The sequence below is a fragment of the Medicago truncatula genome, chromosome 2 (assembly GCF_003473485.1).
Source record: "Medicago truncatula cultivar Jemalong A17 chromosome 2, MtrunA17r5.0-ANR, whole genome shotgun sequence".
Lineage (NCBI taxonomy): Eukaryota > Viridiplantae > Streptophyta > Magnoliopsida > Fabales > Fabaceae > Medicago > Medicago truncatula.
Genome location: NC_053043.1, coordinates 42,298,169 through 42,414,862, shown reverse-complemented (window position 1 = coordinate 42,414,862; position 116,694 = coordinate 42,298,169). Strand labels below are relative to the sequence as shown.

The 116,694-nt window shown below is 32.7% G+C and overlaps 13 protein-coding genes, 1 long non-coding RNA gene and 1 pseudogene across 19 annotated transcripts; 4 read left to right on the top strand and 11 right to left on the bottom strand.

Moving 5' to 3' along the window:
• Positions 1-4,268: 4,268 nt before the first annotated feature.
• LOC11412223 (ABSCISIC ACID-INSENSITIVE 5-like protein 1) lies at positions 4,269-6,585 on the bottom strand. Its single transcript, XM_003596763.4, has 4 exons — positions 5,173-6,585; positions 4,730-4,801; positions 4,601-4,630; positions 4,269-4,515 (listed from the first exon to the last, which is right to left on the bottom strand). Exons 1-4 carry the CDS (start codon positions 5,863-5,865, stop codon positions 4,444-4,446), a joined length of 867 nt encoding a protein of 288 aa, XP_003596811.1. The 5' UTR covers positions 5,866-6,585; the 3' UTR covers positions 4,269-4,443.
• Positions 6,586-14,340: 7,755 nt separating this feature from the next.
• LOC11415782 (uncharacterized) lies at positions 14,341-19,127 on the bottom strand. Its single transcript, XM_024776139.2, has 5 exons — positions 18,882-19,127; positions 18,580-18,710; positions 16,512-16,607; positions 14,985-15,747; positions 14,341-14,894 (listed from the first exon to the last, which is right to left on the bottom strand). The coding sequence occupies exons 4-5, from the start codon at positions 15,730-15,732 to the stop codon at positions 14,425-14,427; spliced, it is 1,218 nt and encodes a 405-aa protein (XP_024631907.2). The 5' UTR covers positions 15,733-15,747; positions 16,512-16,607; positions 18,580-18,710; positions 18,882-19,127; the 3' UTR covers positions 14,341-14,424.
• On the bottom strand, positions 16,944-17,857 carry LOC120575780 (L10-interacting MYB domain-containing protein). Its single transcript, XM_039831114.1, has 3 exons — positions 17,825-17,857; positions 17,634-17,777; positions 16,944-17,549 (listed from the first exon to the last, which is right to left on the bottom strand). The coding sequence occupies exons 1-3, from the start codon at positions 17,855-17,857 to the stop codon at positions 16,944-16,946; spliced, it is 783 nt and encodes a 260-aa protein (XP_039687048.1).
• A 437-nt stretch (positions 19,128-19,564) lies between the features above and the next one.
• LOC11417040 (ABSCISIC ACID-INSENSITIVE 5-like protein 1) lies at positions 19,565-22,377 on the bottom strand. The gene is made up of 5 exons (XM_003596759.2): positions 22,218-22,377; positions 20,550-21,352; positions 20,041-20,112; positions 19,917-19,946; positions 19,565-19,796 (listed from the first exon to the last, which is right to left on the bottom strand). The coding sequence occupies exons 2-5, from the start codon at positions 21,333-21,335 to the stop codon at positions 19,710-19,712; spliced, it is 975 nt and encodes a 324-aa protein (XP_003596807.1). The 5' UTR covers positions 21,336-21,352; positions 22,218-22,377; the 3' UTR covers positions 19,565-19,709.
• A 3,610-nt stretch (positions 22,378-25,987) lies between these two features.
• LOC11412412 (uncharacterized) lies at positions 25,988-28,425 on the bottom strand. The gene is made up of 4 exons (XM_003596756.3): positions 27,789-28,425; positions 27,490-27,696; positions 27,183-27,377; positions 25,988-26,468 (listed from the first exon to the last, which is right to left on the bottom strand). The coding sequence occupies exons 1-4, from the start codon at positions 27,873-27,875 to the stop codon at positions 26,328-26,330; spliced, it is 630 nt and encodes a 209-aa protein (XP_003596804.1). The 5' UTR covers positions 27,876-28,425; the 3' UTR covers positions 25,988-26,327.
• A 241-nt stretch (positions 28,426-28,666) lies between these two features.
• On the bottom strand, positions 28,667-31,286 carry LOC11408128 (uncharacterized). Its single transcript, XM_003596755.4, has 5 exons — positions 30,909-31,286; positions 30,614-30,805; positions 29,987-30,198; positions 29,336-29,597; positions 28,667-29,136 (listed from the first exon to the last, which is right to left on the bottom strand). Exons 1-5 carry the CDS (start codon positions 30,990-30,992, stop codon positions 28,777-28,779), a joined length of 1,110 nt encoding a protein of 369 aa, XP_003596803.1. The 5' UTR covers positions 30,993-31,286; the 3' UTR covers positions 28,667-28,776.
• A 1,080-nt stretch (positions 31,287-32,366) lies between these two features.
• LOC11413714 (uncharacterized) lies at positions 32,367-35,390 on the bottom strand. 2 transcript variants are annotated; one of them, XM_003596754.4, is made up of 5 exons: positions 35,139-35,386; positions 34,249-34,502; positions 33,771-33,982; positions 33,053-33,314; positions 32,367-32,923 (listed from the first exon to the last, which is right to left on the bottom strand). In XM_003596754.4, exons 2-5 carry the CDS (start codon positions 34,498-34,500, stop codon positions 32,633-32,635), a joined length of 1,017 nt encoding a protein of 338 aa, XP_003596802.1. In that variant the 5' UTR covers positions 34,501-34,502; positions 35,139-35,386; the 3' UTR covers positions 32,367-32,632. The 2 variants fall into 2 exon arrangements, with proteins under 2 accessions (XP_003596802.1, XP_024633159.1); XM_024777391.2 differs by having other exon boundaries at positions 32,633-32,923; positions 34,249-34,521; positions 35,139-35,390.
• A 966-nt stretch (positions 35,391-36,356) lies between these two features.
• Positions 36,357-37,861, bottom strand: LOC25487542 (cyanidin 3-O-galactoside 2''-O-xylosyltransferase FGGT1-like; annotated as a pseudogene).
• A 9,255-nt stretch (positions 37,862-47,116) lies between these two features.
• Positions 47,117-49,294, top strand: LOC11407610 (CEN-like protein 2). Its single transcript, XM_003596752.3, has 4 exons — positions 47,117-47,402; positions 47,539-47,600; positions 48,703-48,743; positions 48,855-49,294. Exons 1-4 carry the CDS (start codon positions 47,205-47,207, stop codon positions 49,073-49,075), a joined length of 522 nt encoding a protein of 173 aa, XP_003596800.1. The 5' UTR covers positions 47,117-47,204; the 3' UTR covers positions 49,076-49,294.
• Positions 49,295-63,306: 14,012 nt separating this feature from the next.
• Positions 63,307-67,347, top strand: LOC112419056 (zinc finger protein WIP3). Its single transcript, XM_024775856.2, has 2 exons — positions 63,307-63,893; positions 66,100-67,347. Exons 1-2 carry the CDS (start codon positions 63,408-63,410, stop codon positions 66,541-66,543), a joined length of 930 nt encoding a protein of 309 aa, XP_024631624.1. The 5' UTR covers positions 63,307-63,407; the 3' UTR covers positions 66,544-67,347.
• An 8,663-nt stretch (positions 67,348-76,010) lies between these two features.
• Positions 76,011-79,568, bottom strand: LOC11416759 (uncharacterized). 4 transcript variants are annotated; one of them, XR_003009563.2, is made up of 5 exons: positions 79,354-79,568; positions 77,968-78,050; positions 77,342-77,380; positions 76,465-77,030; positions 76,011-76,365 (listed from the first exon to the last, which is right to left on the bottom strand). It is a non-coding gene; the product is annotated as an uncharacterized lncRNA (long non-coding RNA). The 4 variants fall into 4 exon arrangements; XR_003009564.2 differs by having other exon boundaries at positions 78,002-78,050; positions 79,354-79,567; XR_003009562.2 differs by lacking the exon at positions 77,342-77,380 and having other exon boundaries at positions 79,354-79,566.
• Positions 79,569-80,818: 1,250 nt separating this feature from the next.
• LOC11415781 (zinc finger A20 and AN1 domain-containing stress-associated protein 3) lies at positions 80,819-81,707 on the bottom strand. The gene is made up of 2 exons (XM_024776341.2): positions 81,551-81,707; positions 80,819-81,463 (listed from the first exon to the last, which is right to left on the bottom strand). Exons 1-2 carry the CDS (start codon positions 81,551-81,553, stop codon positions 81,002-81,004), a joined length of 465 nt encoding a protein of 154 aa, XP_024632109.1. The 5' UTR covers positions 81,554-81,707; the 3' UTR covers positions 80,819-81,001.
• Positions 81,708-89,057: 7,350 nt separating this feature from the next.
• LOC11412911 (protein SUPPRESSOR OF K(+) TRANSPORT GROWTH DEFECT 1) lies at positions 89,058-94,685 on the top strand. Its single transcript, XM_003596740.4, has 8 exons — positions 89,058-89,746; positions 90,887-90,992; positions 91,707-91,905; positions 93,488-93,556; positions 93,637-93,711; positions 93,820-93,918; positions 94,005-94,160; positions 94,307-94,685. The coding sequence occupies exons 1-8, from the start codon at positions 89,260-89,262 to the stop codon at positions 94,430-94,432; spliced, it is 1,317 nt and encodes a 438-aa protein (XP_003596788.1). The 5' UTR covers positions 89,058-89,259; the 3' UTR covers positions 94,433-94,685.
• Positions 94,686-95,142: 457 nt separating this feature from the next.
• Positions 95,143-98,624, bottom strand: LOC11412411 (pentatricopeptide repeat-containing protein At2g27610). The gene has a single exon (XM_003596739.4). It carries the CDS (start codon positions 98,453-98,455, stop codon positions 95,852-95,854), a length of 2,604 nt encoding a protein of 867 aa, XP_003596787.1. The 5' UTR covers positions 98,456-98,624; the 3' UTR covers positions 95,143-95,851.
• A 1,441-nt stretch (positions 98,625-100,065) lies between these two features.
• LOC11408126 (protein HIRA) lies at positions 100,066-106,452 on the top strand. 2 transcript variants are annotated; one of them, XM_003596738.4, is made up of 10 exons: positions 100,066-100,400; positions 101,209-101,484; positions 101,707-101,958; positions 102,226-102,623; positions 102,742-103,750; positions 104,160-104,370; positions 104,539-104,779; positions 105,288-105,410; positions 105,740-105,857; positions 105,994-106,452. In XM_003596738.4, the coding sequence occupies exons 1-10, from the start codon at positions 100,293-100,295 to the stop codon at positions 106,234-106,236; spliced, it is 2,979 nt and encodes a 992-aa protein (XP_003596786.1). In that variant the 5' UTR covers positions 100,066-100,292; the 3' UTR covers positions 106,237-106,452. The 2 variants fall into 2 exon arrangements, with proteins under 2 accessions (XP_003596786.1, XP_024632384.1); XM_024776616.2 differs by lacking the exon at positions 100,066-100,400 and having other exon boundaries at positions 101,356-101,484; positions 101,704-101,958.
• Positions 106,453-116,694: the final 10,242 nt, after the last annotated feature.

Below are 116,694 nucleotides of genomic sequence, written 5' to 3'. Positions count from 1 at the left end.
TCTCCAAATCCTCTGCTCCAATATATGTCTTTTCTCTCTAAAATCGTGAACCCTTACTTTGAAAATGGACTTTTCTATTTATAAGCCTGTCAAAATCGGCCACTGAGCCCAAAATTCGGTGGCCGAATGCATTAAAACGTGTGCCAAGTCTGGCACAATCGGTGGCCGATTTTGCATCTTCGGGGGCCGATTTTTGTCGAATCAAAAGGGAGAAAATCAGCAGCAAATTCGGTGGCCGGTTTGTAAAATGTGTGGCCGAATTCTGACTTCTTCAAACTTCAATTTCTTGTTCTTTTGTAGCTTGCAGCTCCATGAATCACAATGAATATCCTTAAAATTACATGAAAAATGTCTAATAAACTAGTAATGACAGAGTGTCATCAAGTCACTATGCCGATACATGGGGGATTACACCTCAATTTCTCTATTATATTACCTATTATGGATTGAGAGTAGAGATATTTTAGGAAATGAATGTGTGTACTTTTCCAAACATGGGAGTAAAATCTTTAAGCTCCCGACATATTCTCTCAAAGACAAATATTATCAAATTCTGAAGGTTTCAACGAATGCAAAGAAGATGACTTGCATCTATCGCGAATCAACGGACGAAAAGGGTGGCCTAACTCAGGTAACCTTAGCCAATTTTTTGTTATGTTGAACTGATGTTTATTGGAAAAGGCCATGCAAGAGAAAATGCTCTTTGAGAAGGATAAATTGAACGAGAGGGGCCTCGAGATTTTTTTGAATTTATTATATGTGGGATCCTACGACCCCCATGTGCTTCCTTCTAAGAGGGGAAAAATAGCTTCGACTCCTCACCTGATTGAGTTAAAGTATTATTTGAACAAGTGTTATGTCGAGAATGAGATGTGTTAGTTTAGTGAGTCTTTGAGAACCATTTATTAAAAGTTTAAGCTATCATGAATTGTTTTTAGTATTTTTTATTTTTTCTTTTCCTTTTTTCAGGTGGCATGAAGAGTTTTCTGTGGTTGAAGGCCAACAACAGGGTTCCTCTACATATGGTGATGAGTATGGAAAAGCTAATCCTTACCTCATGCTTTGGTTCTGAAACATTTCCTAGCCTCCAAGGTTCCTAAAGAGGGCCTGATGTTGTTTCGGTAATTCTGCTTTCAAGAAATATGCGGTATCATATTCTTCTGTTGGTCAGAGTTCTAGGTCTGGTCCAGACGGAGTCCTCCAAAAAGTGTTTTCTATCGATCCGCCTTCCTTTGAGGAAATGAGGGTTGTTGTTTCTCCTCCTGAGTGACATTACTTCTCTACAATAGTCACATCAAAAAAGAAAGGCATCCTTGCTGAAGAGTTCCCTTCCTTTATGAAGGTTGTTGCCTTACTTTGTGCTTCGCTCCACATTGAAGTATCTTCAAATGACGAGGTTCAAGTTCTACGAGAAGAGGTGGCCAACTTAGAGCTTTGCCCAAAGCAGAGCAACACATGAAAGATCGTGTTAACCAAGGGGCTGGAGGTTGTAATCCGTCGGGTGGAGTTGAAGAATGGTGAGACTTTATCGGCGTAACCCCAAGAGGTAGGTTCTCGAGACAAACAAGATAAAGAGAGTAGATGAACACACACACACACACACAGTTCAGTCCGAATTGACCAACACTCACATAAAAGAGAAGCTTTTCGATCCACTATAAACGAGTCTTTACAAGACATATAAAAGAATTAAATAACTTAACTTCGAGAGCTCAATAAGAGAAAATCAAAATTCCTTATCAGTTACTGAATCAGTTAAAATCAATTTTTATTAGTAGAAAATTAATCTTTTATATATTTTATTTTTCATTCTTTATTATATATCTCTTTCTTAATCTTTTTCAAATTTTTATTATTGTTTCTCTTTCTGCTTATCTTCTTTCTCTAATTTTTTTTTTGGACAAACATACTTTATTATTATTTAGTATTCCTTTCCTGACTCTCTCTCTCGTACTTTTTATTTATTACTTTCATTTCTCTTTTAACTTTTCTTTTTCTCATCCTTTAAATAATATTCCACTTTCCCTTTTACCATTAATATTTATTTTCATCCGTCCATTTATTATCCATTTTCTATTATTTTCTTCATATTTCCATTCTCAAAGAGTATATGTAGATAAAATCCTCTATGAGCACTTTGCAAAAATTTTAACGGATTTTCAAATATATGATAAACAAATATTTTATGAAAATTTTACACTAATTATTATTTTTGACAAAAACAAAACGATATACATTTATTCAAATTGATATATTACATCATTCAACATCGTTAAAAACGTAACGGATGAATACGCGAACAAATTCACAACATCCAAGTTAATCGCAGCATACACGACAAAATGCATACAAATATTATGATAAAATTAAAATGTCTGGAATACTCATTCCTCAGATCTGCAACGTTGACGTCCAAACCATTGATTGAATAACAGATCTTTCAATAGGAACCAAATGAACATTTCAACAAGACGAGAAATCAAACGCCGCACAAGACAACAAACAACACAAAGCCGCACTCAAACGACGAAATCACAGAGAAAAAACCTAAATCTATGTGAAAATCACTTATTTAGAATGTAATAGTGATAAAAAAAGACGAAGATGAGTGATTTCGGATGAAAATTGACCCAAAATCACCACTCAACATAGAAAATGGAAGAAAGAACCTCGAGAGAAAAGATACTACATTAATGTCGGTATTTTGAAAATGCTCATGCATTTCCTTAATTTAATTTCATATAACAATTATGTCTTTATCTTTTTTAACGTTAATTTTGTCTGTATGGATATGAATTTTCAAACATCAAATCTAAAATTCTTATCAAAATAAATTTAATTTCTTCAAAATAAAAAAGGACCGTAAATTTGAATAAAAAGAGCTCATATCAAAATAAAATCTTAGATTTAAATATTGAAAATTCACATGCATTAATTAAAAGGATGAAAATGATATATCTTTGTAAACTTATCTCAATTAGTAAGGATAATATATAATAGATGCAGAGTCGATGTTCAGGGAGAGGAGTCCTTCTCTATTTAAGGGTAATTGTGAACCCAAAGGTCAAATAACGCATTTTCTTCAACTCTCCTACTCTCTCTACGAGCATAACATAAGATAGAGTGCAAGGAAGTGAAGAGAAGAAGTTGCATGCAATCAGCGCCCTCTTCAAATTTATGGTGAGTTCTTTAGTAAGCTATGGTTCGTTATTAGGAATTAGGTTATGCGTATAGGATAGATTGAGTAGAATGATATCAAACTAGTGAAATTGAATCCCTAATTCATGATGCATTGTGGTGGTACTAATACTAACATTTAAACTGGTTTGAGTTGAGAGATAAGGAGTTGGATGTTCTTGGTTCATATGCAACATAATTTCAGCATGCACGAAAAAGACATAAATTTATATATGTATATGTAAACTTGAGTTATGTCCAGAGATTGTATTACGAATCACCTTTTATAATTTTGTTTTACGGATGAATGGGAAGGCAATAGTAAGGACAAGAAAATTTGAAGATGTTTTAACTTTTGGGAATTTATATATGTTTTATTTGCAGTGTTGGTAACTAAGAGTGTGTTTGGTATCACAAGAGGTATGTCTGAATCACCGTGATTTTGTAGAAGCTACAAAGTGTAGTTTTTGAAAAATCACGGTGGGTCGACGTGATTCTGACATACACAACATAAGCTAAGACCATTTTGCTTGTATCTACATTCTTGTACCTTGTATGTGACTATAAGTTAAGTGTATAAGACTGTTTATGTACCTTTGGACAGATTTCTTATGACTATCTAGTACTATTATAAGACACTTTGTATTAATTATGTTCTAGACTATAATATAGGGTGTTCCACAAAATCTCACCACAAAGCCCTCAACCGAAAAGCCCCTTTTAAGTTCCCCTGTTGATTTTGTCTCGCACCCAAAGAACCTCACAAGAAACATTCAACACAAGAGCCCTGATGTTCTCTGTTTTCCCTCTCCCGAAAGACACCAACCTTAGCCTTTAAGTTTCCTAAGAATATCCTCTTTTGGTACAAGCGAATAACGAGATAAAAATCTATTTTTATAGACATTTTACCTGCGTAATTCAAATTACGAGGACCGGGCTTTAGCAGAATTCGAATTGCACTCGACAGAAACTTGAAGATCGAAAAAACAACAGCAGAATTCAAATATGCTAACAGGTAATCCTAATTACTTAAGACAGCCCCTGGTAGAATCTAAAATAACAGCGATTTTAAGGTACAAACTCAACAATAATCCTTGAAATATTTATGAACTATGTATGCAGCATAATAATATCGGCATTCACATGAATGCATTATTTTAATTGTCATGTATCTAAATGTACAACAAAAGCAGAATTTCTGAGTACAGACACATTATTTATTTCACATTTATACTCAAATTCTCAATTCTTGTCATTGATGCTTATTCACCAGGTTGTGCTTGAGCTTGATTTTTCTGTCCCCTTTTGAACCTTTGCAGATTGCTTTCTTTGCAGAAGCTGTAGCAATACATAATCTTAAACACACATTCACAATGATGTATAAGTATCAACTTATATTTGAAACATATAATCAATCACTTACCTCTTGTTTCCTCTTGCGCTCAGCTTCAGCCTATTTCGGATTTAAATAGATATATATGTTAAGCATCAGAAAACATAAATCATCAAGAAAAAAAACAAGAACAGTATATTCAATTTCAGTATTGTTTACCAGAAATTGTTTCAGCTGTTTATTCTCTTCTTGCAGCAGATTCAGCTCAGCCTCTAGCTCTATTGTATAAGCCTGCATTGCAAGGTTTTTTATTTTATATGCAAACGTTACGGACTATCACGGTCAAATGCTGCGGACCCAACTTCAATTTTAGAGACATAAACAGTCCTTATGTCACAGCCTAAATCACGGCCACGGACTTTTATTTAAAATCTTTAATGTAGTGTTAATCACACAAAAACAAGTTTTAAAAAAGTCTGTGACCGTGATTGAGGCTGAACCTGTCACATTTGTGTTGGATTTATCGCGAAATCAAGGATTGTGAAGGGACTGCAAAGGTAAATACGATTTTAAACCTTACACAGATGCATTCTCCAAGTTATGTGATCAATAAGTATAACAATTGAACTATAACAAAGAGTAGAGTATGATGAGCACAAAACCTGTTTTCTTGCTCGAGAACGTGCAGCCGATTCTCGATTTTTCATCATTCTGCGTTGTTTTCGGTCCAATAGAACTTCAGGAGGACCATCAATTATCCTCTTTCTGTTAGCAGCGCCACTTGACTCAGCTCCACTTGTCATTTGGTATGTTGCAGAACTATTGCTAGTCACACATTGAGTAGGAAATCCTACTTCCATTGAAGGCCTCAAACCAGAACTTGCAATATTCAGTGGTTCCATGTTATTTGAAACATTGCCACTATGATTCTGAAACGACAACGATGATGATTGTTTTACTACTCCAGCTTTTACCAAGAAATCCTCAAAAGTCATTTCTCCAGGTGTTTCTTGCTTCTTGAGTGTCTCATTTCTTTTAAGGTTATTTGCTTCTTTGAATTGTGGTTGGTTTTTATGTATCTCGGACCAAACTTCATCCGAAGTTTTCTTGCAAATTGGAGGAGGGACAGATGATGAATTACCAAGCTGTTGGGAAATGGTGTGTTCTGCTGTTGCAACACTTTCAGTATTGTTGTGAGTTTGAGCAGTATCTTCATCATTGGAACTCCAAATGCTAGCTAGGAACTCATCCATGTTGAGGGAGCTAAAGTTCTTATCATTATTGCATTGGAAATCATCCAGGGTGAGTGAGAGTGCTGAGTTTTGATCCTCTTGTTCAAATTTTTGTAGAGCCATGGATGCTTATGACAATTCTAATTTTTCAAAAGGAATTTGACTCAGAAACTACCATTATCTATTGCAAAATAAAATCAATTGTTTTATTTTTCTTTCTAATCCACCGCAATTAGGGTCTTTAATCACATAATTGTTCCAAAGTATCCCCATGACTTAGGCCCTTTGGACCAACTATATGACTAATCCTAGAGTCGGCAACATGACGCCCGTTTTTTTTATGAAGGGTTGGACTGCCAACCAAATGGATAACATCCATTTTTTATGCGGGGTTGGACGGCCAACAAATGGGCTACTCCAGAAATCGAACTCAAGTTCTTTTTTTGGGGAATTCATGTTACCAACTCTCCGAACAACACATTGGTAAAAAAAAAAGGAAATTTAGCAAATAATCATGTATAATTTTGAAAGGTAAGACATTAAATTTGAAAGAGAAAAATTAAATTATGCACAATTTAATAGACAATTATCAATGCCATGAATAATAATTCAGAAATGGATTGATTGCAGTCAACGTTTTTCGTCTGTAAGTTGAAGATCGTATCAGACGGTTCTGACTTATGATTTTGTACTGTAAATTAGATTTTAGAATTGAAAACAAAATATGCTCGATCTCCATCTAACGATCAATGTTTACCAACTGCAATAGCGGAAGTATATTAATTATCGACAATTGTCAAAGTCATAAATAATTCCGATATGGATTGAACGTAGTCAGTCAACATTTCCTGCCGTTGTAATTTCGTCTGTAAGTTGAAGATCGGATGGTTATAATTTATGATTTTAAGTTGATTGTAAATCAGATTTTATAATTTAAAACACCAATCGTCCGATCTCCATCTTACAATCGGTGTTTACCACGGTGAAGGCCGCATATTGTGACCGTAGTCAATTTAGATTCAAATAAATTGTCAAATAGTTAAAATGATAAAAATGGATGCAACTGCATCCCTTATTTATCAGTTGCATGCAACATGCAGACATGCATATGAGTGTGATTCACATGAAAAAATCAGATGAATGAACTTCAAAAAGAAAAGAAAAAAAAAAAAAAGAAGCTTATAAGTATGAGTACCTGAATATACAAGCATCAATAGAGGATGGGAATTCTGAAAAAGAAGAAAAAAATTATGAGAAATATTAAGATTAATTGGAGAGATATGAGAGAAAAGGAATAAGATAAAACCTACACTAGATGAAATGAGAGAAAGAGAGGGCATAATACAGTGCATAAAGACATAAACTTTAACTTCCAGGTTTCATATTAAGTCAAGACCTTAATTCGACGAAATATCGGCCGATGAAGAGTCAATTTGGAATATGTGACGACTAATAGCACATGATCTACGCACGATTGGTTACTTAGTTTACCTTCTCTATAAATAAGAGTTCTCACAAAGAAGAAATGACCGAATACTTAATTTCTGAAACTCACTCTTGACTAGAAACGACTAAAGCTTTTGAGAACATTAAATTCTTTTAAATTCTTGTAATTTCAATTCAAATCAATTTATCTTTCTATCAACTTTTTTTAAGGGAAATGATAAGCACAACGAGAAAGGGAAAGCGAAATCATCCCGAAGGTGTATATCACATGACGTGGAAAAATATATCAACCACCGTGTTTTTCGCCCAGAAACAAATTTGATTGACTATTTAGATTTCATGATTAATTCGTGAGGCATTTTTTGCTTTAATTTGCATCGCCACTTTTCTATTTCTTTACTTTCTTGCAAATTTAAGTTCTAAGTCATTTTCAATTCAACATTGAAGTGTTTTTACATTCAAACTCTTTCAATTCAGTCATCATTTTAATTCAAGTCATTCAATTTTAAAGCAAATCAGCCTTAAACCTTTTCTTGGTCAATGTTGACCATAAAACTCTAATTCAATTCAAAGACATTTTTAATATCTATTGGATTTGCGTTCAAATTGTGAAGATAGGAAAACTTGGAATCGTGACACGATTTGTGAAACGTGTCACGATTTCGCAATGTCGAGAGCATGTTTTGCAGGGTGTCCAATCGTGACACGATTTTTGGGGAAACGTGACACGATTTTCGGCTTGCTGGCCACGTTTTCAGGATAAGGTTGGTCGTACCTTGAATCGTACGCACCAACCGTGTCACAATTTGACAAAACGTGACACGATTTTGACAGCTGAAGACTGCTATATAAGTGTTCTTTGCAGATTTTGAAGGAGAGGTAAAAGAGAGAGAAACTTGGGAAATCAAAGGAGGTAACTTTAGGGTTGAATGTCTTTGATTAGAGTTATCTTGGGTTGGGAAATATTGTAAACACCTTGGGTGAGTGAAAATCATTGAGTGTCTTGTTCATTGGTGAGATTGGAAAAATGGGTAGAAATTAGGGTTGTTCTTTGTGAGCTTGTTGAAACTAATTTATTGTAACCCATTTGTATCTCTTTGTAAGAACTCATTGATAGTGGATTGGAGAGATCAATCTCTCCCTTAGAGTAGGTCAAGTTGGACCGAACTGGGTCAACAATCTTTGGTGTGTTTGTTTATCTTCTTTCTTTATCTTTTGCTTGTGGTTTTGTGCTTTTCACTTTGATTACTAGATTAAATCTAGGTGTTGTTATTATTGCTGTTGCTTGTGTTTACTTTGAAATTGGTTACTACTTTCATTTGTTCTACACATCATTGTTTGTATTGGTGTGAGTTTTGAGTCCAAATTCACAACAATATCAACCCAATTTGTGAGTCTATATTAAGTTGTTCAGACTCCGGTCACACTGGTTAAATATTTATTTTCAAATTTGGTTGAATTTCCTTGCACAAAAAATACTCATAAACAATTCTATCATATTTTACTTAGGTCTCTTATCTTATTTGGGTCTATCATATTGTAAACGCCATACATACCCTAGTAGTGTTAACTCTTAACTATGTCTTTCCACATACTTATCGCCACATAATAAACAATTACGATCATTTCGAATTCTACATGTATCATCAATCACGAACCACGAGCTACTTATGTGTAATTCTCGACCAATTAACAATATTAAATAATAAACAATTGTACAAACCCACTTGGGTTGGTCTGATGGTGTTGACTTGAGACCATGAAATACGTTCCTTTCAAAGTCTCAGGTTAAGTCCTTCCTGATGCTAATTGTATAAGTTGGCTTCTTTGTTGAAAGCTTTTGATCATTTATTGTTTTGGTCCTGGATCGTTGCTGAATTTTTCTCCAATTTAGTTAGTGTTGAATATCATTCCACTACAGTGCAGTCCTTTTGTTTTTGTTCATTGGCTATGGTATTTGGAGGTATTTGGTATGAATTTGCTTAGTGTTGTTTACTGAAGTTTGGGAACAACCATTAGTTTTGGATTGGTAGAAAAGATTTATCATGGCTGAATGTTTCCACTTGATTTTTTTTACTATGATTGTTTTTGAAGAAGATGGCTTATGACTTATGAGAATGATCGATCAAACACACACTTGGTTTATCCACAAGATTGAAGACAATTTTGGGTTGGGTTTCCTTGATAGTTGTCTTGATTCAAGTTCTTATGGTCGCATATGCTTTTTTTGTTGCTGCAGCTTGGAACATATGGGTTGAAGACTTGTAGCAAGATTATTTTTTCTTAGTAGCTTACATATTGTTGCCTACATGTGTTGGAGTTTCAGTTCTGTTTGAAGATCATTGAGTTTCATGGCAATGGTTTTTTGTCCATGGCTTACTTCCTCATCTTTCTTATTAGCCTATGATGGCTTTCATTCTTGTTTTGTGCTTTAGTCCATGATGGTTAAGCCTTTGTTGTTGTGCCTCTGTCATGGATGGTTAAGTGTTATTGTGCTTCTGCTAAGTGGTTAAACTTTACATATAGTTTCTGCTTGGTGGTTAAGCGTTGTGCCTTAATTGGCTTTGTTGGTTGTTTGCTTCTACCAGATGGTGGTTAAGCGTTGTTGCTATTCTCTTGGCCAGTGTATTTCCAGCATCTTTCCTTGTATTTTCATTTGCTTGATGTATTTTCTTGTATTTTCTTATTTCAAGTTGGAAGTGTTTTTGAACACCTTCCAACTTGAGGGGGACTATTAGAGATATATGTTAGATACTAGTTAGCACTAGTTATATAGTAGTATATATAGTTGTAACCACCTCATTAGAAGGTATCTCATATCATTGTAATATTCACTTTTATCATCAATAGAAATATTGTCTGAGTTTTCTCTCATTCCTTCATTGGATATCATGTTTCCTAATATGGTATCAGAGCCTCTTCACGATTCTTTGGGCCACCTGTTATCAGGTTTCCGTTATCGGGCCACCCACCATTTATGTTCACGCTTCAGATGTGCAATCCTGAGCGTGAGGGTGTGTGTTAAGAGTCCCACATCAGTTAGAAGTTGGCCTGACAATTTGTTTATAAGTGGGGGCAATCCTCACATTACAAGCCAGTTTTGTGGGGTTATGTTAGGTCCAACCACGATTTCTAATAATGCTCTTCTCAAGTATGACACATGAGCTAACATAACAACTCAAATTATAATGGAAATATGAGATGTGAATGAGGAAGGAAGATTGAAAGAGATGATGACAAAGTACTGTTCGATAAATAGAATGAAACTTTTGTTTTTTAAAGAAAAAACGAATGAAAGTTTGTTTGTAAGATAAAAATAGAAAATAAAGTTTACGAAGACCAATATAAATTCCTTTCATCTCATATCTTCGACCCGTATATATTGATAAGCACAGTATGCTTAAAACAAAGCATAATCATTTCAATTATATATAGGAAAAAGATAGGTAGACATCCTTTTTTGATACACCTCTTATGTACACCTCATGTGTCAGGGGTATTTTAATCATTTCACATCACATTATCACCTCTTTTTATCTCTTCTTTCAATGTTTTTGCCACATGTCACAAATGTGTGTGGGTGTAAAAGGGTGTATGCCACCTAAGGTGGTTCATGTATAAGAGCTCGTACCCAGACTCATAATCCCAACCACCAATACTCGGAAAGTGCTAGAAGATTTATGCCTGCATAAATATATACTAATCGGTAAATAACGTTGAATATGATATTTTGTACAATTAATTAAATAATCACATGAATATGTTACTTGAAGCAGTGTCATATAATCGGCCAGCTCCTTCGTCCTATAATTGTAGGCAACGTACAACTCCATATTCAAGTAAGTTATGGGCAGCAGTATTCCAGGCGAAGTCGTCGACCATATACAGATCCTTGAAAAACTCCAAGTACGCCACTTCATCATATGCAGCACTCTTGTTTTAGAAGATGGTGCAGCCCATCAAAAGAAGCACTACAATTACATGTGCAACTCTCAGTCCACTTGGTCACCCCCACATCGCTACCTTTTTGAATCAAAGTGTCTTGGAACTTGCACATCAGAAAGCTGAACCGTGCATGGACCCTGTTAGTATTTTCAACGTCCCGATTAGCTTCCTCTGATTCAAATCCAATCAGCTCCACCATCATTGCTGCTCCTTCAGATTTGGTCAAGGTGGTATAGTCCGTATAAGACGGTCCTGGATGGGCAGAAGCAATAGACATGACACGTCATTTAGTGCCGTTGTATCAATGTGGCACATCAGAAAATTCTTTGCGTTGCTAACACATTTCAGTGACACTGATACAGGTCAATACATGCAGATTGCATAAACTTTGCAGCCACCACCTACCATGCTAGCTTTCCTATTCCACCACCCTAATATTGAACAATAAGGCCAACAAACCACCATGTTTGACATTTTCTATTATTACTAGATTGTGTTTCCATTACTATTTCAACTACCATTTGGTCTGTAGGACTACTATAGACAGGGGCGGTTGCTAGTATAAGGAAGAGGTAGCCATGGCTACCTCAAAAATAAATATTTTTTTGAGCGAGTAGGTATATTTTTATATTTAGTTACCCCTAATAATATATATTTGGCTACCCCCAAGTTTTATTTTAAATGAAATAATTTTTTCCATCTTTATTTAACTTCCGGTCAAACTTTAAATTATTCAATCATGTCGTATAGGATCCGAAAGAATAACATCCAAAAGAGATAAATAATAAATAATAACAATCTTTGCTTTATTTAACAAATAAAATGATTCAATTGTAGATAGTTTGATTCGCCTTGTTTAATTGATAGATTGATTCATCTTGTTTTGACACTCCCAATCTCCATAACGACAAAGCGAGCTTTCTCATCAATGAAAAATCTCAAGACAAAACAATAAAACAAAATGAGTGATGATTTTCTTTCAAATAGCTTGGTCATTAACATTGAAAAAGACATTGCAAGTCCATTTAGCTAAGATGCAATTATGGATGAATTTGAGTCTTTGAAGGGCCGCCGAGTTCAATTTTCATAAGTAGCTATTATTAGTTTTTATTTCTTTTGTTGTAGTTTTTTTTGATACAATCCGCTATTCTACTGTGGTTTTTTTGGTACAATCTGCTGTTGCCGCATTTTTTTGGTATAATCCGTTCATGCTGAATCAAGTGTATATTTGATGAAGAACATTTTATATAGGTAATAGTTATGGTGATTTTTTTTTTTGCCTATCATGTTAGATTAGTTTAAAAAAAAAAAATCTTTATATGTGGCCACCTCATGAAAATATTACTAGCTTCGCCGTAGACTATAAATAAGGTTATTTCCTTCCTGTATCCTCACAATTTGAAATATATAAAAAAACTTGAGTTACTCGTTTGAGAGTGGATTCTCTCTTGGTTTCTGAGCCAGACACAAAAGTGAAAAACAAAGAAAATAAATTAAAGGCTTAATTCTTCTTTTGGTCCCTTAACTATTTAATTGGTATAACTTTGGTTCCTTAACTAAAAAAAAGATTGTTTGAGTACTTTAAGTTTTTTTTTAGTCTCGTTTTGGTCCCTTCTGTTAGGTTTCCGTTAGGGTTTTAAAAAAAAGTTAACTTCTGGACACGTGTCACCTTGTCATTGGCTCTGAGTTTTTTTATTTTTTTTAAAAAAAAATCCCAAAGCCAATGACAAAGTGACATGTGTCCCAGAGTTAACACGTGTCACCTTGTCATTGGTTATGGGAATTTTTTACAAAAAAATAAAAAATATATATTAAAAAAAATTAATTTAAAAAAAAAAAAAAATCTCAGAGCCAATGATAAAGTGACACGTGTCCACACTTAATGTTTTTTATTAAAACTAATGAAAACCTAACCGAAAGGACCAAAACGAGACTAAAAAAAAACTTAAATACTCAAACAAATAAGAGAAATTAAGCCTAAATTAAAAGCACACAATGTATTGTATACCTTCCTCCCCAATTCGACTAACCATGTGGTCCACGTAAAGTGACAACGGGTTTTGACTCTTCATGATGTGGTGCCTCTTCCTGTTGTTGCTCTGCCTCATGCACCTCAGGCTCTTGCATGACGGGTTCACCTTTCTCAGCTCTGCATATCTCATCTACGCCTCTACCTATTTAAGGCAGTGGCTGAGATCTTGTTTCCCCTACTGTGATTAACATGTCTGTCCATTTCCAAACATTGACAAAACCATGAAGAAATCAACAATTATGCAACTCTAGACAATTTTCCGACTTTAGATCCCAAAAACATGAAAATCATATTTCAGATTCTAAAGTCGAAACAAAATCAGTACGAAAGGAGAAGAAAAAAAAAAAAAAATTCAAAATTCAAGATTTGAGCAAATGTGTACTAACCTCTTATTTAGTAGTTGGAAACTTCACAAATTTAATTGATTCGAGCAAGAATTGATGCAAAATGACACAATATATATTTAATTTTTTTCTTTCGTTTCTATTGAAAGTGAAAATGCAAAAGTGAGGGGAAGGAGACGGGTTCAAACTGTATGTAGGATATATTGGGATTCTAGAATCCGAACACAACATACACTTTGGATTCTAAAATCCAAGCAAGGTCATTTTTGGAAATAAGACGGCTGTGCGAGAGATGGGAGGAATTTCACTGCATATCAAGTAAAATATATTTAGTGAGGCCTAACGCCTTTGCTTTAGGTGCCTCATCTTTGGGTCGGGCTGAAGACAAAAAAAAAGAAGAAGGGATTTTTAGCTATCAGAACAAGAAGGAGAATATAGTGTGTGTTTGGTATGGCGGCGGGGAGAATTGATTTTGATAGAATTAATTTTGAGAGAATTGATTTTGGTTAAAAGTGAGTTGAATGTGAATTGATTATGTTTGGATACACTTTATTAAAAGTGATTCATGTGAGTTGATGTTGTTTGGATAGTTTGAATCAAAATTGATTTTGAATGTGTAATGACTAAACTATCCTTTTAATTGTATTTAAAACTCATTCTCATTAAAAAATTATTTCAATTTATCATACATGAATTTTATTGGTTCCAAAATTAATTTTAAAAAAAATATTAATTTATGTTATTTCTAATATAATTTTTTATCAATTGGGTGATTTTTAATAAAATAATATAAACATAAAAAGATGTAAAACAAATGAGAAAGTTACACAATTGTAAACTAAAATATATTACAAATAGATAGATAATAGATAATATAAGTTCAAGTGCAATATAATATTGAAAATTATTACATTTTTAATTATTTAGCTTATACGCTATAATTTGATCGCGGATTGAGTTTCGAGCATGATCCATCTCTGAAGAAGAAGCTACATTAAAACTTTGGGATTGATTCAAGTTAGTTGATCTATGATCATCATCATGGTGAATGAGTGTATTTTCATCTTCATAAAGATTAAAATCAACATCCATTTCAGCACTCCTTCTAATAAAGTTGTGTATTGCCATTGTTGCGACAACTATATGAACTTGTGTCTCATATTTGAACTTAGGCATGCTACGCAGAATTGCAAATCTATTCTTCCATACCCCAAAAGTTCTTTCAATTGTGCATCTTAAACTTGAGTGATAGTAATTGAATACTTCATTATGATTTTCGAACCCACTTGAACGTCTAAATTCAGGAAGATGATAACGTTCACATCTATATGGACCAATGTACCCTATTGGTGTTGGATAACCAGAATCTACCAAATAATACTTACCTAAAAATAAATTAATTATTAAAATATGAAAATAAATTAATTATTGATATAACAAATTAATCATATATAGTAAGGCAATGTATAACATACCTTGAGGAGGATGCGGAAAGTTAAGGTTAGCAGTAGTAAGAGCTTTGTCAAAAACACGGGCATCATGGGCAGTGCCTTCCCAACCAGCTAATACAAAAGTGAAACACATATTCCAATCACATACAGCCATAATATTTTGTGTTGGATATCCTTTTCTTCCAATAAACCTTGGTTGCTCACTAGCACTAACTACACATGACACATGTGTACCATCAATTGCTCCTATAGCATTCTTAAAAAAAGGCCAATAACGTTGATCATTTTTAATTTTGGCATGACATTCACAAAACATAGGATCTTCGGGTTTAATATATTTGAAGGACAACTTAAGGCATGCATGAAGTACACGATGAAAATGTCTACTTACAGTCTCACCCGAATGTTGAAATCTTTCTTGAATCATTCTATTACCGACACCGTGGCCTACAACGACCAAAAACATTGCAACCATTTCTTCAACCCCCATATGTTTAGAAGACTTTAAATCATGTTCCACCAATTCATGGCAAAGTTTATGAAAAATATGTTTTTCCATTCGAAACATCTCATAACAACGAGTGGGATTCCCTTGCAATATTTCTTGAACCCATGCATGACCTGTGAGCTCACTAGTTCTACATGGCTCTTTGCATAAATATTTTGTTGCATACTCACCAAGTAGTGCAGCCAAAATATAGGATTCTTCAAATGTATCATCATCTTCTTCTTCTTGTGTATTGTGTTCCAATTGTTCCTTCCAAAAGTTCATTTTAATAAAGTGGACCTGTGTGTAAATGACAATATATAAACACACCATCCATTGTGAAGTAAAGCAAATAAATCACAATATATAAACACTACCATCCATTGTATCCCATCTGTCAGTATAATACATGCACCAAAATACATGTGCATTGTATACCCTTGAGCCCATAACTATCTTGTTTGTAATTTGGTTAGTGATGTATATGTTTCAAATAAGCATGTATCTTCACACTTACAGCACAATGTTTGCAGCAACTCTAACAAAAATCCACTACTTTACATAATCATGTTATTAGACGACAGGTAAAATGAAATTCTAGAATAAAGTACCATTGGCACTACACTGTGTTTTAAACATCAAAATATGAATTAATTATAGCACTAGCAAAGCTGAAAAGAATGTTATGATTCTGGTTTAACAATTCAAAGGAATCTTCAAACTTCTAGCAAGGGCATAAAAGTGATATCGTCAAAAATCCATATGATGCATTACTACTGGTTTTGTTTCTCACTGAGCTTCGACGAACTCAAAGTGTGTTTGGTATACTGTAAAACTGGATAAATGCTATGTCTTGTAGAGTTTACCAACCGCACATTCAACTCCACACCAACGTGGAAGCAAACATGCACTCAACATTCTTAAAAGAAATGAGGCATAAGATGTCTAAAGGTCAATCACTATGTAAATTAGGATATGATTCATAGGTACCAACTAATTCCAAGCAGAATCAACAATTTAAACTATGGAACTTTTAGGCATAACAGATACATAGAATTTATTACCTGACACAGATGATAATTTTGTTGTAGTCTCAATCTTCAACACATCTACATAAAGTACATCCTTTTGCAGCTTAGCACAAACTAGTACACACTTGCCTGCCAGACACAATAGTTTCCATTACCATTTAATAATATAACCAATAAGTCATAAGACATATAAAAAATAACAGAGGCAACCATGTAACAAATTCACTTCATTCAAATTCACAAGGCATAATACATAGGTTTTATATCACCATACTACTTGAGTTCTTAATACGGAATTTATAAAGGAAAATCCTCACACATAGTGCGATATAATAAAGATCTAAACACAAACTAAGCAACCAAATACATAAACTAAGAAACCAAATACATAAACTAAGTCCAAAAGCATAAGCTAAGTCCAAGACACATCACTAAGCCAATTCTTGAGCCAATTTTTTTTCCAAATCACGGCCTCATGAATAGAGTAGGGTTGAATGATGCAAATTTGAGCCAAATCAACCTTCTTTCCTCAAAACCCCGCAGTGATACAAACATCTCCCTAGCTGGCTTAAACATCATTAGGTTACAACACATTGTATGAAACTCTAAATCAGAAGTAACTGCCTCCATGGTTTGAATCTCAGCCATCACCTCACCAATAGATGCATTACTTATAGCCTCATTCCGCGACTTGCAAGTCTCCGCAATAACATTAACAGCCTCAGCTATTGACGTTGAAGCAGTAGCTTTTTTCTTTCCTTTCTGTTCAGCCCCAATAACTCTCTTTCTCTTTTGTCCACTACTTTGACTAACAGCTCCTTGTGATGTATTCAAGTTAATATTTCCAAAACCAGTTGCTGCTCCAATGCTTGCATCTTCACTATCACCCGAACCTTCTGCATCATCCAAGCCAACATCAATATCATCATTATCCAAGTTCTCATTAGGTAATACACCACTTGATGGTGCCCAAGCATGCTCTCCATTAGCCACTACATCCTTGAAAAGTGTGGTTAGTTGGTGAGCAAATGGAAGTCCCTTGTCTCTAAACTTTGCATATTGAGGATTTTCCTGCATATTCATAACCTAACATATAAAACTATGGTAAATATAAACATAAAAGTATCCTAAACAAAATATTTGTGATTCACATACCAATTCTTTCTTCTCCCACCACTCATCGGATGCATCAACGGTGTTCTTCTCAAAATTCCATCCTAATCCTGTAACTTTTCCAAACAAGTTATACCATACTTTCCATTCCTTTCTCAAGCTATCATACCTATTCTTCAATTGTACCTTGTCATAATTCAGTCCACTTTGTTCATGAAATTGGGAAACAATACCTTGCCATCCTTTCTTGGTAAAACAAGTACCATTTCGTTGACCCTTGGTAACTTGATCCAAACATGCCTTCACAAAGTACTCAGTGGCTTTAATATCCCTCCAACTAGCTTTGGAACTTTGACCCTCATTGTTAGTTGATGGGGGTTAGCAGAAACTTTCCTCTTAAGTGAGTCCATAATACTATATACACAAAAGTATGATAAAAAAATGAAACAAACTATACATAAGGAACTTGATCAAACTGACACCAATATCCTTGTTTTGTGCATATGAAAATGATAGCAGAAAACAAAACAAAAATACTAGAAGAAGTTCTGTTACTTTGTGCTAAATGTAACTCTTTTTTGTAAAGGTTGGAAAAGGTTTATCTAAGAATGAAAATACATAAAAATTAGTAATACAACAATGGCTTGAAGTTGTAAGTTGCTTTCCTTACATTATTTCATTCAAGTTCAATTAATTTAAACTCACACCAAGTAACTTTAAACAAAAACAATACACTCATTGCTCAAAACAGAACAACAGGAGAGAGAAAAAAACATAAACATGTCAATAATAATAGAACAGTCATCATAAACATATCAATAAGAAAATTGTTTTCTTCTTTGAGACTATTTATCAAACACATACAATGCATTGATACTGGATGAAAAAATTAAGGTAAAATTTATAACAACTAGAGCAAATAGAGATAGAAATTAACAGTTTTGAAGCAAGAAAACAAAGCAATTTTTTTTTATGAATATGTATTTACCTTTAGGCCTTGGCAGAACAATGAAATGATTCTCACAAGTAGCTCATAAGCATCATATATAGGGGAAAGATGAATGAATAAATTCACCCAGCCAACACATCTACCATGAGTAATGAGATTAACCACAAAATCTGAAAAAATAGAGGAAAATCTGAAGAAAATTGAAAGCTTGGATTTGCAAAATCTTCCCAAGTAGCAGAAAATTTAAGGTTGAAGTGATGTGAAGTAATGAAAAGGAAGAAAACTAGGAGAAAGAAAAATTGAAGGCTTGAATTTAGGGGTAATTAGGTAAGTACTTGTACCTTGAGAAATTAAAGGTTGAAAAGTGATTTTGATCTGCCGCAGAAGCTCAGATTTGTAGCGTCATCCCAAACCGCGTTTGAGCACTTGCCGTACAATCTACAGAATCGCGTTTGAATTCATCCAAACATCATAGGAACCGCCGAACTCGCGTTTGGAGAAGAAAACGTGGGTTTGAGGCGTGAAGAAGCTTTACCAAACATGCACATAGTGTATGTTTAGTTCAGCTTTTACAAAAATTGATCTTGAGTGAATTGATTATGTAAAATTGATTATGGATAAAAGTGAGTTGAACGTAAAGTAATTGATGTTTGTATGTATTTATATAAAAGTGGATTTAACAATAAATTTAAGGCTAAAATCAATTGTAGAAGACAAAAGCTATAAATTGTAGCTCCAAGTAGAATCAATTGTACAATCAAAATCAATTCTATAAATCATCCAAACATCGTAAAATCAATTCCACAATCTCTAGAATCACTTTTAACCCTCTAGAATTGAAACCAAACACATGCCGAAATAGTTGTTGTGGGCCAAGGGAGTTTGATCTAACCCGTAAGTAGATGACTTATATCCATCAAAGTCGTGAGTTCAACTCTTACACAGGATGTGATAATTTATAATTCTTTGAATTTTTCTTTTTTATGATGGAATTCTTTGAAATATTTATTAGCTATGTATGCAATAGAATAATAGCAGAATTCACATGTCTGTATTTTTTCAACTGTCCATATATCTAAATGTACAACAAAAGCAAAATTTCTGAGTACAAACACTTTATTTACTTCACATTTATACTCAAATTCTCAATTCTTGTCATTGAGGCTTATTCACCAGGTTGTGCTTATAGGCCTTCTCATAGCTCTTAATTTTTCTGCGCCCTTTTGAGCCTTTGTTGAATGTTTTCGTTGCAAAAGCTGTAGCAATAGATAATAATAATAATAATAAATACACACATTCACAATGATGTTAGTAATATTAGCCCTTGTGTTATATTAATATCAACTTATATTTGAAACATGTAATCAATCACTTACCTCTTGTTTCCTCTTGCTCTCAGCTTCAGCCTATTTCAGATTTAAATAGATATATATGTTAAGCATCAGAAAACATAAATCATGAAGAAAAAAAAACAGTATATTCAATTTCAGTAATGTTTACCAGAACTTGTTTTAGCTTTTCATTCTCTTCTTTTAGCAGATTCAGCTCTGCTTCTAGCTCTACCGTATATGCCTGCATTGCAAGATATTTTTGTATAGGCAAATGTTAGTAACTAGTTGTTATATTAGAATTTTCCTCTTCACCAAGGTTCGAACCAGGCATGATATGGCGGAATATCACAGTCAAATGTTAACGCAACCTCGATTCGAGAGACAAAAAATCCGGTTGTTACACTTACTGCCTAAATCGTGGTTGCGGACTGTTGTTTAAAACCTTGAATGCAATGTGAATCACATAAGATGCAAGTTTTAAAAAAAAAAGGACTGTGACCATGATCGGGGCTGAACCTGTCGCATTCAACCACGATTTATTGCGAAATCAAGGATTGTGAAGCGACAGCAAAGGTAACCCTGGCTTTAAACCTTACACAGAACCCTCCAAGTTATGTAATTAATAAGCATAACAAAAAATGAACTATAACAAAGAGTGGAGTATGATGAACACAAAACCTGTCTTCTTGCTCGAGAACGAGCAGCCGATTCACGATTTTTCAACATTCTACGTTGCCTTCGCTCCACTACAACTTCAGGAGGACCCTCAACTATCCTCTTCCTATTACTACACCCACTTGATTCAGTCAAGCTTTGACATTTCTCCACAGCAAAATCCTTCACTCCTAAGTTGTTATTGTGTGACAACATTTGGTATGTTGCAAGACCATTTCTAGAAACACATTGAGTAGAAAATCCCATTCCCATTGACGGCCTCAAACCATAACAACTTGCAATATTCAATGGTCTCATATTACTTGAAACATTGCCATTATGATTCTTAAATGGCAATGCTGATGATTGTTGTACTACACCAGCTTTTACTAAGAAATCCTCCAAACTCATTTCTCCAAGTGTTTGTTGCTTTTTGAGTGTCTCACTTCTTTTAAGGTTATTTGTTTCTTTGAACTGTTGTTGGTTTTTATGAATCTCAGACCAAACTTCATCCACAGTTTTTTTGCAAATTGGAGGAGGGACAGAGAATGAATTACCAAATTGTTGGGAAATGGTGTGTTGTGTTGTTACAACATTTTTAGTATTATGAGTATGAGTGGTAGCTTCATCATTGGAACTCCAAATGCTGGCAAGGAATTCATCCATGTTGAGGGAACTAAAGCTCTTTCCACTCTTGCATTGGAACTCATCTAGGGTAAGTGAGAGTATTGAGGTTTGCTTGCTTGGTTGAGAAAATGTAGCTTCTTGTTCTTGCAATGGAACCTCTTGATCTAATTGTTGTAGAGCCATGGATGCCTATGAAAATCCTGATTTTGATAAAAAAAATAACAATTTGTCTTAGAAACTACCATTATTTATTGCGGAAAAAAAAAAAACCAATTCTTATTTTTCGGCTAATCCACTGTGGTAATTAGGGCTTTGACATCAGTAGGTGCCTCAAGGTATCCTCAGTTTAAGTCTTTTGCGCCCACTAAGAGTAATCGTCAAATCGACAGAGGAACGCCCACTTTTTATACCGGTGCCAACCAAATGGGCAACTCTAAGAATTAAACTCAGGTTCTTTTCCTGGAGAGAGTGTATTACCAACTCCCTCGACATATTGTTAAAAAAGGAGAGTGTTTTTTGAATGATAAGAAATTAAATCTGATAAAATAAAAACAACAAAAAACTAAACTATGGACAATTCAAAAGACAACTGTCAATGTCATTAATAATTCCGAAATGGATCAAATGCAGTTGTAATTTCATATGTAAGTTGAAGATCAGATGGTTATAATTTATGATTTTATTGTAAATCAGATTTTAGAATTGAAAACATAAACTGTCCAATCCGCGTATTGTGACTGCAGTCAATCCAACAATCCGCGCATTGTTAGATGTTTTTATGTCATCTAACAATCCGCGTTCACCAAATGCGGTGACGCTGTGTATTGTGACTGCAGTCAATCCAAATTCAAATAATTCTTCAAATAATTAAGATAATGTAAATGGATGCAATTGCATCCCTTAGTTACCAGTTGCATGCAACATGCAAACATGAATATGAATGTGATTCACATGAAAGAATCAGATTATGCTAAAAGATAGAAACAAATTCATATATTAATGAACTTCAAAAGCAAAACTAAAAGCACATAGTAATGAAAGAGAATATTATAGATTAGTACGTACCTGAATATAGAAACAACAATATGGATGTGAATTCTGATGGAAAAGAAAAAGATGATAAATATTTAGATTAATTGGAGAGAGATAATGAATAAGGTAAAACCTACACTAGATGAAACATAAAGTGTACAAAGACAGAAGTACCATATTAAATCAAATGTTTGTTGTAATTGAGAATGTGGTACCCTTTTTAGGGATCGGTTATGGGTTTTTTGTTGACACGTTTTGTTGTGCATGCAAAGAGTAGTACTCTACACTGCCAGTTAAGTTAACCATTGTAACCGTGTGGTTGGCCAATTGTCTTGGTTTACTTTTGCTGACGTTTTTAATTTACCAATCAAGCATTTGGATTGTAGTAGAAAAATATTCTTTGCTTTGGGAGATAAAAAGGGATTGGGAATTTGGGATATTGTGTGACTTTAGACGGAAAGTTATGGTGACTTGAATGTATTTTATGAAAGATATGATAAAGAGAAATGATGGAATGGGATTTCCTATTGTAATTGCGTCATGCAGTTACAGTTGTGAGCCGTCCGATTAAAATAAATGGTCTAGATTGTTTTATTATGTAAAATTAAGTTTAAATTTGAACCGTATGATCATAAATCAACGAACGAGATCTGTTACAACGTGAAACTGTGTGTAACTTTTACAGCAGTAAATCCAAATCCAGAAATGATAGCGAGAAATATATGAAAGAAATAAAGAGAAAGTCATGGTGACTTTTCTTCTATAAAGTCACACAATCCTAATCCATAAAAAGGTTTAGAAAAAGATGAAGTTGAGTTGAGATGTACAAAAAAAAAAAAGGTTGAGTTGAGATATTTAAATTATTTTAAAAAGTAAAATTATACTAATATATAGTAAAGACTTAACTTGGTCATTAACAAACTTTTTGCGGGCCAATTTAGTCTCTCACAAAAAAGAAAAGTCAAATATAGTCTAATTTACAAAATAACAATTTTGTCATTGAAAGTGTAACACGTCAATCAAAATAGATCGATTTGTCTCTTAGCTTGCATGATGTGACAAAAGTTAAATGAATGTGACAATTTATATGAACTATGTAAGAGAAATAAAATTGCTTGATATGATTTTGTTGGGTAAAAGCCTAAATGATACTACGCCTTTAAAATTTGAGAAAGAAAAAAAAAAAAAAAAAAAAACTCTTACATGTTTTTGGACGAGGAAAGTTTTGAGGTAATGTAATTTTATTTTGTGATTCTCTCTTTGTTTGTGCGGTTAGTTTTTTTGAGTAAATTTCTTTGTTTGTGTAGTTCAAATTTTTTTCAAAATGATGAAATATTATGAAGTTTTCAAATTAACCCCTCTAAACTTTAAAAAATTGTAAATGACTCCTACAAGTTTTCAAAAGTACAAATTGGCCTCTCAAAATAACAAAATTTACAAATTGACTCCTATTTTTCAACTTTCAAATTTGACCCTAAAATTTTTTTAAAAAATTATAAAAGTAGCCAAAAGGTGATAACAATGTTTTTTATTTTTTATTTTTTATTACTCTATCCAAACAAAAACATTTAGAAATGAATGTACTCAATTGAATTATTTGAATTCCTTAAAATTTCAAATTCTCTAAAATTTTCAATTACCTCATCCATACATACTCTTGGACTTTTTTTAGCAAAATTATAAAGTCGATTTCATTCTTATTAAAGACGTGTCAATGGAAGTGGTATGAATTTGATTGCTACGTTTTCATTTAGGCTGGTTGACAAAACATGTTTTTAAGTTTAGAGTGGATAGCTTATAGTTTTCATTTAGCTCATATAGTGGATTGTAAAGATTTTTTCTTACGAGTTTATACATTCTTTACTAGTTTATTATTTTTATTTTATTTTGAAATAACATTTTTTACTAGTTTATAACAAGTTTTAAGAAGCTAGTTTATATGCTCATAACTTATATTTTTTCTCAAATATTACCCTTGATATCTCATTGATAACAAAATTATTTTGATGTGTATCCTTCAATACACAAAGTCATAAACAAACTTCACACAGCAATGATACAGTTTTTCAACTCTTGAGTTTCAAGCCTTGGCGTGAAAGGCTTATAAGTAGTCAAATGTTAATAACAAGGTACCACGCCAATAAGAAAAAATCAAAAGGCCAAACTGAAAGGGGTATATAGATGAAATGAAATAGTTTTCCTGTGTATTAATTTGAATCACTCTTGACAGATGATTGAATGCAATTTATACACATTGTTATACACCTCTTCTCAATCAACTAATGTAATGATGTATACAATTGATATTATCCTATAAAAAACTCAACAAGGAATGAGATTCATCACTTAGTAGATCTAAGTGAAATTTATACAAAAATTGTATTAGAGAATACTCTTTGAATATTAAAGATGATCTAAGTCTATATGCATGATTTCATGATCAAAGTAAAAGTGCCCTCAAAATTGCCCTTATAGCATATAATCAAATGGCCACCATCTGGAATTTCATGATATTGTATCCAAGGCATCTTCCATGAAACAAATCTTTGGAGTTCAGAGGGCACAATCTTATCTTCATATCCTTGCCAAATATGAAATGAACTTCTTCTGGGAGGGAATGGATTCCTTAATTTCATTGGATCAAATTCCCATTTTCCATAAGCCACCCTCCAATCATCACAACGAGTGTAAAAAACAGCCCGGTCCCTTAACTTGTTCTACAAGTCGGAACATATCATGGTTAGTAGAATTATATTTACATTAGAAATTAATTACAACATACTAAAATTAATTCAAAACAGAACCTGTTGCATGCTTTTTATTCAAAATTTGATGAACCTGTTTGTGGATGAGATAATGCCTTGGAGGAACCTTCAGATCAGAGTCAAACAACAGCCGAAAGTTCTGAAATAGGCTCTATTGAGGATAAAGAATCTCCCAGGACTGATGAGAATTCTGACTTTTTGAAGAGTTGGGCTGTAGAATCTCTTCCTGGTATTTTGAAATTCTTAAAGCTGGACTGTGGCGAGAAGTTACCAGTACAAAAAGAAATAATGAAGTTTTTGTCTGTTCCCTGCATCTCTTGGCATGAAGTGACTTCATTTGAGTTGGTTGAGAAATTTAGGTGGCCAAAATTCCAACTGATCAATAACTGAAAAGTTCTCTTTTGGTTTAAAAAATTCTTAAATTTTTAAAAATTCATTAAGTTCCAACCAACTGCTGCAATACTATCCGAGAGATCATCCATCCGCAACAAAAAAATCAAAGATCGGTCATTTTACAGTAAATATACAAATCAGAGACTATGGAAAGAATTTAGTATTCCATATATGTCAGATTATTGCAGCACGAATCCAAATGCTTAGATTGTTTCAATATGACATTTATCATACATCAGATAACCTTTTATGCTATGATGATTGAAATCCTTTTTCATAGCATCTATTAAATTTCCAAAAATGATTAGAGACCCTTGCTTTGCAGGTCAAACACTGAACTGTTTAAGCAGCATAAAATCTAATTTTCATGGAACAATTAGGTACTTGTCAATTGACATTGTTCTGATCAAACAAAACATTCATTGTTGTCAACTACACAATAGTGCTATAGCGCCGCCACTATATCCACTATTTGACAACATTTTGTACTAAATAGCGTATAGCGTCACTATATAGCTGTTATTTAACAACACTTTAAAATTTACATATATTTCCCAACTATATTAGCGACCAAAATTATCAAGATACTTCATTACTTCATTATTATCAAACACTTGTTGACGATTTAAAATAGTTTTCCTGTGGTGTTATTTGAATCACTTAACAAACCACTGAAAGCAATGTATACACACTGATATACACCTCTTTCCAACCAACTAATGTAATGTATACAATTGATATTATCCTAAAAAAACTCAACAACAAGGAATGTGACTCATCACTTAGTAGATCTAAGTGGAGTTTATACAGCAAATTTGCACAAAAATTGTATTACAAAATGTATTGTTAGAATTCATCTTTGAATAGAAAAGATGATCTCAAAATTGCCTCACACATGCTCTTATAGCATAAAATCAAATGGCCACAATCTGGAACTTCATGATCTTGTATCCAAGGCAGCTTCCATGAAACAAATCTTATCTTCTTATCCTTGCCAAAAATGAAACGACCTTCTTTTGTGAGGGAGTGGATTCTTTATCTTCATTGGATCAAATTCCCATTTTCCATAAGCCATCCTCGAATCATCACAAAGAGTGTAAAAAACAGCCTGGTCCCATAACTTGTTCTACAAGTCAGAACATATCACGGTTAGTAGAATTATATTTACATTAGAAATTAATTACAATATACTAACAATGTAAAAATACTAAGATGTCTAATCAGATTTCATATGGTCGTATCATGTCCTAATATTAATTTTTAACCACTTATTTGGATATTCGTTTTAATTTTCTTTCGTGCATTGCAAGGTGGTTTCGGATGTAAATTTGGTCAAGCTACAAATAGTAGCTAGTGGATGACCGCATATCAGTAGTGATCCAACCGTGGTGACCGCATATCTGAACGCTTGGAGTTTGTAACACTTTCTCCATATCCAGCTCAGTCATATTGCACAAAATATATACCTAGTTCTTCTATTAATTCCTATGTGAATCAACCATATTCATCTTTATTCAGAATTCGGAACCAATAAGAATTATTTTAAGCACAGAAATTAAATAACCAAAAAAGTTTCATGCTGAAAAAGAATACTAACAGACATTCACGGTTTCTTCTACTTCGCGCAGTTCTTAATCATTTTAAACCTATTCTACTATGTTTGATAAAATTTATAAAAAATAGCATATGACATGTGTATAAGCTGTTTTCAACTTATTTTTTCAAGATAGTTAATGAAAATAGACTATAGCTCATAATCGCTTATATGATAAGTGCTTATATCCAAAAGGAGAACATAGCATGTCCATTATTTTTCAGAAAGAGAGATAGAGCTTATTACTTGTGGAGCTGGAAAATGCAATCTTTTGGTGTTTCCAAAACCATGCACAATGTTAATCTTGTATGTTGCTTTGGCCATAGGGAAGCCTCTCTCACTGCAAGCAAGGTGCCTCCCATCTCTGAGTCTGATTCTTGGTAAAACCTCTTTCGAATCATCATGCTTTGGAGAAATCTGAGTTCCCTCATGAACCACTGTCTGAAAAACCATAACAACAAAGAAAGTGTAGGTTAAGATAGCATTTATTCAGTACAATGATCACATAGATATATGCAAGAAAAAGAAGGCTATATAAAAGTAATGCTCTTACATGGCAGAAACTTTTGCAGATTTGCTGAGTCTGATGAGCTTGTGGAATGAAAGTTAGAAGCTTCAGATAATCACTTATTCTCTTCATCTTGTAGTTTGCTTTGTCCTCAGAAAAGCCTCTCTCAAGGTAAGCGAGGTGCCTCCCATCACTGAGTCTGGTTCTTGGTGAAACCTCTTTTGAATCAACATGCTTTGGAAAAATCTTAGTCTGAAAAACCAAGATAACAAAAAAGAGTAGGTTTAGATAGCATTTTTTCAGCATAATGATGACATAGATACATGCAAGAAAAAGAGTCTTACATGAAAGAACCTTTTGCAGATTTCCTGTGTCTGATGAACTTGTGGAATCAAAGTTAAAAGCTTGAGATAGTGACTAATTCTTTTCATCTTCTTCTGTATTATCAATCTTGCATAGAATTTTTCTGTGTATCAATGGAATGAGAGAAGAGTGTGGATTCTTCAGTACTTCATTTGGTGAAAATCTTGTAAAGGAATATCTATGAAAAGGTGTTCATGAAACAAATCAGCATAACCACTTATAGTTAGTTAGTTAGTTTAGTTGTTATAGGGGCAGTTACAGAAGTTAGTTAGTTAGTTATGTTGGGAAATGTGTTCATAATTTCTTTATGTTAACTCAAAATAGACACTAAGAGAAAACGTAATTTTTTTTTAGCTTAACCTTCTCAATTTAAGCAAGGAAAAACCACGAGACCTAATAGGCCTCTTACAAATTGGTTCACGATTTTTCTCTCGGAACAACTATTCAAGGCTCTCAATAATTTTCTCTCAACTCTCTATCTACGAGTGAAGATCGTGCTTCACTTCTAGTTGCTATGGGAAAATTGTGCACCTTCACGTTTAATGCACCTTAAAAAATTGGTTGGACAATGCAAGTTGTCTTTCACTGAACCCATTTAGTTAGTGCTCCAACCGTCTCTATTTATAAAACCTCGTAACACTTTTAACACATATTGAGAAAAATATGTAGTGTAATTGTATACGACTTTTACTAAATCGTCCTTTGTATATAAACACGTTCAATGTCGATTTTTCACATTCCAATGTAAATTGGTAATGTCACAGTAGAAACTTTCTTTGGACTAATACTAATGTAGTTTATACAATTCTCTGAAAAACCTGTTAACAATAAACATATTAAATTATGAAATCACAAAAAATTAAAAAAGAATAAACTACTTATAACATATTCTCCAACACACTTTTTATAACACATCTACATGAATTTCTTCCAATAATGAATAAATGATAATAAAAAAAAAAAAGTGTGCTAGATAGTTTCTTGATAGCATTCATCTTTGAATAACAAAGAAGATCTAGGTTTATATGCATGATTTTCTTGACCAAGTAAAAGTGCCTTCAAAATAGCCTCACATAAACCCTTGTAGTATATAATCAAATGGCCACCATCTGGAACTTCATGATATTGTATCCATGGTAGCTTCCCTGAAACAAATCTTTGGAGTTCAGAGGGCACAACTTTATCTTCATGTCCTTGCCAAATATGAAATGAACTTTGTTTGTGAGGGAATGGATTGCTTAGCTTCATTGGATCAAATTCCCATTTTCCAAAAGCTACCTTCCAATCATGTCGAAGTGTGTCGAAAACAACTTGTTCCCTTAACCTGTCCTGTATGTAGAAACATAACATGATTAGCATTACCTTCATAGAGAAGTTACATTCACATAAAACATGTTCTTCCATGTCAAAATATGCATTGAAATCTAGACTGTCCGATCTCTATCCAACAGTCACTGATGTGCCGAGTGTATTAATGCATTGGATAACTTACTACAGACATTTTAATCAATAGAGACTAATTTGTTACCTTTGAAAACATTGGAAACCCTGGAATAGTCTTCAAAATATCTATATCATTTTTGTTGAAGAATGTTGGATTTTTTTCTATGACAGCAGTTGAAGGTAGCCACTTTTGAGTCACCCACCAATGTAATAGTTTAGGACAGTGATTTGCAAGCCATAGTGCCCATTTAATAAATCTCCTCCTATAGTCCTCTCTTATCAAACTCCCAGGGAGAGATGGCCATCTGTAGTTGATAACTGGGGCGATTAGTGCCAACCCTGCTAGCCTGCGCAAAGTTTCTTTCGGTCAACTTAAAATAAACTTTTTAGTACAATCGACTATTTTTGTCCTTAAATGTGTGAGACGCCATCACTGTAATCTTTGAATGTATTAAAGCTGAAAAAACATCCTCAAATGTGACTTTTGTTAGCCAGTACGGTTCTAGAATGTGTCTTTCCTTATGGTCTCAACTCTCAGCATGTTTTTCTGTCGGTTATTTTGGTTCATAAATTAGTAAAAGAAAACAAATTAAGATATTCTCGCAATTTCGATACATTCAAGAACTATAGTTACAATTCATCACACATTGATGGACCAAAATGACTATTTACTTGAAGTTAATAGTATAAATATACAACTAAGCCAAAATGACTATTTATTTGAATGTATTAGTACCTGTGGGGCAAATATTTTAGACAACTCCAGGTAGCATATGAACCCATTGAGACTCCAATTACATAAAAATTTGCTCCGATTTGCAACTGATCAGCCAGTTCTTCAATGTCAAGTGCTTCACTTTTCAGTGAACGTTTAGGATTTGGATCGCTCTCTCCATATCCAGCACGATCATATTGTAGAAGATAAATTCCTAATTCATCTATCAATTCCTATGTGAATCAATCATATCATAGTCAGAATATAATTTTGATACACTGTGAGTGCAAAAGGTTGTACACTGTCAACAAATCACTACCAATTAAACATGCTAGAAAGGAATATCATAGTACACCTAATAAAGACTTTCTTTCTATAGTATTATGATAAGAATTTAATTCATAACACTGTCGATGTAAAGTCTTTTACACTGACAAACAACTATAACCATCTGATCATTGAAAATGTTTGACTTTAACTATAAACACTTATAAATTCATTCATACATACGAGTGGTTGTGATTTGTCAACAATCTAACAATTTTTAACACTGACAGTATATCAAAATTAATCTCTTACGCTAATTAGATCTAAATCCAAAACATAAAATGTTCAATTTATTTGAGCAATAGAGATTAAGTTAATTACTTGAGGTGCCAGAAAATTCATCTCTTTAGAGCTTCCAAAACCATGCACAATGATGATCTTGTATGTTGCTTTATCTTTAGGTACACCTCTCTCAACATAAGCAAGATGTCTACCATCTCTAAGTCTAATTCTTGGTGAAACCATAGAAAAATCATCTGTTGAATCATCTTGGTTTGGTGAAAGTTGAGTTCCCTAATAAAACCATAAAGAAAAATGAATAAACATAGATATGTAAGAAGAACAAGAAGAAGAAAAAAACATAAAATTAATAATACTAAGATGATGTTTTTGTTACCTGACAGAAACCTCTACATAATTTACGTGTCTGACCTTGTTGATTTTCAGTTATAAGCTTAAGAAAATGTCTCATTCTTTTCATTTTCTCAATGAGTTATGGACCTTAATACAATAGACTATAGTTTTTATATGAGAGCTGAATTTGGCTTCTTCAATATTTCTTCTACCTTAAAAATAAAAATACATAGAAGTTTGTATATATGTGTGTGTTTCTTCTTTACATTCTCATTTTGTTAATGACTTCTTTATGTTATTTCATTTGGAGGGATATCCTTTGAAAGGTTCCATCAGCTAGGAGCATCTTTTTTATGTATATTCTTGCCAATTGTTAACTTTTTTTTGGCTATTTGTCAGATTAGAACTTTACATTAAAAGCTACTATATCAGATTGGTTTCCTAATCTATATATATTATATACTTATTTCAACTTAGGATTGTGTATAAGTTATTTCAACTCTTAATTATTAGTCTGATTATGATGTTTTTAGCTGATGTATTTTACTTTTGATTAATGATTTTTTATTATATTTTTATGTTGAAAAATGCATTTGAATTTATTTTTGTAGTAGAGATCATTTTAAATGGCATCCCAAAAGTAAAAAAGATAAATAAAAATGTTTTACCTTTTAGTTAAAAAAATGTCCTTAATTTTTTTGGCTAATTGGATATTTTTGTATAAGTAGCAGATTATTTATGATTTTTCTGCCATTTTTACTCTCAGGCCCCACAATGACATAATTGTTCATGGGTTTATACCCAGATGTATTAGGAATATTCTTTTTTGTGTTTGTGTGTGACCCTGTTAACAGTATTCTCTAAAGATGTTTTTTCTTTGATACATCATAATCTCCGAAGCTAAGGTATAAAATCCTAAAATGTTAATTTGATTAAAAGAGAAAAGAAATTAATTAAAAAAAGTATAAAATCTTCAAATTGAAAACAAAAATCGACACGGATAACATATTTGTCGGTGATTCAATTTAGCATTTTTAATAATTTTGTTGTTCATTTGAGATTTCGTGTAAGATCCACGTTGTTTTGGGATTTGGATCCTATCATGTCCTTTTTATTCATTTTCCTAATTATAGGTTCATTGATCCAGAAAGAAGAAAGAAAAAACATAATAGTACATAAAAAAGATAAGATAGTTTAGATTATGCTATGTATCACCTAATTTGTTGCATATAGTGTATATAAAAAATAAAAATAAAAAACATAGCTTATTAATTAACCTTGACTAAAAAAAATATCAATATTAATTTTTGTGAACTTTTTGGTTTATTATCAGAAGTTGTGCACATTGGACCAATCTTATCACATAAATCCTTTAAAAATCTTATCTCATAAAATAACTACTTATAATAGCACCTTACGTATAAAACTGACCAATATCTCTGTTATGTTTATACGCAAAGAGACAGAATTTTCTTCAATTCTTTTCTTATGGAACAAGAAATCTCCAATTAAAACATTGGTTCACAATTCAATAATTTAATTATTGTTTGTCAAAAAAAATAACTTACAAGGTCTATACCTCCTATCCTTGTACATCATAGAATTAGTCTTAATACACTCTTTACACCACTTCATAAACATATATTGCAATCTCTTATAGAATTTACTAGCTAAGTAACTATATAGCATGGACAAGCACAAGACTATAAGTAGAGTGTAGACTAGTAGTTTTCTACAGACACTACATATCATATGATATGAAAGACCTTATGAGAGTATAAGTGCTTTAATTATGGATTCACAGTGATTTTTCTTAAAGATAAACAGATGACCTCCGTCAGGAAGCTCGTGATAATGAATCCACGGAAGTTTGTGTGAGATGTAGCGGTTCAGCGTATAGGGAATGATCCTGTCTTTAAACCCTTGCCAAATGTGGACTGTACCATCATTCTCAGGGAATGGATTTCTTATCTCTGTTGGACCAAATTCCCACTTTCCAAAACCCGCCATTATGTCTCGGTGTAATGATTCATATTCACCTTGCTGAGTTATTTTCTCCTGAATATTAAAAAACACTTATATTATCATGATTCATCAGTGTCTAAAACAGAATGTTCTGAGTATAAATAACATCATGATCAGATAAACTACCATTAACAAACTCATAACGAGAAATAATATAGCTACCTGGCCAGTGTCTGGGGTTTCTGAGAGGCTCTTAAGGATCTCTACATCAACAGAAGGAAAGAATTCAATATTTGTGAAACTCAATGAAGGGAACCAATTTTGAGTCATCCACCAATAGAATAACCAAGGTGTGTAATGTGCAACTCGAAATGTCCATTGGTCTGATTGGGGGAGCATTTGAAATGCCTCTCTTGATAGATTATTAGGAAAAGATGGCCACCAATAATTTACAAATGGAACTACCAAGGCTGCTCCCAGTAATCTGCCAAATTATGTTATATATTATTGACAGTTATGTTATTAGAACAACAAAAACTGGACAACTTTTGCGACAACAGTATAAGTGGTTAAAGCATTTTAAATAGGTGGTTACGTTCAATAGATGGTTAATGAACATGCCAGGTGCTAGCTTCAATAGATGGTTAATGAAGCATTTTGGCGTGATTAACCACAATTTTCAGCTGTTTAAATCTAGATGTAGTTGAACAACTAAAAATGACGGTTAGCCATGTCAAAATTTGTGGTTAATGAAGTTACGTCGATGGTTAATGAGTTTTGACACTAGTATATCCATTAACCATCTACTGAACGTAATTAACTACCTATTTGAAGGGTATTAATCACTTAAAAAGTTATCTAAATTTGGTTATACAAAAACCATTTCTCTATTATTGAGAGCAGTAAGCAAAATGAAGCTACAAGTGAGAAATTAACATGCCTGTGTGGAATGTATTTTAGGCAGCTCCAAACAGAGTAAGCACCCAATGACATTCCAATGATATAGAATTTTTTCCCAATCTGCAATTTATCTGCTAGTTCTTGAATATCATATGCTTCACTCTTAACTGAACGTGATGGATATGGATCACTCTCACCATAACCTGCTCTGTCGAAGTGGAGGAAATATATCCCAAGATCATCAATAAGTTCCTACATAAGAGCAAAAACATAGTTGACACAAGTACCCGTGAGACTATTTTTTCGTGAGCATAAACATTTACATACATGATAAGCGCTTAATAAGTTGTTTATCCAAATAGGGCCTATAAGATTTGAGCTTATCTTGGTGCTACTCATCATTCACCAACTTTCTCTAAAGAATAAGATCTCCATTTTTTTTTTTGCAAGCATTATTAAAGGCATATAGCTGATTAAAGCAGACATAATAAGAGTAGATAAAAAGAGCAAATTCTTACTTGAGAAACAGGCAAGTGTGTATCTTTAGAATTGGCATATCCATGAATGACAATGATCTTGTACCTAGCTTCTTCTTTTGAAAAGCCAAACTCCCGGTAGGCCAAATGTCTCCCATCACTGAGTTTCACTCTAGGTGAAGTAACTGGAGGACCATTAATGGATCCGCATGTTTTTGGTGGAGGCGGCTTTAAGGCCATATAAACCCACCCTATGAGAATCACCACCACTGCAACTCCTATTCGGTTAATCATTGCTGGAAGAAAAAAAAAGGACTACTAATCATCATCATCAAGAGAACAATGTGAATACATTTTAAAGAAGCAGCATAAATTATATTGCTGTTTTTTGTAGCAACACCAATCAATAATTCAATATTATTGGTCAAGATCATTTTCTAACCTCAATAATTTAAGCAATAAGGTACAGAGAAAGAATAGCAGAACCAGAAACAGAACATACACTTCAGTAGATGGACATCAAAGTGCTACATTACTGTTAAAATTATCAATGAAAAGTACCATCCATACAAAGCATGTTATTGATACACAGAAAATTGTGATTCCTATCTACACGACGCTTTAAGCGAACGCTTAGATCCTTGCAGTTGCATTTTATATAAAAAAAAAAAAAAAACCAGTTTGATTTTCAAACTTCTATATCAACAATAATGAACAAAAATCCACTTTTAAAACATTAATTTTCATTTATGATTCAAACGTTATACTTTCAATTGTATGCTAATCTCATATATTGTATTACATAAGAGTCGAGTCTTAAAATTTTATGCGTCTGTCTAGTAGAAACAAAGAGTAATAATAATTTATGAACCATTTCTATTACTACTAGTTTAATTTCTAACTTCAGAATCATCAAAGCAAAGAGAGTATACCTTTTTACAGATTCTATATAACTGCAATTGCTTTCAAAAGCTGTGGATGTACATCTGTTCACCTTGGTTCTGTTGTTGGAATAGAGAGAGATAGTGTGTATGTGTGTGGGGTTCAGATGATAAAGAAGAAAACAGGTGCAATATGAGAGAGGAGAAACTCTCTTGAGAAAAACATAATGGTTAGTAACACTCACTCTATAACACACTATTTTCAATAAATTCTCTTTATTGTATAAAACTGAAGTAGGTCCTACCATTTTGAAGGTCCCGCATAACTACGTACGTGGTGTGACCTCACCTGCATAAATTTTACCTAATAAAAAGGCAAGTGTTAAAAGAGAGGGTTGCCATCACTTCCTTTCTTACTATTATTAGATGAAAAAAACCCACATCGATGTAAAACTTGCCACACCAAAGAAGGGATTGGGCCAAAGTGAAAGGCCTTTCCTAACCAACATTTTTCCTATATTAAGCTGAACTTTTATCCCATACCTTATCTTCAAAATCTTGTTATAAATTTGCTAAAGACAAAACAACTTATAAATGTATCATCAAATAATTTGACAAGTTCAATACATATTTACGACAGTGTCTACATCATTTGTTAAGTTTAAATAAGATTTTTTAAACATGCTTTTATTCAAGATATCATATGGTATATAGTATTTTTCCAAGGAGTAAAAAAATCATCAGAAACCACAGCATAAGGCAAAGTTACCAATGATTTCTACAGGAACCGACAATAACCCGACGATTGTACACTTTTGAAACCAGTTGCACATGTTGACACCAAATCATGGCTTAATAAGAGATTCCTCACTTTATCATAATTAGTCTATAATGTACTGAATTTGACCAATCACATATTATAGCCTTGCTGGTGAATCTTCTTAAACAAATTGAACTTCTTTTGAAGTCAAAAATAAATTTCTTTGATATCCAATATTGGCTCCCAAACATAACCAGAAACCTTGGAATCAAAAGTCTCCAATGCATGATATTGGGTCCAACGTTACAAGCTTACATTGGAAATATACAAAGACAAAACCAAGAAAGAGATTTAACTTAAGTTGATCTCAAGAAACAACCTTCAGAGTTCCCTGATGATTCATACATCAAGTTTCATTACTTCAATTCCTAGCTTCAGTAAGCAAACTATAGTTTGGCAGTGGACAGTGGTTATCAATACACATAATTTTTTATATGAATCCAATCAGATTGATCAAAATACACATATTTTTTATTGAACCCATATACTGATACAACAGTATATTACAACTGGATACAGTTTCTACTAATTAGAAAATCGCCTGGTTAATTCTTGAAGCTTCTCACAGAAAACACCAACACAAGATGACTCCAAATCATGGCTTAATAAGAGCTTCCTCAATTTATCATGATTATTCCTAACTTCTCTGCCAATCTCATTCTCATCATCCATCACAATTTTCACAGCTTCACAAACACTTTCCTTAGTGAACAATCCATCTTCTTTACCCTTCTTCACTTCAACTCCAGCCTTCAATTCCCTACTCATAATCTTAGCATTAATGATATGATCAGTATCTAAATGTGGCCATCAACACCATCTGACAATTATTTATCAACCCCTCTGTCAACGAACCAGCCCCACAATGTGTTACGAAACAACCAACCGACGAGTGTTCCAAAATCAATTGTTGTTGTATCCATCCACTATCAACAATCCCTTTTTCCTTAACCCTTTCTTTAAACCCTTCTGGCAAAGCATCTTCGACCGTCTCAAACCCAACAGGAGGTTTAAGAATTGCCAAAAATGGATAACATGTTAACTCTAGTCCTAACAACAATTCATGAAACTGATCTTGTGATAATTTCCATTCACTTCCAAGTGCACAATAAACTAATGAACCATCCTAAAATCCACCAAGCCAAGAACCCCATTTTTCATCTAAAGTATTTTTAGGTGGTTCAGGTAAAACAGGTCCTGAAAGAAGAACAGGCTTACCAAACTCTTGTTCTAAGTAATCAACATAAGACCCTTCAATTTCTCTACACCCTTTGAACCAAATTGCATCACTTAAGCTCAAACCAATAAAAAGCCTATCATAAAAAATAACTCCACTTCCAAATTCAAAATTTCTTTTTAAAGCAAGGAACTTTGCTTCATGAGAATAAAGATTAAAGGATGAAATAGGGTACCCTTTTGGGGGTATCATAAGATCAAATTCAGTCAAGTTTATACCTTTACACATCCTTTCTGGTTATGTAGTATATGACATTGTTGCTGGACTAATAATCCAGTATTGAAATGATTTAATTCCTAAATTTTGAGCAATTTTTGGTAGCCAAAAGGCAAAATCAAAGAAAACCATTTCAGGGTTTAGTGGAGTGAGAGGTTCAATTTGAGGTTTTGTTTGATCCATAGCTGTCATGATGAGTGGACCTAAAGAGAAAGAGACATCTGAAGTGGTTTCAGCGCCAAAGGGTAGGCCTTCAATGTGAGGAACATTGAGAGGGTAAAAGGTGATAAGGTTTGGGTAAAGGTTGAATTTTTCTAACTTGGTTTGTGTTTTCTTGGGGATGAAGAAAGAGGTTTTGTCTCCCTTTTTGGCTAATATGTTTGAGAGGTGAAGATATGGAATTAGGTGTCCCATTGCAAACCATGGAGACATTGCTATGTGCAAAGAAGAATGTGGATCCAAGGCTGCTATTTTCTGAATTACTTGGCAATATCTCTCTGCTTATAAGGTCTATATAAAATACAGGGGGATTCTGGCTCCTATAGCATAATCTACAAAACAATAAAATTATTAAGCATATAATAATCACAACTATCCTTTGAAATTATTGGATTTGTCGTTTTCAAATTCAGTTTTAATCTTTGATTTTTGCTATAAGGACTGTTCATGACAAAACAGGTACGCAGGGAAAAGGGAAAAGGGTATGCAGTACTCTAGAGTTCGGTCGGGAGGTAAGTAATGATCAATAATTGTTTCACCCAGGACTGAGCTCAAGTTCTCTAACCAATTCGTCTTTGGTGGAGCTCATAAGTCCTAACCACTTGAGTCTAATTACTTGATTAGATGTAAAGAGAGGATTGCCATCACTTTCCTTTCTTACTATTATTAGATGAAAAAAACCAGATTGATTTTAAACGTGCCACACACACCAAAGAAGGGATGGGGACCAAGTGAAAGGACTTTCCTACCCAACTTTTAAGCTGAACTTTATCCCATACCTTATCTTGAAAATCTTGTTATAATTTGCTAAAGACAACTTATAAATCTATCATCAAATAATTTTACAAGTTCAAACACATATTTACGACATTGTTTACGTCATACAATTAAGTTGAATATTTTTATAAACATGCTCTTAATATCCCCTTCAAGACATCATACGGTATATAGTAATTTTTCCAAGGAGTAAGAAATCATCAGAAACCACAGCATAAGGCAAAGTTACCAATAATTTGTGCAGGAACTGAAACCCTTATGAAAATTGTGAAAACAGTCATGTCTGATAATAACCCCACCATTGTAGACTTTCGAAACCAGCTGCACGAATGTGTGACAATCATAATAAATTCTTAAGTTTCTCACCGTGTAACTGGGAATTTCTTGTGGGATACTCAACAGTTCAAAGGCAAGAGCCATCTTCTTACTGTGAAAATCAGTCGACTATATTTCATCGTCTTCGATATCTGGTCTAGAAAAACTTGATTAAGTCCAGGTTCATATCCTCCAACTTCAACTCAGACACAACCTCCTCCAACTTAGATAGAACATTTTGATCATACCCCACATCCATGGCCACATGAGGAACTCGTGAATTTCACCATCCACGTGTGAATTGAGCTGTATCCAGGAATTTTTCTCACTCGCCCTTTTTTTGCACTGAAAATATTCAGGTGGAATTTTTAACTGTAGTTCATCCCACTACCTTCTTTGGCATAGATATTTGTGAAAAAAACTTAACAACTTGAATCTTCTGGAGCCAATTCTAGAGCTTGAAATGCAGCTGTATTCCCCATTACAAAGTTATTGTCCTTCAAGCAAGCACTGAGAATATTCTTCCAAATCAAAACATCAAGCTCGAAAGGCATGTCGCATGTAATCCCAAGAGCCTCTTCTAATCAACCTGCTCTAGCAATAAGGTCAATAATGCACCCACAAACACTTAAAAGCAGTAAGAAAGTTATATCATCCGACTTAAGTTCTTCCCTTTCCAATTCTAAAAAAAGCTCGATCGCTGCATGACCCAGTCCATGTAAATCAAGTCCAGAGATCAAAGAATTCCAATCCCAACATTCCTTCAGTTACAAATGCTTCTAAATACACTATGAGCATTTTCTATCTGGCCACATTTAACGTACATGTTAACAAGTACTGATTCAATAAAAAACTAAAACAATGATGTATTTTATTACTAAACACATAAGTGTATATCCATTTCCCTTCCTCAACAAAACCCAAGTCAGCAATTGCTGAAAGCACACCAACAATAACAGGGCCATCAGATCAAACCCCTAAACCCAACGTGTCTTTAAAGAAGCTCAAACTCTATAACACCGACACTTCTGATCGAAAGTGTGTCTGGTGTTCAACATGTGTCGGTGTCAACACTCACATATGTGATTACATTCATTTATGTCATTTTATAAAAGGCTTAATTGCACTTTTGGCCCCCTATCTTTCCAAAAGTTGCGATTTTGGCCCCCTAACTAATTAAAATACAAAACAGCCCCCTATGTATTGGATCTTTGACGGTTTTGGCCCCCACGGCCACTTTTGACTTAGTCTTCGCTGACGTGGCATCCACATTGATCGATACGTGGCACCTCACTTAAGGGATGTGGGTGCCACGTCAGCGAAGACTAAGTCAAAAGTGGTATTGGGGGCCAAAACTGCCAAAGATCCAATACATAGGGGGCTGTTTTGTGTTTTAATTAGTTAGGGGGCCAAAATCGCAACTTTTGAAAATATAGAGGGCCAAAAGTGCAATTAAGCCTTTATAAAATTACTATTGGTGTTGATGTGTGTGTCGCGTCCGTGCATGTGCTTCATAGACCGCAAACATTTTCATTAGTTGATGATTAAAAACAAAAACAAAAATCATATATGTCCATGTAACCACATCTCTTACACTCATAGCCATAAAAACCTCATCGGCAGCAGGCTCACATTTCCCATTTTTCCCTTACACATCGATCATCATAGCATTACAAGGAACAACATCCCTTTCAGGCATTTCATCAAACACCTCACGGGCCAAGACAATTTCACCAGCCCTCAAGTAACTCTCTAAGCAAAGAGTTCCAAGAAATCAAATCTCTAACAGGCATTTTACCAAACACTGCTCTTGCAGGGTTGATCAAATCCAACTCCAAAGACATGGGAATTGTGAACTGTTGAGTTGGTGACCAAGGGTCTGTCTAGAATGACTTATTTGAGCATTTCTAAGAGACTGTTTGGGAAAACTTATAACAATTTTCACAGGTTTTTTACGGCTTATGTTCATATGTATAAAGTTTTCGTTTAAGAAGTTAAACTATCACATCTAAATTGGCACTGGGAGAATGAATTTGAAGAGTAACACGCTCCTCTAAGGTTTTAAGTCAACACCACCAAACAAACTCAAATCGGTTTCTCCAATATAACTTATAGAAACAACTTATAACATATACAAAAACAATTTATTTTGCTTAGATGAGATGATGCAGATCTCTTCTAGCTAACTCGAGGGATTAATCTCCGCATTTATGTTTCAAAAAAAAAAATTATCTTTTTTTTTTATTTATAAAATATCTTGTTTGGGCTTAGAGCTTATCATTATAAGTGCTTGTGTTATAAGCTGCAAATAAATTGTTGAACCAAACAGGCCCCAAGAAGTCATGCCACAAGTGGGCTGCTTGGGAGTGTTGTGCATTTCTCTAAAGTTTATTTTACTTTTGGGTAGTATTAACTTGTGTCTTAAGGTTAGGGCATATGTTTTTTTTTTTTTTTTTTTTTAAGAAGTAAGGGCACATGTTAAACAACATAAAAAGAGCAATTTTGCATTGAAAAAAATAATATTTTAACTTTTAAGAAGTTGAATGTACAACTTTTAATATGTATATTTTTATAATATGTTCCTTAACTTGTATCCTCAAGGGACAAGTTAGCATTTGCCTTTTATTTTTTTAACATGAGAGAAAAAAAAATGAAAAAGCAAAGAAAAAACTATATGACATAATAAAGGATACTTACATAGCATCACTTAGTAAGACTAATGATAGACATAGTAATGGTTAGTGCATCATCACAAGATATTTTAAATGATTATCCCCTAATTTAGCAAGTATATGCGCGCAAGAGTTTTCTTCGCGAAAAATATGATGAATGGAAATATCTCACTCCTTAATCAAATACATTCAAATAAGCTCCAAGAATATCGCATAGTGGTGAAGCATCGACACTTCCTTTGACACTAAATACACTACATAAAGAGAGTAAAAAAAAACAGTTTCTTATAATCATCATTCTAGCAAAGCTTAATCTTAATCATAAGGCATGGATTTTTACATGCAAAATATTGGACAAACCCACACCATCATAGAAGGCAAATTGAAAGTTTTCTTCAAAATTCTTAACCAATCCATCATAACCTGTTTTATCCAGGTTAGTTAAAGCGCTAACATCCATATTAAGAACCATTATATCATTATCATCACCATGTTGCCAACATACTTCACGAGTGGACCTAACTAAAGCGGTTGAAACAATATTGTCAAATGTCCGCTATGAAACTTGCAATTGTGCAAAAATAGATGAAACCGTATTTGAGACTATCAGTTGAATACCATCAAACACCAACTTGTTATCAATGTACCATAGGTTCCACATTATCATATAGGAGCGATACATACTCCCAATCTTAATAATTAACATTTGTATGATATCTCTAATATTACTCAAAAGATTATTAGCACAATGATTTTATTTGACCCAACTGATCTCATCTTAACCAAAAAAAAAATTACCTTGGCAATTAACTCATAAGGGGAAACAATCATTTTGAAATCTGAATGCGTTGAACTCTATCATTATAATGGATGAATGTGTTGGACTCTATCATTTTTTTTCTTTTGAGAGGAATGTATCTGACTGCAAATGCATCATTGAGTGTTAATCATTGGTTAGACAAAATTGCTTCTATGATCTTAATTTAATTTCAGATTATGTTTCGACAATTATATTTTTTTTTCTCGATATAATCCTTTATGTTAGAAGAGTTTTTCTAGCTTAAGGTGCAATAAATGTACAACTTTAAAAAATCAATCATATGAAATTGCTTTTTTCTAGTTGATAAATGAGATTATGTAGGTTAGAAAACCCCATAAGCTTATACTTAATAAAAATCCAAATATCCAAAAAAAATAAAAAATAAACAAAAACATCCAAAAATTTCTAAATGTCATATTAATCATAAAAAAACCAGAAACGTAGAGAAAATGGGTTGAAGAATGCTAGCAACACATACTTTTCAATACTTTTTTTTATTGATTAAAATTCGCATAGGTCCTACCAAATCATGTGGGACCCATATAAATTTGATGAAACACGTAAATTTTAATCCATCAAAGAGAATGTGTTGAAAAGTATGTTAAAATGTATGTTGCTAGCATTTTTCAAATTAGTTTCAAACCTAAAAAATTCATTCACTATTATTCCCTTTCTTCTTCCAAACCCAGAAGTATAGTTAGATACAGTTTTGTTGAGAGGGAACACTCCAAACCCAGTAGTATAGTTAGATACAGTTTTGTTGAGAGGGAACACCATTGCAACAACGGACACATAAAAAATAGTTATATTTTGATTTGCTCATGAACAGACAAGAAAGCTTTCACTCTTGACTAGGTTTCATTTTAATAAATAGATGTTGAGTTTTGATTTAAAAAATCTGATGTTTGTGTTTTTGCAAAATCATGGTGCAATTTTCAAAATTATGGCCCGATTTGATCAGTAATTTGGTAGTTTTGGTTAGTCAAAATCGTGGTTATAGAAAAAGATTTGGGAAAATGGTAGAAATTAATTAGGATTGTTCTTGAATAATTTGTTGAAGTTAATTTCTTGTAACTCTTTTTTATCTATATTAGTAAAGAACTCTTTGATAGTGAAGTGAAGTGAAGAGATCTTTATCCTCAAGATGTAGATCATTATTGGACCGAACTGAGTGAACAAATTCATGGTGTGTTCTTCTCTCTTTATCTTGTTATTCTTTGATTCGATTGTGCTTTGTCTTACACTTAGTTGTTAGATTGAATCTCGACATATTATTGTTGCTAGTGACTATTTTGATCATTAATTGCCATTGATACTTGTCCTACATATCTAAATTTATTGGTGTGATTTGAATCCTAAATTCACAACAAACAGGAGACATCCGATAAAATGTTACCTTCACAATCAAGCCAAGATATATGCCCTTGGCCCAACCTAGCTAGTTACCAAAGTGGGAAATTAGATAACCTTAACAAGAAACACATAGGTATAACTTCTTATCATTAATATTAATAAATATAACAAGGACATGGTGGAAGTAAGTCAGAAGAGATTCTACAAGAACGTTTATTATAATAAAATAAGAATTATAGTGAAGCATCAAACTATAAGTTATTAACCCTAGTTACTATATTTAATCCATGTCTTTGGAGCAGAATGAATCTTTTGTATGCATATGCAAGGAATATAACACTGAAGATGCTATTCCTATTAGGAAAATATGCTAAAAATTAATGAAAGCAAAAAATAATAATTAATTAACTACTTAGTAAGTGATTATAGCATAATATAATTACTAAGTGACACTACTTAGTAAGTGATTAAAGCATAATTTAATTTCATTGCTCATGCCTTTCACTACATTCAACTAGTGTTCTTTTATTCATTATCAAAATGTACGATCCATTTGCATATGATTCTTCTTTTATATGAAATGACCTCAAGACACCACCACTTAGTCTGAGTTTTTGTTGTGGTTGTCAATTTGTGAGTGGAATACCTTTATACTCCAAACTCTTCCTTAAATTATCCTTATAATCAGCAACATTACCATGAATATGTTTAGTTAAGGAAGGTTTTAACCATTATACCGTTATTGAAAATATTCAGAACTTATATTCAACAATTGATGATGCCTTGGAATTCTCCTTGCCTCCCCTTTAGATTAATCTTAGGAAATAAAAGAAAAGTTGGGAATCACTATCAGTTTCGCTTTATGAATATATTCATCATTCGATGATAAATTTCTTTAAGCTCAAGCCATTGTTAAAAATTACGAAGCACAAACTCTTAGCGGATTAGGCGTGTTTCGGCGTCGAACACACGTCCGTGTCCGACACGGACACCACATCGAAACATATGATTACACTAAATTATGTGATTTTCTCAAATTATTAACGGTATTGGCATGTTGGTGTCCGACGTCTGATGTCTGTATTCGTGCTTCATAGTTAAAAATAAATAATCTCATGTGAGTGAATAATCAATTACCCCCTCCGTCCTATTACATGTATGGTTAACTGTCACGTCATACAATGTAATAGCCAAAACACACGGAAGGGGTAAATTGAAGTTCTAAACAACAAGTTATAAAGACCGCTTCAAATGAGAAGCAATTTTGAGTAGTCTTTCTATAAAATCAATTTTCATAACCTTTTTTTAAAATAAAATAAAAAATAATGAATATTTTTTAGGTAAAAGGATGAATTTTATAATGGTTAACAAACATAAAATATCTTCGATATTTTTAAACATTTAAAATTAATCCCTAAATTAGTCTACCACCGCCACTTTTCAATTCAAAAATATTTACATCCTTTGTCTCTCAAGTCTCTCTCAACCAGTGTGATAAGCTTTTCTTTTACCATTTTCAATTATTTTTTCCATCAATTTTGTTGTCCCAATGCTAAAGAGATCAAGGTGGTATATGATCTTGTTGTAAATATTTTTCTAGTGGTTTATTTTACAACAATGCATATAATGATATATAAGTTAGAGCACAAGGACTGCTCAAACCAATATACAAACAACCTCAATATATTTTTGAGAAGCTATCACAAAAATAATTAAAACCCTCAAAAAAGTTGTAGAAGTTTGAGCACAAGGACTGCTCAAACTAATAGTCATTCAAAATCACTATAAACAAATACATTTTAGAGGTCTTTCAAAGTTATAACTTGACTTAGATAAATATGGGATATATTTGGGGAAAGTAGGTTAAATGTGGAGTTAGATATCCTCTACTAATCATTGTCTATTAAACTAACCAACCTTCCATTTCTTGCCATATCAACATGATACTAGAAAACTACTTGTTTCCTTTTTCTTTTTTTGAAGAGACAAAAAGATTGACTTTTGGCTCTTGTTTTACTTTTTTTTAGACCGATCATAGATTGTAGAATCTACGTTTTTTTTATCTTTTTTAACTAAGTTCTATTATTATTATGTTTCAAACTTAAGATGTTGTTAATTTTAAAGAACAACCTTAAACTTAATTTCAAGCTAAAAGAAGAAAAATTATACAAACTTAATTCTTCCAAACTCCAAAGAGGATAAACATATGCAAAAAATTTCAAGTCTATAGGCTTGTGATGTGGTTTGTCCCTTAAACAGATCGATTAATTTCAGGCTCAAAGTGATTTAGCAAAAGATAATAATTATAAATAGAATGATTTGAAAAGACTCAAAGTACCAAACAAAATGACTTGTGTGCGCATAAATACAATCAATAGACAATAGAACACATGAACGGAAAGAGTACGAAAGAAGAAGAAAAAAAAATGTGAAATAATATCTTCTTATCTTCTTATATATTAAAGTTATCTTCTTATATATTAAAGTTAACACGTAAGTCCTCATTTTAACTTAAACCCTATTGCATAATTTTACTGTTTTAACCCTAATGCTTACACCTAATCTCCTATTTTCATGAACAACCCTAATGCTCACACCTAATCTCCTATTTTCATGAACAAAGAAAATCGATATCGCTTTATTTCCCCTATTTCTTCAAAACAAATCGCCCTATTTCTTCAACAAAACAAATCGCCCTATTGGAATAAAAGGGTTTTGCAATATTATAGCAACATTTTTTTTGTTAATATTACATTTTTCATCCAAATCAGAACTAAACTCTCTTTGTTAAATATCTACCACAAAATGCACCAGAATTTTACAATCTATATAAACAGGTGGAAGAAACATTTCAACAAACAGTTAAAGGGTATCATTTACGGTAAAGGCCAAATGTTCGATAAAAGAAAAATTATTTAAATAAAACATTTTACATGTTGAGGTTAAGAATGAGCTATTTTTAGGTACATAATATAACATTAACATATAATTTTTACAAAAGAATGAAATAACATTTTGTCAAAAAAAAAAAAAAAGGATGAAGTAACATACCAATAATATAACATTGACATATAATTTTAACAAAAGAATGAAGTAACACACGATTGATAAAAATTAATATTTTTAAGGTGAATAAGTGTGGTATCTGAGATTCGAATTCCAACATCTGCATATATTTGGGACCACATATTTCATTCTCTTTGATATACATTGATATTTGTTTTTGTCTACTACATCTACAATGTATATGACTCGTGCTACGCACGGGTGGAAAGTCTAGTGATTTATTAAAAAAATTAAATGATATGTATTTTGATGACCACTAAATAATTTTGATATTTGAGGGTGTGAGTATATATACAAGTATTTCTTATTCTTTTGTGTATAATTAATATTATCATTATTTTTTTTTTTAATTTATTACTGTAGCCTTTTCGCAAGGCTTCTGATCTTTTCAATTATTATTTTTAATGTTATCATATTTTTTTCTTCTCATTATTTGATTCCCTAGTCAATTGTTTCCCATGAATCCCTATCCTATGTATAAACTCTATAAATATAGGGTTTCTGCTTTACATGTTCACACACAGCACCCTCAAAAGCAACATTAACTAATTTGTTCTTGTTCACCTGCTTCACCCCCACTTTCAGTGTAGCCACAAATCCTTTAATCTGAAACCTAGCCACCATGAGTATTGTAACAGATCCTCTTGCTATTGGAAGAGTGATTGGAGATGTAGTTGATTATTTCACTTCAACTATGAAAATGTCTGTCACTTACAACACTAAGCAAGTTTACAATGGTCATGAGTTTTTTCCTTCCTCAGTTACCACTAAACCTAAAGTTCAGATTCATGGTGGTGATATGAGATCTTTCTTCACTCTGGTACTAGTCTTTAACCAAATCACTTCTTCTTTATTTCTTCTTTTTTCATCTTACTGTTTTCATATGTATGCATGACACACCTTGTCCTTGAGTTCCTTACTTCAATGTATTCTATTTCTTCATGAATTTCTTTCAGGTCATGACAGATCCAGATGTGCCTGGCCCTAGTGATCCGTACCTGAAGGAACACTTACACTGGTATGCTATACATATGACTTGAACAAAATGTTAATACAAAGTTTTACTTGACCCAAATTGTTAAATCAAATCTGTGTTGAGTGTGGTAAGAAGCTCCATAAAATTGCATCAATATTTTAAGAGTCGATTCTAAAACATTTGAAGAAATTAGTCTCCTCTGATGCATGCAAAGTATATCCAATAATAAGCATTTGTTATGAAATATAAGGATAATTATGTATAAGAAACTCATTATAGAATATAAATATAAAAAATCGTCCATTTAACTTTTTAAAAATTAAAATATTATATTTTCCAATACAAAGTTGCTCTTTTTAGGTTCCTTAACATGTGTTCTTAGGGCACAAAGTTAACATGACCCTTTAAGTAATAATATAGTTAAGAGTATATAGCATGCATGAATAAAACACCAAAGAAAGAAAGAAAAAATTAGAATTTCATGCATAAATAATTAGAAAAGAATTAAAGGCATCATGCATATAAGAGTATAATACTAACTCCACTCCAATCTCAAATATAAACAATGAACAAACTTTTTTGGTGGTCTAAAATATGGATTTGTCTAATATGGACATCCCAAAAAGAGTCTAAGGTTGAGCCTTACCATTTTTTAATAAAAAGTTGAATTTTATAAAAACAAAAAAAATGTGAAAGAAATTTAATATTTAATTCAAATTTACTAAAAATTAGGGTTAACCTTTTTTATCATGTTCAGTGCTAAATTTTTCTTCAATTTTGTCAAAATAAAAAATTACACTTCAATTAATTTAGTTTTTTTTGCTTTCAATAACTCATATTTTAACGGAACAAATGTCTATAATAGACAACTTTAAAAAATTACAAATTACGTCCCCGTGAGCATAGCTCAGTTGGCAGTGACATGCATTGTTATATGTAGGGGTTGAAGTTCGAACCCGAACACCTCACTTAATCAGCTTAAAAAAGATAAATTTTAGCCGCTAGGCTACCTGACAAAGAAAATAATAATAATAGTGCGAATTCTTTTTTGATTACTTTAAAGGGTGTGAAAGTAGCTTTTTTTTTGTTTATATTAAGCTTGACATAAACAAAGTTTCTAACCTATTTTTGTTGTCCATCACAGGATAGTCACAGATATACCAGGCACAACTGATGCTACATTTGGTAAGTCCTTTAATTTGGTCACATCAATTATATGTACTATAGAGTTTCTTTTCACTTTAATTAACATGGAGTATGATATTATATATGTTTTAATTAATTGAAAATGAACAGGGAAAGAAGTGATGAAATATGAAATGCCACGACCTAACATAGGAATCCATAGGTTTGTGTTCCTTCTTTACAAGCAGAAGCGCAGACAGACAGTGATGAAAATACCAACATCAAGAGATCTCTTTAACACAAAGAAATTTGCACAAGACAATGACCTCGGGCCTCCTGTGGCTGCTGTTTTTTTCAATGCACAAAGAGAAACAGCTGCCAGAAGACGTTGAAATTGATTAAAACCATAAACTAAAAGTGATTGTACGTGCTAATGCTATTTATAGCTAAAGTTGCACAAAATAAGTTTAGCTATTTAGGGTGTTTTTTGGAGGGGGACACTTTCTTCAAAGTTGCAGTCTTGCTTTCATAATTGTGCTCTTATAGTTTGGTTTTTGTCCTAGTTTGTAACCAAGTTGTTCGTGGCAATTAATCTAGTTTTATGTTCTTGTTCCAAGTGGAAAACCAGCTACCTAATGCAAAATAGAAAATGCATGACAATAAATTTGACATAATAAAAATGTTACTTTTTTCTGGTCAAATGTTTAATGACGATAGTGTGAAGAAGTGACAGGAAATATTCGAGATTTTGCTCCAAGAAATCTCAAACCTTCACGCAGCTACTAATTGAATTGTATTTACATAACATATAATTATTGGTAGGTAGTGGTGGTTTGTTGTGGGTATCATGGTGGAAATTATGAACTGGGATATGACATCGGATATCTTGGTGGACTGAAGCTGATCAAGAGGGGTAAAGGTGTTGTTTAGATAGGGTTATGGGTGTATTAACGGTGTTTCTTGGATGGTGGTGAACTCTTGGTGTGGTGAGTTTTGGTTTGGGTGTTTTGGTTGATAGGCGCCTCTGCTTTGGGTCCATATCCACCATTGCTAGCTCTTTGGTTGAGTTTTGGGTTACTTTTATGTTTGGGTGCTTCGACTATGTGTGGTCTTCGAGTTGAGCTTTTTACTTTTCTGACATGATTTCTGTTTTCACCACCGTCCCACATGTCGAATGCCTTTGAGGTTTGTTTGCTGGATTATGATGGGTCGATTGTTTTTGCTTCAAAGTCAAGAGTTAGTGTCTAGCTGCGAGTTTTTTTGACGGGTTATGGTGTCTTCTCTGGTGGACCGGATGTGAGAGGGTACCTTGCTGATTTGGTTATGGAGTCTGGTGGGCTGTTCGCTTTTGATTCGAGATCGGGAGTCAATCTTTGACTCAAGTTTGTTTTGGGATATTTATTGTCTTTTCTTCGGTGGGTCTGGAGTAGAGAGGTGGTGGAATCCGAAGAAGTGTTGGAAAAGGACATTTAAGGGTGCCAAATTAGGCTCAGCTATGGTGATGACATGATGATGTTTGGTTTGGAGGGATGTTTTCTTTGGGTTGGGTGGTTTTTAGAGGTTTTTTGGATGAGTAGTGAGCAATGGGTGTTTATGGATTTTATTTTTCAGTGGTCGTTTGCAATGGAATTTTGATTTAGGCGGTGATGTTGGCGTTTGTGGTTGTTTGCTTGTTATGGGTGTTGAAGGTAGGTCTTGGTTAGGTGGTGTGTGTTTTGGCGTCTTTTTTTGGTATTTCTTTTGTATGTTCCGCCTATATACAACGCCTTTGTTTTGTAGTTTCTGGATGACCGATGTTTGTCTTGTGTAGGGACCAGGTTTTTTAATAAAATTTTCCGTTAAAAAAAATAACATACAATTAAATGTTACTCAATGAGTGTATATATATTTAACAAGTTTTTTTTGGCAAAAAAAATAAATTTTATATATATATGAGAGAGAGAGAGAGAGAGAGAGAGAGAGAGAGAGAGAGAGAGAGAGAGAGAGAGAGAGTCGGGGAACCATACAGGAAGAGAGCTCTAAGAACCAAAAGTACTCAAAACAAAGATAAGCTAAATAGCACGACAAACGAGAAGGAGACCAAATGAAAAGTACTGACGAAAGACCCGAAAGCAAGTTCTTGCCTCCTTTGCAGCATCAACCTGAAAGAAAGAGACAAGAGAGACACCCAATGAATGATGCGACTTAGAGATTGCCACAGCCTCGCCCCCACAACCAAATGAAACAGACCTTGAGCATCGCCACAAAACCCTATCGGGTCTAAGACGAGACGGATTGCACCTCCCACTCATAGAAGGAGCATGGGTTGTTAGGGAATTTCCCAAGAACCACTTCCAAGTGAAGAATTTCCCCTTAGCCACCTAGAGCCCAACCGTCGTAGTATATCCGAAAAAATTAGATCATTACACGAGTTTCAAATGATCCACACAACAACATGCCAAACTAAAGATAGCCCTAACCTAACCCTCTTGCCAAGAACAAAACCCAAAAAACAAACAAACCACAAGGATCTTGTGCGAAACTATTCTAAAATCAAACCAAACCAAATTATTTTTCTTGATTCAGATTTATTTACTCCTAAAATTGGAGAAAACTTCCATGGCTAGAGAGAACTTGCAGCTCTTGAGCTCAACAAAACCTAGACTGTTGATCTCCTCCCAGCAGGAAGACAAACCATCAATTATATTGTAGGTGGTTGTACAAAATTAAGTTTAGACTTTGTCGCATCTTTTACAACTTGGGATCAATAATGCGTATCCTCATCAAAACCAACCATGGTGTGCAAGCTTCACAAATCATTTTATAGACTAAGAAAAGCATCAAGGAAATGGTACTCTAAGTAATCCTCTATTATCATTCAACAAGGTTCCAAACCGTGTATCGAAGATTTTTTTTTCAATGTAAAATTACTATATATATTTGTTTTCTATATAAATGTCCTATGACACTTGTTACCATGATCCCAATATTAATAAAAAAGTTCTTACAATTGAATTTTAAAAAATCGATCTAAATTAAAATACATTTGGTTGGATCGAATTCATTTTTTTCAAATTTGTCATATAAACTGAATCAAACCGTACACGTGTGATTTTATCTTTGAATCAAATGATATTTTTCTTCAAAACCGCAACTCAAACACCCAAGATAAGACTACACATATTAACTTTTAAACATTGATACTTTTGGTCAAATACCGATATATATATTTGTGGTTCAAAAAAAATATTAGCTATTTAGGTAGATCCTTCATATAGTACACTTTAACTTAAAGAGATGTATCGTTGTAGTAGCTAATAGCTATATAGTACACTTTAACATATATATATCCGATTTCTAGGACTAAACAATATCTAATTAAAGGAGCTTGTTAATCACGTACTATATAAATTGATTAAGCTCTTACAACAACACAGAGAAATCAGAAAGACTTATGGAATGATCTAACTAATATCTCTTTGTCTTTTCTCGAAGAGGAAGTTTATGAATCCCACTTTTTAAGGGTTTTAAGATTCTGAAATTGTTTCTATTTTTTTTGTGTAATAATATTGACCAAGAGATCATAAAAAAGAAGAATTTAAGCGTGCTAGACGCCGTTCTGAATTTCTGACCTCCCTAAAAAGCTTTTATAAATATATAGGCACAAAACTAAACGATATTATGTTTCCCTATAACAATAGCACTTTATTTTTCCTTTTTGCAAGGTAAAAGTAGAAACAAATATGAATATAACACAACCCTTTTATGTTACAACAACATGAGCTTCAAACTTGGTAAGTACTTAACGATTTTGTGGTTCAGAAAATGGCATATTACTCTAAACAGAAATCCTACATTTCTCGATTTACTTAGAACTTGCATGCATGAATGAATGTCAAAACAAGGATAATAACCAACGGATAAATTAAAAAAATATTCATTGATTTATGAGCATTTGAACCTTCGTCAACGAGCATGTGAAATCAATCAACTGGTCTAAATTAAAAGGATGTGTCATGCATATATCACACTCAAAAGGAAACAAGATAAGTCATCGATTAAAAAATTGTGTGATTGAACCGGTGCATGCATAGACTTATACACGTATATTGTTGTGAATTTTCGGACTAAAATCTCACATTAATAAACCTAACCTAGATGTGTTGAGCAACAAGAAAAATAGAACCATTAATTAAAATAGCATCAAACAACAACAAAAGTATACTTAGGTTTAATCTAACAATCAAGTGTAAAGCAGAGTCATCTTAAACAATTTGAAGGCTTTGTTCTAATCTTAAAATTTCGGCTCCTGATAAAAAGAATGCTAAAGACTCAAAAACAAACATCTTTTATTAATTGAAAATAACATTAAAAACATGTAAATAATATCAATAATATAATTAAAAAGAGTGAACAGTGTAATAACATAAAAAAAATCATGTTTTAATCAATAACATCAAAATACAAGTTCAAGCTAATAAAAACATTCAAGCAATTTAAAACATTCACCATTCTAACACCTTATGATAATTTGTTGTACAAAGGCACAAGTTGCAAGCATATTTAGGGTGGTGTTCAAGTCCGTTTCAATGCTTGGGCATCACTTAATAGTTTGTTTGTTGGTTGTGTAACTGCTACTTTGTTTCTTAGGTAATTCTTTTGGCACATCTTGTATTAGAGGAGTTGCTTTTTGTGGTTAATATATATATATATATATATTCTATTTTTGCTTGTTCAAAAAAAAAAAAATAGTGATACATAGACCACCTTAGGTGGCATGTACCACTTATACACCCACACACAATTTTGACAAGTGTCCTTGTGGTCCCCACACACACAAAAAAACTCACATGTATTGTCTTTCACACACTCTCACATGGAGTGGTACAATGTGTATATGGAAAAAAGTGTGTACATGAAACATTATCCAAAAAAAAATTAGGGTGTTGGTGTTAATTTGTTGTTAGGGCGCAAGCTGGCTGGGCATGATTAGGTTTACAATTATTTTTATTAGAGTGTGTTTAGATGAGGAAATTTTTAGAGGTAATACCATTTTTTTTAGGGAATTCAAATCTTTTTAGATAAATTTTATTGTTTTTTTAAGGGATAAATTTAATTGTTTGGATGATAATTTGAATAATTTTTAAAATGGTGCAAATTTATAAAGTTTGTCCAACTTGAATTTAGAGCATTTCAAATGACATTTAAAAGCTACGAATTTCAAATGTCCTTCTTCTTATAATTTGTCGAATTTTGCATTTTGGTCTTTTTTTTTTTTTTTAAACAAAAAATTGTAAACTAACCCCAAATTCCCAAAAAAAAAAATCAATTATATAATATTTGTTTGTTATATTGTGTTTTAATATTCTCATCAAAATATTGTGTTTTTATTTATAAATACATGATCCAATATGTTGATGAGAGTTAGGCTCAAAAGGATGGAGAAGAAGGAGTATTGAGAATAATGGGATTCAAAACCAAGACCGCTTGCATGGGAAATCCCTTCTCATCCACTAGACCAATGCATAAGATTCACGATCTTAGCTACCTTAATAGTATACATTCAATCGTTTTTGGCTTTATATAAAATAAAAATTAGGGCCCCTGAATTTTTTAGGCAATAACACCATCAGTTAGAATGCTCTTCCTTTGGGTCGGCCCTAACGTAAATCACAAACCATAAGTGAAATCAAAACATAAAGATAAAGAGATAAGAGTAACAAGCACATTAAGATTTATTCGTCCTGTTTGGTCCAATAATGAATTATGTATGGAAAAGAGATCTTTTCAATTCACTATCAATGAATTTCTTACAAAGAGATAAAAAAAAAAATTAAAAAAAAAAAAAGGGTTACAAGATATTAACTTCAACAAGCTTTCCAATAAAAAACCTAATTTTTACTCATTTCTCAATTTTTTTCCCATGAACAAGAGACTCGTTGATTTCCACTCACCTGAGGTGTTTACAATTGTTTCCTTACCCAAAAATTTCACTCAAAAACCCTCAAACTTTAGCCTCTAAGTTCCCTAAAAGTTTCCTCTTTTGGCACGATTTTTCATCGATTGTGTCGCGATTTTCAATTTCATACATAGTACTATTGCCCGTAGGTAAATGAAGGGAAATCGTATATATCAAAACAGAATAAACGCAACAGATAAAACAATAAATTTCCCTTTCAATGGATCCATCCTTACGAGTAAAACATGATCTATGATTAAATTATTACCTCTTGTAGTGCAGTGCCTTTGTTGTCGAATTGTTGTATCTGATCAGAAGCACCACTTAATTGGCAGCGCCTCTACTCAATCCACGAAAACAATCACCTCCACTCACAATGCTAGTTGTTACGGGATGTAGTCTTAGAGAGAGAGAGAGAGAGAGAGAGAGAGAGAGAGAGAGAGAGAGAGAGAGAGGGATAAGGGTGGATTAGGATTTCTGAAGTGGTATTAAGATTTTCAGTTCATGTTGCTTCTGCACAAGAGTTCTAATTATAGAGCCTCCTATGTGCTCAACAAGTCAGACATTATTGGGTTCTACATGCTTAATAACCCACTCGTTAATCTATCAATTAATTAGCTCCACTTACTAAACGCACCCCCAAATAAGTCTCACTTATTTCTCGCGTTCAATTTTTCTTTTGTGTGTGACCATGTAGGTTCTCGTAATGTTGACAATAATATTAAATTACATATTTAATATTATAAATAGTGAGCGATATCTAGCAACACATCACTGTAACTTAAGTGACGAGAATGTCACGTGATCTGACAAACCTTTATACGATAAAGATCTTGTGTATAGTTACCCTTTTTCCCTCATGTCTATATTGAACACAAGGCATAGTATATCATCCTTATCCAGTTCAATATTCGGCCCTTAGACATTTCTCTGTTATATAGGAGAGACAAATTCAATCTAGATCACTTGTGTCCCTCAGCATGATTCATTGAGTACCCAACAACCGACTTTATAGTCATCCTGTTACGAACGACTTTTGTACGGCAACAAAGTATTCGACTCATACATCTAGGGTGCATGGTGGTTTTAGGTCGAAGGGTGAATACACCACTTATCACTATGAGAATGACTTGTGACCTTTACATAATTTTCTATGTAACATTCTCATGGCGAGTCAATCCAATATAAATATTACTCCTAATATTTAAATCGAAGTGAAAACTTGATAACTCTTTCTCTATGACTCGTGAGATGTGATCATCAGTCTACCCACACAATAGTCTTTATACTTTAATGTTATCCCTCTTCACACTAAAGCTTGATTACGGATGTTTTAAGAATAGTGTCATTGTGTTTAATGATGTCTCACGATTAAGTCACACTTAACATTTCATTTAAGTAAACTAACTATTCTAGGGACTTTATTATTTTAAAATCATAAACATAATAAAGAAATGTATTTATTTAATAAATAAATATTCGATACAAGTACCATGTACTTATAAATAGTTTGCCTCTAGGGCTTACACTAACAGTAAAATCATGTCACAATTTTTGACAAATCAACAACAACAATTTTTTAGCATCACCAATTGTGGCACAATTTTTTTAAGGAGTTCAACACTCAATGTTGAGTCACATCTCAACATTTCTTCCCCACGACCCTAAATTAATGGTGATACCAATTTAACCATCAATCACTTACTCATTATCCTTACATCAAACTACACCATGTAGCTCCACAACCTTCATCATTATGTGTTTGTTGACGTCAAACGTGTATAGAAAACTCCTAACAATCCTTGTGCCATCATTTGAGACAAAAAAAAAAAATAAAAAAAATAAAAAAAATAAAAAAATTACATCAAAAATTTATACTTGTGGTTGTTGGATAGAAAAGGGAAAAAATCGTGAATGAAGTTTGAGGTGTAAGAGTCTTTGCCTTGTCCTGGAAAAAAGAATTTGATAACAACATGAATATATTTTACTTGCTAAAAGTATCTTTACCCCAAGCCTCGTCCTCTCTATATTCTTTTATCATCATTTATCACTAATATAAGCAATGCCATATAGCCATCGTTGAGTCGTAGGGTATATTTGAAGCTATGTCGGTATCTTGAGTATGACGGTATAATGGTCCTAAAAGATACAACATGCTACTAGTGCATTAGCCACAAAAAAAAATGCTGTTATTGCATGATGCTTACTTCTACAGTTCTACATATCTTATCTTAATATAAGAGAAGTCTTCTATGTCACAAAATTTGGACATAACATTTAAACACACTTTCAAAAAAGTGAAAAGGTAGGAAGAAAAAAGAATCAAATAATCGATGTATTTTATTACAATAATAAATAAATAAGTAATTTATGTATTAATCAAAATACATTTTATTTGGAGTTGTGTAATCAACCGAATATTTCTTGTTATCTAAGGGCTCTTTTCTTTTCTCTTCCGCCCTGATAATCGGGTACGTACGTAGGGCACAAATCCAGACCTTTGTTAATACCATCAGTTCTTCACCACAATTTTAGAATAGGACTCCACCCTCCACGCTGAAAAGTAAATTTGCTGTTCGTTTCCCAAACTATCCACGTCACCAGCAAAATTGGGTAATAAATAGGAGTAACGAGAATCAGTGACAAATTTCATTTTTCATTTCTAGTAGCAAATAGGAGTACTGTTTTTATGACAAAGTAAATAGGAGTATAGTTTTACTTTAGACTATGCATGGCTCATTAATTTTTTATAGGTTTGTTATTTGACCAATCATATTTGAACAATTTACATGTCAACAAAAGATAAACAAAAAAAATAAAGAGTAAAAATACAATAAAAATATGAAAAAGAGTGAGTTATTCCCAAAAAGTTATAACAAAATGTCGTAGACAAATGTGTTTTCTTTTATTAGTTAATGGGAGTGGGCATTTTACGTAGAAGATGAGCAATGGCTGAAAATAAAGGGATTTTGGGTTTCTTGGTATTTGAAACGAAAGAGAATGTTAAAATCTACGTATGTACTGTGGAATGTGGATGATGCCAAAAGCTATAACAATGTAGGGAAGTCTATTTTTGCTTAGGTTATGCAGCGTGGGAACTTGAAACTGCATGCTAGCTAGGGCTAGCTAAATGAGATGAATTATAGGGACATTTTCACTTCTCATTGGATCTCTGATCATTCGATTAAACTCGCACCACATTTGATGTGTATAGTAAAATTAACAGGAAAAAATAACTAAAGTGATTAAATGAATCAAATGCAATAAAATTAAAATTTGTAGTGAAAGCAGCTCGACTCTCAACCTATGACAAATTAATATTTGAATTTTGACCGAGAGATCATATTAAATATCTGACATGCATCGAATAAAATTATATTCAATTTAAATAAATCTATGGAAAAAAAAAAGTTCATAGTTCTTGTATTATTCACATTTCACTCTCAACACTACAAATATATTGGGTCGGCCTTGCAAACCAATTTTGGATTTTAATTCAAGTCACGGATATAGTGAGGATGAGCATAGGGTTTAACCATCTACAACAACCCCAATTGGTATATAAAGACTTAATATGAAAAATGGTATATAAAGTGATATTTCGGATCATTTATTAAGACTTAATATGAGCGAATACTAGCAACAATTTTTTTCCAAGATTATGGATGCAATTAAAATAGTGGATTTTTCATTATTCTTGACCATTGGCCATAGTGGGAGAATTTAGTTTGGTTGTTAGGATTATTAAGGGTTTGATTTGTTAATGTATTTTTGGTTTCTGAAATTTCTATGTGTATTGGTAGTGTTCTGAACCGGTCAGAAGACCAACCACACGTTGCCACGTAGCATAAACTTACACCGTCTTAAGGCTTTGCGCCGGAAGAAACACGCCAGCTCAATTGCACCGTCCCATACTGAAGCACGCCCCCGCGCGAGGATCACCCTATACGTGTCTTCTAACCGTCCCAAATCATACGCCGCATAATCTTGAGACGGTTATCCTTGACGCACGTCTATATAAGGGTGAACTTGCTTCACCCTCAAGGTATGATTCACTTTTCACAACCCTTTCTACACACTCTTTCTCAGTTTCATTACTGACTTGAGCGTTGGAGTGTTAACATGCATGCAGGCACCTTTCATTCCACTGCGAAGACTCATCGTCGTCATGCTAGAAATCGTCACTGTCGCACCGAAGCATTATTCGCCACCATTACTACTCATCCATCCTCACCGGACAGATCATGTAACATGTATTTGGTTTTCAAAATGTGGAAGGAAAATGTCTCACTTTTTTAATGAGAAATGTTAATAGTTTGATGTTAGATTAATATTTAATCATTTGTCGGGTTTGAACGCAGGTTCTCCAACTCATTTAACCCTTAACTCAAACTAGTTGAGTTATCCAACCTTTTAATAAATGAGAAATGCTAACAAGTGTTCTTAGAGCATCCACAATGAAGACATTCATTTTTTGTTACTTAACTTGGTCGCACGTGTACACATCACTCATTTATAATTTTTTAATAGTAGATTAGTAGTATCTAATAAGTACTTAATCTCTTCAACCCAGCATCTCACACGAATTTCTTAAATGAGACCCACTAATCAGCTATCAATAACTTTATTACATTTCAATTTTTAATATTAAAATAGTGTGGGTCTCACTTAAGATTGGGGGTCCTAAGTGAGACCCTGGGTCTTGACCCCGAAAAAGTTTCTCCGCAATGGAAATACCTAATAGGTACCAAATCTTAAATGTTGAAGACCTTCCTATTGGAGATGGTCTTAGGGCACTTGATAAGAAGTTTAAAGCATGAATTTTTTTTAGGATTTGTAAGCAATTTTTTCTTACATAAAAGTTATCAATTATTTGTGTTTTTGAATTCTTAACAAATGATATAAAAACATTTGTTAGCAAGACCTTTTTGAAATATTTAATTCAGACAATTTAATTATACTCTGGTTGCTTCGACATTTGAATGAAGTCTTATTTTTTTGTAAAAAAACTATAAAAAAAGTGTGATGATGGAAAAATCAAGAATTCTCTTTTTGTTTTTTCAAGGGACCAAAATTTCTCCTTTTTTTTTATAACACCAAAATTTCTCCCCTGATATATGTAGTATCGTGCTTTCTTAATTCTAGAAACTTATGAACTTCGGGGAAAGACTCGAATGCTCTTCCTCCAACCCATTTAGAAGAAAGAAATTAAAATCATATTATAGAAATTGGACCCTAGAAGAAGACTCAACACAGGTTTCAATTCCACAAATGTGTAATCTCTCATTCTTTCTGTATTTTGATGGACCATGTTGAAAATAGTTCATTTTTTCATGAACTTAATCATTACAAGAAGAAGTTAGAACACACCAATATTGAATTTTAATCATCAAGATTATTATATATGTGACCCTTGATCTTTCAAAATATTTTAGTCCATGCAACCCACATAAACTAATTTGTCTCTTGGTCCTCCCACTATCATCTCCACTCCACCAAGACCAAGTCCTTCAATTACGGACAAGAAAGTGATGTGATGCAATAGTGCTTCCTTCGTGGAAACTTCAATCTTGGATCATTGGAAATGTATATCACACGATTTGGATATTGAAGAAGTCAATAAGTATTGCCAAACGAAGACAAAGATTCGTGTTTATTTTTTTAAAAATAAAAATTATTGTATTTCATTAGCTACAATGTGTTAAATACATGAGGGTACAAAGATTTGTGTTTAAGTGAAGAGATTAATAGGAATTGTGAAAATAAAACCAAAAAACTAATCAAATGTTAGTATAAATTGATTTACGACTTTCTTTAAAGTTGATTTAACTCAATTTTAAACTATATATAGAAGAGTAAAATTAATAGTTATCTTAAAAAAAATAAAGATTTAGATAAACAATAATGTATATAATAAAAGATAAAACTTTATTAGTAAAACAAAAGATAAAAATTCTTAGTAAAAAAAGATATATACTTATTCAACTTTGATATTTTGTCGAGCAATCACAACCAATTTAAAATAATTTGGATTAAAATCAAATATTTTTAATGATCGAATGATAATAAATAATTGACAATTAATCTTATACCAACAGTGCATACCAATTAAATCTAAATTAATACAATAAAATAATATGATTTTGACTTATTTATACTTGGTTCACCGCAAATTTTGATCTTTATATTTTAAATTTTTAGATTTTGCTCTCATAGTTTTTAGATAATGCAATTTTGATTAATATATGTTCACTTGTTATCTAGTATACTTAATAGAAAACTCGTAAATGGCTCCCACGGATGTGATTGTGATGCTAACATGATGCTCGAGAAATCAACATGATATGACATAAGTAATAAATATTCGAATTATTTGACCATTTGATCAATGATTCATTTTCGTAAATATATACGGTGTTTGTGGAATTATATATATTGAAAGATGTTAACTTCTTAAATGAATTTGAGTTACTTCGAGAAATTGATCTCCATAATTCCGCAGAAAAATATATTGGTTTCCCAAAAAAAGATAACACGATGCAGACAAAACATGTGAAACAAAATCACATAACCAACTAGTGACAAAATAAACAAACAAGAATTATAAAAAACTTTTCAATGGCATTGCAAAATCATCAATTTCTTATTATCATCTATTTGACGTAGCTAAAAAATACAATCGTTAGCGTTCCTATTGCAATTGCAACAATATATGATATGATGTTGAGAAGGCATGATCTCATAATCAGAGGCAGAGCCAGGGGGCATGGGAGGGTCATGGCCTCCCCAAAGTATCCAAAATTTTATTTTTAATAGGTATATATTAACATTTTTAGCTAAATGTTATGTTATATGTAATATCGATTGTATTTTTAAATTATGTGTTAGTCCAGCATAGTGGTTAAGCGTCTCATCTCTTATTTAAAAAATATTGCAAAATGAAATAGCCCATGAGGTTGCTAACCCACTTAAAAACTGAGGATTAAAATAACAAAGCATTGACATGATAGGATTATCAATAGATTTAGTTTATCTTTTCTTATTAGTGCAACAAATAAGAGATTTAAGTAGGCTATGATAATGTCCTTGTGAGCTTAATTCAATTGGTATGGATAATGCATAATATATGCAAAGTTCGGGGTTCAAACCCCGACCACCACAAAAAAAAAAAAAAAAAAAAAAAAAAAAAAAGAAAGTGAACTATGATAATTTTATCATACTATATCTCCTTATCCAACGCACCAAACAAACTCAAAGAGGATACCCATGATAAGTTGAACATTGAGGAGGAAATCTGCAAGCTAGCCAATTACTTGACATTTGAAATGTAATTATAGTTGGCCCAAATGTAACGCGTAAAAAGAGTTAGACTTTAACATTTGTGCATAAAATAGATAAGACTCTTGATAAGTGTTTATATAGAGGTGACAATCCTCAACCCTATGAACCGGTTTTTAAGGATGAGTTAGGCCTCTAATTTCATTAAGGGTGAGGATTGCCTCCTCTATATAAACACTTATCAAGAGTTTTATCTATCCGATGTGGGACATGGTTTTTACCAATATATTGAACTCGATGCTAAATTGATGAAACATGCAATATCTATTATAGATGCACTAAACAAACAATAAAGTGTGTCGCGTTCTTCCCTTTAATTATTGATTTAAGGAAGTTAATATCCAACATGTCATATAAACATTAGATAACATTCTGTCTAGGTCATAGTTACTTTTTTTTCCTTCATTTACAATATATTTTCTCCGTTTAGGTGTTGACCGTTGTGTCTATTGAGATCATGTTTAAGGTCAATGCGTGAGAAAATATGTGATATTTGGGTCAAATTCCATTATATGGTAGAATGAGAATTGAAAAAGGACCAACCTCGCTTCACATTGTACCAATTAATTATACCAGGTACTATCTAGTAACTAGTTCAGATCACATATATGATATATTGTCCATACGATTCTAAGATTCTTTTATATTGAATTGGGTGATTCCTATTTTGCATGTCATTTTCTATACCCACCTAGTCTCTCTTTTTCTCTAATCAAAAGGAAACAAACAAACGCCAACAGCCATAAAAAGATAAAATAAAGTATAAGGGTAAACAAAAAGGGAAAAAAAATTAAAGAAAGGAAAAGAAAAGGTCCTTAAAGACAAAGAAAACCACATAATATTTATAAGTTGGTCCAAACATTATTTAGTTTTTATATTGTCCTAATCTATCCTTATAAAATTGGCTTTGCTAATTCATTTTCAGACCTTATACATTTTTCTATGTGGCAATTAAGTTTTTCTCAATCCATCGTCTCACATCCAACACTATTAGATTTGGTGTGTTAATATAAATAGTGGGTATCCTGAATAAATAAACTCATATGTCATATTTGGTTTTTATATTAAGTCTAATTCATTCTTAAAAAATCGGTTTGTAGGATAAGGAGTGTAACCCTTTAGTAAGGGATGATTTAGCTTTTTTTTTAGTCGTGAAATAAAATTGACCTCAAACTTCATAAGCAAAGTCTTCGAGTTATGTCTTGTAAATGAAAAATAATATGTTGTTTTAAAATTTTTAGTACAAATTAGTATAATCGACGACGAAACTGATGGATACTTCGCACTTATAAAATATTAAATAAATAAATAAATAAAATCCTCCTTTATTGATACTTATATGTGTGCAGGCTTTCATACATAAAGTCGTGGATACAAACCTTTCTAGGGAGAGAATAATTGAATATATTTCACAAATCTAGGGGACTCTATCTCTCTCTAGAATTAAGATGGGTTTGAGGGATCAGTGCAATGTAGAAGACAAGAATCTATACCTTCAAACCCCAACTTTCATTGAATGGCTCAAACCATCTAATTCCTCACTCTCATCATCTCCTTCATCAACTCATCAACACAAACTATCCCAAGAAACTTTCCAGTTTTTACCAATCTCTAGTGGAATTAAGCCCTATGAGGACGATCATGGGATGCAAAAGGAAGATTTTGAAGTAAAAGAAGAGAAGGTTGAACATGTGACTGTGGCTTTGCACATTGGATTGCCTAACATAGGGGGTCATGAATCTGATGAACATGATGAGAAGAATAAGGTTTTTGATTGTGTTAAGGAAGAAGAATTGAAGAAAAACGTGCATGGTTTTTGTTTTAAGGAAGAGAGAAGGTTTTGGATACCAACTCCTGCTCAGATTCTTGTTGGACCTATGCAGTTTGCTTGCTCCATATGCAGTAAGACCTTCAATAGATACAACAATATGCAGGTTAGTAAGGTTCTCAAATTCTCATATTGATATATTTTTTCTTCGGAACCTTTCGATTTCTAGGGAAAAAGATTTTGATAATTTAAATCTGATATATTTTTTCTTCTTAATCCTTCGAATTTTAGAGGAAAAGATTTTGATAATTTATAGTTCAATTGAGACGTAAGTAAAGTTTTATCAAGAATTTTTCAAAGCATGATTTGTATTTAGTAGTCTTCTTAGGTCAATAATTTCCCTTAGGTTTTTTTTGTTTGTCAAAAAAAACAATTCCCTTAGGTTTTTCTTGAAAGCAAATTTCTCTTATACGGATAAAAGTTATAATAAGTAAGTTTAATTAGAATTTCTGTATACTATTTACTCATAATTTAACTTGTGTGCAAAGAACAAATATACACTTATTTTTTAGTCAAGAATATAAAGATAGGATCAATCATTCAAATTAGATAAGAGAGACGGAGATATTGAAAATTAAGCAATCATGCATGTTTTTTCATATCATAGTTCATACTTCATACGCAACTTTTTTCTTTCCATTCATACACATAACTTCTTATCCATATTTTATCACTTCAATAGTTCAATTAATTACATTGGTAATTAAGTACTTAATTGAAGAAATAAATCGATCATATCTATGCTATTTAAGTTCAAAATTATTGATATTATTTTTAGATAAAGTCATAACTATTGACACCCTCAAAAAAAAAAAACTACTGATATGAACACATACCGTCACTTTATTTCAAATTTATTTCTTAATTGTGCTTGTGTCGGCTAATAGTTCTCCTCCTATGCTGTTTTGTCAAAAAAAAAAAATAATGTTATCCTCCTATGCTAGTTTAACATGACCCATATGTATAAAATTTAATTATTAAACCCTCTATCCTTGGTTACTATGATGACAAATTTCTGCGTCCAAAATCACATAATTATACTTACTAATAATGCACATCTCTATTTTTTTTTTTTGTGACATGATGTGCATTTATAGAACTTGAATTATTTACTCTATATATCCAATATAATTTAATATGACTAAGGTGTTTAACATTATGATTAGGAGGACGAAGATAACCATCAAGAAGAAAACAATCATTCAGTTAAATGACTAATCTTTGATGCATGACCCTCTCCTTTCTTTTTGATTTCCTTTACACTTTAAAAAATGTGAGCAAAATGAATGGCTTGTTGTCCCGCTCCTGCTAGGGTATCCCAACTTTTAGTAAAAGGCTCTTTTAGTTTTATCCTATAGTAAAAGACCATATATATCTTCATGCCTTTATATTTCCTTTCCCATATCAAAGAGTATGGAATATGTATAATTCAAGATCTATATACCTTCTTAGAATCTATGAAGAATTAGAACTTTGTGTCTTCAAAGACAAGAAATTGTCATATATAATAATATGGGAGAGGAGGAGGCGCTACATCTAGCACTCCTTATTAAGGGCATTGTATTTGTACTCAAAATTTGAGTCTTTGTGTGAATTTACTACTTTTAAATTAAGTTGCTTGATGTATACTAGGGCATCACCCTTAATTTGTTCTTATGTTTCAAGGCACTTCTTTCTTGTCGATAAAAAGGATATAATTCAAGATTTCTTGTATTGGTCATAGCTTTGAGAACAATTTGACTAGTTAATTAGCTAGATCCTTATGAATTAGATCAAACACTTTTTTATAGGAAAAATAATTATATTAGGACAGAGTTCAAGAATACTCAATCCAATTACATAAGAAAAACCAAAGAGCCAATCAAGAACCACATCCAAGATAATAATAAAAAGAGAAATGCTAATGAGTGTCCTTATGACATTCTTTGAGGACTTTGGATAGTAAATTTATATAAAAATTTGTGTATTTAATGCATCAGAAATTGAAGCATTAGACTTTTTCAATTAATAACTTCTTAAATGGGAATCCTTAGAGAATGCCCGAGCACTCGTTAGCAAAACCCTAATACAAAAATAATTATATTTATTTATTAAGTTTTTATATTTAGCTAACTCATTCTTACAAAACTTATATCATACATTATCTCTATTTTTCTATGTGGAATGTAGGTTCTTACAAATATAAGTGGCCGCATATACTCTTGATCACAACTAATTTTGAATTTTACCGGCCTAAAAAACTATGAAATTAGAAATGAATGAACATGTTAGCTCAAAAATTCAAACTAATCAGAAATTTGATGATTTTGCAGATGCATATGTGGGGGCATGGATCAGAATTTAGGAAAGGACCAGACTCACTTAAAGGAACACAACCAGCAGCAATGCTAAGACTACCATGTTATTGTTGTGCTCACGGTTGCAAGAACAACATCAATCATCCAAGAGCAAAACCATTGAAGGATTTCAGAACTCTCCAAACTCATTACAAAAGAAAGCATGGAACAAAGCCATTTATCTGCAGAAAATGTTCTAAAGCATTTGCTGTTAAAGGTGATTGGAGAACTCATGAAAAAAACTGTGGAAAGTTTTGGTATTGCACTTGTGGTTCGGATTTTAAACACAAAAGATCTCTTAAAGATCATGTTAGATCCTTCGGAAAAGGTCATTCCCCACTTCCTTCTCTTGAAGGCTTTGAAGATGAGAAAGAATGCAGCAATACCGGATCTGATGATGATGAAGTTGCTCATGCATGATAATGATATGGTTTTAAATTGTGGTTGCGGTCACAGTTACAAACTTGTATATTGTGATAAAATGCAACTGATTTATGCGGTCGAAATTGTGGTTGTGATGTCATAAAGACATCAAAACTGCACTCGTAAGTATTAGATGTAAAAGTTAATTACACTAGTTATTAATTACACTAATTAGTTAGTTACACTACTTAGATATAATTAAGTAGTGTAACTAATTGATGTAACTAACTTTTACATCTAATAGTAATTACGATTGCAGACCGCAATTTAAAACCATTAATATCATGATCTAACATGTTATATATTTAATACATCTATCATATCATCATATACTATATAAAGAGAAGTAGTTTATTTAGTAATAACTAGAAATTGTAGCAAAGCTTGATCATTGTGTGCTTGTGCTCACTAACAAAAAATTCTCAACAATTGCTAAGCCATGAAATTAATGGAGAATTGTTTGCTACTGAGCATTTGCTGATCAGTGATGATAAGCTAGCAGGGAATTATTTAAGAGGTATGGATTATGGAAGAGTTTAATTTGTTTTGTGGTTAGTTAGTTGAATAAGATGGAATTACCTCAAGTGATGAAGCATATGAATTTTTTTTTGAAAAAGAGTTATATCATGTTTAAGTTTTTTTAACCTTTTCAAATGGAGAAAATTTATCAGCTTCATCACTAAACGGTAATCCTCATTGTAAGGACCTGAGTACTACCTATACTATTGTTTTAAGATCTGTTAAGTGTTAACACTTTGATAGTAGTAATTATTTTAATATATGGCTTGTCATTGATGGCTATTGGCTATAGTATACGTAGTTGATTGATTTTATATAATTTTTCCCTAAAGTATGTGATTCAATGAACTTCATAACCGTGACCTAAACCTTGAATCTCACATAAAATCATGAACAGGTATTTTTTATTTTTACAAGAAATCATGCACAGGTATTATCAAGCTAGAAAGAAAGAAAAACAAAACAATATTGCCCTAAATCTTGTAAAAGATTTTAACAATGCCTTGTTGTTACTTTTGCATTGTAAAGATGATTACTAGTGACCACTAGTGTTTGGCACAATCAATGGCACGTATATATCCGTCCTTTTTCCGATAAAGAATTTATTTTATATAAGAAGCAAAAATAATTATTTAGAATGCAAGGAGTATTTCAACCTGAAATACAAGCATGCAGAAAGAATATATATATATATATATATATATATATATGTGTGTGGGCGCGCGCATGTGGCTCATTAAAGTGTTATTATGGAATACTTAATCCTTCTTTTGCTTGGTGATTAGGTTTACTATGTGTTTTTCTTTCCCTCTTTTTAAGTATTTTGGTATGTGGTTAAAGTATTATGTGTACTCTTCATTAGTTGAACTTGCTGCTAAAAAAAACAATTATTTTGAATAAAGAAATATATAGGTTTTTTGGTTATCTCTTGTGTCTATATTGTTAGCTATTAAAAATCCATAATATTTTTATTTTAACAAAACATGATTTAAAAATAAATAAAAAAAGGAAAATAAGTTTAAAGAGTGGCTGACAAAATTATTGAGGCCAACTTTATCTATATATCCACAAGATTTGGTAATAATTGATAGAAAGTTTTCTTCAGCAACAAACTCACCAAATGTAAAAATAGTAATATTTCGTCTAATAATTTTTGTATTTGACTATTTCACATAATTGACAAATTAATGAAAGAAAAACTAATTAGGGCTAATCGTTATGCACAAAAATACAAAGTTAATCCCTCCCTCAAAAAAAAAAAATACAAAGTTAAAAATAAAAATTTGAAAGTGATGCACATAGTACTACTAATTAGGTTATACAATTGAAAAAAAAATAATTAAAACTGTGCTAAAAATTGAAAGTATCACTCTTTTTGAAACAATTTTTTTTAAAATAACCGTGTACTACTTTGAGAGAGAACGAGTGATTTTTTTTCATTCTATTTTATTATTTTATTGGTCAAGTTTATCGTTCTATTTTTAATTGCTCCTTATACTTTCATGTCATTTAGTCTAGTTTGGGCTAACCAAATCATACACCAATTTCACGTAGCTTTACAAGCTTAAAGTTTTTTTTTTTTTAAAGAACATGCTTAAAGTTAATTACCCAATTATATGAAATCAGAACTAGGGAGCAACAATTTTTAGTCGCATACTTAGATGATCTGCTACGAAAAGCACTCAAAATGGTGATCGATTAAGCAAATTTTTCAAAAAAATTAAGCAAGTGTGTATAGGAAAAATGTGATGATAGTACGTTGCAAGGACCTCATTATCTTAAAGAAGATATGGTGATTATTAATTCACGTGAGGTAGCTGGAGAAAAAGGGATTATTTGTGAGTAAAATAAAAGGATGTAGTGATTTGGAGTCTTTTGAGGCAGGCTTGACCAAAGCAAAAAGTAATAATAATAGAAAGAAAAAAATTGGGAGGTTGTGTTTGGTTATTGAATTTGAAGATAATGGACCTCCACCATACTTTGTCGGGTAAAAACGTTAGCCTTAGAAAGATCACAAGTCACAACAACCATCTTTTAACTTCAATAATTAATTTGAGTAAGAAAAATAACTCACTAATTAATTTAGCTAAAGTAATTTTTTTTTGAGGCATTATTTAGCTAAACTAGCATCATGCTTTCGTATATGCCCCTAATAATACGACATCAATAACCCTTTAGAATTTGATCCTTTTTTTCTTTTCTTGTAAGATGGTTTAGAGACAAAACTAAAACACATTGGATGCTAAAATGTACTCCCTCCATCCCACTTTAACTGAGTCACAGTTGTAAACCCCTTATCCATTTCATAGCCGTTAATAGCTGAAGTGTCTCTCCAACATTGATATCAAGAAGAGGGCATCTTATTATTTCTATTTTTCCAAATGCTCAACATAAGTGTGCTAAAGATTGGCTGCCATAATCTAGAATGGATCTATCCAACAGAAATGTCGACTGGTTGTCTAATATGCATTTGTCGGTGTATCGGTGTATCGTGAAATAATCAGTAAATGTGCATATCTGTTTAGTACCGATCTTATGAACTTTAATGTTAAGTTCATCAAGAGACAGGCAAAAAAAGTTGTTCATAATTAATTAGGATAGCTCCGTCGGTTTCTGTATTTATTCTAATATCCCAACATGTATCAAATCTACTATTATAAATAAAATGCATTAAACTTTGTCATTGTCAAAAAAAAATATCATACTTAAATATTAGCATAATTGTTGACCATGTTTAATTACACTTTCATCATCTCTTAGGTTAGAGAAGAAAAACACAGTCATCCGTGATTGTTTTTAAACATTTTGCCTTGACAAATACCTACGCTACACTTTTTTTCATTGGAAAATCTAAGTTTAGATGTGTGCTTGACTTCATTTTTTCGAGCAGACACCAACCAAATTTAAGTTTAAGCGGACAGGAAACTTCGAAAGAAATGTAGAATAAACAAACATTAGATTGGAGAAAGGATTATGTGTGTTTGGTTCCACTTTTAAAAATGTCAAAATTAATTTGGGAGGATGTAGAATTGATTTTGACATATTTGATTGCTTTCAAACACGTTTAATTGATTTTGCCTTTAAAATGAATTCTACTTGAAGTTAGAATTCGTAGTTTTTTATTCTAGAATTACCATAATCAATTTTACATAAATGTATCCTGACAAAAGTAATTTTACCTTCAACATATTTTAGACTGAATCAAATTTACATAATCAATTTATTCAAAATCAATTATTGTGAGCGAAGAATCAAGCATATGCATAGTCGGTCTTTAGTTTTTTTTTTTTTTTAGCCAAAGGAAAAATATATAAAATAAAAATAAAGAGGAAAATTGTTGTTGACACATATGAGAAGGCTGAGAAACACCAGTAAAAGACGTAAATTCCCCTGCGGCAGTTAACTGTCGAGGAATTAAAAACACGGTTGCAGTTAACTGCCGAGGAAAACTTCGACGGTTAACTACCAAGGAAAACTTCGGCAGTTAATTGCCGAGGAAATTGTGACTGCCAAATTAATTGTGTTTAAAGGCTATTCACGTTTATGAATATAAAGGGAAAATGCAGTAATTTACATTAATGAATGGTTGATTTTTATGGAACGGTTACTTTTGTTTTTGGTGGTGTATTTTTTGTTATAACCATTGCAATTTTAATTGATTTAATTACCGAAAATAATGAGATGATTTAGTTTTAAAGACTTTGACTACAACTCATTCATTTTCTTTTTTTACAAAAATGTAGTATTAATGACATTTTATTTTTGCTAATATGAGTAATAAAGACATTGATAGCTAATGATCTTCTTTGATTTTATTTTATTTTTTTTGTAATTTTTTTCGTATAAGATTGATAAAATAACTAAAAATTTTGACTTTTGAAATTCAATATATTAATTAAATTTATTATTTTGTTATTTCAATTTATGTTACAATTAGACATTATTCAAACTTTTATTTCAAAAAAGAAAAACATTATTCAAAACTAATTTTAAAAATCTACCGTGTAGTCACAATTAGATTTTTTTAATTAAATATATTAATTGAGTTTATTATTTTGTTATTTCAATTTATTGTTACAATTAAATCAATTAAACATGTAATTAATGTTCAATTTTTGCGGCAGTTAACTGCAGCCGATTTTTAAATTCCTCGGCAATTAACTTCCGCAGGGGCATTTACGTCTTTTACTGGTGTTTCTCAGCCTTCTCATATGTGTCAACATCAATTTTCAATAAAGAGATACAGAGACTGATGGGACATTAAACCTGACCCAGGTAAAACCCAAAAAAGGGATACATCATAAAAAATCATAATATGTGGACCAACCCTAATCTATTCTAACAAAAATTCACTTATCACAAGTGCAACTCAGCAAACCCGCGTAGGGCTTGAAACCATGATACAAAAAAAGTATGAAAAGCGAACATTGCAAAGGAACAGTTAAGGTTTAAAGATGTCGAATGGATTGACCGCCAACACGGTAACAAAATTCAAGTGCCCAACGGCTCCCTGAACACCAACAAGCAAAACAACCATTTCGAACATTAACGTGTAAGAACTCAGATCGAGGGATGAGTCCAATACGATAGAAACCAGAACCTTTCGGGTTTATAGAACCAGACCCTTCCGGGTTATTGTAACTGAACCAAACCCTTTCGGGTTTTTGTAATTGAACCAAAGCAAAGCCAAAATCTAAGCTCCCTCAATCTCTGCGCAAGAGAACACAAACATAGAACAAAAAGCCATAAATCTCACAAAACAACCCGCCAGCAAACCTACAAAATGAAAAAATAAAACGCAAAGGTCAGGCAACAGAAAAGCAACGATCCGAGGACCCCAGCGACGAAACTTGCACCAAACCTCTCGGCATATTCGAACATAGTCCAAACTGAACCAGCTTGAACCACCAAACCAACAGTAACGAACCTCAACGAGCAAAGATCTGGAATCAAAACAAACAGATCCGAAAACCCCAGATCAGAGTTTCAATTCCAGATTAACCAAACACGTCCAATCTCCTCATTCCTACCAAATGACAGCGACAACGCGACGAAGGAGGATTAAACAAAGAGAGTGACGGTCGTTGGAAGGAGAATAGCATAGACAACCGACGAACATAACCCACCGTAACCCATCGGCGCGGCGGCCGCCGTGAATTTCACAAACGAAAACTGGCCTTCGGAAATGAAACAAAGAGGTGATTCGGATGGCAGAACCATCATCGAATCACCAACCACCACCGTCTACATCTTGTACGACCGACGATTTGGAAGAAGGGAGACAACGCGTTTTAGGTCCTAGAGAGAAGTCAGAAAGATTGTATTTTAGAGAGAGATTGTACGGCCGACGTGTGTTCCAGAGAACCGGTCTTTAGTTGAATTACCATCAATGGATCATAAATGTTACACCATTAAATGTTTGGATTTAATATAGTTTCAATGATAGGGTACTAAATTCTTGCAACCATGTGGAGATAATTAGACTACTTGATTTTAAATATTATCAAGAATAAATATGTGATGCTTTTTCAAATAAGTATGAATATGATTTAGGAACTCTCAGATATTTAATGTGTATTATTTGGATGGTGGTAAAGAATTATAAATCTATGATGGAATATGTTGCTATTTTCTTCTAAATCATGCTTTGCAGTAGCAATTTGGACATTGAAGTTATGCAAACAATTTCTCATGAGACTTTTGTCAAGAATCTATTAAGGCTAGTTTAGTTTATGATGTATTCTATTAGATTTTTTAGTGGAAACTATGGTAGTTGAATCATTACGTTGAGATTGAGTCGTGTAATGAAGTTTTGGCAGATGATGGGTGGAATGCAACCATGCAATGAATTTTGTGCAAATGAAAGGTTAGAATCAGGATTCAATGCATATGCAAGGAATTTTCTGAAGGGGAAACAATGATGTCATCAAGGAATGAAAGATAAGGAGTAGCATATGCAATTTTGCTTATATTATCAATTGAGAATTTTGACTCATAGATAAAAATATTTTCAAAGAAAAAGACATTTTTTGACAAGAAAATTTCTTGAGTGTAAATCAAATATAAATGTGGCATTTTATTACAAGATCATATTATCAGTTGAGAATTTTGACTAGTAGATTGTGGAAGTGCTTGTTTGCACTCAAGATTGCCTAAAAAGAATCTCCTTTCTCAAACTTATTTGATGGGGACCTTGAAGAAACACTGCACAAGAAAAGTGATTAACAAACAAGTCGGATACAACAGGAAAAGCACTAACAAGCAAGGGACCAAAACAGCCAAATACAACAGGAAAAGCGAGCACCGCACAAGAAAGAAACGCTGCCGCAAAACACAAACTAGGAAACAGCTTGCTGCCAGCCGAAAACAGAAAAACAGAAGGGAATTCTACAAGAACAGAAACCCAAACAGCAGCAGAACAACAACAACAGAGGAAAACCAGCAGAAAAACCACAACAGAAGCATCCTCCGCCCCAAACAAACTTGAAGGTGAAAAACACAAGAAGGGGGGGGGGGTTGAATTGTGTTTTCTTTTTCTCTTAAAAAAAATACTTCTTCTGATAAAACTTCAGAAGCAGTTTGATTGCTTCTGATGAAATGATCAAAGTCAGATTGCAGCGGAAAAGAACAAAGCAGAGAAAAGAAAGACAAGGACACAAGCAGTTATCCTGGTTCCTTCCACAACACGGAAGTAATCCAGTCCCCCTTGCACTTCCAAGGAGATTTCACTATAATCACAAAGATTACAACTGCTCAATACTTTCTAAGTATGAGACTTCACAAAAATGCTCAAGCACACACGTAAGAGTCTTCCAATGCTCAAGCACTAAGCAAGAGACTTCTAATGCTCAAGCACGCAGGCAAGAGGCTTCTAATCAAACAAAAATACAGAGAATTGAGTTTGAATTGAACACTTGATATACAATCAGTGGTGTTCACAACACAATACAGTAAAGACTCTAGACTTTGAATTTCTAAGATGTATCAAATCAGTGCAGAAATTCAGTGTGCTTTGTAGAATCAAATTGACAGAGTTTTGGCGCTTTTTAACTTATGTATCTCTCTCTACAATCTTCAAGTCTTCACTCCTTTATATAGAGGCGTGAAAGAGACGTTGAGATAATCAGCACGTCTAAAGAGTCGTTTGAAATCCTTTGATTATCCACCAGTGATCCTTTGCCTGATTTGGGTGTAGTCCTTTGAAGAATAAGCTTCAAATTCATTCCCATCTTGAGTGTACAAATTCTGCAGGCATGGCTGTTGTTTTGTCTTGTAGCGTAGACAGAAAACAGAGTAGTGGAGGTAGTGGTTGTACACTTGTACTTTGTCAACTCTATTAACGAGAGACAAGTGCTCAGTGCTATCCATATATCCGTTGATACCTCCCTTTCAATTCTTCGTTCTTCTTGGATAAGACTGAATTGAGAATCAGCTACTTTGAATCTTCAGTTTGATTAAAGGATCAAACGTAGCTTCTGGTGAAGATATTGCTTCTGATGAAAACTTTTGCTTCTGATGACGTCATCACTTCAGAAGCACTTCAGCTTCAGGAGCAGTTTTCTTCAGATGCTCAGAATTTCTTTTTCTTTCCATTGTTCTTCCAAGACCTATTGAAATAACTTGAGTAGCCTTTGGTCCTGTACACTTGAACAATTATTAGTAATAACCAATTGACAATTTTTAATACCTTGTTATCATCAAAACTTAATAAGGTTCATTGTGAAACACATTTTGTTCCAACAAAACTGACAGCAGCAGCAGCACTTATCTCATTAAACACTCCTGATGACACCAACTCCATTCGTAGAACATGCAAGCCGGAGTATTGAAACGGCCTAACAACCATCTCCACGACATCACCGTAACCTCATCCACTAATTCCTCCCACCTAGCATCTGCATTGTTAAAAATAACTCCATTTCTAGCTTTCCAAATAACCCAAATTATGGCTTGCCAAATCATCTGCAATCTCTCCCGAACTTTTTTATTAAAATGACCCCCCACCCAACACTCCCAAAGGACATACAAATTTGGTGGCATTACAAAATTCAAATCTAACCACAACATTAAGTTTAACCAAATATTCTTCGCCATATCACAAGGAAGAAAAAGATGCGAAGAAGATTCGGGAGCGACACACACCAAACGCAATTGGAACCAATATCCGGCGGTAAGCAATTCCTAATATCCAAATTCACCTGAGTCAGGATCCGATCACGGAGGGCCTTCCAAGCAAAATCTATCACCTTAGAAGGTGCTCCGGATTTCCAAATTTGACGAAACACTCCTTTCCCCGTCCAGCCGGAACTCCTCCCTCATCCCTCTCCCTTCCAACTTCAAATACAAAGACTTCACTGAAAAAACACCTTCATCCTCTAACTTCCACCGCCAAGAGTCATCCTCTAAGCTCCACACAAAACCCTCCAAGTCGGCCAATAGCTCCGTAACAAGGTTATTCTCCCACACAACAATTCACGCCTCCAACAAAAGTCCCACCTCCCTTGAGTTTCGTTAGAAGTCCACATTCACTACTACAGAAATGACATTTCACATCGGTTGAAATCGACATTTCACATCGGGTACCAACCGATGTAACTAAGGGTGAGGTTGTATGTCATTCACTTTTCACATCAGGCAAAGAACTGTTGTGATATGTCTCAAACCACATCGGGTACGAACTAACAGATTTGATATGTGACCTAATAGTCCGAAATCATAGGATTTCACATCGGTTTCACAAAGGCAGCCGATGTCACATAGGCATAATTCACATCGGCACTGAAGCATCCTGATGTGAATTCCTATTTTCTAGAACACGTTTCACATCTGTTGGATGCACACCGATGTGAATTATGACATATTATTTTTATTTTCTGATTACACCAGGTACAGTACCAAATAAAATCTGGCTTTTTTTCTTTGAATTTAACAAAATTTAATAGTCATAACTGCAACCATACTTCTGAATCAAATTAAACAAAACCTTCAACGAGTCTAGGTCACCAGCAAACAGATAACAAGAAGGAACAACCACAACAAACAAGGTTCATACACAAAACAAAAAACAAAAAACAAGTCATTCTATGTCACTAGCAGTACCAAAACACAAAAAAAGGAGGGGCTCTCTCTCCAAGTGCCAACAGATCTCCCAGCTAAAAATAACATACCAACAGTACTAAATTACATTGAAGCATATCTTAGTAAATCCTAAGTTTCATACAATTCAAGAAAATAAGTTGCCAAATCGTTTCGCAAAGCATACATCTCATCTTCTGGTAATGCTGTTGTATCATTGAATACCTACAGTTTGTACAATAGATTAAAATAAGTAAAATAACAATAAGGATATGTCAAGCTATCTTAATTTGGAAATATATATGGTGAAAACATATGGTATACCTTCATCCAAGAGGTAGTAATATTAGCAGAGACGATGTCTAGCATGTTCTTCATCACATAATATCCACAATCAGATGTCTAGGGATACACTTGTCATCATAGTTTCACCATGCCATATCCATTCGGTATAATTTTGACAAATCCCTACCGAAACTAGATGGCCCCTAATTTCTTCCTTACTAAGTTTTGGGTCCCAGTTCCCACAAGAAATACAAGGACAAGGAAAAAGTCCCTCAGTGTTGGGAAGATTCTTTTCAGCAAACTGTAGAAATTCAGTCATTCCATTATCATACTCAACACATAATATCAACAATCAGATGTCTAGGGATACACTTGTCATCATAGTTTCACCATGCCATATTCATTGGGTATAATTTTGACAAATCCCTACCGAAACTAGATGGCCCTTAATTTCTTCCTTACTAAGTTTTGGGTCCCGGTTCCCACAAGAAACACAAGGACAAGGAAAAAGTCCCTCAGTGTTGGGAAGATTCTTTTCAGCAAACTGTAGAAATTCAGTCACTCCATTATCATACTCAGCACTTAACCGATAAGCTTTCATCCACCTACGATCCATGACTACGTTATGAAAATTAACACATACTAAATTAACGAATAGGTTCTTTTTGGTTATGCATTCTCTATTTTCATCATGCACGGTCCATAGGTTCTCTATTGTTGTGTTTGGTTTGCTATAGTAGTATTGTTTCAATTCTAGTTCAAAAAGCTAAACAATATAATAATATATAACAATAGCTTCAAACCACTCTAGATAAGAATATGACAAAAACAACAGGATGCACATAATGGACAAAATGATCTGAACATCAATTATCTCAACATCAAACTACTTGTCGAGAATCAGGTTAGTAATTACCTTAATTTTTTTGAGCAATGGCAGAGATGTGCTTGTGAGCTATGTTAACAAATTAAACCATTTCCAAAGTTTAGATTTAGAATTCAGTTTGTTCAAAAAACAATTGAGAATTCATATAATAGTAAAATACAAAGATGTACTTTAAAAAAAAAAAAAAAAATCAAAGCAACATTGAAGATTTGTAAAAATATTTATTCCATATTTTTCCTATAAGCAATACGCAACCCAATGTCGGACAACACTACACGACCAAAACTAGACAGCACCACAAAACCACCTACTGCCCAAGCCAGCTGAAACAGCGGCCAGCAGCAGCTGCTACATGCACAAAATTATGCTTAAAAACACTAAAATTGGGCGCAAAATAAAAGCATCCCTGAACCGAGAGTAACAGCCCGCAAAAACAACAAAAAAACACCACAAAACACCCTATCCTATCCAAGTAAGCAATATTTGATGATGTGATGTAACATTTACCTATGGTTGATGTGCAGGCAGTGACACATATGCATGAAGGAGAATTAGAAATCATCATATGCAAGTCTATGTACTCTCGATAATGTCATGAAGTATTGTGTAGTGCTTGACATCTTAAAAACAAAAGTATTTACTCCCAGATTAACTACCTTAATTTTTTTTTAGATCAGTTTCTAGAGCTACCTTTTTGCTATCTTCCCAATCAGCAATGGAAGAGATGTGCTTGCGAGCTCTGTTAACAAATTAAACCATTTCCAAAGTTTAGATTGAGAATTCAGTTTCTTCAAAAAACAATTGAAAAGCGAACGACTAATTTTTCGTATCAATCAATCATCACAGTTTTCACAAAAGTACAATTCAACTTAAATACTACACCAAGGTCCAAGTATCTTCCTAAAAAAAATGGATTATTTATCTTTTCTAATTAAACATCATTCATATCTTCAACATATACGAATTATTTATACCTCTTTCTAGACGAATCTTATTATATCCTATGAAGCCAAATTTAATTTGCACAAACAAACAAGTATAGTTGGTATGAATTACACCAGAACTAAGTAATATGAAGAAAAAAAAAGAGAATAATTAAAATTGTATAAAGAAAAGGGTCATATATAGAGAATAAAAAATATTAAAGCTATTTTGACAAGTTAGTAACCGAAAGTTTATATCAGCTGTGAATGAAAATTCCTGTGAACATGCTATTTTTATCATACTATTTGTATCATATTCTTGAACATACTTTTTTTTTGGAATCAACACAATGTATTCTTCAACATAATTTTATTTAATGATTTAATTATAAAGGTAAGAGAGTTTGAAATTAATTCAGTGGTAGTATACAAGAAAACTTTTATCAATTCCCACCACTGAATGATAATTTCATAGATACATGAGAAGTTTCCAAGTTTGGAAGTAATTCCTCAATTAAAGCTCATCGAGCCTTTATTAAGAATAAAAAAAAAACCACCGAATCCCAGAAAAAAGTGTAAATTCAATGTATCCTTTAGTGCCCAACGATAACAACATACTGTAAATGCTGTCTAAAAATGGTGGACTAAACCCTTCCATAGAAACTATATACACCATCAACATAACACAATAAATCAGTTAAGCAAATTGATTGAAAATGGGTAAGTGAAAAACTAATAACATAAGAATGAAAATCACTACTAACAATCGTAAAACAACAGTAACAACACAATATCAAAATAAAATACCCCCAAATTTGAATCTTGATAAAACAAAATCAATCATTTTGCTTCATTCTTCATCTTAAATAAAAACCCAAATCTTAAAATATAATTTTTCTCGTAAACCCATTATGCTATCACAATTTTTTAACAAAAAAAATACATAAAAAGTAAAAATTAAATAAAAATCAATACTTTAGCTATGTAACATAAGGTAAATGTGATGAACTTTGTAGATCCAAAACAAAAGAGTGAAAAAGGTGAAATCTTTAGACATTTCGATAGCTAAGAAACAACCAAACAATGAAGAGAAAGGATTAGAGAGAGAAGAAGAAGAACCTGAAGACCAACTCTTGTTTTTGAGGAATGTTGTCCTTGTCCCTGTTTTTGACCGATGTTGTTTGTTGAACGAGAAGTGGGTTTCGGCGGCGAGTGTGTGTTTCAAGGGAAAATCTCAGATCTGAAATTGTGTGGTTTTTACGGGAGAGGTAAAAGGAAAATAGTGTAAATTTGTTTTTCCCCTCAAGTGTTTTTCTCCACTGATGTGATAATTGTTAGGCAAAATAAAATGCAAAGTTCACTAAAATTGCAAAAATGCCACCGCACTTTTTTTCCCCTCATTTCAATTATCCACTGAAGTGAAATGTTATATGTCATTAGTAATTCCCCTCAGGTACTTATATCCACCGATGTGATAGGAAAACCAGAGTTTACTAAAATTTTGAAATTGCCACTGTGTGCATCTTTCCCATCAGGTATTTGGTGTGCCGATGTGAAAACGGAAAACCCCCCTGTTGTTAAATGTCTATTTTCTTGTAGTGATTTCATGAACCATAGCCTTTTGACGGTTAGTAATAGAGAAGAGTCTTGGATACTTTACCATAAACGCGACTTCCCTTCTCCACGCCACCTTCCAAAATCTAGTAGAAGCCCCGTTTCCCACTCTCCTCTCCACCTCAGCATTAAACCAATCCACTTCCTCACCTTTAGCTAGACACCAAGTCCTTCCACCACCTAGAGGCACTACTCGGCCACCCACCATTATCATATATAATTCTACAAACTTTATATTTTAATTTGTTGTATATATATGTCTAGCTTCTAATAGGGTTTAATAGCTTTAAAGATCTGTCTCATAGTGATGTGATGTTGGTGATTCATGTATTCCTCTGGTATGTGAATTGTTTATCATATGTGAGTTGTATATCATATATAATATGTTGTGGAAGCCTAAAAATGTAATGTAGTAAGAAACTTATTGACCATGTAAAAGGTATTGTGTGTATCATATTTGTTTTTGTATTGTATATATGTACAACTTTTAATAGCTTTAAAAAAGTCTTGGAGAGATGATTTCTTCATCGTCCTATGCAATGGTATCCGCTAGCATGCTTAATCTTGATGATTCATGTTGGTTGCTATTTGATGGAGAGTTTTTTTTTTGTTTTATGTCGATTGATGAGAGGCTATTAACTTACTATTAGTTTTTCTATGTCAATACATTATAGTATTTTTAGAGTCATACTTCAAATCCTTCAAACTTATGTAGGTGAATTACATGTTGATGTGTTGATATATTGATCTTAATTTGTGTTGTTCTTGTTCAAACTGTACCCAAACCTATTAATCTGAACTGAACCATTGTCAACCAATTCAGTTCGGCTCGAATTGATGTATTATAGTTCGGTTCTAACAAACTAAAAAATCGCATAGTTTTGGGTCTGAACCAAAATAACCACATGTCAACGATAATGTAAATACGACGGAGGAAATTTCGTATCAATAAAGTTTAAGCGAAAGTAAATAAGACAACTAAAAATATTTAAATGTAATAATTTTCTACAATAATAATAACCAGACCATCAAATAGCAATGACCCACCCACTAACCCAACCACCACCACCACCCCAATTAACAGACCACAAACCCGACCCAAAACCCAAATCATTCAATAGACGAAATTACCATAACATCCTTCCAATCTTTCTCAGATCTTCTCCAACTTTTCCCCTTTCACCACCGGATTCGCCTTCTCAATCTGCTCTTTCCCCAACCCCTTAAAATCAAACTCACACGCATGCTGCTCCGGGTAACGATGGATCCCACATAACATCCTCCCACACTTGCACTTAAACCCCGTCAGGCCCACGCGCTTCTTACACGTCATACACCGATTATGTTGCAACGGTTTCTCCACAACCACAACGTTCGCCGGTCCAACCGGATCCGGCAGCGAAGATGACGGTTCAAAAACAACCACCGCCGGAGAAGACGCTGCAATGGATTGATTGAGAACGAATTTGGTTGATGAAGCTTGTTGTTCTTTGAGTTGTAAATCGCGGTAGCATCTTGAACAAAGATTCTCCGTTGTGTTGCTTCCAAAGAAACCGCAATTATTGACACATAATTGCGGTGGTAGCAATCTGTGTTCTTCCGCCATTTTTTCTTTCTGCAAAAGAATTGAATAAATGAAATTTCATTCAAATCCATAAATTGATGAGAAAAATAACATAGAATGAATAAAATAAAAGATTACCATTAACGAGAATTATTATCGAATCGAATATAAGAAATTGTTGAAGAAATTTTCATAAACGTGTTTTGGTTTGGGGTTTTTTAAAGGGGGTTGTAGATGTCTCGGTGAGACGTATGATTATGTGGACATGATGTTGCTTTCTTATCGAAAGCCGTGTTAGCTATGTTACTTGTTTTAGTTTTTTTCTTAAAACAATTCTTTTTTATTTTTACTTTTTTGAGCAAAAATTTCAATTCAATTTTTTAAGGCACCAATTTTTTTTATATGAAGCACACCAATCGGTCATTGTTATAAATAAAAATCTACATTTTATTTAATTAAAGATGTATTTAATATTTATTATAAACTACATAAATTATTTAATGAATTAATTTATGGTATTTAATATAGACTATTTTTATAAAAATCTTTTAAAAATTAACTTCGAAAGATTTCGATACCTTAATATGATGTAAATGAGAAACGTAGCAAATTATAAGTGTTATTTCCTCCGTTTCTTTTTAAGTGTCGTTCTAGTGTGGATTTATGTTCCTATCTAACTGTCATTTTGGTATTTTTAAGGATATGATTTGTCAATTATACCCTTTGTCAATTACTCTTATATTTTTTAATAAAACTAATTAATGTTATATATTTGGAAAACTAAAGTTTATTTTCTTAAACAAATTTTTAACAACAAAGTTTGTTTTTTTGTTATCTTAAAATTTAAATTTTTTTTTTTACCTATAATAATAGTTTCATGGATAGTTAAAATTCTATAAATAAGATGAGTAATAATTGTTAAAAATTTCAAGTGAAAAGTAAAAAAAACATATCTGAGAGAAAAATAAAATAAAAGATTCCATGAATGTTCAAAAGGAATAAAGAGTGGAAGACACATTGGAACAACTCATGAAATAGTTGAAGACTCGTTTGACAAGATAGAAAAACAATATTTAAAAAATTGACAATTGTTTGTTACGAGAGCGTGCAAAAAAAGAAAAAAAAATTGTTGGAGAAAAAGATAGCTACCAACAAATGTTTGTTATGAAAGAAAGATAACATATTAAATTTATTGGAAAGAGAAAGTGTATGCAAAAAATAGGAATACATTGGTTGATTAAAATGAGGGTATAATAGGAATAAAAAATGAAAAATACATTTCGTTATTTTAGTGTTAAAATTCTAAAATTACACTTAAAAATAAACGGAGAGAGTATTTAAGTTTAAAAATCTTCTTTATGTTGAATTGTACATCATTCTCTCACCCTATATTTATTCGTCACATCTTGTTCCTAATAATCGCACAAAGTCCATATCAAACCTTACCTTTTTTAAATATATCCCTCCGTAAAAACTTCTTTTTTATGATTTTTTTTTTTGAGAGATTCTTTTTTATGATATGTAGAATTATTTCGTTAATAACGCCATTATATTTTTCAATAAATTTTAAATATTTTTGTAACTACTCAATTGATTCGTATTCTCGGTTTAAATGAACATCAAATCAAACATAACATTTATAAATATGTCTAATATTAGAAATTAAAAAAAAAACTTTAAAAATTTGAATTCGATAAAACTTAAATTATTTACAGACTTCAAATACATCAATTACATTATATATAATTAAATTATACAATGGAAAACAATATTCTAAAATATCCCAAAAGAAAATACCAGGAAAAATAATACTCCTATATATACTGCTAAAAGTAGCAAGCTGTTTTGGGCTGTTGGAAGGTGTAGCCCGTAAAACATACGGCGCCGCAAGGATTAAGGCACCACCAGATATCCATAGAAATATTATAAAATCGATATTCTAAAATGCATTTTTTATATGATTCTAGGTTTTTAATCCTTTTGTTTTTCTTTTTGGTCCCAAATTTGTAAACTTATGCAAGATTGGTCCTTTCGCTGGCTTATTATCGTCATATATGATGTATCTAATGAAAAATACTGATGTGGCAAAACAAAAGCATGTTCATTTTTGTTCGTGTATGGCTACTTGTGACATTAACTACGTTATTATGATGACGTGGCAGTATAAATAATATATGTAACGGTTCGTTTGGTGCACCTGATATGACTGACACATGATAGAATAAAAGGATGGATAAAGATATGATATGATATGACAGTGACATGATAACATTTATATTATCACATGTTTGATGCACACATGATAAGATGCATGATAGTATTATTTTATCCAACCCATTTGGGGTTGGCTTGGGATCTTGAAATTTGCTCCTCCAGAGGTCTCAGGTTCGATTCCCTCTGGTGTCAATTTCGGTGGGCTAAGTCCAGCCAGAGCTTGCTCTGGCTTTAAACGGGGTCCCCGCAAGTGGGCGGTGGGATTGGTCCCCTCGGATTAATCGATTCTTGGATCGGATACCAAATTTTCAAAAAAAAAAAAGTATATATATTATTTTATCCTTTCATGTTTAGATACACACTTCATATTAATATTGACATGATAAAATATACATCTAATGACAAAATTTTCCTTGTAAAACAAATTCATTTTTTTAAAAAAAGTTACATTATTAAATTTTTTTACGGGAAATTTAAAAATGTTACATTATTAATTGTTTATGGCAAAATATAAAATAATTACCATACTAAGCAAAATTCATTGACATGTGTACATAATCCATGGCAAAAGTATTATAATAAGTAATTCGTCTCTATCCCTCAAAAAAAAAAAATCTTTAATAAGCAATTCTTTGAAAAGCAAATGCAAATATATCAATGAAAAAACACATCAGATACCACCGCAATTCGTTTCTAAGATATAAACAGAAGGGAAAACAAGCAAAAACACCACACCAAAGCTAAAAAGAAGAGGACTCAACTGATATTGAAAAGCAATAGCAATCGCAAATTTAATCCATTCAAATATCTCTATTTTCAGCTATTTTCATTCTTCCTAGATTCTGGCTCCGTAAAGAGAAAGGTCGCCGGAAAAAGAAAAGAGATTGGAGTTGGTTCCGGCGAAGGGAAGAATGGTTCAGAGACGGGTGGCAGTCACAGAGAAAGTGGGAGAGAAGCAGGAGTAGATCACAAAGAGTGAGAGTCGTAGGGAGTCGAAGTGGGTTAAGCGCTTATGTTTTTCAATCCTCTTCCTAACCCAACTAAAACGAAGGATTAAAATAACAAGGATGAATATGATAGGATAAGCAATGAGATTATTTTATCATTTTCTATTATTGTACCAAACAAATGATTTAAGTGAGATATGATAATTTTATCATATTCTGTCTTCTTATCATGTGCACCAAACGAACCCTAAAAGTTTGAAAAGTGGCAAAAACAAATATCAAGCCCAAATTAAATTAGCATTATTCATGGTAGTTTAAGTGCAAGTTGCGAAGGAGTTATCTGGAATTTAGACAGATTTCAACATGATTTTTTTGGTTATGTTGGAAAGTTGAACTATTATCGCGGTTGAGCTTCTTACAGTTTTTTATGATATTTTTTTTTTTATAGATTGACGAAATGGCAAACACATAAGTGAAGGTACCGCGGTTCGAACCCCGGTCATTAAGTTTTTTATGATATCTAATTGGCTTTAAATAAGGGATTGAATTTAGTATTTAATGAGGTGGTTGAGTAGCTCTAATTAGGGGTGAAAATATGTTAGGTTGGACGGAGTTTTATAAGGCTTAAGTTTGACTTACTTCAAAAGGTATAATAAGTAATAGTTTGATTAATTATCCGTTAGAGACTCATTTTTAAGGTTTGACTTGACTTTTTAAATGTCCGATGAAACTTGAAAGCCTATTTTACACTAAGGTATTGTCACACCTATAAATAGAGCTGTCAAAATGGATCGGGCCGTATGGACCGGTCCGTTTAGCCCGAATAAATATAGGGTTTGGGCATAAAATATTGAGCCCGAATTTTAATAGGGCTTTTTAGCCCGACCCTTAAAAGCCCGGTACCCGTTAGGGCTAGCCCGAACGGGCCGCGGGTAGCCCGCATAACAAAAAAATCCTATAAATTATATATATTTTTCAAATAATTATTTACTTAGTTGATTATCAAAGTAAAAAACAAAAGTGAAAATTCAATGAATTAACACAAATATAAATGTAATATAAAATTATATTTATTCGTTTCGTTATTTATAGTTTTAAAGATCGAATATATAAATATCTATAACCATAACATATCTAATTTATTTAAAATCATTTTCCTTGTCTTTTTAGTTTACGAAGTTTGTACGAAAATGTTTACAATTTATTTTTGTGCTAGACATTATTTAAACATATTTAAAATATTATTTATAAGAAAAATTATAGCAGTGTTTTATAGTACTTTTTTAAAATAAAAAATATAATTTTTAATACGGGCCGGCCCGTTTAGCCCGCAGCCCGTGTAGGGCCGGGCTCGGGTAGTATATTTCAAGCCCATTTTTCAACCAGACTTTTTGGCCTAGCCCAGCCCTAAACGGGTTGGGCCACCCGTTTTGACAGCTCTACCTATAAACCTACTATAAGCCAAATCTTATGAAGACCTAAAGCATACCTAAATAACGAAATCTTATGAAAGTCTAATCACATCAATATACCTGCTAGTAAATAACCAAATCATACGATGGCTTGAGTTTATAAAAAAAATAATATTAATAATGGAAAATATATTATATATAAAAAGCTTAACAAACTAGTCTGATAAGCTTAATAGACTTTTTGTAAGCCTTAGTCTAACCTATTTAATTAAATAGACTTTATAAAAAACTTGAGTCTTGCCTTCTTGTGAAACGGGCAGGACCGAGTTAAACTTTTGAATAAGCTAGGCCATATAAATAAACTTTCGTTCGTTTTTCTTGGTGCTGTTTTTTGTTGTTTTTGTGGTGTCCTCTGGGTGCTTACCTTAGCGTATTTTGTATTTTGGACCGGGAGTTAGCTCTTTCGGGGTTTTCTTTTGGAGCGTCTTCTGGCGGTTTTTTGGTGTATCTTATACTTTTTCTTTTTTTCTTACATATATATTTTACCATTCAAAAAAAGAAAAAGACATGCATCATCAAAGATGTGTTGCCATGTAAATTAATGAATATGAAAATATAGTGTAAATATATTTGACACATGTATCATCAATGATGTATTGTTATGTGAATTAATGAATTTGAAAAACACTTGAGTTGTCATCGTGTGAATTAATGAATCTAAAAAACACTGTCATGTGAATTAATGAATTAAATGGCGGTGGCACCATGATAATTCAGGGTGTTACTCTGTTCTGTTCGAACAACCTATGATTTGCTTACTACGGATGACAGTAATATGGAGGATGAGGTATCTGATTTGATTTGGCACAAACATGTCCTGTTAAAGGTGTCTCTTTTGGCTTGGCATCTCCTTCGCAACAGGTTACTGACAAAGGCAAATTTGGTGGCTCATGGAATTCTTGCTTAGGAAGTGAAATTATGTATCTCGGGATGTGGGGGTGTGGAGACTGCTCAACATTTATTTGTTTCCTGTCCCATATTTGGAGAACTTTGGCTTCATGTTCGTCCTTGGATTTGGGTCTCAGGTGCGGATCCGCATGATATTGCTGACCATTTTTTCCACTTTACTTACTTGTCACGTAGTGCGGTTACTAGACGTTCCTTTATTCAACTTTTGTGGCTCTTGTGTGTTTGGATGTTCTGGTCTGAATGTAATGATAAACATTTTAACAACACTGAAAGTACTATTCCTCAGTTACTTGAAAGGGCTCAAAGACCATTCTTATTGGTGGATGAAAACAGTTAATGTTGTTTTTGTGCTTGGGGCAAATAATTGGATGACTTGTCCTCTAAATTGTTTGGGTATAAGTTAATTATGCCTCTTGGTTGACTGAACTCTTTTGTAATGATAGTCATTTTCTTTTAGCACGTCTTGTGCGAAAGAGGCGACTACTTTGTTGTTAATATATATATATATATATATATATATATATATATATATATATATATATATATATATATATATATATATATATATATATATATATATATATATATATATATATATATATATATATGAGATGGGATCCATTGACACCAGGTATCAACGGATTCATTGACACCAAATCTTAAACGTTCGTTTCTTTTAATCTAAAGGTCAATAATCATTTATGAAAATCTTAATGTAGGCATTAAGTATTTCATATCTCCTTTCCTAAAAATCCTCTTATTTCCTAAATGAACTAAGCATGCACCCTGACACTTCTCCTGTCTTCATTCTTTCGTTCTTCCGGTGTCTATGATTTTCATTCATCTCCTTCACCTCTAGGTACACTTGATGAGATGTTTCATCAAATCTAATTTGATGCTTTTAGAAATTAAAAGTCCTCTATTCATCTCCTTCACTACTAGGCACACTTGCTGGTTTTTCTTATCATTATTATGATGATTGCTCAGATTTCCCATCTAAACCATTGGTCTCTTATTTCAAATGAAAATTACAATTTCTTCTCATTTAAATTTATTTTACCGGTTCAAATACTAATGGAGGATTGTGATTTATTAAGCTAAAATCTATTTCAAAATTATAATCATTAAACTGTATTATTTTAAAAACTCAATTGTCAAACCTAAAATTTCATCAATAAACTGAAACTCATCAAAAATACTTTTCTAGAATCTTAAATTTACTACTTTCATCTCCTTAGATTTACTACCTTTCTCTCCAATTGCTGTTGTTTTCATAAATCTGGCATAGATTGTCATCATGGCCTTGAATCCATGCGAGGTGCTAACCATAAGGGGATTGAGACGCATACCTGAATAATAATAGCAAGCAACCATGTTTTTGAATGATTGAAAAAAATTATAATATGTGATGGAGAGAAAATTATGTGATGGAAAGAAAGTTACTCACGTAATAAAATTGTGAACTAATTAACCATTTTTTTACATTCATATGCCAAGGCATTCTAAACGATGATATCTTGAAACTATTTTAATTATCTAGTTATTTTGCAGTCAGTCAAGAGAATGAGTAGGATCATGATATGATCATGTTTCCAATTTCGGTTTTGTAAATCATTGAAAACAATAATAGTGTGTGATTGAAAAGAAGGGTACACAATAAATAAAAAATGTGGCTCTATATTTAACCTTTGATCAAATAAAATAAATGGTTGAAATTTGGTGTCAATGAATCCGTTGACACCTGGTGTCAACGGATCCTGACTCTCTATATATATATATATATCTTATTTTTGCCTGTTAAAAAAAAAAACGTGAATTGTCATATTTATTAATTGACTCTCTATATATATATATTTATATCATTGAACTTTTCTTAAAAAAAAGTTCATTAGATTCATCTGAAAAATAATTATACTTTTTTTAGTCAAAAAATAGTTATATGCACGCTTAGAAAATACTAATTAAACTTATGTAAAAAATGTAATAATTAAAAAATCGTTTTTAACAATTATTTTTTACAAAATCAAATCAAATCTCAAAAAAAAAAAAAATCAAAAAACAATGCCATAGTTTGATCACAAAATACTTCACACAAACTTAATTAAAACGCGTTTTTTTAAAACACAACACAACAAAACAAAACCATCTTTCCCCTTTTCTTCATCCCCTTATTCCCGATCAGATCACCACCATCATCTTCCCCAATTTCTAGGGTTTCCCTTTTCCCTTCACATACAAATTCTCAATTTTCAATTTTTCAATTCTTAATTTCTCATACACACACATATGCTATAACGAAAAAACGATGTATAGCAATTTCAAGGAACAAGCAATCGAGTACGTGAAACAAGCCGTAGATGCAGACAATGCCGGAAACTATTCAAAAGCGTTTCCTTTATACATGAACGCTTTAGAGTATTTCAAAACCCATTTAAAGTACGAAAAAAACCCTAAAATCAGAGAAGCAATTACGCAGAAATTCACCGAGTATTTACGTCGTGCTGAGGAGATCAGGGCTGTGCTGGATGATGGTGGGCCAGGGCCAGCTTCTAATGGCGATGCGGCGGTTGCTACGAGGCCGAAAAGTAAGGGGAAGGATGGTGGTGGAGAGGGTGGTGGAGGTGGTGAAGGGGAGGATCCGGAGCAGGCGAAGCTTAGAGCGGGTTTGAATTCCGCGATTATTAGGGAAAAGCCGAATGTTAAGTGGAATGATGTTGCTGGTTTGGAGAGTGCTAAACAGGCTTTGCAGGAAGCTGTTATTTTGCCTGTCAAGTTTCCTCAGTTTTTTACTGGTGGGTTGGTTAAAATTGTTGTCTTTGTCGTGTTTGGATCAACGGTTTAATTAAGTTCGAATATAGATAACTGCTTATGTTCAAATGAGCTATAAGTTGTTTTTATATGCTATCCTGGAGCTTATGAAAATAAGCTGAAAACAATTTATGGGCATGTTTAAGTTGTTTATTTAAGCTCTTACAAATAGTCTCGTAAGTGCTTATGCTGATAGATGAACTCAAATAAGTCAATCTATATTGACCCTTGTTCTATGGAGCACAAACATTAGATTCTGACACTGACACGTAGACACTAGTATTAATTTAAGAAACGACACTAGTAATAATTTAAGAAAATGATTTACCGATGTTAATTTGCAAGGAGGGCTTCATGAACCCAACTTAGAGTCCCACATAAGGAATAACGAACCTAGTCATGAACCTCGTGTGAGGGTTTATATAGGATTGGGCAATCCTCCCCTTTCAGCCATGGTTTTGAGGGGGAGCTAGTTAAATCCGAATCGAAATGGAAGTGATTGAATGTAATTACAAGTGTCTATATTGTGATTGTGTTAGTGTGTCTGACACCAAACACACCTTCAATTAATTGAAGTGTTGGTGCTATATAAGTTTTGTTGTCTTCTCAATACTAGGCTATTAGTTTAAATTCTTGTCACTAAATTTACATAACTGAAAGTAATTATGCATAAAGAACTAGAAGGATTGTGTTTATGTGTCTTTTTTGGGGGAGGGGATAAGATTGGATATCAATACCAAGGATTGATCATATTGATTTTGGTATGCAAGGATGAGCTTTTTACAGTTGGAAGTTGGCAAGTTTGTTAATTTGGTTATTGCTTTCGTTTATTTTACCATGCAAAATTGCAAATCTTAAGGGTCTATTTGATTTTCATTTTGACTCTAATTTTATTTTATAGTTTCAAGTTTAATTACAAAAATGTCGATGTTTTTCACTTTGTTTCACGTTTTCAATGTTTTGTGTGGAGAACTCTACAAGGCTTTACAAAACTTTGAAACCATGAAGTGGCTGTTTTCTGGACAAAACATTGAATTGACAGGATAAGATGTACATTTATCGAATGTGTATAGTTATGTGGAACTTCATTTAATGTTTACTATGCTTCCTGCGGCCTCTTTCAGGTAAAAGACGACCATGGAGAGCATTTTTGTTGTATGGACCTCCTGGAACTGGAAAATCATATTTAGCTAAGGCAGTTGCAACTGAGGCTGATTCCACCTTTTTCAGGTAAAATTGTTCTATTGTTTACATGGACAGTTTAAATTTTGCAGAGTTAAAGAAATTTCCACATTAGGAACTTGCCTGAGGATTATCCTTGGAATGAAATCATATTCTCAAGTTGAACAATATATTTTCTCAATTTATGCATTGCTTGCTCTCTTAAAGGCATTAAAATTTGAACTGCAGGTAAGCAATTTCTTAGGACTTTGCCTAGCCATTTGGTATTTAAGTAGAATTCTGTTTCAACCGCAACTGCAACAAATGCCAAAAACCTAAATAAAATACAAAGTCCTAACAGCAAGTCTTATGGAAATTACTTTATTATTGCTGAATCATTGCAACATTATTATAATTGATTTCCTTTACCCTATATCATTTTTTTACCTATATATTGATAAGATAAAGATGAAAAGGGTTAAAATGAACATGATGTATCTTGGTTAAAAAAATGTTAAAAATTTGAAGAATTATGATGTATGTTGCTCTGGGTCATTAATAATTGTTGATTGTGTAGCATTTAGAAAATGATATGTTCATCATTATTTACTTCATTAAAATCCATACTTCAATTTTCCATGCTTTATTCGTCAAAAAAATGCTTCTTATGTAAATTTGAGATATATTTGATCTATTAAAAGAGATCTTTCTGTATTGTTATGAATTAGGCACATAAGTGGACATATTCCTAAAAGCATTTTTAACTTTTGAATTCTTCACCAGTATTTCTTCATCAGATCTTGTTTCAAAGTGGATGGGTGAAAGTGAAAAACTGGTTTCAAACCTTTTTCAAATGGCTCGAGAAAGTGCCCCCTCTATCATATTTGTTGATGAAATAGATTCCCTATGTGGCCAGCGTGGAGAAGGCAACGAGAGTGAAGCTTCAAGACGAATCAAAACAGAACTTCTGGTGCAGATGCAGGTAATAGCTTTATGTTGTGGAGATGTCAATAAACATTGTAATCAGTTTAGTTGGTTATAATTGAATTGCATCATGCACAGCTTAGTCTCAATTTTTTTTTTTTTGAGAGGAGCTTAGTCTCAGTTTTTTTTTTTTTGACAAAAACAAAATGATATTCATTCATTCAAATCGAGAGATTACATCATTCAACACCGCTAAAAACGTAAAGGATGAATCTGTGAACAAACTCACAACATCCAAGTTAATAGCATAATGCCTACAAAAATATATGATGAAATTAAAGTGACCGGAATATCCATTGCCTCCGGATCTGCAACGTTGACGCCCAAATCTTTGATTGAACAATCGATCTTTCAATATGAATCAAATGAACACCGCACGAAGACGGGAAATCAAACAACGCCGCACAAGACGACGAACAAAAAATCACCACACTTAGATGATGAAATTACAAAGAAAAAAAAAATCTAGATCTATGTGAAAATCACTTATTTAGATTGAAATAAAGAGAAAAAGATGAAGAGGGGTGATTTCAGGTCATGAATTGACCCAAAACCACCCCTCAATGAAGAAATTGCAAGAGAAAATCTAGAGAGAGAAAACTAGGGCCGACTTGTTGGAGAGGGAGGATTTTATAATTAACGCTTAGTCTCAGTTATATAATGTAATATGTGGATCCTTTATTTATTGAATATTTCCAAATCATTTTGTAAAAATTATCCAAATCACACAAAAAAAACAAAATTGTTTTCTTGTAGTTGCATTCTTTAATACAATCCCATTTAAGTGCATGCTTGTATTTGTGGTTCATTTTTCAATTTTTAAATGTAGTTTTCCTTGGTTTTTATTTGTCCGTCTAATACAATTGCTTTTCAATTTCAAGAACTTGGAGGTGTTGGATAATTTCTTGATGCCTGTTAATTCGTAATTAATGCTTCAATTTTTTTTGTTGGAGTAGAAAATGTTGGGCATCCAAGTGCGAGATGTGAAACAAAGAAGTTCCACATCGGCTAATAACAAACTATAAATGAAGAATACACAATGCAAGTGGTTAGACCCATCCCATTAACCCAACTTCTTAAGGTTTTGGGAACAAATGTGGTCAAAGTCTCTTGATGCTACCCTAAAAAAATGCCTACAAAAGCAAACCAAGCCTTCGTTTTAAACGATATTTTTCGATGAATTTTTCTTGTCTTAGCAGGAGAGGCCGGGCCATTGTAGTGGAATTGGGCAATGAGATTGAGCTGTTTCATGCTGGCCTTGCTTCTTATTAGTATATTGGGCTCATGTTTGAGAGTGCAAATCTGCAACGATTGAACCATCATAGTTCCATGCTTTCCTTTGTTCAGCATATTATGGTCTGTTGTTGGTTTCAAAACAATTCTAAGCCGTAGTCGCTATCGCTAATATTTACATCATTGGTAGATGTGAATTCCTCTCTTACAATGTATTTTGGGTCTTGTCTGATTGCTTTGATAAACTTATTTGTTCTTAGCATTGCTGTAGGTTCCAACATTTTTTGTTTACGTTCTCCTTTTTGTATTTCTCTTTATTTAATGTAGTTTATCCACTTATATTGTAGGGTGTAGGAAACAATGACCAGAAAGTTCTTGTTCTTGCAGCAACAAATACACCTTATGCTTTAGACCAGGTAAGACAAAAATAATTCTGCGTATATTACCCCATAGCGTCAATAGGAAGCTATTTTCACTAATCAATTTGTATTTGCAGGCAATAAGGCGTCGTTTTGATAAGCGTATTTATATTCCACTACCAGATTTGAAGGCCCGCCAACACATGTTCAAGGCAAGGGCAATTTCAATGATTACTCAGTCCTGAATTTTATTGTTATATATAAACCTAGCAAATGGTTTTAACATGTCGTTTTATTTTTTGGCTTAATAAATTGAGCAGGTGCATCTTGGAGATACTCCTCATAATTTAACTGAAAAGGATTATGAATACTTGGCTAGCAGGACAGAGGGGTTTTCTGGTTCAGATATATCTGTTTGCGTAAGTTTTAATTTCTAATATAAAAACCTGTTTCAATTGCCTTTTACTTGGATGAATTTCTTTTAAAAACTTCTTAATCTCTTCAGGTGAAGGATGTTCTATTTGAACCCGTCCGCAAAACCCAAGATGCTATGTTCTTCTTTAAAAGTCCCGAGGGTATGTGGATCCCATGTGGACCAAAGCAACAGGGCGCAGTTCAAACTACAATGACGGATCTTGCTACAAAAGGACTTGCTTCAAAGGTATTCAAGATACTATAGATTTTGATGGCTGTTGGTTGTATTTTTTTGAAATTGGAGAAATAGGGTTGTGATGTTTTTCGACTGAGGTTTTTATACATGTCTTTAATTGACACGAGGAAATATTTACCACCTTAAAACTTATGCAGATCCTTCCACCCCCCATTACAAGAACAGATTTTGAAAAGGTTCTTGCTAGACAAAGGCCTACAGTAAGCAAAAGTGACCTTGAAGTTCATGAGAGATTCACAAAGGAGTTTGGAGAAGAAGGTTAATGCAGTTCGAAATATTTCATTTGAAAATGATTCACACCGGTTTTAGATGTGTTATAATTTGTAATTTGTTTAGTTATTGAATCAAGTGAAATGCATCCTTTTTATGTTATTTTCGGGGATGTGAAGTTCCCGATTGTGCGGAGGTTGATTTATTACGATGGATACTCTCATTTTGTTTCTCCTAAATTGTGTATATTGGAATCTGAAATGATTAGAAAACTAACTTGTGTCATGGTGGTTGCTTATGTTGGTATATGCTATTGAGGGTGCACTGATTTTGCTGTAATAATAGGTTTGTGTTTTTCAGTTTTCAAGATGATGTTTCATCTTGTCAAAAAAAAAAAAAAGATGATTCACGATATATTCAGCAGCTATGCTGCACTGAATTATGGTATAAGACAAACTGAATTCATTAAAGATGCTGGTTAGGATATTCATCAAATCACAATCTGTTTGTAGCCAAACAATATACTAAATGTGATGATAGAATAGTTTGTTATTCAACTGCTAAGTTCCTTTTGAAATGCATTTAATAGATAATAATCTCAAGCAAAGAATATGGACGTAGTTCACTGTTTCTCCCCCTTCTTTTTACGGTAATTTAAAGGAATTGGGGTTTCTGTATTAACCAATCTCCGAGAGCAAGAATCAATCTTTGTATGTTATAATGTCACAAAATTTTGCACAAATTCTATAATCAGCTGTGCTTAGTTGCGGAGTCAATATTTTCAAAAGAATTAAATGTATCAATATGAAGGTTAATTGGTTTAACATTACAAAATTTCAAAATCTAGAATTCAATTACAGCTGCTAATGAATAAATGACAGTTAAAAAAAAAAATAAGGGGGAAGATATGCAATAAACATATTCCTGTTTTGTGAGTTATAAGGGGAAAATGAATTATCACTTGACTTGAGTCAGTTCATAAGCAAAATTGGCTGGGACTTTTGAGAATTCCTGCAATCAGTTAACAAATTTTAGATATACTATGAACTTTTATCATAGCAACATTAAAGGTATGTATTTTCTGAAAGTTCTGTTGATGGATCATTATCCACGGGTTGAAAAATATCTACCATGGTCTATGTCAGAGTGGAGAACCAATATAATAAACTTGGGCTTTCAGTTTCTAATCCCATGAGTCTCCTTGCATAAAGCTTCCATTAAAAGTAATCCTTCTTGGAGAAGCTTTCAAGGATTCTCTAGCAAACAAAGGTCTCTATGACGGGTCTAAGTCTGAAATTCCATAGTAAAATATACATAAACTCTATTGTAAATCTTCAATGAGGGTAGTAGTTTTCCCGGACCTTATATGGAAGTGTGTCTCTCCTAATCTAAATTTTTCTTTGCAAAAAAAAAAATGGTCTAGTGCACATGAAGCTTAAGTATCTTCAAAACAGCACATTATAGTTCAAATATCACCAGTAGTCTCCACATGAGCACAATCCATCTTTAAAGTGATGAAACCGGTTTGAATCTCTGACAACGATATATCTCTGTTCAACCAGTGATACTAACTTGGTAAAGTTATGACAATCTCCACAGACCCTAAGATTCTTCACAATCTGGATGGGGATTTCAGGAGGTGTAGCTATTAACCCAAAAGCAATAGCCAGCCTTTCACTGTGATGAGAAAGAATAGTTTCTTTCTGTTCATCTTCAATATCATGAAATACGTTTTTTGTATCAGGTTGATAACCTGCATCTTTCAACCTGATACTCAACTCCGAAAGTTTTGAGTAGATTTGGTTTGACAAAGGGTGTGTCAAATCACCAGCTAAGAATGAGTATGTCTTGTTTTTGACCTCAATCCAGCTGTACCCTGGTTCTTTTTTCACTTTTCTCTTATCCATGAGTTTTCTCACATTTGTTCTTTCTTGCCAGTTTCCTGCTGCAGCATACATATTGGATAATAGGACATATGCAGCGGAGTCTTCTGGCTGAAGAGAAATAAGTTTTTCAGCAGCAAGTTCTCCGAGCTCTACATTTCGGTGTACTCGAGCGGCTCCCAAGAGAGTGCGCCACACAGTTGCACCAGGGGGAAATGGCATCTCGTTAATGATACCCATGGCTTTTTCCAGCATCCCTGCACGGCTATATAGATCGATCATGCAAGAGTAGTGCTTCATTGTTGGATTAATATGATGATCATTGATCATTGAGTTGAAGTACTTTTGACCCTTTTCCACTAGGCCGGCATGAGTGCAGGCAGTAATGACTCCGATGAATGTTACGGCATCTACATCCATGTTTCTTTTTTGCATCTCATCGAATACCTCTAAAGCTTTCTTGGCCTGGCCATGCTGTGAATATCCAGAGATCATTGAGTTCCAAGAAACCAAGTCCCTCTCCTTCTGCCTTTTGAAAACTTCATGCGCACTATCGATATTGCCTCTCTTTGCATACATGGTAACAAGAGCACTGCTTACACATAAAGCATTATTTAATCTCATTTTAATTGCATAGGCATGAAACTGTTTTCCTTGTTCTGCTGCCGCGGTAGGAGAAGCACATGCATTAATGACGCTGGAAAATGTAAACTCATTCGGTTTAATCCCTTCTTTTATCAATTGGTGGAAGAGTTTAGCAGCTTCTTCAGTTTCTCCTGTTTGTGCATATCCTGCCAGCATTGCTGACCATGCCATTAAGTCTTTCGCTTCAATTATCTCAAAAACTTTAACAGCATCAATAGTATTTCCTAACTTAACGTAAGCATCTAAAAGTGCAGTTCCTACTGAAGAAGACCTTTCATAGTTAGTTTTAATAACTTCGGCATGCATTTCAGAAACAAAAACAGGATAATGTACAGTAAGGATGGCAGAATACGTGAAATGATTTGGTTTGACACCTTCCCTCCTCATTTGTGAAAACAAATTCACAGCCTGGTCATTACCACCATTCTGCAAGCATCCACTGATCATAGCAGTCCAAGACACCACATTTTTACCTTCTTCCATCAATGAAAATAGACTTAACGCATCATCCATTTCTTTACACTTACTCAATGCTACCATGAGTGCAGTTATGACAATCTGGTCCGTGGTAAAACCACTCTTCAAAGCTTTACATTGCATCAGTTTAACTAACGCCAATTCTCTAAGGCTAGCACATGATTTAATAACACTAGCAAATGTCATGTGAGTAGGCTTAACCCCTGCAAGTTGCATTTTATTAAAAATTTCAAAAACCTCCAAATCTTGTCCATTTCTGACATATCCCGCAATCATGCTATTCCAAGTAACCCAATCCCTGATCTCCATTTTATCAAAAACATCTCTAGCATCTCTCAACATCCCCAACCTCGAATACAAACTAATCAGCGAATTGAACACAGGTATTGCTTCCTCAAAACCATGCTTCACAACCATAGCATGAACTTGCAATCCTATACCAACAACACCTTCATTAACCAAAGCTGCTATTACAGTAGAAACTGTATACCGATTAGGCAAAACCCCCTCATATTGCATCTGACAAAACAACTCCCATACATAACCATAGAGTCCATTCCATGAATAACCCGCAAGCAACGAAGTCCAAGACACAACATTCCTCTCACCCATTTCATCAAAAACTCTTCTTCCATCATTAACATTCTCAGTTTTCATATACATATCAACAAGTGAAGTTCCAACACTAACATGATCCACAAGTCCAAATTTAACACATTGACAATGAACTTGCCTACCCAATTTCCCATCCAAGGAACCAGCACAAATATTGAAAACACACGACAATGTGGATTCGTCGGGTTGTAAAGACGAATGAAGAAGAGAAACAAATAAGTTAAGGGCTTCTTTGGTTTGTTTATCGCGCGAGTAACTAAAGAGTAATTGGTTATGCTCTTTAAGGGTTGTAGGTCTATGAGGAATTTTATCAAACAGGTTGTGTGCAATGTGAGGAACACATAAAACGGTGTTGGAAATGAATTTGAGTGAAATGGAGTAATGTATAAATCTGAAAAATGGGTTTTTTGAAGTGTTGGTGAGTGTTGTTAAAGATGAGTTTAGTTTCATGTTCATTTTGTTTTGTAAAATGTTACTACTTTGGAGATGGAGACAAAGTTTGTTTAGAAAGAAAATTGCGTTTGTTTCGAATGATTGGGACAGTGTTGGCGGCGGAACAAGACATAAAGTACATGCACGTGTGTCATGTCGTCACAAGTTTGATGTTTCAGATCCTCTCTCTCCAATACAAAGATATCATTTTCTATAAAAAAAAAAACATTTTTTTTAATTAATATTTGTGTCTATTCCTCTCATACAAATTACAATTAACTTGAAAAATTATAGGGTTATATAAAAGAAAATAGAGAAAATCTTAATAAATAGTACACTACTAAAAGATGTCAAATGTTGGATAACTTGTTAAAATACAAAGTTATTCATCTAGTTATGGTGTGTTTGATCGCAAGTTTATTGGAAAAAATGTACGTTAGCAGGTTTATTGAGACAAAGTTGCCGTGATTTTTAAAATCCGTAAAACAGAGTCTTTGTGTGGTTGTGGTTTTTCCTTTTCTTTTTCGTATTTTTTTCAAAAAACATGCCGCACATCCAAACATATCATTAGTTAATATTTGGATTCAAGTCTGAGGAGACATTTCACACTTGGGTTGACATGATGGTATTGACTTAGTTGATACTTTGCAATGTCCTCCTTTCAAGATCTCATGTTCGATTTTTTTTTTCGGTATCAATTTCAACGGGTTAATCCATATAGAGCAAAGCTCTAACTTTAAATGGTCCCCCTGCAAATGGGTGGTAGAATTGAACCCCTAAGATTAATCGGACCTTGGATCAAATACCGAGTTTTAAACAAAAAGGAAAAAGTTGGGGAGGTATTCTCTAGTCCCAATGCTAATTGAACGCGATATTTGTGAAGCTTCAATTAATAAAAGTGAGCAAGCGCGTGTACATACCGCATATACAAACACGAACTTCAAAACAAATGGAAACATCATGAATGCATCACAATTAAAGTCTCGCCAATTAAAATATACCTTTTTTTTGTGGAATACACGACCGAGTACATAAAATAGTTAACTTCTTTTATTTTGTCTCGGTACAATGAAGTTCCTAATTAATGAAGCACCCAAAAATGTCGGACACGTCAATCGCGAAGACTGCGTCAATGTTGTCGGTAAAATAAGAAGTTAATACTTGGTGTTCTCGATTTCTGCACATCTTTATTTCTTTACCATTTTTGTTGGTGCTTTAGAAACCGAAGTCAATTAAACTTCAAACCGACCTTTATTATGATTTTATTGTTTCGACAGTTTGACTGCGATTTTATCTTTGATTCAAGTAATTTAAAATAGTTGAACTACGATTCAGATATTTATTGCCATACTAATATCCAATACAATTTCTAAAATATTGGATTTTTACTCATTTGTCCCCCAAAATTGATCTTTTTCCACTTTAATATTTTTTTAACTCAATATCGGATCTAAGTATCGACTAATCAGAGGGACTAATCCCATCAGCCATCAACGAAGGCCAAGTTGAAGGCCTGGACTGGCCCAACACAATTTTTGGCACCTGCATTATAGCCAAAAACTTCCCATTTTACCCTTATTTTTTTGGTATAAATATTATCATTTTCTTTTAACTTAGGTCTGTTTTTTAGGGTTATTAGTTTTGTTTTTGTTTTCCACCTTTCAAAGAAAATTGATAAACCCTTCTTGAGTGTACATGTGTAAAATTCAATAAAATTCAGATTCTGGGAAATCATTACGACCAATTTGCGTAGGAATCTCCTAGGTTCTAAGTTCCTTCAACTTCCCCCAATTTCAACCCTTTTTTGCATAGTTGAAGAAAAATCACTTTTTTACTGAAAAAAAAAGTGATTTTTTTGAAGATGATTGCTGAAAAACCTAGTTGGCTTAGACATGAGGGTATGCAAATTTTTTCCATTGATGTTCAACCTAGTGGACTCAGATTTGCTACTGGTGGTGGTGACCACAAGGTATCAATTTTTTTTCTTCTGAATTTATTTGAATTTTTGGTTTTTTGAAGCATTGTGATTGTTTAAATTTTTCTTGACTTAATGTATACTTTGTGATTAAACATTGATTTGCAGGGTAATGTGAGTTAATGTTTTATATAAACTCTTAAAGTTATTGCTTCTTAATGAGTTTGTTAGTTATTAATCTAGATGCATAATTTAACTTAAGAAATCAAGTTTACATGGTGTCTTCTGGTTAATCATTTATCGTATTGTGTATTAAGATGTATAAAAGAGTCAAAAAGATTAAATTATATGGCAATTGTGATTGATTGGCAGTGTAAAATATCTTTACACTGACAATGTATATGAATTATATACAAATACACAATGTGGATACTGCCAACTTAGTGTATGGTTTGTTGATTCTCTTTTGTTTCTTTGATTTCATAACCTTATGTGTTTGTACCTTTGCTAATGGTTTTCCAACGTGTATGGCAAAACTGACTTCAGATCTTCAGTTTAGGATTTTGGATCATGATTATTTAGTTCAAATTTTACTTTTTTGATTTTTTCAAAGAACTTGGATCAGTGTTGTCAACCTTAGATCATTAAAAATAATAGTTTGTTCAAAATTCAAATTAAATGCTATAGCGCCGTATAGCGCCAATATAGTGTTTAGCCGTTATCCGGCAACAATTTGTACTAAATAGTGTATTGTGGAACGATATCCATTTTTTTAAATTCCACTATGCTATAGTGCTGTTATTTGACAATACTGACTTGGATTAGTTCCCACGTAATCACATTCTCATCTCTGTTTTTGCAGGTTCGCATATGGAATATGAAATCTCTTGGTGCGGACATGGAAAGTCTCGACACTTCTGAAAGGCTTCTTGCAACCCTGCGGGATCACTTTGGGTCTGTCAATTGTGTTAGGTGGGCCAAGCATGGAAGGTTTGTTGCATCAGGGTCTGATGATCAGGCGATATTAATACATGAGAGGAAGCCTGGTTCAGGAACCACGGAATTTGGCAGCGGAGAGCCTCCAGATATTGAAAACTGGAAAGTTGTGATGACTCTGAGAGGGCACTCTGCCGATGTGGTAATGCAATATCTTTTCCTTTTTCGACCTCTTGTTTTATTTATTGTTTTTTTTTCAAAAACACTTTCGACCAATTAATTTCAATGCCGGCTTTTTCTTTCCTTGGAATTGTGTGAACCATTTTTTTTTTTATTTAAACATGCCTCTAGCTCCTTATTGGAATGCTTGTAGTTTTCAATTATTTTAATTAACTTCGGATCTATTTGTCCATGCTTAAAGTAGGTTGATCTTAATTGGTCTCCTGATGATTCTTCTTTGGCTAGTGGGAGTTTGGACAACACCATCCATATATGGAATATGACCAATGGAATTTGCACTGCTGTTTTAAGGGGCCACTCTAGCCTTGTTAAGGGGGTCGCGTGGGATCCTATTGGCTCTTTCATAGCAAGTCAATCTGATGATAAAACTGTGATTATTTGGCGAACAAGTGATTGGAGTCTTGCTCATAGGACTGATGGTCATTGGTCAAAATCAGTAAGTTTCTTATTTTTAAGGATTTAATTTATATGCAGCGTCAGTGTAAGTTCTACATATGTATCCAATTACCTCTCGTCATTGTACCACTTTGCTATGTTAGTTCCTGAAATATCTCCTCAATTATCTATGTAGTGAGATGTGAATGTGATTGGATGCATGTGTAAACCTTTTTACGCTGATAGGGCATCCCAATTAAATTATATTTTTAATTGCTTTTGATCTAATTAAACTTTCTATTTCCTAATTAATGTTTCCTTTTTTCAGCTTGGATCAACCTTTTTCAGGCGGCTTGGATGGTCTCCATGTGGTCATTTCATTACCACTACTCATGGTTTCAAGAAGCCTAGGCATTCTGCCCCAGTTCTTGAAAGGGGAGAATGGTCTGCAACATTTGATTTCTTAGGACACAATGCTCCGATAATTGTGGTGAGGTTCAACCATTTTCTGTTCAAAAAGAATTCCTCTAATACTCAGGAAGGGAAGTCTGAGCCTGTCGGGTGGAGCAACGGTGGTTCCAAGACTGGACCCAAAGAGCCACAGCCTTACAATATTATTGCCATCGGAAGTCAGGATCGGACAATAACAGTGTGGACTACTGCAAGTCCCCGTCCTTTATTTGTTGCTAAGCATTTTTTTACTCAAAGTGTTGTAGATTTATCCTGGTATTTGTCTTTATCTCTAGTTGTTGCATTAGATTTGTTATGTGTATCATGTTAAGTTTATATTTTGACTTATCATTTCTCTGATTGAGTCCTTTTTAATTTTCTTCTTTTGAAACAGGAGCCCCGATGGATATTCACTTTTTGCATGTTCCTTGGATGGATCTGTGGGTGCATTTCATTTTGAGGCAAAAGAACTTGGTCAGAGTTTAAATGATGCTGAGCTGGATGAGTTGAAGAGAAGTCGTTATGGCGATGTGAGTGGTCGTAAAATTAATTTAGCTGAAAGCCCGGCACAGTTACTTCTAGAAGCAGCTTCTACCAAACAAACATCGGCCAAAAAGGCGGTTTCTAATGTCCAACAAAAGAAGACAACGGCAAAGGCTTGTGTTAGTGCAGGGAACACTACAAAGAATTCCAAGCCTCAAGTTAAGGACGTTAAGAAGATCGGAGGTCCTGTAGGCAATGAGCCAAACATGGTTACAACCACTGGTCTGATTTCTGGTCCAGTTAAGCAAAAAGAGTATAGACGCCCTGATGGCCGTAAAAGAATTATTCCAGAAGTAGTTGGAGGGCCTGTTCAACCGGAAAGCATTTCCAGTGCAGCTCAGCAATTTGATTTTCCTATTGTCTCTTCTGAACACATAAAGAGTTCTGACAAAGCTATTTCTACTAATGATGACATAAGAGCAAGTACATTAGGAGGATCACATGTTAGACATTCAGATTTAAAAGAACGTTCTGGGGTTACTGCTAGGGTCACAATTTCTGACGGCCTGATAATTGAGAAAGTTTCAGATACATCCGGTGATGGAGGCATCAATGTTCAACAGATGGGAAATTCAATGACTTCTAATTCTTTAGCTGCTTGTAGTTCTACACTTTCTATTAGAGTATTTGATAAGAAAGGAGGGGTCGGTACTTCACCTGTTCTTTTGGAAGCACGCCCAAGAGAACACACTGTAAATGACATTGCAGGGCTGGCAAATACGTCAATGATGAAAGAAACAGAAATTGTATGCACAAGGGGGGATCAAACACTTTGGTCTGATAGGATATCAGGAAAAGTCACTGTTTTAGCTGGCAACGTGAATTTCTGGGCTGTTGGGTGTGAAGATGGATGTCTGCAGGTAAATTGCTTTTCTGCATTTATTGTATGTATACATGGTCTTCTTTTTACTGCATATTTTCTGTCAACATTCCTGATATAAAGTAGGTTGTGGTTGCATAGTTAGCTGTTGTATTTGTACTAAACACCCTTTTTACTATATTTCTGTTGCTTGTTTTCCAAGACTTTCCACACTATTTATTGTTGGCTTAAACAACCTTCAATACTTATTTAAAATTTTCACATTATGTTGCCCTAATTCGAATAATGTTGGATTATGTGGTTCGAGTGAAAAATAGTTAATTTGTATAGAATGTGTGGTGCATGGTTCTAACTTTTTACGGTTGTAAAACTATGGGTACAATATATGGGGTAAGATGTAGATCTTATGCTATCTTTTTACTTGCTGACTTTTGCTTCCTTTTGAGAAGATTTATACAAAGTGTGGGAGACGTGCAATGCCTACAATGATGATGGGATCATCTGCCACATTTGTAGACTGTGATGAATGCTGGTCATTAATGCTGGTGACAAGAAAAGGATCCCTTTATTTATGGGATTTATTGAACCGAACTTGTCTCCTTCAAGATTCATTGACTTCTTTAGTTGCTTCAAGTCCTAACCCATCCACTAAAAATGAAGGTACCATATATTACATTCAGTTGTTTGATATCGCGGATACTTGGTTTTTGACTAAGTGGTCATAGTTATCATATTTTTCCCGATACGAGGGAAACATGCCTTGATTTTCTCAACAATTTTGATTTCATCGGCGACTCTGTTGTTTTAAATTTGACCATATCTTTGCAGGAACTATTAAAGTTATTTCTGCAAAGCTATCAAAGTCTGGTTCCCCGCTTGTTGTGTTGGCAACACGCCATGCTTTCCTATTTGACATGAATGTCAAGTGTTGGCTTAGGGTTGCAGATGATAGTTTCCCTGCATCAAATTTATCCAGCTCTTGGAGTTTGGGTTCAATTCAAAGTGGTGAGCTGGCTGCTTTACAGGTTGATCTTAGAAAATATTTGGCTCGGAAGCCTGGTTGGACAAGGTGTGTAATTTTCTGCCATCTATTTTTTTACAGAGCCTGTAGTCGATGCTCCATACTTAATTGGACTTTAGTATAGTCCTTTTTCTCTTATGACCAAACATTCTTAGTTGAGTTTTTCATTTTCTTTTTAATAGGTGCTAGTGCTACTCCAATTTTTTTATGGTTCAATTTGTTCCTAGGTCATCTTGTTTAATATCTATTCTGTTCTCATAAAATGGATATGTTAAAGCACAAATAAGCTTGAAAATATCTACAACAGAATGTGATAGGCAGCTGTTAGCATATTAATCATGTTAGTATTTTCTCCTTCGCCCGAGTTTGAACCCTGATCCTCGAACTCCTTTAACCCTTAAATCAAACCAGTTTAGCTACCCAACCCCCGCACAAAATATGCTTGTTATCTACTACGTCTCTGACCTCATGTTCTGTATTTATTTTCTCACCAACATCTTTTGATTAGAATTTTCATGTTCGAAGGGACACTTATTAAATATGAATATCTTGGCAGAATGACTGATGATGGAGTGCAGACACGTGCTCATTTGGAAGCTCAATTGGCTTCATCCTTGGCTTTAGGATCTGCCAATGAATATCGCCAATGCCTATTGTCCTATGTACGCTTTCTTGCAAGGTATTATTCTTCTCTTTTTCATTTATATATTTACCGAAAGCAAGTTGAGCATCTCAGTGTTCATTCATTTCTACTTGCATTTTGTTTTCTACATAAATTGTAGTGGCCTATTGTTTTCGGCTCCCCCAGTCACTAATCCTCTTGCTCTTTGCTTTTTGTCTTCTAGATATTCAAATGTTTACATTTATACTTGATTTCTTTTGTTTATAATAATCTTTTTGCTGTGTCCTTACTACGTTATCCAATTTAATTTGCATGATAGCTACATCTTGTGGTCTATGTGATTTTGGACTGCTGCAGACTAAACAATGATTATGAAATGATTGCAGGGAAGCAGATGAATCTCGATTAAGGGAAGTCTGTGAAGGTTTCCTTGGACCTCCAACAGGGATGGCTGAGGAACCATCTTCGGATTCAAATAACTTAGCATGGGATCCTTTTGTTCTTGTAAGCTTTAAGCTCCAACTTCACACACATTTCTTTTAAAAAGAAGCTCAAATCTCTCTTGACCAACGAAACTTAGACGATGGTCAAACCGTGCAATTGCTTTGCGATCTCATATTTTCTTGCTGAATCTTTGCAGGGAATGAGGAAACACAAGCTTCTCAGGGAAGATATTCTTCCATCGATGGCGTCGAACAGAAAAGTCCAGAGATTGCTAAATGAATTCATGGACCTGTTATCTGAATTTGAGATAGTTGATCCAAATCAAGACCAAATGGCTCTCGTTTTACCAAAGTCATCTTCACCAGCAACCAAACTGATTGAGAACAGTTCAGTAGCAATCGACAAAGAGGACGGTGCTCAAGCAAAGACATTGGATTAGAAGTATTCAGAGAGTGTAGGAGTATACTAATATAGGATTTATAAGTATCTTCTATAGGAAGTAATTATAAAATGTCTTTAAAGCACCAACACACACTTCAAAGGTACTAAAATTTGAACTAAATGTCACACCTATGATTTCTCCCATCAACTTGTAACTTGCTTCTTGTAAAATATCAAATAAGGGAAAATAAATGAGAGTTTCTTCTTAGTTAAATCCAATGTGTTAATTTCGTTTACTGGTTGCTTGCTGTGCATTTGCAGCATGGCGACTTGTATATTTGTAGGTCTAGATATTATTTAAAGGGTTAAATATGTTTTTAGTCCCTATAAATATACTAACTTTTCGTTTTATTCCCTCTAAAATTTTCTTTCAACTATCAGTCCCTTAAAAAATTTTCATCTTCACTTTTGGTCCCTTTTTAAAGTAAACTCATATATAGAATTAATATTTTTTAATGAAATTTTCCAGAAAATTCATAATATTATAAGAATCTCTCCCAAAAAAATTTAGAATTTGTTAACAAAACATGAATTTAATATAAATTTTTATATTTTTGAAGGTTAAAAATTCATATTTAATTTATGCTTTGCTAAAAAATTCTAGTTTTTTTTGGGAATTTTTTTTTACAATATGCTTAACATTTCTGAACAATTTCATTTAAAAATACAAAAATTAACTTAAAAATAGGGACCAAAAGTAGTGATTGAAAATTTTATAAGGACTAAAATTTGAAGGAAAATTTTAGAGGGACTAAAACGAAAAGTTTGTATATTTATAGGGACTAAAAACATATTTAACCCTTATTTAAAAAAAGTTCAATTTAGAGTTAATTAAGTTTTTGGTCCCTATAAATATCTGCAGTTTTGTTTTTAGTCCCTATAAAAATAAATCACACTTTTTAGTCCCTACAAAATTTTCTGTTAGTGTTTTTAGTCCCTGTTAAATTAAAATTTGTTTAATTATAATTAAACTTCTAAATTTTTGAAATATTTTTTACATACATGTTCATAACATCGTAAGACACTCTTTTGTAAATTTTTTTTAGTTTTTTTAACATGTAATAAATTAAATATGAATTTTTCTAAAAGCCAAATTTTCAAAATTATATTAATAAAAATTTGGACCTAATAATAAAATTTTAAGTTACTTTTTTTGTGGAGGAACTTAGTATAATATTCTAAGTAAGTATACGAAAAATATATGTTACAAATTTAAAAGTTTAAGCACAATTAAGCAAATTTTAATTTTACAAGGACTAAAACTATGTGTTGGTCCCTGTTAAATTGAAATTTATTTAATTATACTTAAACTTTTATATTTTTAAATGATTTTTAGCAGACATGTTAAGTACATTATAATAATCTCTTTTATAAAAAATTATAATTTTTTAACATGTAATGAATTAAATATAATTTTTTTAAAACGCCAAAAATTCAAGATAAAACTAACGAAAATTTGGACCTAAAAATAAAATTTTGAGCTAATTTATTTTGGCGGAACCTTTTATAACGTTTTAAACAAGTATGTAAAAAATCATTAAAAAATTTAAAATTTTAAGCATAATTAAATAAATTTTAATTTAACAGGGACTAAAAACACTAACGGAAAATTTTGTAGTGACTAAAAAGTGTGATTTATTTTTATAGGGACTAAAAACAAAACTGCAGATATTTATAGGGACCAAAAACTTAATTAACTCTTTATTTTTAGCAATTTTTTTGTTTGTTTTTGGGATTAGTGTTTTTTTTTTGTCACTCGCATTTTTCTCTCGTCTAAATAACGAATATGACTTCTCTCAATTAAGCAACTCACCTTAACGAATACTCTTTGATTAAATCTAACGGCATTATAAATGTTTTACGGCACATTAAGATTATCAATGGGGTTAGGTATAGAAGAAGAGGCTAATCTCCACAATGTGGTGAATCAACAGAGAAGTGTTTTCAATAATTGTCTCAAATAACAACATTTTTATTCACAAATGACATATTAAATAATTTTTTACTTACGTAAAAATTTATAGAAATGATTCATATATCATATAAGCTTTTAATCCAATGATAAACGAAGATTGTGAAAGAGTTGACTCTTCCATAATATCATGAGTTCAACTTCCATTACCAGTTTGAATACTTCTTTAATGGATCGTCGGTGAACATTGAAGTTTATCCAAACTTTAATAAGCCACGAAGCAATAAATATATTTTGTAAGTTGTATAATTTATTGTGTATATATGGGTAGTGAGTGGGGTGGATGTTAAACTATTAAAGTACATACGTTACCTATTTGCTTTTTCAGGTGATAGACATAATATAGTTATCGTACTATTCATTAGAAGTATTTTTGTGCTAATACCCGACGACTCTGTGGTCCAATATTTATCCCTACTTTTAAGGGCACATGGTTGAGTGTCTTTAGACACCATATATTTGAGATTTTTTCTCTACAAACAAGATTTGGATGCTGATTACTTGGCCCAGACATTTAATTCTCCCAACAATGTTATATTCATTTACTTAATTTAGTTGCAACACGATAGGGATGCACATCTACTCGTACATGGAATCAAAACACATTTATTTGAATGCTCTATGTTGTTTATTTGTCTAAAATGGGTATTTATCTTGTAATTATAGAAACTAATATGTCAAGCCATACAAAATTACGAGTCCGTTTATTATAGAATAGAATAAAAGTGATTTTGATACTATTAGTTTTAAGTTTTCAAGAAAAACTTAAACTATGGTTAAAAATAGGCAAAATTACACCAGGGTTTTTAAGTTTGAGTTTTGTAATAAATTGGTCAAGTTATTTTTGTTATATATAAGTCCTTTAAGTTTGAGGTTTGTAACAAATTGATTTTAAGTTATTTTGGTCACACATAAGTCTTTTAAGTTTGAGGTTTGTAACAGATTGATCTTTAAATTATTTTGGTCACACATAAGTCATTTACGTTGTTTTGGTCAAACATAATCCGGATGGATTTGGTCATGAGAACCCATCAGTTGATGCATATAGACGGTTTCAAGCAATTCACTATGAAGAAATATATTTTTAACATCGAGCTAATGAAGGGACCAAGATTTTGAAAAAGCTATGATAAGAGTTGCACGGATAGTCGTTGGTTTCATGATTGGGATGAATATTTCATTATAATGCAATCTAACCTATTGAGACCTACCATCACCTACAAGTCGAGCTTTGTGTCTCTCAAATGAACTGTCTGATTTCATTTTGTGATGGAATATCCACATACTAATACCATTAACATTTGGCGGCTGACCGGGGTTCGAACCCCGGTACCTCCACTTGTGTGTGTGAGTTTATAATGGCTTTGCCATTTCGTCTATCTACCAAAAAAAAAAAACATTTGGCGGCTGAGGTACCAATTCCCACATGTTATTTTTAATAAGAGCAATTTTATCATGACTACGTATTCACAATGGAGACTGTTGGGACAACAATCATGGATATCTCCAACTTTTTCTTACGCACATCCAAATGGGTTGGTCCACCATCAGGCTACATGGAGTCGTCAACCAAAGGTTTATAAGGGTCATGTGCCAACTCCTTCACATTATGCCCCTACTAACATCGATGTGGTGATACACAATCTATCACTGAATGTTTCCGATGAAATTGATACACGGACACCGGATCAATCTTGCACAGGACTGCATCTCAAGATAATTTATCTTCTTATTTTTTTTTGAAAGAGTCTATCGTCTTATTCTTAAAAAAATCATAAATAAAAAAAGGTTTTTTCTAAATTACCTTTGAAAACTCATGGGTAATTTACCCAAATCAATCAAAATTTTTCATGTGTACTCTATTAGAATAATAATATTTATTATTTTATTTTGCAAAAATTTAGCATGTATTTTATTATTTGCATATTCACCCCATCTTAAATTAATGATTTTTTACAATTTAAACCATCACAATAATTAAATTTCTCCTCTAATCCAATCACTCTCCAAACCTCTTTTTTTTTTATCAAATTTGGGTTCATTCCAAGCTGGGTTTATCAAACCGCAATCCAGGGAATTTAATGCCAAAGATCATGCATTCATTCCAATTTAGTTGAACCACTTGGCAAAAATCATTAAAAATTAAAATTATCACTGGGAATCGAACTTAAATGCACCCACTTATTTGAAATGTTTTCCCAAACCACTTGATCAATACATTTTTCATGAATTAAATTGGAATGCAAAAATATGTTATTAGTGAGCAAATTTTTTTTATTTTTTTTTGCAGTGACTTATAACCTAGCTTTAGTAAAAATAATAATAATCATTTTATATGTGTATATTTATGAAATAGTAAATCTTTCTTAAAAAATAATAATAAATTCATTCAATTGATTTTTTATATTGTAAATATCATTCTTTTATATAAATTCATACTTTTATATAGATTCGATGAACTACAACATTGTTTCATTTGTGATCAACCGAATTTTGACTTATTTTAGGTACTATCTTTCATTTGGATCAGATAAATTGTTTAAAGGTATTAATTTTATTTTTTTTTGCAGAGTCTTATAAGTTATAACCTAGCTTTAGTAAAAAAAAAATCATTTTATGTGTATATTTATGAAATAGTAATTCTTTCTTAAAAAAAAATATGAATCATTCATTTGATTTTTTATATTTTAAATATCTTTCTTTTATATAAATTCATACTTTTATATAGATTCGATGAACTACAACAATGTTTCATTTGTGATCAACCAAATTATGATTTATTTTAGATAATATCTTTCATTTGGATCAGATAAATTGTTTAAAGGTATTAATTTTTTTTTGCAATGTCTTATAAGTTATAACTTAGCTTTAGTAAAAAAAAAAAAAGGCTTATTTAATTCTTTGGTTTTATTTTGGTCTCACAATTAATAAAACTCACGTGTTAGTCCTTCACTTTTCCCAGAGTTTGCCAAATAAATTAACTTTAACCTCAAATATCTATGGTGAACCCACTGGTCCACTATAGATCCTATTATTTTTTTAATATAAACCGTTTGATCTTTTTTAATAATGAAGGATTGTTAGATCATGCATGTCCACTGTATCTTACTGTGAACCAACAACATCTAGCATTATATCTCATACTTCATCTTCTTCCTTCCCCTCATTCATAACCTTCATAAAAAAAAATCCAGAAAAAATCCAAATAACTACCATCAAAACCTCTTTTTCAAAACCACCATCAACACCGTTGTTTATATATCCATCATCTCAATCCCTCTCTCTCTCAATCGAACCCACGCACCCCAAATCCGTATTCGAATTCGACAATAAAAAATTGAAGCTGGGATTGATTTTTTATTGAGAAGTCAAAAATGAAAGAGAAGGAGGAGAATGCAATGAAGATGATAGAAGGGGAAATGGTATCCGATGGAGAAGAGAGAGCATGAGAGGTAAGGAATAGTTTAGGAAAAAAGGGTTTAAGGGGAGAGAGAGTAGATCGGGATTGAGAAAGATAGATTGGAAAAAAAAATCAATTTTTTTTAAGCATTGTCATTGAGAACTATTGTGATTACATCTATGATTCTGAAATTCTTCTGCTTAACAGTCCTTCTTGGTTCAGCAAAAACGATGCAAATCTATAGGAAGATGAATTGGGTTAGAAATTGGAATAATAAGGAATGAATGAATATGAATCAGAAGAAGCAAAGAGATATTCTTGACGTGGGAGAAAAGATTAATTAATGAGAATTAGAATCTTGTCCAAATATTATGTAACAACATAAGAATCTTAAAAAAATTCCTTTAAATTTATCTATTTATTTTTTAAAATGTTGGATCTTCTTGTTGTTGATTGATGATTATGGATTTTGTTTTAATGGTATAATTGGGATAATAAAAAAGCAAGTATTAAATATACTCATATAGTTTGTTACATTTTTTAAATGATAAAGGAAAAAAATCAGACATACATATCGTGTTTGTTACATTTGTTTTAATATTTAAATTTATTCTTATTTATTTGTTACATGTGTTGTTTGTATTAAAAATTAAGGGTATTTTTGGAAAGAAAAATTCTGCCTAAAAGTGCTGAAAGAGATAGTTTTCTTTATATATAATATAGATACTATATATAACTAGTGAAAAAACGGGCACGTGACATGTGTAAATTATGAACGGTATTTTATATGAAATTTTGATTTTGATTAAAATTATAAAAATATAAATTTATATAAAAGAATGATATTTAAAATATAAAAAATCAATTGAATGAATTCATTTTTTTTAAGAAAGATTTACTATTTCATAAATATACACATATAAAATGATTTTTTTTAACTAAAGCTAGGTTATAACTTATAAGACCTTGCAAAAAAAAATTATTCCCTTTAAACAATTTATCTGATCCAAATGAAAGATAGTACCTAAAATAAATCATAATTCGGTTGATCACAAATGAAACATTGTTGTAGGTCATCGAATCTATATAAAAGTATGAATTTATAAAAAAGAATGATATTTAAAATATAAAAAATCAATTGAATGAATTCATTTTTCTTAAGAAAAGTTTACTACTTCATAATTATACACATATAAAATGATTTTTTTTTTACTAAAGCTAGGTTATAAAAGCACTGCAAATAAAAATAAAATAATTTTCTCATTAATAAGGCACTGCAAATAAAGTGCCGAAACAATAACGGTGTAATCGATAACAACACAATGTAGACTGAAATAATTGATTAATAATAGGGTTGTTACAAGTAATAATAAAAGTTGTTACGAGGAAAAGTTGTTAATAATATGAAATAAAAGTTGTTACAAGGATGATATAGCCTAATAATAAAAAAAGTTATTACAAGATAATATAACCTAATAATAATAATAATAATAATAATAATAATAATAATAACAATAACTATTTCAAGGATAGTATAACCTAATAATAACAATAATAAATGTTGTTATAAGGATAATATTGAGATTTTAAATTAATCCAAGGATAATTTTGGCAGTGCAATAAAATTTGCTCCCCTCCTCTCCCCTTCCATCCCCTTCTAAAAATTGAACCAAACACTTCAAATTAAAATTATTCTCTCCCCTCTCCTTCAAAACTCTCGAACCAAACGAACCCTAAAAGACCCATCTCTAAAAGTCAATTTGTTCTTAGCTAGATCAAAAAGGCGACTGAATCTATCTTTTAAAACACTCTCCTCCAACCAAGGATCTCATCAAAACAACTTAGTCGACCCATCACCAATACTACGGCCTAAATTATCCAATAACCAATTCCTTACGCCTAAATTGTCACTTACATTAATACTAGAAAGATTTTTCCACCAAACCGAATCCTACCTTCCACCTCCCCATAACGAACTGCCAATATTCTATACCACAACCTATCCCTCTCCTCCCTCAACCTCCAACACCATTACCGAAAAGAGCCACATTAAATTCTTTAATTCTCTTAACCTCCAAACCACCAACCTCCTTTTTCAAACAAATAGTGTCACATTTGATCCAAATTATTTTTCCTAAAATCCTCACATCTCCCATAAAAAACAATTAAAAATTGATTTGATAGAAGAAATGATACATACGAGAGCCTTGAAGAAAGAAAGAAAATAGATCGAAAGAGAGGACATGACAGACTTCAGGAGAACCAAGTGACCCTCCATAGATAAATTTCTGCTTGTCCAAAGTAACAATCTTGATTTATCACGAGCAACCAACAGACTTCAGAAACTTAATTTACGAGAATCACCCATTGGTAAACCCAAATATACCATTACGAAATCTCCACATTTCAAATATACAGAATTTCATAGATGTGAGGATTATTGTATAAATTTTACTCCACAAGATTGTGCATTCAACTCCTAGAATCAACATAAAATTTACTCATCGATGATCTGGAATTACCTCTGTCACCGATGTATAAGTCTTGATGTCTGTCTTACTTTGATGATCTCCGCAACCAAACTCGCCTAAATTTTTTGTTAAAAAGAATATTTTTAAGAAAAATGATATCTGAACATCCATTTTGTGACAACTTTATCTTTCATACTCACATTATTTTTACTTTATCTCTCTATTACTTTGATTTTCGTGCAAATATTTACTTTTTCTTTATAAATTATGATTGTCACATAATTTATCAACCAAATGGTTGTTCAAATAACACTCATCTATTTTTAAATACTGAATATTTCGTTGTACACATGATTAACATATTATAAACATTTGATAAGTTATTCAGGTTAAAATTTATTTTTGTTAATTTTTTTCCGATGAGTTGGAGGACTCACTAACGTCCTCACAAAGATTTCATGTTGGCAATAGAAGTTAAATGGCTAAATTGTATTTTTGGTCTCTTAACTATTTAGGTAGTATCGCTTTCGTCCCTTAATTAAAATTCGATTTATTTTGGTCCCTTAACTAAAATTTGATTTATTTTGGTCCCTTAACTAAAATTTGATTTATTTTGGTCCCTTAACTTCTCTCCGTTACACATTTTGGTCCTTTCCGTTAGCTTTAATTCAAAAATGTTAGGTTTTCTTCTGGAATTTTTCTTGGATTCATGTTGTTGAAGGTTGATGGAGATGATATGAAGATGAAAAAAAGGAGAAGATGATGAAGAAAACCTAACGTTTTTGAATTAAAACTAACATAAATGACCAAAATGTGTAACGAACAGAAGTTAAAGGACCAAAATAAATCAAATTTTAATTAAGGGACCAAAACAATACAACCTAAACAGTTAAGTGACCAAAAATGCAATTTAGCCAAGTTAAATTTACATCCTTGTGAGATATGAGTCAAAAAACTATATTAAGCTTTAATCATTTTTTAAAAGGTCAAATGCATCTAAAGGTCCTTTAAGTTTTTCGTTTTTTCCAAAGTGGTCCTTTAAGTTTCAAAAGGTCTCAAACAAGTCCTTTTAATTTTTAAATTGTTTCAAACAAGTCCTATTCTAGATAACATAGTTTGTAATTGCTTCTTTGAACTCATCTTTGGTACCAAATCTGACTCCTAACACCCACTTAAAATTAGTCATCTTTTTAGGCATGACAAATGGTGGATAATGCTCTTTGTTGCTATCATCTGAATCATCACCATCATCCTCTAAAAGGACTTGTTTGAAACGATTCAAAAACTAAAAGGACTTGTTTGTGACTTTTGAAACTTAAATGATTTGTTTGAGACTTTTGAAACTTAAATGACCACTTTAGAAAAAACGAAAAACTTAAAGAACCTTCAGATGCATTTGACATTTAAAAAACTATGAATTATTTTCAAAAAAGTATTGCTCATGAGCTGTCTAATATGGACCCCTCCTCCTATTTCAAATAATTCTTTGTGCAAAATGAATATCTTTTATACACAGTCGCAAATATTAATTCCTCCAACAAATATAATGGGCTATATATATCCCAAAAAACTGGATTTGAACTAATTTTCAATTAATTTTAAGAGGTCCAATATTAATTACTCTAACTTGATTTATAAGTGGTTGGTATGAGAAATTGAACGTTACAAGAATTAAAAGTGAAGAGAGGTTTTTTTTTTTTTCTTTTTAAGGAAAATGCTAACGTGTCCTTAAAGATAAACATAATTTTTTTTAGGGTTATGTTAACTTGTGCCCTAAAGGTACATGGTAAGCATTAAATTCTTGCCACCAATGGTAAGTTTTAATTGAAAAAAAAAATTAATATTAGAATTTTTGAGCAATAAAATAACACAATTTTTGAGACATAATTTTTACTAATAAAATTCTTAACATGTGCCGCAAGGGCACAAATTAACATGTCTCTTTTTTAAAAACTTGTGTATTTATTATAGCAAAAGTCTAAAAATTTATATTTTTAATACAAAATTTATTACTCATTTTTGTTTTTAATTTCTTAACTTGTGCTCTTAAGACACAAGTTAGCATGACTTTTTTTAACAGCCAAAATCAAAATAGTAATATTTTTTTTTAAGAATAAGGTAGGAATAAATAGTGAGAGGTTATGATAGAAAAAAATACTTTATTTATAATATAAAAGACATAAAATGAAATGATTATTTTACCGAAATGACTTATACTCTATTTTATTTGTTTTGTTTACCAACCATAATTAAGGTCGTCCTTACGGTAGGTGCCTCCCTGTGTCCTCTCAACTTAAGCTTTTTGGACGTTTTATGAGACTAAAATTTATCAAGTCCGAAGCATGCTACCGATACAAATGATGATATTTTGCAGGAATAGTTTTAGGGTGAGGAAATATTTTCCTAAGGAAGAGCTTCGAATTGAAAGAGCACTTATAAAAGTATTTTTATTTATATGTTTTTATATACGCTACGGGTTCAAAGCCTTTTGAAAATTGCTCTTCATCCATATAAAATTGTTCAATTCCACATGAATCGATCAAAATACCCCAATATAAATTAACTTACGTTCGATATAATAAACGTGGGTTAACTCACGTTAGCACAAATCAT

Excerpts from the sequence above, each read along its gene's own strand:
- LOC11408126 (XM_003596738.4), top strand. The coding sequence starts at position 100,293 with ATGATTGCTGAAAAACCTAGTTGGCTTAGACATGAGGGTATGCAAATT. Across the intron at positions 102,624-102,741 it reads AGTGTTGTAGATTTATCCTG|GAGCCCCGATGGATATTCAC; the intron begins GTATTTGTCTTT and ends CTTTTGAAACAG. Across the intron at positions 105,411-105,739 it reads TATGTACGCTTTCTTGCAAG|GGAAGCAGATGAATCTCGAT; the intron begins GTATTATTCTTC and ends AAATGATTGCAG.
- LOC11408128 (XM_003596755.4), bottom strand. The coding sequence starts at position 30,992 with ATGAAAAGAATGAGACATTTTCTTAAGCTTATAACTGAAAATCAACAA. Across the intron at positions 29,598-29,986 it reads CTAAAATATTTGCCCCACAG|GCTAGCAGGGTTGGCACTAA; the intron begins GTACTAATACAT and ends AACTTTGCGCAG. Across the intron at positions 29,137-29,335 it reads GGTTTCCAATGTTTTCAAAG|GACAGGTTAAGGGAACAAGT; the intron begins GTAACAAATTAG and ends TTCTACATACAG.
- LOC11412223 (XM_003596763.4), bottom strand. The coding sequence starts at position 5,865 with ATGGCTCTACAAAAATTTGAACAAGAGGATCAAAACTCAGCACTCTCA. Across the intron at positions 4,802-5,172 it reads GTTCTCGAGCAAGAAAACAG|GCTTATACAATAGAGCTAGA; the intron begins GTTTTGTGCTCA and ends CTTGCAATGCAG. Across the intron at positions 4,631-4,729 it reads AACAGCTGAAACAATTTCTG|GCTGAAGCTGAGCGCAAGAG; the intron begins GTAAACAATACT and ends AATCCGAAATAG.
- LOC11407610 (XM_003596752.3), top strand. The coding sequence starts at position 47,205 with ATGAGTATTGTAACAGATCCTCTTGCTATTGGAAGAGTGATTGGAGAT. Across the intron at positions 47,403-47,538 it reads TGAGATCTTTCTTCACTCTG|GTCATGACAGATCCAGATGT; the intron begins GTACTAGTCTTT and ends AATTTCTTTCAG. Across the intron at positions 47,601-48,702 it reads CTGAAGGAACACTTACACTG|GATAGTCACAGATATACCAG; the intron begins GTATGCTATACA and ends TGTCCATCACAG.
- LOC11412911 (XM_003596740.4), top strand. The coding sequence starts at position 89,260 with ATGTATAGCAATTTCAAGGAACAAGCAATCGAGTACGTGAAACAAGCC. Across the intron at positions 90,993-91,706 it reads GCTGATTCCACCTTTTTCAG|TATTTCTTCATCAGATCTTG; the intron begins GTAAAATTGTTC and ends ATTCTTCACCAG. Across the intron at positions 93,919-94,004 it reads GTTCAGATATATCTGTTTGC|GTGAAGGATGTTCTATTTGA; the intron begins GTAAGTTTTAAT and ends TAATCTCTTCAG.
- LOC120575780 (XM_039831114.1), bottom strand. The coding sequence starts at position 17,857 with ATGGTACTTGTTTTACCAAGAAAGGATGGCAAG. Across the intron at positions 17,778-17,824 it reads TACCAAGAAAGGATGGCAAG|GTACAATTGAAGAATAGGTA; the intron begins GTATTGTTTCCC and ends AATTATGACAAG. Across the intron at positions 17,550-17,633 it reads GGTGGGAGAAGAAAGAATTG|GAAAATCCTCAATATGCAAA; the intron begins GTATGTGAATCA and ends ATGAATATGCAG.
- LOC11413714 (XM_024777391.2), bottom strand. The coding sequence starts at position 34,500 with ATGATTAACCGAATAGGAGTTGCAGTGGTGGTGATTCTCATAGGGTGG. Across the intron at positions 33,983-34,248 it reads CACACTTGCCTGTTTCTCAA|GAACTTATTGATGATCTTGG; the intron begins GTAAGAATTTGC and ends GCTCTTATGTAG. Across the intron at positions 33,315-33,770 it reads CTAAAATACATTCCACACAG|ATTACTGGGAGCAGCCTTGG; the intron begins GCATGTTAATTT and ends ATAATTTGGCAG.
- LOC11417040 (XM_003596759.2), bottom strand. The coding sequence starts at position 21,335 with ATGGCTCTACAACAATTAGATCAAGAGGTTCCATTGCAAGAACAAGAA. Across the intron at positions 20,113-20,549 it reads GTTCTCGAGCAAGAAGACAG|GCATATACGGTAGAGCTAGA; the intron begins GTTTTGTGTTCA and ends CTTGCAATGCAG. Across the intron at positions 19,947-20,040 it reads AAAAGCTAAAACAAGTTCTG|GCTGAAGCTGAGAGCAAGAG; the intron begins GTAAACATTACT and ends AATCTGAAATAG.
- LOC11412412 (XM_003596756.3), bottom strand. The coding sequence starts at position 27,875 with ATGAAAAGAATTAGTCACTATCTCAAGCTTTTAACTTTGATTCCACAA. Across the intron at positions 27,378-27,489 it reads TCTGCAAAAGTTTCTGCCAT|ACAGTGGTTCATGAGGGAAC; the intron begins GTAAGAGCATTA and ends ATGGTTTTTCAG. Across the intron at positions 26,469-27,182 it reads TGCATTTTCCAGCTCCACAA|AACAAGTTATGGGACCAGGC; the intron begins GTAATAAGCTCT and ends TCTGACTTGTAG.
- LOC112419056 (XM_024775856.2), top strand. The coding sequence starts at position 63,408 with ATGGGTTTGAGGGATCAGTGCAATGTAGAAGACAAGAATCTATACCTT. Across the intron at positions 63,894-66,099 it reads ATAGATACAACAATATGCAG|ATGCATATGTGGGGGCATGG; the intron begins GTTAGTAAGGTT and ends ATGATTTTGCAG.
- LOC11412411 (XM_003596739.4), bottom strand. The coding sequence starts at position 98,455 with ATGAACATGAAACTAAACTCATCTTTAACAACACTCACCAACACTTCA.
- LOC11415782 (XM_024776139.2), bottom strand. The coding sequence starts at position 15,732 with ATGAACTTTTGGAAGGAACAATTGGAACACAATACACAAGAAGAAGAA. Across the intron at positions 14,895-14,984 it reads CTTTCCGCATCCTCCTCAAG|GTAAGTATTATTTGGTAGAT; the intron begins GTATGTTATACA and ends ATTTATTTTTAG.